Below are 144179 nucleotides of genomic sequence, written 5' to 3'. Positions count from 1 at the left end.
AGAAGTGAAGTCGGTCTATATGGAGGCATTACCAAATGGACCGATAAAAACTTAATCCGATACACGTTTTTGTGAGCCTAAAATACCAGAATATTTACAATTTCAGGCAAATCAGTTTCTAGAAACCCAAGGAGTTAAATCGGGAGATCGTTCTTATGGGGGCTATACCAAAACATGGACCGATACTCACCGTTTTCGGAACACCACTTTATGACCCGAAAATACCTCTAGATTTCCAATTTCAGGCAAATAGGATAAAAACTTCGGATTCTAGAAGCCCAAGAAGTAAAATCGGGCAATCGGTCTATATGGGGGCTATACCAAAATATGGACCGATACTCACCATTTTCGGCACACCTCTCTATGGTCCTAAAATACCTCTAGATTTCCACTTTCAGACAAATTGGATAAAAACTACGGTTTCTATAACCCCAAGACCCCCAATCGGGAGGTCGTTTTATACGGGGATCATACCAAAACATGGACCGATACCCACAATTTTTGGCACACATATTTGTGGTCCTACAATACCTCTAGATTTCCAATTTCAGGTAAATTGAATAAAAACTGCGGTTTCTATAAGCCCAAGAAGTAAAATCGGGAGATCGGTCTATATGGGGGCTATACCAAAACATGGACCGATACTCACAATTTTTGGCACACGTATTTGTGGTCCTACAATACCTCTAGATTTCCAATTTCAGGTAAATTGAATAAAAACTGCGGTTTCTATAAGCCCAAGAAGTAAAATCTGGAGATCGGTCTATATGGGGGCTATACCAAAACATGGACCGATACTCAAATTCAAATTCAAATTTCAGGCAAATTGGATAAAAACTACGATTTCTATAAGCCCAAGACCCCAAATCGGGAGGTCGGTTTATATGGGGACTATATCAAAACCTGGACCGATATAGTCCATCTTCGAACTTGACCTGCCTGCAGACAAAAGACGAGTTTGTGCAAAAATTCAGCACGATTGCTTCACTATTGAAGTCTGTAGCGTGATTACAACAGACAGACAGACAGACGGACAGACGGACATCGTTATATCGTCTTAGAATTTCTCCCTGATCAAGAATATATATACTTTATATAGTCGGAAATCGATATTTCGATGTGTTACAAACGGAATGACAAACTTATTATACCCCCGTCACCATTCTATGGTGGTGGGTATAACAACGAACTCCATCAAAAAATGCTAAGTCGACTTAGCGTATTCTGGAATGAGGACATCGATATTATGTTTCACCATAAGCATATCTTTTTTAAGCCCCAGTTAATTTCTTTCTGTATTTTTTTAAATTCATATATTTTTAATGCTCTCTGCTATCTCATTATTTTTGCTTGGTCGAAAAATATCGACTTACACATAGGCCGACTCGATTTCTTTGGATGACACTTAACCTGACCTGAATTCAATAATGTTTAGACTGAAACATTTCCAATTTTTGGGGTGCCTCATGTACCAGACACTTACCAAAATAAATGCAAGCACATTTATCCACAACAAGATATGCCTCTCAGGTAGGGGCCTACTTTTTGCTCTCATATGATTCTCTCACATTGTTATGTTGATGTCTTTCGTTATCTATCTCCGTCGCATGACATTTCTATACAAAATTTCTAAATTAATAAATTATTTAAGAAAATGACCCAAACATTACATGTTCTTAAATAATAACATATATGTCTCAAACATGTTATACTAGTTTATTATATGCTTGCACCTAGGTTAGGTTAGGTTAGGTTAACCTAACCTATGCTTGCACCTAAATGTAATGTGCTAAAAATTTGAGTTCCAAACATAAAATTTTTACACCACCCGTTTTTCTCTTATTCAGTTTATGTAACTAAATCAAACCAAAAGGTTTAAGGGAAACTTCGTAATATTGGGGAAATTTTAACTTTAAATTTCCAAGAAATATTTGAAAATCTTTTTGAATCAGTTTCAAAAAGCCTTAATTCTTTCCTTATTTTTTTTATAAAATCAGAAATGCTGAAATTATATCTTAACACAAAGTACTAATGCGATTGTTTTAAAGATGACAAGCCCATGTACAATTCATTGCTTTTGATCTAATTTGTACACCATTTCCATTTCTTTTTGGGCAAAACTTTTAACATATTGTTGGATGGTTATTCTCTGTGCGCAAGACATTTGGGAGTTGTTTATGGGAATCCCTGTATACACAGAAAAAAAAATCCGCAAAAAATTATTTGTATATTATGTTAATTTTTTTTTTATTTATCGAAATTTTCCACAACTTAATGAAATCTTACTTTTTTAAGCATGTCTCAAACATTTTATGAACTAAACGTGGGTATAAAATTCAATGACCGTACACATTCGATATGAACTAAAGCATAAGGAAAATATAGTACACAGAAAAAAATATGACGAAAAATGTTCCAATTATATTTTTAATTGAATTTTAAAAAATATTCAATTCAAAAATTAATTAACTCAAAAAAATTTTTAATTGAAACAAAAATCAATCACAAAAATTTCTTGCATCAATTAATTTTTTAGTTGACGTTGGTGATTGATACTATCATTTCTATGATCGAAGACATTTCAAAAAACAAGTATATACAGCAGTAAGTTCGGCCGGGCCGAATCTTAAATACCCACCACCATGCATCAAATATAATAGTTTACTTTGAAAACTCTTCGTCATATCGGGTTACTTGATAATATATAGCATTTTGGGGGTTTGATGACAATTCTTCGCCCAACCAAATCAGTTCAACAAGTACGCTTCCCAAAGAAAAAAATTAAAGATTCTACCTATGAAGACCAGATCAGATTCTGGATTTATGAGAACCATTTTTTTGAGTTTTAGAGAAATCATAAACATATCGTGTATATGATCAAATGACGCCTTGATTTGAAATCTTAAATCTGTAGATTTTTTCCGTCACTATTTAAATGAATACGATGAGTAAAATCTGGAAATTTTACTTTCAGTTTCAAGCAATTTGCACGATCAGTGCGCCTGCTATACCCTGAAAGAAGTGTTTTCTTTTCTGAGGAACGACATTTTAGACAAGCAAAGTTTTCTTTTGACACAAATTTTAGAGACAATCGCTTATCAAAAATTCGGACTAGTTTGCTCTAAAAGAAAATACTTTATGCGAAAGGGGAATTTCATTTGTCTAAAATTTCATTCCGGAGGAAAATATTTTGTCTTTGGGTGTACCCTCAAGAAGTTAAATCGGTCTATATCGATGCCTTGCCAAATGGACCGGTAAAAATAATTGCGATACAGATTTTTGAGGGTCTAAAATTACAGTATATTTAAATTTTTGTGCAAATCGGATAAAAACTACGGTTCCTAGAAGCCCAAGGAGTTAAATCTGGAGATCGGTCTATGTGGAGGCTATACTAAAGCATGGATCGACATACACCATATTCGGCTGACCTATTTGTGGTCAGCCGGATTCCAGAAGTCCTATAAATAAATTCTGGAGTTAGGTCTATGTGAGGGCTATACCAAAACAAGGACCAATACTCACCACCTCTTAATGTTCCTCAAAAATTTTCTACACACCTCTTTATAGACCCAAAATACCTCTAGATTTCCAATTTCAGGCAAATCGGATAGTAAATACAGTTTCTAGAAGCCCAAGAAGCAAAATCGGGAGATCGGTCTATGTGGGGGCTATACCAAACAATAGACCGATACGGACCATTTTCGGCACACCTCTTTATGGCCCTACATATCCTCTAGATTTTCAATTTCAGGCAAATCGGATAGAAAATACAGTTTCTAGACGCCCAAGAAGCAAAATCGGGAGATCGGTCTATATGGGGACTATACCAAAACATGGACCGATGGGCACCATTTTCGGCACACCTTTTTATGGGCCTCAAGTACCTCTAGATTTTTAATTTCAGGCAAATTGGATAAAAACTACGGTTTTTATAAGCCCAAGACCCCAAATCGGGAAATCGGTTTATATGGCGACTATATCAAAACTTGGACCGATATAGCCCATCTTCGAACTCGACCTGCCTGCAAACAAAAAACGAATCTGGGCCAAATTTCAGTACGATAGCGGCATTATTGAAGGCTGTAGCGTGATTACAACAGACAGACAGACGGACATGCTTATATCTTTCTCCCTGATCAAGAATATATATACTTTATATAGTCGGAAATCGATATTTCGATGTGTTACACACTTATTATACCCCCATCACCATTCTATGGTGGTCGGTATAATTAATTGGAATTAATCAATTTCGTGACAAAAATTAATTGAAAGACAATAAAATATTTTTAGTGTGTACGATTCCCAAAATTTGTAAAAATGGACAGTAACATATATACAATGGACAGAAAATGGTCCTGATTTTGCGCCAATGATTTCCTTTTTGACGTTTTGTTAATTTTTTCTTCTATGAGAGAGTGTAATTTTGTGAACTGTATATAAAAAGTATAACAGGGCAATATATTTTCCTGGTTTTAACAATGCTTTGTGGAAATCTCTAAATGTGGAATACAATTTAGTTCACTTTTCGTACGACTTAGTTCATTCTTCCTATAAAACAATTTACTTTTTTTCGGTGTATTAGCGAATACAAACCTTAACACCTAATGCCTGGCACGATAGTTGTAGAGACTAAGGACATGGTCATACTATCCAATATTTGCCCAAAATGAATGCCGAACTTTTTTCCAGAACCATTTTCGAAATATCTGGATACAGCAATGTATCCAATATGAGCTAAAAATGTATGCGGGTTTGACTTTGGCGACGATTTGTTTTTTTTTTTTTTTTTTTGTCAAATATTTGTCCAGTGTGGCCATACCGTAAACCATACATACATGTATTCACGTGCAAAGAAAAATAATTTACACACACTGGCAAAGAAATTGAATTTAGAACGAAGTTATTATACGGTGGGGTCCCACTGTGACATCTTAGCAATTTCTAGCAACAACGGCAATGCATAGTGCCCAAAAGAAGGACGATAACTCTTCATCGAGTCTTGTGTCTGGAATGAAACAACAAACTCAGCGCCACACTCAAAGAAAGCAATTTTAATACATATCGAATTACATTATATTGGAATTGAGATAAATATAAATATAAACAGCTTGCCAAGAGTGACTTTACTCATAAAAAAAAATAATTAAATTGGGAAAATTTTCGGTTCCTATAATATGTACGTATAACCTCCAATTCCTTCAAATATTTTTATACTCACCACTATAGAATGGTGGTTTAACATGATATATGAATGTAAACAATAGAATAATTCAAGCCTTGTTTTATGCCCATTCACAATAAAAGTCCAGAAAAATCCATTCCGTTTATAACATATAGAAATATCAACTTCCGGTCATAAATGTTTGGGATTGATCCTATCCTTTTAATGCACCAGTTATTTCATGGCCGAATGTATTCCTGGGGCGAAGTACTTTCCTCCTAGGACATGCGTACGTAAATGTAATGCGGATCGATGTCGATTTATAAATAAGTGGTTATAACTTCTTAAGTGGCTTTACCTACCAGATTACCGGTTAATGAGAGTTTTCGCTGGGTTTTTAAAGATTTCAACACTTCTACAAAGGCCAATATTTCATTGGTGCTCCTTACACGCACAGAAAAAACATGTTTGGGCATGGTTACCGCATCCATTTAATGCTTATCTAGAGCATGTAATTGTCGTGAAAACCATGCATTTGTCTTTGTAAAAATAATTTTCGAGCAGAGAAAAATGTATGCTGGCAATAAACATTTAAATGGTTCTCAAATGCCGCAAACATGTTCTATTATTTAAATGATAGAATTTGAGACCATGTACCTGACCATTCAATTTTTGACTTTTTGCAGAGAAAAAAGTATTTTTATAGGTTACGTATAGACATGTCTAGAACCATTACATGGCCATAAAGACCATGTACATTTTTTCGTGACCATTTAATTTTTTAACTTTTTTGCAGCGAAAAGAATTTCATAAGAACATTGAGCAGGTACACATTTTTCGAGTCAGTCGTGTATTGATTGTTGCTTGGAATGGACGGAGAATACGGAATTACTGTGTTTTGTGTTAATTTATTTATTCAGAAGTGGCACGTGGTTTTATGTGAGCATAAAAGAAGGAAAGTGTAATTGAAAAAATCTACCTGTTTTTATACCCTGCTCCACACTGTGGAACAGGGTATTATAAGTTAGTGCATATGTTTGCAACACCCAGAAGGAGACGAGATAGACACATGGTGTCTTTGGCAAAAATGCTCAGGGTGGGTTCCTGAGTCGATATAGCGATGTCCGTCTGTCCGTCTGTCCGTGAACACATTTTTGTAATCAAAGTCTAGGTCGCAGTTTTAGTCCAATCGACTTCAAATTTGGCACAAGTATGTGTTTTGGCTCAGAATAGATCCCTATTGATTTTGGAAGAAATCGGTTCAGATTTAGATATAGCTCCCATATATATATTTCGCCCGATATGGACTTATATGGCCACAGAAGCCAGAGTTTTACCCTAATTTGCTTAAAATTTTGCACAAGAAGAACAATTAGTACTATAGTCAAGTGTGCCAAATTTTATTGAAATCGGTTCAGATTAAAATATAGCTCCCATATATATCTTTCGCCCGATATGCACTAATATGGACCCAGCAGCCAGAGTTTTATACGGATTTGCTTGAAATTTTGTATTGGCATAACACTTGGTCGTATAGTCAAGTGTGCAAAATTTGATTGAAATCGGTTCAGATTTAGATATAGCTCCCATATATATCTTTCGCCCGATATGGACTTATATGGCCCCAGAAGCCAGTTTTTTGGCCGAATTTGGTTGAAATTTTGCACTAGGAGTACAATTAGTAGTATAGTCAAGTGTGCAAAATTTGATTGAAATCGGTTCAGATTAAGATATAGCTCCCATATATATCTTTCGCCCGATATGGACTAATATGGTCCTAAAAGCTAGAGTTTTGACCCAATTTGGTTGAAATTTTGCACAGGGAGTAGATTTAGCATTCTAGCTATGCGTGCCAAATTTGATTGAAATCGGTTCAGATTTATATATAGCTCCCATATATAGCTTTCGCCCGATTTACACTCATATGACCACAGAGGCCAATTTTTGCTCCGATTTAGTTGAAATTTTACACAAGGAGTAGGTTTAGCATTGTAGCTATGTGTGCCAAATTTGGTTGAAATCGATTCAGATTTAGATATAGCTCCCATATATATCTTTCGCCCGATATGCACTTATATGGACCCAGAAGCCAGAGTTTTATCGTTTTTTATAGCTTGAAATTTTGCACAAGGAGCACAATTGGTAGTATAGTCATGTTTGCCAAATTTGATTGAAATCGGTTCAGATTTAGATATAGCTTCCATATATATTTTTCGCCCGATATGGACTTATATGGCCCCAGAAGCCCGAGTTTTGCCCAATTTGGTTGAAATTTTGCACAAGGAGTAGATTTAGCATTCTAGCCATGCGTGCCAAATTTGATTGAAATCGGTTCAGATTTATATATAGCTCCCATATATAGCTTTCGCCCGATTTACACTCATATGACCACAGAGGCCAATTTTTTGCTCCGATTTAGTTGAAATTTTGCACATGGAGTAGAATTAGCATTGTAGCTATGCCTGCCAAATTTGGTTGAAATCGGTTAAGATTTAGATATAGCTCCCATATATATGTTTTTCTGATTTCGGCAAAAATGGTCAAAATACCAACATTTTCCTTGTAAAATCGCCACTGCTTAGTCGAAAAGTTGTAAAACTGACTCTAATTTTCCTAAACTTGTAATACATATATATCGAGCGATAAATCATAAATAAACTTTTGCGAAGTTTCCTTAAAATTGCTTCAGATTTAAATGTTTCCCATATTTTTTTACTAAAATTGTGTTCCGACTTAAATTTTGAGTCTATAGATTTTGTAGAAGTCTATCAAATTCTTCCAGATTGAGTGGTATTTAAATGTATGTATTTGGGACAAACCTTTATATGTAGCCCACAACACATTTGACGGATGTGATATGGTATCGAAAATTTAGATCTACAAAATGGTGCAGGGTATAATATAGTCGGCTCCGCCCGACTTTAGACTTTCCTTACTTGTTTTTTACTAAAATTGTGTTCCGACTTAAATTTTGAGTCTATAGATTTTGTAGAAGTCTATCAAATTCTTCCAGATTGAGTGGTATTTAAATGTATGTATTTGGGACAAACCTTTATATGTAGCCCACAACACATTTGACGGATGTGATATGGTATCGAAAATTTAGATCTACAAAGTGGTGCAGGGTATAATATAGTCGGCTCCGCCCGACTTTAGACTTTCCTTACTTGTTTGTTCTACATTTTGCTATATGGTATCTTTTATTTGCAGTAACATGTTTCAGCGTTTGCACAGGTTGATGAGCACGACGTAAAAATTGAATGATTACTTATTGTTGAAATTGATCCAAAAAATATGTGATATGTAAAAATATGTGATTTTGCTTGCACAACATTATAAATCCAAATAAACAATGAATTAGTTTATAAATAAATAAAGATAATTTTGTGTTTTTTTTCTCAGGTGGCGTCTTTTTTTCGACGGCGAAAAAAGTTTTTTCATAAAGATCAAAACATTTTAAGTTGTGACCATGTGAAAAACATTTTAGATGAATACCATAACATTTTAGATCATGACCATTGCCTTTTGATTCAAACAAAATTCTTTTTTTTATCAATATAATAACATTTTGGATAAGGATTTTTTATTTTTCTTAGCACCATGTTCACTGAGCCAACGTGGTTGCAGTTGAAAATGTTACATGGTCGCCGCGGAAAAAGCTCCTATCATATTATTTTGCTCTTCGAATATGATCGTGACAATCATGTTTCTTCTCTGCGTGTAGGATTAAAATCCATATTTTATATCCCCTTCGGCTTGATCTATTTAGAATTTAGATATGGCATAATGAGACACACTAAATCATTCAGCAATGGTTTGGACCTAAATTAGTTCTTCACTGAAAAAAAAAGCATGACCGGTTCCAAGTTTTTGTCTTTACACTAATGATTTTTTTATTGATTCTGAGCATAAATTTAAGAGAAAATACTCTTTCAAATTTGAGTTCTGCGTACTTGATTTTGGGAAACAAATTTTAATTCATTCGTTTTTTTAGCTTTTTTTCTCCAAAGTTCGTAATAAACGTGTTAATGAAAACTTATAGCGATTTCGATTGTAATTAAGGTTTTTTCCCGGGATTCCGGGGAATTCGCTATTTTTTCGCTCCCGCTTCCCCGGGAATTAAGTGAGGGAATTCCCGGTAAAGCGGTTCTTTGCAGTATTTTATATAAAATGGGGAATAAATACTGCAAAAATATTATTTTAACTACCATTTGGTAAATCATCATTCTCATTACTCATTACTTCCAAAATCTACTTTAACTATTTTCAACTGTAATTTTCTATAAATAAGGGACTTCTATTTTGAGTTTCATGTGTATGGGGTATATTTTGACCTAATTTAATTGGTTTTGGTATTTTTGTTTAGAAAAAATAAATTATGCAATGAAATAATTTAAGTAAACATTTTCAATTACTTTGGAAATTGCATTCTCCTATTTGAATATGGTACCAAGTAGCAATAGTTTCATTGTCAGACTATATAGTAGTGGGTTCTATCCCAGGTTCTAACGGCCTACCAATTGGTTAAAAGAAGGTTGATCTTCCTAATTTTTTATCGTCATATTTGTGTAAAATGCCATTCCCATAGACTGGTAAACTTTTATAAACTATGAGTCATTTTACATTATATAATCACTTTTGCAATTGCATAATTTCAAAATATTTTCATAATTATTGCAAGGGTGTGTTTATGAAATATTAAAATGGAAACTTTCATTATGATAGTTACCTTAATTTTTATACCCTCCATCATAGGATGGGGGTATATTAACTTTGTCATTCCGTTTGTAACACATCGAAATATTGCTCTAAGACCCCATAAAGTATATATATTCTGGGTCGTGGTGAAATTCTGAGTCGATCTAAGCATGTCCGTCCGTCCGTCCGTCTGTTGAAATCACGCTAACTTCCGAACGAAACAAGCTATCGACTTGAAACTTGGCACAAGTAGTTGTTATCGATGTAGGTCGGTATTGGTATATGGTCTCTAACAACCATGCAAAAATTGGTCCACATCGGTCCATAATTATATATAGCCCCCATATAAACCGATCCCCAGGTTTGGCTTGCGGAGCCTAAAAGAGAAGCAAATTTCATCCGATCCGGCTGAAATTTGGTACATGGTGTTAGTATATGGTCTCTAACAACCATGCAAAAATTGGTCCACATCGGTGCATAATTATATATAGCGCCCATATAAACCGATCCGCAGATTTGGGTTCCGGAGCCTCAAAGAGAAGCAAATTTCATCCGATCCGCCTGAAATTTGGTACATGATATTAGTATATGGTCTCTAACAACCATGCAAAAATTGGTCCACATCGGTTCATAATTATATATAGCCCCCATATAATCCGATCCCCAGATTTGGCTTGCGAAGTCTCCAAGAGAAGCAAATTTCTTCCAATCCGGTTGTAATTTGGAACATGGTGTTAGTATATGATCTTTAACAAGCGTGCCAGAATTGGTCCATATCGGTCCATAATTATATATAGCCCCCATATAAAACGTTCTGCAGATTTGACCTCCGGAGCCTCTTGGAGGAGCAAAATTCATCCGATCCGGTTCAAATTAGGAACGTGGGTGGTGTTAGTATATGGTCGCTAACAACCATACCAAAATTGGTCCAATCACACAAAAATTGGTCCATATCGGTTCATAATCATGGTAGCCACTAGAGCCAAAAATAGTCTACCAAAATTTTATTTCTATAGAAAATTTTGTCAAAATTTTATTTCTAGAGAAAATTTTGTTAAAATTTTATTCGGTTCATAATAAAATTTTCATCATTGTCAAAATTTTATTTCTATTTCTATAGAAAATTTTGTTCAAATTTTATTTGGTTCATAATCATGGTTGCCACTCGAGCCAAAAATAATCTACCAAGATTTTATTTCTATAGAAAATTTTTTGTGAAAATTTTATTTCTATAGAAAATTTTGTTAAAATTTTATTTCCGTAGAAAATTTTGTCAAAATTTTATGTCTACTTTGTCAAATTGAATTATATACGTATTGGATCGATCTTTTTTGATTTAATATATACCACGTATGGACTTACATACAATTTAGAAGATGGTGTTAGGAGGTTTTAAGATACCTTGGCATCGGCAAGCGTTACCGCAACTTAAGTAATTCGATTGTGGATGGCAGTGTTTAGATGAAGTTTCTACGCAATCCATGATGGAGGGTACATAAGCTTCGGCCTGGCCGAACTTACGGCCATATATACTTGTTATATTTGAAATTATGTATTCCTTCTGGGAATATTGACCGAACATGCACTGTTAGAAAAATATGTTTTTCATATGTTCCGATATAAACAAAATGTGTTTCAGGCACAATTTTTAAACACAATATATTTAAGTGCAAACATGTAATGTTCCTAAACTAATACAAAATGTTTGGGACACATATGTTAATATGTTAGAATATATTATTGTTGCGGCATGAATGTTTCATAAAAATAATATGTGTGAATGTAAACATATATAAATTTACAAATTTCGAGTAAACATATATATGTTGTGATATTTTATTCAGAGAGCGACGGAGAGAGAGTATAGAGAAAGAAATAGAGATGAAAACCGGGAGGGTTGACGAAAGATATCAACATAACACAGCGAGAGAATCAAAAGATATAATATTCAGGCAACGGAAATTAAAAAAAAAACGGTGGAAAATATACAAAAATTACAAAGGGATCTTCATAAAAATAACGAAAGGGCACTATACTCTTTTTAGAGTTGGGACAGTAAAATGAAAAAAGGAGGAAACAGTGAAATTTTAAACAGTAAAATGTATAAAATCAAAGTTTAGTTCCCCTTTATTAATAAGTAGTCCAAGAGGACTTGACGGACACCTTCAAATATAAAAGCGGGCATTAAGTTCGAATTTTGCAGCTAAAACAATTGAAAAAGTTTATTTTCTTTAAACGAATTATTAAAGAAAAGTAAAAGGCAAAGGCAAAACAGAGTCATTTTAGAGCGATAATGCCAACTTAATACCGGCCTTAAAGTTAAAAATTAAATTAAGTACAAAACACGATAAGTTTTAAATGCATTTAAAATGGTGTTAAATGCAGGTAAAAAACAGTTCACGCCTAAATAAATTTATGTGTATATTATAAAATTATTTTTGTGTATTTATACTCGACTCCACGTTCTTTTTTTTTTTTTTTTGATAGATTTTTTGAATGCCTTCCAAAATTTCAAACTTTTATACAAAAAACAGTTTTTTGTTACAAAACTGTTATTTTTACAATAAAAAAATAATAATTAATCCACTGTTCACGCCTAAATAAATTTATGTGTATATTATAAAATTATTTATGTGTATTTATACTCGACTCCACGTTCTTTTTTTTTTTTTGATAGATTTTTTGAATGCCTTCCAAAATTTCAAACTTTTATACAAAAATAATAATACAAAATAATAATTAATCTAAAAGCTCAGTCCATTTCGTTTATATTAAGCACTGTTCTTTTCTGACTGTAAATCTTTAATAACCCAAATTTCGAAGTTTCATTATAAAAATTTAATATAGTATAAATATAAATGTTAAAATATAAAAAAAATTGGTGTTCGGTCGGAGCAGGGATTGAACCCACGACCCTTTGCATGCAAGGCAGACATGCTAACCACTGCTCCACGTGGCCAACAAATGTATGTTTCTGTTAAACAATGTTATGTTTGCATGGGCTCGTGGGCGCTGCAAACTATGCTATATAAATGTAACTTATAACGATAATTGTCTACTGGCGACTATAACTGCTACGTAGCGCAGTGGATAGTGTGTTGGCTTACAAACTGTATGGTCCTCGGTTCGATTCTCCGTACAGGCGAAAGGTAAAATTTATAAAATTGAATAATTTCTTCAACATTATTTGTATTACAGAAAAAGGTGCCAAGAACTAAAAAAATTCGTGGAAGTGAAAATTATGTGAGGGAATGAGCACACTCTTCTTTGGGGAAAATTCTTCCAAGCATATAATATTTTTGGGCTCACAATGCACAATCCAAACATATAATATGTTCACATAAAACAAACATACTAATGTTTCGGCATATATGTGCTTCCTGCAAAATATGTTTGAAGCATATTTTAGAGAAGCAATTTTTTTGAGGGTGTGTGCATATAGTGGCATATAGTGACTCTGTTTTATAATGGTGACGTCGAAATAAGTTTCTTTTATTTCCATAAAATTTTTAGTGTTACAAAAAATTCCCACTATATCGAAGAGACTGTCCATTGTAACCATTGTACAGGCTTTTTGTATTTTGTTATTACCAAATATTTCAGACAGCGCCTTATAACCGTAGCTTTAGGCGATTTCTTATTTATTCAAATGTCAATATGCCACATCGAAACGCGTTGCCCTTTGACCGGGATCCCGGGAAATTTGAAAAAAATTCCCGCTTTCCCGGGAATGGAAAAAGTCCGGGAAAAAGAAAACCCTAATTGTAATAAAAAGTGCAACATTTACGAAGTTGTTTGCAAAATGTAAACGACTGTGTTGTAGCTATACTATAATTCTTCATCGTCGAACTGAACGGACGTGTTTTTTAATAGCGGAGTATTTCATCGTAATAAGTACTTATTACGAATTTCACGTGTGGTGGAAATAATAAACCACCATGCAGCGAAATTCAAAGTCATCCACTGGGTTGCTAACTTCAGGGCCCAGTGGACGGGTAACGACTGAAGTTATAAATTTGGGCATCGACCAAGAGTCAGGCCCAATTAGTCGACCTGTAGACGGGTCGACTGGCGGTGACACTTTGGCAAGTCGAACCTTTTCTAAGGTGACGACATCAAAAGGAGGCAATCCCTCTCGAAAGAGATTCAAGGAACGAAGAAATGCTTTGTTTATCCTAAAGAAATTAGGATCAGTCGACCCAAGCACGTTGTCGGCTAAGCAAAGCGATTCCTTAAAATGGGCTCAAGGAGTTCTTGAAGCTGGAAAAAGGGAACGATCACCGGATGAGCTGCCATCCTCTAAACGGGATCAAAGATCGTTTGCCTCAGTTGCAAAAGACAGCCTTGTGATGGCTATTATTAATAAAGGAGCATTGGACGGTATGATTCCAAGGCAAAAATGGGGGGAAATTGAGAACGCGATGTCTGGTGTCTACTCAGAGGTGCGAAAAAAGTTTCCCGGACCAAGTCCTCGACGGCAAGATGCTGGATGGTATCAAGGACGATATAAGTTAATAGCTTTTGCAGACCAGAGGTCTATGGATTGCTTTAAAGCTGCATTGATGCTAATTGGTGAAGTTTGGGAAGGAGCCGCTTTGGAGTTAGTCGATAAAAAAGACATACCGGCTAAACCTAGAGCACATGCATGGATACCGGCAAACCCTCCTGATCCTGAGTCAATACTAGAGAGACTAAAAGAATGTAACCCAGATCTTCCAACCGCCGATTGGAAGGTTGGTCGTTTGGATGAGGTGGATGGACCAAGACGACATGCGGTGTTTATATTAAACATAGAGTCGCTGCCACATCTAGCCCAGACCCAAGGACGCGTAAGTTATGGCTTTCATGATATCCATATGAAGGTATACAAAAGCGATCAGCCAAAGGATTCCGAAACGGACAAGCCTCCGGTAGAGTCAGCAGTGGAAAAATCTCCTAGCGAAGCCGAAGGAGACATAAAACCTGCAGACTATGGCGAAAATCATATGCGGGAAGTTTCTACAGGCTCAAGCCTCACCAAAACTGAACCGCGGATTGTTGCGAGAGTCACCGAGATCTGTGAAGAGGAAGCCCTTGATGACTCAATTGAAGCGGCTGATGTGACGGTGGTTGAAAATTTGGATGGTTCTACGGTTCCTCCAGATAAATCTTCACCATTGTAAGGCCGCTTGTGCTGCCTTAAAAGTTCTCCTGATGAAAGGAGACATAGATATAGTTCTTATTCAAGAACCATACATATATAAGAACAAGATCTGTGAATTAAGCACTCCGGGTTTCAAACTTTTGCATAATACCGGTACCGATATAAATCGAGCATGTATAATTGCTAAAAACGAACTAAACTTGTTTCTGCTTCCTTCATTGAGCAATGCAGACACTGTCGTAGCCAGTCTAGAGATATCCACATGCAAATATTGGGTATCTTCGGTCTACATGGGACATGATAGGGAGATGCCACCCTGTGCCGTTAAGACCTTAGTTGAGGAGTCACTAAAAACAAAGACAAAACTCATTATGGGATGCGATGCAAATGCACATCATAGTATTTGGGGAAGTAGTGATACTAATGCAAGGGGAGAGTCGCTAATAGAGTTTATTTTGCGTACTAACCTGGTAGTTTGCAATAAGGGAGATGCACCAACCTTCGTCACCAGGAACAGACAAGAGGTTTTGGACGTAACGTTGACCTCTCCGGAACTGAATGATAAGATATCTGAGTGGCAAGTTTTGAGGGAACATAGCTTCTCAGATCATCGCTACATCAGTTTCAGATTGGCTGTTCGTACTTCAAAGACCATATTTCCGCCAAATGTTAGGAAAGCTGATTGGAATAGGTATAGGGAATCGTTCAATTCGATGATACCGGAAATGCCGGAGACAAATATGAGCACTGTGCAAGATATCGAACACGCAGTGGAGCGGATTACTAAGGCCTTCAACATTTCACTGAAAGCTGCTTGCCCTAGAGGAAAGCCAAGGGGAAAAAATCGGCCGCCATGGTGGACTACGGAGTTAAGTAATATGAGGAAATCCTGCAGGAAGCTCTTTAACAAAGCAAAGTCCACAAGAGCTCCGGAGGATTGGGACACTTACAAGATGAATCTGAGAGAATATAAACGAGAACTGAGAAGGTCTCAACAAAACTCTTGGGATGATTACTGTAGCAGTATTGAGAATACGTCAGAGGCTTCCAGACTACGGAAGGTACTAGCATCCACTAACACCGCTCCAGGTTTCATTAAAACATCGGAGGGAAATTGGACAACGTCCAGTGAGGAGACGTTGGAGGTACTTTTGGACACACACTTCCCTGGAAATCAGACGGTTGAACCATGTTCCGGCGGTGTAACAGAGGCTCAGCGATCATTTCCTATCGAGGAAATTGTGTCGGAATCTAGAATAAAATGGGCTTTAAATAGCTTTGGACCATTCAAATCCCCCGGACCTGATGGAATTACTCCGGCGGAGTTACAGGCAGTGGCTGAAAGAGTTATCCCCTGGTTGACGGTGATATATAAACGATGTGTAAACTTTGCATATATTCCAGAAAAGTGGAGGGAAACAAAAGTCGTCTTCATACCTAAAGCAGGAAAAGCCTCTCACTCGAGTGCGAAGGATTTCCGACCAATCAGCTTATCCTCATTCCTACTTAAGACCCTGGAGAGGATGATAGACATGTATCTTAGAACTAGCGTGGATTCAAGTTTGCTCTCGAAACGACAGCATGCATACTCGAAGGGCAGGTCTACTGAGACCGCATTGCATGAACTAGTCAGCTTTATTGAAAGCTCACTATCTGTCAATGAATACACAATCGTGGAGTTTCTAGACACCGAAGGGGCGTTCAATAATGTCCATCCAAGCTCGATATTAAATGGACTGACAACTCTGAATGTTGATCCAGGTATACTTAGGCTGTTAGACGAACTTCTAATAAAGAGACGTATTTCAGCCACACTAGGGCAAGCAAACATACAAAGGTATGTGAACAGAGGCACTCCCCAAGGAGGAGTTCTATCACCTCTTCTTTGGAATGTTGCTATAAACAACCTTCTGGTTTCCCTAGAAAAAGAAAGGATAAAAGTGGTGGCATACGCAGATGATGTGGCGCTAGCAGTCAGGGGAAAATTCCCATCCACAATCAGAGATATTATACAGAGAGCTCTCCGGATGACTGAGAAATGGGCGAAAGATAATGGTCTTGGTGTAAATCCAGCAAAGACAGAACTAGTCATGTACTGCAAAGGTCGTAAAACTCCCACGGTTAGGCCCATTTCCTTAGGGGGTACTGAAATTCCCTTTGGTGAGTGTGCAAAATACCTTGGCGTTATTTTGGACAGGAAGCTGAATTTTAGGCTTAATATTGAAGAGAGGGCGAGAAAAGCCACAGTAGCTTTGTACTCGTGCAAAAAGGCAATAGGGAAAAAGTGGGGACTAAAACCAAAAATTGTGCATTGGCTATACACTGCAGTAGTTAGACATATAATGCTATATGGTGTTGTAGTCTGGTGGCCGGCACTTCAGAAACCGACTTGTTTAGATAAAGTTCAGCGTATGGCGAGCTTATGTATCTCAGGCGCATTTAGTAAGACAGGAACAGACTCCCTTAATGTCATGCTACATCTATTGCCTTTAGACATTTTGGCCAAACAGTCAGCTGCAACAACGGCTGTGCGGTTGCGCGAGCTATCGCTGTGGTCGGAAAAAATGTACGGTCATAGTTCGGTCCTCAAAATAATGCCAGATGTGCCTAACGTAGTGGATTATACCCTGGCAAAACCACTTTTCGACAAAAAGTTTGAAACTCTAATTCCCAACAGTGAGGCGTGGTGTACACAGACCCCGGGGAATAAAAGATATATAGATTTCTATACTGATGGGTCCAAATTGAATGGACAAGTGGGGTTCGGAGTATATTCTAAAGATCTGGAAATTCGAATAGCGAAAAGATTACCTAATCACTGTAGTGTTTTTCAGGCTGAAATATTAGCAATAAGAGAGGTGGCGAATTGGCTGAGAAGTAATGTTCCAACAAATATTGGCATTAATATATACTCAGACAGTCAACCTGCAATAAAATCCTTGGACTCTGTGTTCCTCAACTCGAAAACGGCCATCGACTGCCGCAAATCTCTCAATGAGATGGCTGAGCAGTACAATATTCACCTAATATGGGTGCCTGGCCATAGGAACATACCGGGGAACTGCGAAGCGGATGAGTTGGCAAGGCTAGGGACTACCTTACATATTCCAGGGGAACTGGAATTTGTTGGTATGCCCCTAGCTACCTGCAAGCTCATGCTGCGTGAGAAGGCTGTTAGGATGGCAAATGTTCGATGGGAGAATTGCAAGGGTTGTAACGACACCAAGCAAATATGGCCCCATTTCAACTTAAACCGCACACTAGATATGCTAATGTTCTCGAGACGTCAGATATCACTCCTGATATCTGCTATAACGGGTCGCTGCCTGATAGGCGATTTTGCAAAAACTATTGGCGCGAAGTATAATGACTATTGTATGAGCTGTCATGATGCGGAGGAAAAAGAATCAATTAAACACCTCTTGTGTGAGTGTCCTGCATTTTGTGTAAAGCGCAAGCAACTTTTAGGAGCATATAGCTTCAGATTACTGGCGGATCTGGAAAACGTTAACTTAAGCAGTCTGCTAATGTTTTTGGAACAATATGGTTGGTTCAACAAAGAAAAATAATCAAGAAGGTTCAGCGGTTAAAACTAGAAGTGCCCATATGTAATATGTACTTTTAGTTAATGTGGTATCACAATGGACTGAATAGTCTAAGTGAGCCTGAATCTTAATCGGGCTGCCACTTTAACCTAACCTTAACCTAACCTATACTATAATTTGTGCTTAAAAACAATTAGGGAAGAAGTAGTGTAACCCTAGGGTTACACCTTTTCACCGAAATGAAATCGCCTTTACATTTCCAAATTCAAACTCCAAGTAAAAATTATGCTATATTTCAAGTATAACACGCCTTTAAAATAAAGTGTTGAAAATATCTCTTATTTTTGAATGCTTTTTTTGCTTTGCAGTAAAGATACACAAAGTCAATAAATTTAAAGACGACTTCATTGATTTTCAATTCAAACATTTATTTTAAATAATTTTTCAGAATTTTTCTCTTATTACTTCCTATCTTAACAATCGGTTACAGATGGTTTACACCGGAGATACTTTATCATTGTCATTTCCACTTACGAAAGGGGTTCCATAGGGTTCTATAATTGGACCTCTATTATTTTGCATGTACGCCAATGATCTCCCTTCAGAAATAGTCCATAGTCAGATGCTTATGTATGCAGACGACATACAAATCTTTTTAAATAGTCCGGTAAGTGATGCTAGTGAGTGTTTGGGGAAACTTAACCACGACCTGATCGTGTGTTTCGTTGGGTAAGGGCCAATGGGAGCCACCGTGGTGCAATGGTTAGCATGTCCGCCTTGCATACACAAGGTCGTGGTTTCACTGCAATGTGGAACGCCATTGTGGTATCACAATGGACTAAAAAGTCTAAGTGAGCCTGATACATCGGGCAGCCACCTAACCTAACCTAAGGGACAATGGTCTGCTACTAAATCCACAAAAATCTAAATGTTTGATTATACACAAGAATAGAAGGATCTCTTTGTCGAATGCTGATATTCTGATAAATGGTCAGAAAATCGATATAGTCACTAGTGCTAAGAATTTACGAGTGGTTTCCAATAGCACTTTGAGTTAGTCTAGTCCTGGCAAAAAGTCTTTTTATACCGGTTTAATTTACGGATCTAAACTCTTCGCAAATTGTGACTCCATGAGCCAAAATAGACTTAACGTGGCATTTAATAGTATAGTTCGTTATGTGTGTGGGTATTTATTATTCAACCGTCGAACTGAACGGACGTGTTTTTAATAGCGGATTATTTCATCGTAAGTACTTATTACGAATTTCATGGGCGGTGGAAAATTAAACCACCATGCAGCGAAATGCAAAGTCATCCACTGGGTTTCTAGGGCCTAGTGGACGGGCACGTTGTCGGCTAAACAAAGCGATTCCTTAAAATGGGCTCAAGGAATTCTTGAAGCTGGAAAAAGGGAACGATCACCGGATGAGCTGCCATCATCTAAACGAGATCAAAGATCGTTTGCCTCAGTTGCAAAAGCCAGCCTTGTGATGGCTATCATTAATAAAGAAGCATTGGACGGTATGGTTCCAAAACAAAAATGGGGGGAAATTGAGAACGCGATGTCTGATGTCTACTCAGAGGTGCGAAAAAAGTTTCCCGGACCAAGTCCTCGACGGCAAGATGGTATCAAGGACGATATAAGTTAATAGCATTTGCGGACCAAAGGTCTATGGATTGCTTTAAAGCTGCTTTGATGCTAATTGGTAAAGTTTGGGAAGGAGCCGCTTTGGAGTTAGTCGATAAAAAAAAACATACCGGCTAAACCTAGAACACATGATTGGATACCTGCTAAACCTAGAACACATGCATGGATACCTACAAACCCTCCTGATCCTGAGTCAACAGACTAAAGGAATGTAACCCAGATCTTTGTAACCGCCAATTGGAAGGTTGGTCGTTTGGATGTGATGGATTCACCAAGACGACATGCGGTGTTTATATTGAACATTGAGTCGCTGCCACATCTTGCACAGACCCAAGGACGTATAAGTTATGGCTTTCATGATATCCATATGAAGGTATACAAAAACGATCAGCCAAAGGATTCCGAAACGGACAAGCCTCCGGTAAAGTCAGAACTGAAAAAATCGCCTTGCGAAGCCGAAGGAGACATAAAAACTGCAGGCATTGACGAACATCGTATGCGGGAAGTTTCTACAGGCTCAGACCTCACTAAAGCTGAACCGCGGATTGTTGCGAGAGTCACCGAGATCTGTGAAGAGGAAGCCCTTGATGACTCAATTGAAGCGGCTGATGTGGCGGTGGTTGAAAATTTGGATAGTTCTACGGTTCCTCCAGATAAATCTTCACATTGTAAGGACGCTTGTGCTGCCCTAAAAGTTCTCCTGATGAAAGGAGACAAAGATATAGTTCTTATTCAAGAACCATACATATATAAGAACAAGATCTGTGAATTGAGCAATCGAGCATGTCTAATTGCTAAAAACGAACTAAACTTGTTTCTGCTTCCTTCATTGAGCAATGTAGCCAATGTCGTAGCCAGTCTTGAGATATCCAAATGCAAATATTGAGTATCTTCGGTCTACATGGGACATGATAGGGAGATGCCTCCATGTGCCGTTAAGACTTTAGTTGAGGAGTTATTGAAACCAAAGACAAAACTCATTATGGGATGCGATGCAAATGCACATCATAGTATTTGGGGAAGTAGTGATACTAATGCAAGGAAGAGTCGCTAATAAAGTTTATATTGCGTACTAATCTGGTACTTTGCAATAAGGGAGATGCACCAACCTTCGTCACCAAAAACAGGCAAGAGATTTTGGACGTCACATTGGCCTCTCCGGAACTGAATGATAAGAAATTTCCCGGGACATCAGTTTCAGATTGGCTGTTCGTATTTCAAGGACCACATTTCCACCAAATGTTAGGAAAACTGATTGCAATAGGTGTAGGGAGTCGTTCAACATGAGTATACCGGAAACACCAGAGACAAATATGAGCACTGTGCAAGATATCGAACACGCAGTGGAGCGGATTACTAAGGCCTTCAACAAATCCTGCAGGAAGTTATTTAACAAAGCAAAGTCCACAAGAGCTCCGGAGGATTGGGGCACTTATAAGATGAATCTCAGAGGATATAAACGAGAACTGATAAGGGCTCAACATAACTCTTGGTATGATTACTGTAGCAGTATTGAGAATACGTCAGATGCTTCCAGGCTACGGAAGGTACTAGCATCCACTATCTCCGCTCCAGGTTTCATTAAAACATCGGAGGGCAATTGGACAACGTCCAATGAGGACACGTTGGAGGTACTTTTGGACACACACTTTCCTGGAAATCAGACGGTTGAACCATGTTCTAGCGGTGCTACAGTGGCTCAGCGGTCATTTCCTATAGGAAATCGGAATCTAAATAAAATGGGCGTTAAATAGCTTTGAACCATTCCAATCCCCCGGACCTGTTGGAATTACTCCGGCGGAGTTACAAGCAGTGACTGAAAGAATTATCCCCTGGTTGACGGTCATATTTGAAGGATGTATAAACTTAGCATATATTTCAGAAAAGTGGAGGGGAACAAAAGTCGTTGTCTTACCTATAGCGGGAAAAGCCTCTCACTCGAGTGCGAAGGATTTCCGACCAATCAGCTTATCCTCATTCCTACTTAAGACTCTGGAGAGGATGATAGACATTTATCTTAGAACTAGCGTCGATTCAAGTTTGTTCTCGAAACGACAGCATGCACACTCGAAAGGCAGGTCTACTGAGACCGCTTTGCATGAACTAGTCAGCTTTATTGAAAGCTCACTATCTGTCAATGAATACACAATCGTGGAGTTTCTAGACATCGATGGGGTATTCAATAACGTCCATCCGAGCTCGATATTAAATGGACTGGCAACTCTGAATGTTGATCGGTATACTTAGGCTGCTAGACGAACTGCTAATGAGCAGACTTATTTCAACCACACTAGGACAAGCAAACATACAAAGGTATGTGCACTCCCGAAGGAGGAGTTCTATCACCCCTTCTTTGGAATGTTGCCATAAACAACCTTCTGGTTTCTCTACACCCAGAGAAGGAATATGATCACCTCAACCATGTTTCAAGAGCAAAAAGTTATTTTTGGATGGTGACCATGTAACATGTTTGTCGTGCAAAAAGGCAATAGGAAAAAGTGGGGACTAAATCCGAAAATTGTACATTGGCTATACACGGCAGTGGTTAGACCTATAATGCTATATGGTGTTGTAGTGTGATGGCCGGCACTTCAGCAACCGACAGGCACCCATATTCACCTAATATGGGTGCCTGGCCAAAGGAATATACCGGGGAACTGCGAAGCAGATGAGTTAACAAGGCTAGGAACTACCTTACATATTCCAGGGGAACTAGAATCTGTTGGTATGCCTCTGGCTACATGCAAGCTCTTACTGCGTGAGGAGACTGTTATGATGGCCAATGTTCGATAGGAGAATTGCAAGGGTTGTAACGACACCAAGCAAATATGGCCCCATTTAAACATAAACCGCACACTAGATATGCTAGTGTTCTCAAGACGCCAGATATCACTCCTGATATCTGCTATAACGGTTTGCTGCCTGATTGGCGAATTTGCAAAAACTATTGGTGCGAAGTATAATGACTACTGTATGAGCTGTCATCATGCAGGGGAAAAGGAATCAATTAAACGCCTCTTGTGTGTGTGTCCTACATTTTGTTTATGGCGTAAATGAATTTTAGGGGCATATAGCTTTAGATTACTGGCGGACCTGGAAAACGTTAACTTAAGCAGTCTGTTCATGTTTCTGGAACAATCTGATTGGTTCAACAAATGAAAATAATCGCGAAGGTTCAGTGGTTGAAACTAGAAGTGCCATATTAGTTAAATGTGGTATCACAATGGACTAAATAGCCTAAGTGAGCCTGAAACTTAATCGGGCTGCCACTTTAACCTAACCTATGGGTCACGAAGGACCGATCATGTTTCGCATGCTACAGACTCCCTCGTTGGCTTTAGTTTTAATACCCTGCTTAATGACAAGTCGTTAGTACTTCTACATAAATTTACAAACGAAAACCAAGCTATTTCTACGATGGAATTCGGTTTACCAGATCTGATAGAAATAGGAATATAGTACCCTTTAGAAGGACAGGTCTTGTATCCGAATAGCAGTTCTTTATTGGCACAATACGTCTCTGGAACACTCTACCACCCGATATACAATGCATCAGCAAGACATCATCTTTTAAAAATAATATTCAAAATTTATTTCACAATTAGAATACCTAATATTAAAATTTTGCTTTTAGATATAATATTGACTCACAATTTCAATCATCAAGAATGCAATGTATATGAACATTAAAATTAGTTTTCTATATTTTTTCTTTTAATATTAATTTTATTTATTTTAATTTTTATTTATTTTCTTTTTATCTTCAAAATGCAAAATGTAATTATTATTATATATATTTATTACAAGTCGGAGATGTTTTAACATTTATAATCCTGCACTGCAATTATAAGATTTCAATCTTGTTGTGTAGCTACTCAATAAAAATGAAATGAAGAAAATTATTGAAGCCAAGTTGTCCTTATTCAAACAAAATCTTTTGTCACGTAAAGATACCCATTTTTAAGTCGAGTCACTTAACCATAAGGACAAAACGACTTCATTGAAAAGTTTATCGACTTTTGGACAAGGAAACAAATTTTATATCAGAGAAATGCATCTTCTATGCTAAACAAAATTCAAATTCATATTTTTAGGACATGAAATCTTTGGCTTCACGACAATATTTTGTTCAGTGTCTACTGCATTTATTTTATTGGTGTATTCTCAACAATACCAAGGCACAAGAAAAATTTTGTAAGTATATATAACACTGTGTAAACAAGCAAACATACAAACAAACAAAAAATACAACAGTCTAGCTATGCATTGCAGTCGCCTGTTATGTGAATGCTCGCTTCGCAGACTCCTTCTGCATGGGAGGCGGAAGTAATTAAAACACCCTCTGTAGAGTTTTTCTTTTTCACTGGATTTCACTTGGTCTACATATTTGTTTGTTTTCTCTTCGGGACCCATTCTACAACCCTAAACCCCACCTCATTATTATTTTCGTAAGCTTTTAATTAGCGTTCGATTTAGTGAGTCTATTACTGAAAACAACGACAGTGACTGTATGTGTGTCAGTTTTGTGATTAAAGAGAGTGTACACATGACTATATATACACACACATGCATACCATATATATGATTATGGTACATAAGTACGAGTACATGTGTATGTTTGTAAGGGATAGCACATTAAAATGATCGCGGGTGGTTAATTTAATAAGGCTTCAACAGCAAAACCAACATAAACAACTTGTCGCAGGATACGGAAGTGCTATTTTATGACTAAAGACATTAACGGTACACCCCATCCCCCGATTTTCGGCAATTGATTACTCTGATGAGATCTCTCAAAAATTGTTTTGGGATTTAATTCAAACATCAGAGCTCTTGTAGTCAAACAAAATTGGCAAGATTCTTTCAAAAGGAATCAATGGCCAAGGGTGATTGACTCATAGACCAACATTATATTGTGCACTATTCATATTGATTTTGGCCATTTCTTATTCAAAATATCAGAGAAACTATTTAAGGGGAGTTTTCCCCATTTTCGGTTAAGATTTCCCACATAACTGTTTGAATTAAATTTATATATCTTTATACTTTTACCGTTGACCAATAGATATAGATGAGGTCCTGTGTAAGTTCTCCCTCAAAAAATCGCCTCTGTAACATATACTCCCAAACATACCTATTGGCTTCAAAGTTATATATTTTGGCTCTAAGCATATTTTTTACAGTTTTCAAAATTTCGTTTCTCAACATTTATTAATCAATCAATTATCTAGGAAAAAAGGAAAACAAATATGATTGATCCACCATTGATACAACCCGTGTTTGAAATTTCCACCACTTTCTTTATTATACCCACCACCATAGAATATTGATGGAGGTATAATAAGTTTGTCATTCCGTTTGTAACACATAGAAAAATCGATTTCAAACTATATAACGTATATAGATGGACTATAGCTCCAGGTTTTGATATAGTTCCCATATAAACCGATCCCCGGATTTGGAGTTTTGGGCTTCTAGATCGGTCCATGTTTTGGTTTAGCCCCTACACAGAAAAAAAAGTGTCTCGTAAATTTAAGAAGATTTTTACAATAATTTATTACAAGAATTTTCCAGATTTTTAGTTCATTTTTCGTATCTTCAACGAAAATTAACTACTCGAAAGGAAATCTTACAAATTCTAAGTAGCAATCGTTTAGTTCATGGCCTACAAAATACGATGGAAATTTCCTTAAAAAATTTCTTAACTGGTAGTAAAAAATTCGTTTGTCATGTTATAAAACTACTTGTGAAATGTAAAGTATTTTCTAAATAATAAGTGCAATTTACTATAAGATTTTTTTGTATGAGAAAATATTTTTTTACGAAAAATGAACTTGAAAGTGGATAGCAATTTCTTACTGACAATTCCTATAGTTAATAATTGTTGGTAAAAAATTACCCAATGAAATATTTTTAGTTCACATGTAATTAAATTTATAGACATTTTCGTCAAAAATGGTAGATAACATTTCATGAAATTTTTGCAAATTTTAAGTTAAACGTTTCATCGTTCATAAACTGGTGTGCCTTTACGAATATTATTCTTAGAGTAAACTGGCAGTAGATGCGATGAACTTATGCATAGTACAGAGATCTTTATCGGCATAGTGGAATGTGATTAATGTAAAGATGATGTTGCTTGAGTTTTGTTGTGTATACATGAGCGTGGGGTTGTTTTTATTTTTATTCATGTAGTGGTTTGTGTGTGTGTGTGTGTTTGTTATTCGCGGATGGTTTATTTGGCTGGATGAGGTGTTGTTTACAATAAAGGCACATGTGTTTTTGTTGTTGTAGGGATGTTTTGGCTTTGCTTGGTTTTGTTTGGCATGCTTCAGTTGTATAGTTGGCGTTGGCGTGGGCTGTTGCATCTTTTGAGTAGGTATGCAACAAGGGAATATAAAGGCATGGAATATTATGGATTTTTGAGACATATATTGGTGTTTGTTTATTAAACCTTTTAAATGAGAGTTATTAATATTTTATCGATAGTTTAGAAAAAAAAAGTTATTAAGAATATTTAGGAAAATATGTTGAAATTGAAAGTGTATTGAATTTTTTATTATTCTATGTAAAAAATTAATATTCAATTCCAGATGAATTTGGAAAATTTTTGTTATATCTCAGCGTATAGTTTATTCATAAATTGGTAAGTAAGTTAAGTTTAATATGACTTTCTTTTAAAAAGAATATTTTTTATGTATATTATTATTTGTTAATTACTTTTTTGGAAACCAGTTTAATATTTTTCTTTGTTGTAAAAACAATATTTAATTTCAGAGCAACTCCAGATGGATTCGAACAAATTTAAAAAATAGAGAATTGGTAAGTTTTCTTTTAAAAATTGGCTTTATTTCAACTAGAATATTTACGTTTTTGTGACATTTTTGTCATCAAAATTACTGGTTTTTAATACCTTGTTTTAGTATTTCTTTAATCAAATTTTTTGGAAACCAATGTAATATTTTTAATGTAAAAACAAATATTTAAGAATAACCCCTTAAAAATTTGGAAAATTTTTAGTACTCCTTTGTCTGTAATTTAATAGTGAATTGGTAAGGATTCTTTAACTTTCTTTTAACCCTCGACAGTCATCCTTATTTTTTTTTTGTACATTAACGTCATCCTTCGTCATTTTGACTACGGCTGATTTCAAGACGCTATAATTTTCATCGTGAGCGAAAAAGTGAACCAAATTTGAATTTATTTTCTTATTCAATTTGGTTTTTAGTATAAAAGAAAAATTCATAAAACGGTCGAATTAGAATAACTTAAATTTACCATTTCCCAATAGACTAAAATGCATTTTAAATCGAAAATTAAATTACGTGTCGTCATTTTGACGAATAATGACTATCTAGGGTTATCAAGAATATTTGGTTTTTTAAGTATATTATTATTTTTTTCATTCGATTTTTTGGAAACCTATTTAATAATTTTATATAATGTAAAAAATAAATATTTAATTTCAGAATAGCCCAAATAAATTTGGACAACTTTTTATATTTCCCCTCAGCGTACAATTTAATAGAGAATTGGTAAGTTTTATATTAAAACTCTGGCTTTCTTTCAACTAGAATATTTATTTTATTATATCCTTCACATCGATAACAACACAGTTTTATGAGTTTATATAGAATACTTCATTATTTCTCTAATTGTTTCAGGTACCAATTTTATGAGATACGTTTTCCAAAGAAAAGTTGAATTCCTTACACCATTCGATAAAATGCCCCCAAATATGGTAAGTTACAAGCTAAAATGAAGATTTAAAATTATATTTCATTATATGGTGTTAATTTTTAACAATTTTCATTATTGTTTCCATTTTTTTCCAGCAAGATATGTGAAAAAATTACCTACGATGAATAAAAAAAAGGATAAGTTAAAATGTCCAAACAGCGGGTTCAAATGAACTACTCTCTGTTCCACGTGGTCATAATTTTTATTCACAAAAAACATTGTATTAAGAACTTTCATCATAAGTTTTTATAATAAAGTACTTTTGCTTAAGGAAAGTTTAATTTTAATGTATGAACATTTTCATAATAGTAAAACGATTTGTTGTTCCTTTAATTATTTAATTTCTCTGTACTGTGGAAGGATTGATTTAAAAATAGTTTAGTTGTCGACATTTTAAAGAGACTGTAAACCAATTTTTATTATCGGGTTTCCCACAAAATAAGCAAGTAAACCAAAAGAATATTGACTTTTTAACTTGGTAGGGGTATATAAATCTTATGGTGTTGTAAAAATGAACTAAAATACATTGTTATAGATGAACTAAAATTTAAGAGAATTATAAACTAGACAAGTTGAAAAAAATCTTAAGGGCTAAATCATGGTCAATATTACTACAGTTTAGTTCATTTTGCAATGGAAAAGGGTTCACTGTTTTTTCAGTGTATAAAGACCGATATCCCGAGTTTACTTCTTGGGATTCTAGAAACCGTAGTTTTTATCCGATTTGTCTGAAAGTTGAAATCTAGACGTATTTTAGGACCACAAATAGGTATGTCGAAAATGTTTTGGTATAGCCCTCACATAGACCGATCTCCCGAGTTTACTTCTTGGGCTTCTAGAAACCGTATTTTCTATTCGATTTGCCTGAAATTGGAAATCTAGAGGTATTTTAAGACCTCAAATAGGTGAGTCGAAAATGGCGTGTATCTGTTCATGTTTTTTATATAGCCCCCATACGAGTATAGACGATTTTTTGATTTTACTTCTGGGGCTTCAAGAAACCGTAAGTTTTATCCGATTTGTCGGATATTGGAAATCTAGAGGTATTTTAGAACCACAAATAAGTGTGACGAACATTTTGTGTATCGGTCCAATTTTTATCCTATTTACCTGAAATTAAAAATGTAGAGGTATGCCGAATATGGTGTGTATCGGTCCAAGGTTTAACAGGTTGGCTGATAAGTCCCCGGTCTGACACATAGATGGCGTCGCTAGTATTAAATGCATATTATTTTTATATAGTACCAACCTTCAAATGATTCGTGTCAAAATTTGACGTCTGTAAGTCAATTAGTTTGTGAGATAGAGCGTCTTTTGTGCAGCAACTTTTGTTATGGAAAAATGGAAAAAAAGGAATTTCGTGTTTTGATAAAATACTGTTTTCTGAAAGGAAAAAATGCGGTGGATGCAAAATTCAAGCGTGGTGAAATGAGCACGGAGGACGGTGAACGCAGTGGACGCCCGAAAGAGGTGGTTACCGACGACAACATCAAACAAATCCACAAAATGATTTTGAATGACCGTAAAATGAAGTTGATCGAGATAGCAGAGGCCTTAAAGATATCAAAGGAACGTGTTGGTCATTACATTCATCAATATTTGGACATGCGGAAGCTCGGTGCAAAGTGGGTGCCGCGCGAGCTCACATTTGACCAAAAACAACAACGTGTTGATGATTCTGAGCGGTGTTTGCAGCTGTTAACTCGTAATACACCCGAGTTTTTCCGTCGATATGTGACAATGGATGAAACATGGCTCCATCACTACACTCCTGAGTCCAATCGACAGTCGGCTGAGTGTACAGCGACCGGTGAACCGTCTCCGAAGCGTGGAAAGACTCAAAAGTCCGCTGGCAAAGTAATGGCCTCTGTTTCTTGGGATACGCATGGAATAATTTTTTATCGATTATCTTGAGAAGGGAAAAACCATCAACAGTGACTATTATATGGCGTTATTGGAGCGTTTGAAGGTCGAAATCGCGGCAAAACGGACCCATATGAAGAAGAAAAAAGTGTTGTTTCACCAAGACAACGCACCGTTCCACAAATCATTGAGAACGACGGCAAAAATTCATGAATTGGGCTTCGAATTGCTTCCCCACCCACCGTATTCTCCAGATCTGGCCCCCAGCGACTTTTTCTTGTTCTCAGACCTCAAAGGGATGCTCGCATGGAAAAAATTTGGCTGCAATGAAGAGGTGATCGCCGAAACTGAGGCCTATTTTGAGGCAAAACCGAAGGAGTACTACCAAAATGGTATAAAAAAATTGGAAGGTCGTTATAATCGTTGTATCGCTCTTGAAGGAAACTATGTTGAATAATAACAAGTATATACAGCAGTAAGTTCGGCCGGGCCGAATCTTAAATACCCACCACCATGAACCAAATATTAGGGTTTCCTTTGAAATTTCAGGAGGGCTTGAGGACTTGAGGACACTTCCCGAAGATAAATTTAAAGATTTCATCCATGAGGACTATATCAGATTCTGGATTTATAAGAACCATTTTTGTTTGAGTTTTAGAGGAATCATTAACATCTCTTGTAAGTGTGCAAGAAAATTATAAAATATCGTCTTGATTTGAAATCTTAAATCTGTAGAAGTAAAATCTGGAAATTTTACATTGAGTTTCAAGCAATTTTCATCATCAGTGCGCCTTCTACACCCTCAAGAAGTGAAGTCGGTCTATATGGAGGCATTACCAAATGGACCTATAAAAACCTAATCCGATACACGTTTTTGTGAGCCTAAAATACCAGAATATTTACAATTTCAGGCAAATCAGATAAAAACTACGGTTTCTAGAAACCCAAGGAGTTAAATCGGGAGATCGTTCTTATGGGGGCTATACTAAAATATTGACCGATACTCACCGTTTTCGGCACACCTCTTTATGAGCCGAAAATACCTCTAGATTTCCAATTTCAGGCAAATAGGATAAAAACTTCGGATTCTAGAAGCCCAAGAAGTAAAATCGGGAAATCGGTCTATATGGGGGCTATACCAAAATATGGACCGATCCTCACCATTTTCGGCACACTTCTTTATGGTCCTAAAATACCTCTAGATTTCCAATTTCAGACAAATTGGATAAAAAATAAGGTTTCTAGAAGCCCAAGACCCCAAATCGGGAGGTCGTTTTATATGGGGAACATACCAAAACATGGACCGATACTCACAATTTTTGGCACACGTATTTGTGGTCCTACAATACCTCTAGCTTTCCAATTTCCGGTAAATTGAATAAAAACTGCGATTTCTATAAGCCAAAGAAGTAAAATCGGGAGATCGGTTTATATGGGGGCTATACCAAAATATGGACCGATGCTCACAATTTTTGGCACACGTATTTGTGGTCCTACAATACCTCTAGATTTCCAATTTCAGGTAAATTGAATAAAAACTGCGGTTTCTATAAGCCCAAGAAGTAAAATCGGGAGATCGGTTTATATGGGGGCTATACCAAAATATGGACTGATACTCACAATTTTTGGCACACGTATTTGTGGTCCTACAATACCTCTAGATTTCCAATTTCAGGTAAATTGAATAAAAACTGCGGTTTCTATAAGCCCAAGACCCCAAATCGGGAGGTCGGTTTATATGGGGGCTATGCCAAAACGTGGACCGATACTCACCATTTTTGGCACACCTCTTTACGGTCACAAAATACCTCCAGATTTCAAATTTCAGGCAAATTGGATAAAAACTACGGTTTCTATAAGCCCAAGACCCCAAATCGGGAGGTCGGTTTATATGGGCACTATATCAAAACCTGGACCGATACAGCCCATCTTCGAACTTGACCTGCCTGCAGACAAAAGACGAGTTTGTGCAAAATTTCAGCACGATTGCTTCATTATTGAAGACTGTAGCGTGATTACAACAGACAGACAGACAGACAGACGGACAGACGGACATCGTTATATCGTCTTAGAATTTCTCCCTGATCAAGAATATATATACTTTATATAGTCGGAAATCGATATTTCGATGCGTTACAAACGGAATGACAAACTTATTATACCCCCGTCACCATTCTATGGTGGTGGGTATAAAAACGAATGTTGACAAAAAAAATGTGTTTTTCTTTGTTAGACCGGGGACTTATCAGCCAACCTGTTAGTTTAGCCTCCATGCAGCCCTATCTCCCGATTTGACTTCTTGAGAAAATCTGGAAATATTTTGAGTCCACGCATAAGTACGCCGAATATGGTGTGTATCGGTTCATGTTGTCGTATTTATCTCATATAGACCGATCTCAAGATTTGACTTCTTCAGGGTATAGACATCCCAATTTTTATGCAATTTGCCGGAAATTCGAAATTTAGAGGTATTTTCGGTCCGTAAATAGGTGTAGCGAATATATTGTGGATCGGTCCATGTTTTTTAATAGCTCCCATGTATTAAGTCTATCGATTTCTATGCTGGTATATATGTTTGCTTGGCAGAGTATCTGTCATCAAATCCACCTGAAATTCTATATATGTATTTTCAACTAACCTGACGGAAAGTTTTCTAAGGAAACAATTATATTTTTTGATTCATAGTTGTGGGTATTTATGATTCGGCCCGACCGAACTTTTTTTCGTATATACTTGATTTTTTAAATAAATCTCTGAATACAATTTTAGTGCTCTCTCATACTCATGCAAATACGGCTCTCACCACAAACACAAATGTATATATCTTGTTACGAAATAGTTTAGTTTTAACGGTAGGGTATATCGGAAATTTATTTGGTAGGACGACTACATAAATGTTTCGTGGATGTTTGTCGGTTATGACTAACTAATTTATAGATATCGTTGATTTGACTCCTGTGGATATCGCGAGCTAGCTCGCACTGTCCTGATTAATTTTATATTTGAGAACCAAGTAAAGTTCTCTGTAATCGGACGAGTAGTTGTGATGATCACGATAAATATTTTAATAACACGTGTTGAATACATTCATCTCTCTGTGGCTTTAGATTCTTGTAACAGCAAGAATAAATTATAAAAGAAAACATGCAATGAAGTAAGTCGGAAATTGTGTTATTTGCTGAAAGAATTCTGTAGCGTCTCTTAGACTATACGATTTGGCGGTGTCAAAGTGTTTTCACGAAGCTCATTATTTATTTGTTCATGTCTATGGATATACATACATTTCCTTACAGACAAACAATAAATGCTTAAAACTAGAAATATATAAAATCCAAAATCTCTCTGAACTTAACTAAACTTAGACAAAAGTCAAGATCATTTTTGGAGATATTATTGAATTCATTTAACGCACGACAAATTGGTTAATTGGCCGAATAATTAGTTCTATGTATGTGAGTAGAGAAAACAACATTGTTGCCCAGTAATCTAACAGGCACATGAAAAGTGATCAGCTATAATAGAAGAGGACAATCAACCCACCCACCAATAATCCTAAACAGAAATATCTGGGAAAGATAAGCCCTCCTATTTTTAAGAGTTTCCAAGTGAATCAGACGACATCTCTCAATATATGATGGAGCTGGACTAGAAAAGACAATTGTACGCAAGGCAAAATTTAAAAATCTTTTTTGAATTCTTTCTATTCTATTACTGTGAACTTCATAGAAAGAGTTCCAAATAAACGAACAATATTCAAGGTTCGATCTAACTATTGAAGAATAAATTAGTTTAATAGAGTATGGATCAGAGAAATTTTTGCAATTTCTCTTTATAAATAACGAATACGCTTTCGTAATTATTACGTTAATATGACTAACAAAAGTAAACTTCGAATCAAATATTACTCCCAAATCTTTAACCTCATCAACTCGCTTTAAGCTACGTCCACATAAGTTGTAATCAAAATAAATTGACCAGCATTTATCAATATTGATTTCTAAGAAATTTGAAGAGCACCAATGAGCAATGGATAATAAGTCTTCTTGAAGACGACGAAACTTCATAACAAGAAAACTATCTGGGTTTATTACTTATATCTTATAAAATCAACTGTAAATAGAAATATTTCCCTAAAAAGTGAAAAAGATATAACTAGAGGGGTAGAACCGCTGGTATACATTATCCCACAAGCTGCGTGGAACTCAACACCGCAGAATAGCCTAAATCATGATAAAAGATGTCCAAATATAGTCCTACAAAAACTATCTGAGAAAAGAATGGCGAAAAGCGATGGCAAATATCCTGAAGATAAAAGAATCTTGAACAAAGCTACAAGAAATCTTCAAAATTTACTCCGAGAACTTCAAGAAAAAAAACTTGAAACTGAAATTCTGAATTTAGGTCCTAGGAAGTCTTCTGACTATTCACTTTGGAAAATGACCAAGACTGTAAATCAATACCGCAAAGTAAACCATACAATGAAAAAAGCTGACAACACATGGACCAAATCTTCGCTAGAGAAAGCTAAGACTTTTGCAGAGTATCTAAAAACTGTATTTACTCCAAACTCATATGAAGATACCCCAGCATATATCCAAGAATATCTCGTCGAACCACACTAACTTGACTTGCCAATCAAAAAGTTTTCGAAATCAAAAGTGAGAAAAGAAATAAAAAATTTAAAAGATAAAAAGTCACCAGGATATGATCTAATTACACCCAAAGTTCTAAAAAAATTGCCAAATTAGGGAATAAATCTCAAAACATATATATTCAATGCTTGCTTAACACGTTGTTTTTTTCCACCTCAATGGAAAGTGCCAGTGCTCTCAAAAGTGCTAGAAAAATTATTTCTTTCACGACTAACGCATATCATAGACCAAAAAGGCTTGATACCAAATCACCAATTTGGATTCAGACGAAATCACATTACAATTGAACAAGTACACCGCTTAGTTGAGACTACACGGACGAAAAAGACTGTTTTTCATATGTTTGGGTATAAACATTATATGTTTGGAACTTAAATTTTTAAACACAATATTTTTGATTGCAAACATATAGTGTTCATAAACTAGCATAATATGTTTGGGACATATATCTTAATATGTTAGAACATATTATGTTTGGGACATAAAATGTTTGTAAATATAATATGCTTGGATGCAAACATATATTAATTTAGAAATAGCCCATAAACATATATGTGTTTACAAAGAGAGACAAAGTGTATGCTGGAAGTAAAATAATGAAAGTAACCAATTGGCGCATTACAAATATATACACGGACGAAAAAGACTGTTTTTCATATGTTTGGCTATAAACATTATATGTTTGGAACACAAATTTTTAAACACAATATTTTTGAGTGCAAGCATATAATGTTCATAAACTAGCATAACATGTTTGGGACATATATGTTAATATGTTAGAACATATTATGTTTGGGACACAAAATGTTTTTAAATATAATATGCTTGGATGCAAACATATATTAATTTAGAAATAGCCTATAAACATATATGTGTTTAGTAGCTTGGAGCGCTATTTAACAGGGAGCGATATTGAATTAAGTTGGTGGTTGTTGCTTGTTATTACAAAATTAACATTTTATTTTTGCTTGGGCAATTGATCAGCTACTTCTTTGATCCTTACAAACTGTGTGGTCCGCTGTTCGAATCCCCGTCCGGCAAAAGGTAAAATTAAAATAAAAAAAATCATACAATTGAATAATTTCTTCTACAATTTTTGTATTACAGAAAAAGGTGCTAAGAACTAAAAAATCTCGTGGAAGTGAGAAAGATGTGGGGGAATATACAATTAGGCAGAAACAAAATTTTGAGCATTCAGGTCGAAAACCTATGTTGTTTATTTTCATAATTTATTATGATTGTAAATATATAAATAAATAAATAAAATTTTGAGCACAATATTGTTTGGGAGAATTTTTTTTAAGCATATAATATTTTTGGGTGCAAAATGCTTCCAAACATATTATATGTTCACATAATAACATATTGTTTTTTGGAAGACAACATTATTGAATTTGGATGCAAAAATACAAAATGTTTGGAAATTGACTACCCAAACATATATTGCTTAGACCAATATGCTTTCAAACATATTATATATTGGAAGAGATCAAACATATAAATGTTTGGGCAATAGCCAAAAATGTATATGCTTGAAGCAAAATATGTTTGGGAGTATATGTTACAGAAGCGATTTTTTGTGAGCGTGGCATACACAAAGAAAATTTCATTAAATATAGGAAAAATACTATGTGTGAATATAAACAAGTATAAATTTACATAGTATGAGTAAAAATATATATTTTTTGATATAAGACTTCGCCAAAAATTGTATATGCTTAAGTAAAATATTAAAATGAGTATTCGGAGAGAAAACTCATTCGGAACCAAGATAAAATACATTTGAAAAAAAGAGCATTAGTTTTGTTGATCATTTTCGCATTACGGGCACAATTTTTTTGTTTCGTCAAAACAAATCGGAACGTAGGACGAGTAAGTCAAAATATTCAAACAAAGGTAATCAAAAAACTAACGAAAGGGCACTATACACTGAACAAAAAGCATGTCCGGTTCCAAAGATTGTGTCTCCACTTTAACAATTTTGATATTGATTCCGAACCAAAGAAGCGGAGAATACAAGTAAGGATGCTTTTAAGACACAATTCTCTTTTAAATGGGGTTTTGTGTACTTGACTCTACGAAGCACAGTTCAATTTTTCGCTTTTTCAGCTTTTTTTCATATGCTATAAAATGTCCGTTAAAAACAAGACTTCCAGTAGAAATTATGCCATGTTTCAAGTAAAAAATGTCTTTAAAATAAAGTATTGATAAACATATCCTATTTTTGAATGGCTTTTGCCTTGTAGTCAAGATGCAAAAATGCAACAAGTTTAAAGACAGTTTCATTAATTTTAAAGAATTTTTCTGAATTATTAAAGTCAAGTTGACCTTAGTCCAAAATTTGTTCTTTCATTTTATGATACCCATTTTTAAGTCAAATCACTTAATTATAACGACAACACGACTTCATTGAAAGTATCGACCTTTGAAGATCTATAAAAACAAAGATTAGTTCCTCTTTATTAATGAGTAGTCCAAGAGGAGTTGACGGATTTTTTCGAAAATAAAAGTGGGCATTGAGTTCGAGTTTTGCCGCTAAAATTATTTCTCATTTTATCGGCAAAACCAGAATAACGTTACAATTTTTTCCGGTAAATTGTATTATAACATGGTGGGGAAAGATCCAAAGCAACAATTGAATAAGTTTATTTTCTTTAAAAGAAATTATTAAAGAAAAGTAAAAGGGTAAGCATGGTCATTTTAACGTGATAATGCCAATTTATACCGGCCTTAAGAATTAAATTAAAACAGCACCAAAATAAATTTATGTGCTGTTTTAAAATTACTGTTTAGAATTTAAATATCATGTGCTTTTGAATGGTTATCGTTGACCTTAGGATTCGATGGAAAAATATTTATATATACTCGACTTCACGTTCTTCTTTTGTAAGAGTTTTTGAATTTCTTCGAAAATTTTAAACTTGTATACAAAAACCTTTATTTGTTACACAATTTTTATTGTTGCAATAAAAAAATAATATTTGATTTGAACTCAGTCCATTTCGTTTATATCAAGCACTTTTCTTTTCTGACTTTAAGTCTTTTATAAAACACACTTTACAATTTCGTAGTAAAAATTTTATATAATAGTATGTAATGCTGAACACCTTTTCGGGAACTTCCGAACGTATCTGGAATATATGTTAAAAAATATATTTAAAAAAAAATGGTGTTGGTCGAAGCAGGGATCGAACCCAAGTCCCCTGTCACGCAAGGCGGACGACCAACCACTGCTCCACGCTGCCAACAAATGTATGTTTAACAATGTTATGTTGTTAAACAATGTTATGTTTGCATCGGCTCGTGGGCGCCGCAAGCTATGCTATATAAATATAACTTATAACGATAATTATCTCTTGATGACCATAACAGCTACGTAGGCCAGTGGTTAGTGTGCTGGCTTACAAACTGTGTTGTCCGCTGTTCGAATCCCCGTCCGGCAAAAGGTAAAATTAAAAAAATATATAAAATATAATAATTTCTTCTAAAATGTTTGTATTACAGAAAAAGTGAGAAAAATGTGAGGGAATATACAATTAGGCAGAAAAAAAAATTTGAGCACAATCTTCTTTGGGAGAAAATTCTTCTAAGCATATAATATTTTTGGGTTCAAAATGTTTCCAAACATATTATATGTTCACATAAGAACATATAGTTTTTTGGAAGACAACATTATTGAATTTGGATGGAAAAATACAAAATGTTTGGAACTTAGACTACCCAAACATATTATATTGTTTAGACCAATATGCTTTCAAACATATTATATATTGGAAGAAATCAAACATATAAATGTTTGGGCAATACCCAAAACTTTATATGCTTAAAGCAAAATATGTTTGGGAGTATATGTTACAGAAGCGATTTTTTTGAGGGTGTAATAATAACTCATTTGAAAACAAGCAGTTTTGCACGGCAGCATTTCTTGATATATCACAAGCATTTGATAAAGTATGGCATGAAGGCCTTCTTTACAAACTCAAAATACTTTTGCCAATAAATTATTACTTATTCGTGAAATCTTACATACAAGATAGATACCTTTATGTAAAAGAGAAGGGAGAAATTAGCCAAATCGAAGATATTAATGCTGGGGTCCCACAATGTTCGGTACTTGGTCCTTTATTGTATGTACTATTCACAGCAGATATCCCTGTAGGCCAACAAACTTTGATAGGATCCTTTGCAGACGATACAGCGGTCCTAGCAGTGAATAAAAATCCCAAAGCCGCTAGCGTCTTGTTGCAAAGACATCTAAATAAGCTCTCCACTTGGTTGAAAGAGTGGCGTATAAAAGCAAACGAAACTAAATCCTCTCATGTAACGTTTACTTTAAAACAAACAACATGTCCACCAGTTCTTATGAACCAAACTCAAATACCACAGCATGATGATATTAAGTATCTAGGAATCTACCTAGATAGGAAGCTGAAACGGAACAAGCACATTCAAACAAAACGGAAAGCTTTAAACATACAAATAAATAAGCTGAGGTTTCTTATCGGCCGTCGTTCGAAGCTCTCCCTTGAGAACAAACTTTTAATCTACAAATGTATCATAAAACCAGTGTGGACATATGCACTGTTAGAAAAATATGTTTTTCATATGTTCCGATATAAACAAAATGTGTTTCGGGCACAATTTTTAAACAAAATATATTTAAGTGCCAACATGTAATGTTCCTAAACTAACACTAAATGTTTGGGACACATATGTTAATATGTTAAAATATATTATGTTTGGGGCATGAATGTTTTATAAAAATAATATGTGTGAATGTAAACATATATAAATTTACAAATTTCGAGTAAACATATATATATTTACAATTTCTGTGAAACGGTTGTATATTGTTTCGGAAAACTGCTTTATGATAAGGCCAAAAATTTGATATGCTTAAGTCTAAATATTAATTAATTTGAATATTATAATGAGTATTCGGAGTAAAGAGAATATACAATCGGAACCAAGAGCATAGAGATTTGAAAAACAGCCTGTGTTTTCGCCTTGAGAGGAGAATTTTATGTATGTGTGGACAAGTGTTTTGTTTATCAATTTGGCATTATGGACACACATTTTTTAATGGCCTTAAAGGTAAAAATGAAATTAAAAACAAAAAAAAAAAAATATAAAACACGATAAGTTTAAAAGGCATTTAAAATGGTGTTAAATGCTAGTAAAAAACGGCTAACGCCTAAATACATTATAAAATTATTTATGTATGTTTATACTCTTCTTTTGTTAGAGTTTTTGATTTTCTTCCAAAATTTCAAACTTTTATACCAAAAACAGTGTTTTTTATAAAATTGTTATTTTTGCAAAAAATAATAATATTTTATTCAAAAGCCATTTCGTTTATATCAAGCACTGTTTCTGACTGTAAATCTTTAATAACCGACACTTCGAAGTTTCATTATAAAAATTTAATATAGTATAAATGTCTAAATTACAAAAAAAAAAGATTGGTTCGGTCGGAGCAGGAATTGAACCCACGACCCTTTGCATGCAAGGCAGACAAGCTAACCACTGCTCCACGTGGCCAACAAATGTATGTTTATTTTAAATAATGTTATGTTTGCATGTGCTCGTGGGCGCTGCAAACTATGCTATAAAAAATGTAACTTTTATAATAATTGTCTACTGGTGACTATAACAGCTACGTAGCCCAGTGGATAGTGTGTAGGCTTACAAACTGTATGGTTCTCGGTTCGATTCTCCGTCCGGGCGAAAGGTAAAATTTATAAAATTGAATAATTTCTTCAACATTATTTGTATTACAGACAAAGGTACCAAGAACTAAAAATTTCGTGGAAGTGACAATTATGTTAGGGAATGAGCACAATCTTCTTTGGGGAAAATTCTTCCAAGCATATAATATTTTTGGGCTCAAAATGCTTCCAAACATATAATATGTTCACATAAAACAAACATATTAATGTTTCGGCAGTATCCAATAATATATGTGCTTCCTGCAAAATATGTTTGGAACATATGTTAAAGAAGCGATTTTTTTTGAGGGTGTGGGGACTACTATGGGGAACTGCCTCTAACACCAACATAAAATTTCTGCAACAATTCCAGTCAAAAACCTTGAGAGAAATTGTAAATGCTCCAACTTACATAACAAACAAACGTCTCCATGAGGAACTTAACATCAAGACAGTAAAGGAAGAGGTGATATCCCAAATAACAAGATATAAATCCAGAATTGATAGTCATCCAAATCCATTAGCATCAAACCTTATGTCAAATCCCGAAACCTTCACAAGATGGAAGAGAAAAGCTTCACAAGATTTGTTAATATAAGTTCTAAATTAAAAAAACTAATATGAAATAACCACAAATTATAATATGTTAAACTATAAAAAGAAAATTATTTCCCAGCAAAAAAAGAGCTTCCCAAAAAGTAGTTTGGATCCCCAATCTGTGATCCGGAAGTAGTGCAAACTTGGATCATCTCCAATGAATTTTACATGGGCTTGTCATAGGACGGAAGTACTCCCTTTTTGGATCCTTTGCATTGCTTTAGAAGTTGTGCCCTGGAAGTTAATTTGAATGAAGAAATTTAAAAAGCGAAAAAAAAATTTTTTCATCCAATTTCACTTTTGTTTCATTCATATATTTTATTACACAATTATTTTCCTATTATCTAATTGTTACAATTTGAAAAACTTTTTCGCTCCGACCAGGGGTTGAACCTGGGTTGCTGGCACCATAACAGAACGTCTTAGCACACTCAGCCACAAACGCCATTGAACATAAAGCGTCGAAAGGTCAATTCAAATGTTTGTGATATGGACGTAAAACGACACCATGGAATGACAATATAATTGCTTCTCGAGATGTTCTTTATTAGTATGAACGAAAAAATAAGAAACGCAGGTTCAAATCTCACCAGCGGCAATTTTTTTATCAAATATTTTCTAAAAAATAATTTTTTTATGTCATGCATCGTTTTTATTTTTGATTTTCGGCATATATTTTCGTATAAATATATTTTTTCCATTAAAAATCAACAAAAAAATTAAAAATTCTCGTAATTTGCAAAACCTTCTCAAAAGAACTTCCATGGAAGTGAAAAAGTCAAACGGCACAGGTTCAAATCCTAGCGGGGATGAAATTTATTTTTTTTTATTATTTATTTTTACTTTTTTATTAATTTCTATTTTTTTCTTTTTTTTTTATTAGTTTTCTATTTTTTTGTAAAATTTAATTGTACAAAATTTGCACTTAAAATAGCCTGATTGCGTTCTTTCTAATACTTGTCCACAAGGACTGCATTGGAAGTAGAAAAAAATCATTGGGGGATACCAAGATGCGCTTTAGAAGAAATGTTTGTGCACTTGTCCAAAAGGACTGTATCGGAAGTGGAAAAAAATTATTGGGGGATCCCAAGATGCGCTTTAGAAGAAATGTTTGTGGACTTGTCCAAAAGGACTGCATCGGAAGTTGAAAAAACTCGATGGGGGATTCTGGGATGGGCTTTTAAAGAAATGTTTGTGGAACAACTTCCAATTTTATACATTTAAATATCACTCGATTTGGACAGATTTTGATAGACTTTTACAAAATCTATAGACTCAAAATTTAAGTTGGCTAATGCACTAGGGTGGAACGCAATTTTAGTAAAAAATATGGGAAACATTTAGATCTGAAGCAATTTTAAGGAAACTTCGCAAAAGTTTATTTATGATTTATCGCTCGATATATATGTATTAGAAGTTTAGAAAAATTAGAGTCATTTTTACACCTTTTCGACTAAGCAGTGGCGATTTAACAAGGAAAATGTTGGTATTTTGACATTTTTGTCGAAATCAGAAAAACATATATATGGGAGCTATATCTAAATCTAAACCGATTTCAATAAAATTTTGCACACTTGTCTATACTACTAACTGTACTCCTAGTGCAAAATTTCAACCAAATTCGGCCATATAAGTCCATATCGGGCGAAAGATATATATGGGAGCTATATCTAAATCTGAACCGATTTCAATCAAATTTTGCACACTTGACTATACGACCAAGTGTTATGTTTGTACAAAATTTCAAACAAATCGCTATAAAACTCTGGCTGCTGGGTCCATATTAGCGCATATCGGGCGAAAGATATATATGGAAGCTATATCTAAATCTGTAGGAAGTTTTTTAAACACGTTTTAAATTTAGCTGTGTTGGCGATAGTTTGAGTATCGTTTGGTAATTGATTCCAGAGACGGATAGCTCTAACATAGAATTGTCTTTCCGATATTTGACTCCTGTGGAATAGTTGGGTTACATTTCTGCCTCTCCTTGATCTAGAGAAGGTTATCCTTTCATAGAGGTAGCTCGGTTCTTTTGTGTATATTATTTTATGGAAAAAGGAGAGAATTCTATATGTTATATAGCATTGGAACGGCATGTTATATATTTGATTCGCATAAACGGAAATTCTATCGAATCTTCTGATTCCATAAACATATCTGGCTATATTGTTGAATGTTTTTGTGAGTTTTTCAGCGTCTCTAACATTACAACCAGCAAAAATTTCGCAGCAGTATGTAAGTGTAGGAGTTAAATATGTTTTTGCCAATAGCATTCTGATTTTGAATGGAGTAAAATATTGTGTTAACCAAAGGTTTCGTAGCTTGGCATATACACTTGCGCACGCCATGTTTATATGGTCAGTCCAACTGAGATGTTCATTAAATACAACTCCCAAATTTTTTGCCTTGGGTACAATTTCAATACGGGTGCCCCCTGGGTGTATATTGACATCTCTAATCTCAACATTCTTTCTACGAACAATCATTGCTTTTGACTTTCTGGGGTTCAATAAAAGTCCGTTCTTTCTACGAACAATCATTGCTTTTGACTTTCTGGGGTTCAATAAAAGTCCGTTTTTACTTGCCCATTGTAATATGTTTGAGAGATCGTGGTTTACCATAGAAATGCAATCATCAAGCATTGAAATTTTGGATGAAATATGTAGTTGTACGTCATCCGCATACATTCTGACGTTACAGTGTTGGATCACATTCGGCAAATCATTAGAATACATTGTGTATAACAGTGGTCCCAATATAGAGCCTTGAGGTACACCTCTTTTTAATGGAAGCGACGATGAAGATTGACCTTGATGTACAGTAAATTGTTGGCGATCTTTTAAGTAGGAAGCTATCAGTCTTGTAGCAGTATCGGAGAAGGCAAACATGTCGGATAGTTTCCGACACAATGTAGGGTAATGCACTGAATCAAATGCCTTGGAGTGATCTAATAAGATAAGTACTGAGACTTCATTATTGTCGAGGCTATAACGCAAAGATTCGGAGACGTCAACCAGGGCCGTAAGACAACTATGATTCGATCTGAAGCCTGACTGGGAATTTGAAAGAAGTTTTCGGTTTTGTAGATGTGTATAAATCTGTTCATGTATTAGTTTTTCAAAGACTTTGGATAAAAAGGGCAGGATGGATATAGGTCTAAACTCTTTAAGGGCCTTTTCTATTGGGATGACTTTGGAGCATTTCCAAATATTTGGAAAAGTGCTAGTTGTTATGGTGAAATTGATGACATGTGTTAATGGTCTTAGAATTTGTGGTGCTATCAGTTTAACAAATTTAGGATTTATGTCATCGTATCCTGTAGCGTTTGACTTAATCGATATTAAGGCACGCAGTACATCTTCTTCCTCCACATTATAAAAAGTTAAAATCTGCTCTGCATCGATATTTAGAGGCTGCTGCACGGTTATGTTATCCTCGATTTCCAGAATTGGCAGATTAACAAATTTTTCGTTCAGTTCATCAACATTGATATCATAACTAACAACTGTTCGTTTTTTATGCCACATATTTCTTGAATTCCTTTCCATGTCTGCTTACTTCCAATGGCTCGAATGAATCGAATTTGTTGTCGTAGTACAATATTTTGTCTTTTTTTACTTTTGCCACTACCTTGTTTCTAGCAATTTTATAAGACTTGTAGAGAGACGGAGTCTTATATCGTTTCCATCGCCTATAAGCTTTGTCTCTTTTCTCAATTAACAGTTTAGTGTCTTCCTTGAACCAAGGTCTTAATTTGGGTGTTATTACTAGTGGAACATGTTTATCACAATGGACTGAATAGTCTAAGTGAGCCTGAATCTTAATCGGGCTGCCACTTTAACCTAGTGGAACATGTTGGTTGTATAAATTTATTATTTCATCTGTAAGGTATCTAGTTTTTTCTTCAGATGTTGAGAGGAAATATAATGGGGTCCAACATTTGTTTGATAAGTCACATTCCAAAGCTGAGATGTTGATTCTCTTAAAGTCACGATATGTATATGTATTGATTTGTGATGTTATTGAGCAGTCATATGAAAGAAATATAATATCATGTTTTGAGAAACCTGATCCACTCAGTTGATCATAGTGGAGGACTCTCTCATTGTTGTTCACAAATACCAGGTCCAGTAAGATATTAACTGTGGTAGAGAAATGTGTTGGATTACAGGAATTGACCAAATTCAAATTCAAAGTTTCCATTGCATCAACTAGATTTTTTTCCAGAAGTACATTACTGTTGAAGTCTCCTGTTATAACTATGTCACTGTATTCAACCGATATGGATTCCAATTTTGAAATAATTGGCTCAATAGAAATTTGGCGATTTGGCCTATAGATGCATCCAAGTAAAATTTTGGTGTCATTGCATAACACTTCCAGAAAAAAGTGCTCATGAATTTGAAAGCTTTCGGATGAATCTATCAAATTACATCTTAGTGTATCTCGAAGATATATAGCAACTCCCCCTCCGTTAGTTTGCCGGTCAGCTCTAAAAAGTCTGTATCCATTTAGTTTGTATGTTTCATCATTGCAGTCAGGATGAAACCAAGTTTCAGAAACGCATACTGCATCTATCCCTGAATGTTCAAAAAGTATACGAAATTCATCGATTTTGTTATTTAAACTTTGTGTATTAATATGACAAATATTTATGCCCGTTGTATAATTTGCCAGAATTCTCATCATTGTAAAATTATCCTCTCTGGAACCCAAATCTATGTTAGTCGGCTATATCTAAATCTGAACCGATTTCTTCCAAAATCAATAGGGTTCTATTCTGACCCAAATTAGGAATATGTGCCAAATTTGAAGGCGATTGGACTTAAATTGCGACCTAGAGTTTGATCACAAAAATGTGTTCACAGACAGACGGACAGACGGACATGGTTATATCGACTCAGGGACCCACCCTGAGCATTATTGCCAAATACACCATGTGTCTATCTCGTCTCCTTCTGGGTGTTACAAACATATGCACTAACTTATAATACCCTGTTCCACAGTGTGGCGCAGGGTATAAAAAGACGATGAATATCAGATAATGTATTTATACGCAGGAAACCCTTCTTAGAGAACTTAACACAGTAGTGAATATCATTGATAAACAAAGCAAAAAGTAGAGGTCCCAAAATACTCCCCTATGGGACCCCGGAAGTCGCTTTATAGATATATGAGCAGTGGTCATCAACACAAACAAAGTAACTTCTATCCATCAAATAAGATCCAATCCAATCAAGAAATTTTCAATGGAATCCCAAAGAAAATAATTTATTAACTAGCACGTGGAGAGCTACCTTGTCAAAGGCTTTAGAAAAATCTGTGTAGATAGTACCTACTTGCACCCAGAAAAAAGTGACCCCTTCTTTAAGTTAAAATGAACTCATTGTGAAGAAAGTTGAACTTCGTATAGCGCCAAAGACATTTTTATTTGTTTGAACGATGTGATTTTCGTAGAAATTAGGTATAATGCATTCCATATATTAGTTAACATTTTCCTATATTTATGTACCACAATACTACAGAATGAAAAAATTTAACTGATTTGAATTCATATATGGAATGATTTTATTGAAATTTTTTCATTCATTTGGACAAATCTTACATATTTGTGGTAAAACTTTTACTTCATAATTAGAACTGCTTACCTTCGTTTTTAAATACAATTTTATTTATGTATATAAGCAATTTTATCTTCAATAAAAGACATGTTTTATTAATATATTGAATATATTTATTAAGAATCAACAGCATCGACTGTCCTTGAAATATTAGTTTATTATTCAATTATTTCCAATTTCCATGTGATATTATCAACTGTAAAACGCACTTTTTCTTCTTCTTGTACTTTTCACTTTTAATAAGTTGCTGCCTAACGATTTCAATACCTACAAATATAAAAAATCATAAACCATTTTTGTTACAAAAGGTTAGCGTCACTGAATATTACCTGATAATTGAAGATTCCAAAATGAAGACAAATGAAAGGGTTGTTATTCTGCTGGTGTTTTCATTCTTTATACACCATGACGAACATTGATAGATTTATTTTCAAAAAAACGAACATTTTTCTCACTAATTTAAAATAACAAATATTTTATATATTTTATTTGTTATTTATTATATTATTTTACCATATTATTTTTTAACAATCTCTCTGTATACCACAACAACGCGATTCCAACTAAAAAAACAACCCACGCGCAAACATATCGATACACCCAAGCGCAAACACATCGATTACGATGTCAGGTATCGATTGCAGGTAGACAATAGAAATTTAGGAAAATTTCCTATATTCTAACAAGTGTGTTTCCTTAAGTTTTGAAAGGATTGCATACTTCTTAGTACGAATGAACTAAAATATTTTTCTATGCCAAGTGTTGTTCGTATGTATGAAAAACTTTCTATTATAAAGGAAGTCGCAATTATCATTTTATAGGAAATTTTACTAATTTTGAGGAAACTTGGTTTTAGTTCGGATTTTGTTTATTTTAACGAATGCTTTGTTATCGGTGAATAAAATTTTCTTGTTCAGTAGTAAATTCTTATACCCAGCGAAGAAAACAGTATGAATAAAATTCCATGCCTTATTCTAGTTAATGAACTATTCCTAACTGCTTACAGTTTAGGAGTTTTTTACTGAAACGAGTAAATTTTATTATTTCTCACAAAAATTTACATTAATGGTAATAAAATGGATAAACCATATTGGTGAAAATTTTTTCCTTTAGTTTCGAAGGCACTTTTTTCTGGGTGTGCATATCAAATTCAAAACTAGTTATGCAGTAGTTACTAAATACCGCCAAATTAGTCATAGTAGAGCAACCACGAATGAAACCATGTTCCCAGCAAAAACTGGGTAAGCACTAGTGATTCTTTCAGTAATACCGGTAATCAAAAAGTTACTACTTGCAGTATTACCTGGGATTTAAAAATAATAACTTCCCTGTGTAGGCAAAAAGTGATTCTTTCTATTAATACCGGTAATCAAAATCATATCTTGAGGTCAGGGTTCGGCTCTACAGTGGGCACCGTTAGTAGTAGCGATAAGTAATGCCAAATTGCATTTCAGAAAAAAATTGATAATAAAATATACCTTTGTTTTCTAAAGCTGTATAGTATATAATTTATATTACAAAATAACAACATTGAATAGATCCATGTCGTGGAGCGTGGTATAGTGTTTTGGATTACAAAACAACAGGGGTGAGTTCGCACTTTTTGGGTATCTTTATGGAAAAGATATTATTTTTGGAGAGCTGGTATGCTTGCGAAGAAGTACTTATTTTTCGACTGCTGGTATGCTTGCACGGAAGTACTTTCCTCCAATGTCATGCCCGTGTAAAAGTATTACTACTGATATATGTACGAGGAAGTTGTTACCAATTTGGCGCAGGCATACTTGTACTCATACCTGGTAATAGGAGTTTTTGCTGGGTTGGTATGGAGATATTACAAATCTCACAACAAAATACAGTTTTTCAAAAACGATGTGCTCAAATATTTTACTAATATTGCATAATTTAGAAATTGGCCTGTAATTAGATATATCATCTTTAGCTCCTGATTTATGTATAGGTAATTGCAGCAAACTTCCAACGATCAAGGTAAATTCCAAGTCTCAAGGACATGTTAAATAATATTAGCAAAGAAGGTGCCAAAGATAATTTGCAATTTTTAATAAACAATCCACATAATCCATCTGAATCAATATGAAAAGAAGGTTTCAATTTAGAAATACCAAAGAAAATATCATCCATATTTAATTCAAGTGACCCAAAATCAATAACAGAATCTAAATGATTAAGTAGCAGTAATTCCATGAGATGTAAAAATAGAGCAAAAAAAATCAGCGAACAAGTCAATCGTTTTATACTAAATAAACTAAAAAAAATAAAATATAAATTTGTACATCAACTTGTAAATTTTTATAAATTTGTGGACTTTTCCACAAAATAGAAGTGCGCTTACACCCAGAAAAAAGTGCCTTCGAAACTAAAGGAAAAATTCTTCATCAATATAGTTTATCCATTTTATTTCCATTAAGGTAAATTTTTGTGAGAAATAATAAAATTTACTCGTTTCAGTAAAAAAATCCTAAACTGTAAGCAGTTGGGAATAGTTCATTAACTAGAATAAGGCATGGAATTTTACTCATACTGTTTTCTTCGCTGGGTATAAGAATTTCCTACTGAACAAGAAAATTTTATTCACCGATAACAAAGCATTCGTAAAAATAAACAAAATCCGAACTAAAACCAAGTTTCCTCAAAATTAGTAAAATTTCTTATAAAATGATAATTGCGACTTCCTTTACAATAGAAAGTTTTTCATACATACGAACAACACTTGGCATAGAAAAATATTTTAATTCATTCGTACTAAGAAGTATGCAATCCTTTCAAATCTTAAGGAAACACACTTGTTAGAATATAGGAAATTTTCCTATATTTCTATTGTCTACCTGTAATCGATACCTGTCATCGTAATCGATGTGTTTGCGCGTGGGTGTAATCGATATGTTTGCGCGTGGGTTGTTTTTTTAGTTGGAATCGCGTTGTTGTGGTATACGGAGAGATTGTTAAAAAATAATATGGTAAAATAATATAATAAGTAACAAATAAAATATATAAAATAATTATTATTTTAAATTAGTGAGAAAAATGTTCGTATTTGAAAATAAATCTATCAATGTTCGTGATAGTGTATAAAGAAAGAAAACACCAGCAGAATAACAACCCTTTCATTTGTCTTCATTTTGGAATCTTCAATTATCAGGTAATATTCAGTGACGCTAACCTTTTGTAACAAAAATGGTTTATGATTTTTTTTATATTTGTAGGTATTGAAATTGTAAAAGGAGGACAAAATCGTTACGCAGCAACTTATTAAAAGTGAAAGGTACAAGAAGAAGAAAAAATGCGTTTTGCAGTTGATGACATTACATGGAAATTGGAAATAGTGGAATAATAAACTAATATTTCAAGGCCAGTCGATGCTGTTGATTCTTAATAAATATATTCAATATATTAATAAAACATGTCTTTTATTGAAGATAAAATTGCTTATATAAATAAATAAAATTGTATTTAAAAACGAAGGTAAGCAGTTCTAATTATGAAGTAAAAGTTGTACCACAAATATGTAAGATTTGTCCAAATGAATGAAAAAATTTCAATAAACTCATTCCATATATGAATTCAAATCAGTTAAATTTTTTCATTCTGTAGCATAGTGGTATATAAATATAGGAAAATGTTAACTAATATATGGAATGCATTATTCCTAATTTCTACGAAAATCACATCGTTCAAACAAATAAAAATGTCTTTGGCGCTATACGAAGTTCAACTTTCTTCATAATGAGTTCATTTTAACTTAAAGAAGGGGTCACTTTTTTCTGGGTGCACTATTTTCCAAAATACATGCAAAAAAAAAAAACAACATTTTTAACAGAATTGAAGGTCACATATTAAAATGTGTTTCAGTATATTTAGGTGAATTGACACCTTTGACTACTAATGTCCACCTACACAGAAAAAAAAAATCACGAAAATTTTTCCAATTAAAGTCTTAATTGAGTTTTAAAAAATATTCAATTAAACATTTAATTGATTCAACAAATTTTTTAATTGAAACAAAAGTCAATCACAAAAATTAATAGTATCAATTAATTTTTCAATTGGATCAATTAATTTAGTAATTGACCTTCAATTAATTTTTTAATTGATACTATCATTTCTGTGATTGAAGACATTTCAATTAAAAATTAATTGGATCAATTAATTTCGTGATTGAATCAGAACAAGTATATACGACCGCAAGTTCGGCCAGGCCGAATCTTATGTACCCACCACCATGGATTGCGTAGAAACTTCTACGAAAGACTGTCATCCACAATCGAATTACTTGGGTTGTGGTATCTTAAAACTTCTTAACATCGTTTTCTAAATTGTGATTTAGTCCATACATGGTATATATTAGACAAACAAGTTATATATAGTTAAGTCTACAAATAATTACGAATCGATATGGACTTTTTGTTCGTAGAGAGTCAGAATTGAAATATGGGGGGTCGCTTATATGGGGGCTATATACAATTATGAACTTGATATGGACCAATTTTTGTGTGATTGTGGATCGATTTATCTGAGGGCCATATATAACTATAGACCGATATGGACCTAGTTAGGCATGGTTGTTAACGACCATATACTAGCACAATGTACCAAATTTCAACTCACTCGGATGAAATTTGCTCCTCCAAGAGGTTCCAAAACCAAATCTCGGGATCGGTTTATATGGGGCTATGTACGATTATGGACTGATATGGACCACTTTTGGCATGGTTGTTAAATGTCATATACTACCACCACGTACCAAATTTCAAGCAGATCGGATGAATTTTGCTTCTCCAAAAGGCACCGGAGGTCAAATCTGGGGATCGGTTTATATGGGAGCTATATATAATTATGGACTGATAGGAACCAATTCCTGCATGGTTGTTGGATACCATATACTAACATCACGTACCAAATTTCAATCGAATGGCAAGAATTTTGCTCTTCCAAGAGGCTCTGGAGGTCAAATCTGGGGATCGGTTTATATGGGGCCTATATATAATTATGGACCGATATCGACCAATTTTTGCATGGGAGTTTGAGGCCATATATTAACACCACGTACCAAATTTCAACTGAATCAGATGAATTTTGGTCTTCCAAGAGGTTCCGGAGGTCAAATCTGGTGATCGGTTTATATGTAAACTGTTTTATAGGAAGAATGAACTACCTCGCACGAAAATTTAACTACATTTTACTCCACATTTTGAGATTTCCACAAAGCGTTGTTAAAACCAGGAAAATTTAATGCCATGGGAATTTTTCCAATTTTTAGATTTTACTATATTTTGCAACAAGAAGAGTACTTTTGCTTAACCCTTTCACTACCGATGTCCACCTGGGAGAACATGACTTTGAGAGTCGATTATACATTATCTTTTTATGCTTTATTTAAAATTGTTGGAGTATGTTAAGGGGGTCCTTCTAATATTTACTTTCCAGTTTTATATAGTCGAACATGTGTTTCGTTTTTTTTCTATGGAAAAAGTGAAATCCATTTTTTGTCATTTCTGATATTGCCCTTGAGCAATTAAGGTGACCTATTTATAGTATACAATTGTTGATTTTTTCTGTATGAGAGGAAGTGTGATTTAACTAAAAGGACATAAAATATTGAAAATTGGGTGTACGGTGTATACAGGGTAAGTCTATTAAGTCATGTCCTCTATATTTTTCTGGGTGTATATAATAGTTTTCGTAAAATTCAAGAAACTTTACATAATATATACGAAAATAATGACTATCTATTGAGAGCGCCAACACATAGTTTTGTTCTCATATTTATACAATACTCGTATAAGCTTATAATTCATACAATTGATTGTAAACAATAAGAGACATGCACAATCAAAAGATGCTTTTCTAGGCAATGCGTTTTTTTAGTTGCGTTTGGTTTTATGATACTATATTTGCAGGATTTGGGATGTGTTAAAAATGTTTAGTCCACAAAGTGGTGCACCCAGAAAAAAGTGCCTTCGAAACTAAAGGAAAAATTCTTCATCAATATAGTTTATCCATTTTATTTCCATTAAGGTAAATTTTTGTGAGAAATAATAAAATTTACTCGTTTCAGTAAAACAATCCTAAACTGTAAGCAGTTAGGAATAGTTCATTAACTAGAATAAGGCATGGAATTTTACTAATACTGTTTTCTTCGCTGGGTATAAGAATTTACTACTGAACAAGAAAATTTTATTCACCGATAACAAAGCATTCGTAAAAATAAACAAAATCCGAACTAAAACCAAGTTTCCTCAAAATTAGTAAAATTTCTTATAAAATGATAATTGCGACTTCCTTTATAATAGAAAGTTTTTCATACATACGAACAATACTTGGCATAGAAAAATATTTTAGTTCATTCGTACTAAGAAGTATGCAATCCTTTCAAAACTTAAGGAAACACACTTGTTAGAATATAGGAAATTTTCCTATATTTCTATTGTTTACCTGTAATCGATACCTGTCATCGTAATCGATGTGTTTGCGCGTGGGTGTAATCGATATGTTTGCGCGTGGGTTGTTTTTTAGTTGGAATCGCGTTGTTTCGGAGAGATTGTTAAAAAATAAAATAATATGGTAAAATAATATAATATAATATAATATAAAATAATATGGTAAAATAATATAATAAGTAACAAATAAAATATATAAAAGATTTATTATTTTAAATTAGTGAGAAAAATGTTCGTTTTTTTTGAAAATAAATCTATCAATGTTCGTGATGGTGTATAAAGAAAGAAAACACCAGCAGAATAAAAACCCTTTCATTTGTCTTCATTTTGGAATCTTCAATTATCAGGTAATATTCAGTGACGCTAACCTTTTGTAACAAAAATGGTTTATGATTTTTTATATTTGTAGGTATTGAAATTGTAAAAGGAGGACAAAATCGTTACGCAGCAACTTATTAAAAGTGAAAGGTGCAAGAAGAAGAAAAAATGCGTTTTGCAGTTGATGACATTACATGGAAATTGGAAATAGTGGAATAATAAACTAATATTTCAAGGCCAGTCGATGCTGTTGATTCTTAATAAATATATTCAATATATTAATAAAACATGTCTTTTATTGAAGATAAAATTGCTTATATAAATAAATAAAATTGTATTTAAAAACGAAGGTAAGCAGTTCTAATTATGAAGTAAAAGTTTTACCACAAATATGTAAGATTTGTCCAAATGAATGAAAAAATTTCAATAAACTCATTCCATATATGAATTCAAATCAGTTAAATTTTTTCATTCTGTAGCATAGTGGTAAATAAATATAGGAAAATGTTAACTAATATATGGAATGCATTATACCTAATTTCTACGAAAATCACATCGTTCAAAAAAATAAGAATGTCTTTGGCGCTATACGAAGTTCAACTTTCTTCACAGTAAGTTCATTTTAACTTAAAGAAGGGGTCACTTTTTTCTGGGTGTGAGGGGTATAATTTAGTCGACCCCTCCCGACTTTAAACTTTCTTTAATAGGGATCTATAGTGGAAACCAATAATCGATTTTTCGACTTTTCCATTATTGACTTTCAATCAAAAATCGATTTTCGATTATTTTTACCAATCGAAATTTGAATATTCGATTTTTCATAAACGAATTTCGTAGAAATAATGATTATACAAAATATTAATAAGAAACGCAGTAAAAATGTTATTATTTTAATTTGTTTAATATACACCCAAAAAAAATGGGCTCTAATGCCAACTGAACTTTATTTTAGTTCATGAAGATTAGTTGATTTTAAATTTTGCACAATATGAGTAAATGTTCCTTATTTGAATATTTTTTTGCTAACTTTAATGACGTGAACTAAAAATAAGAAAAAAAAAGTTGTATACAAATATAGTGCACAATTTTACTAAAAAATAAAATAGTTCATATTTTCCTAAAATGGCAGAAGTTGCTTAAATTGAGTTCATAAGTCTCTTAAATGAGTAAATTTTACTAAAATTGTACCTGTATCGAACTTCGTACAGCGCTAAAGACATTTTAACAATTTTTAAATCCAATTTTTTCTTCCAACATATGAAATTTTCTTAAACAACAGAAAAAAATTAATTATTTTTAAAAATTCTTTCTTTCTTCATTTTGACAAAAAGTATTAACTTATTTGTAACATGTTGCAAATTGAAAACTATTTTAGTTAAAATTTTCTAAAATAAACTTAAACTTTTTTTGGGTGTTGTGGTAATGGAAAAAATTGTGAGCTTTTCTCCACATCTAGGTACTGTTCAATTCAATTGAAATCAATGAATATAAAAATAGAAAACATTAAAATCGGGTTTTGATAATCAAAATTAAGAAATAGTTAATAATATAAAATCGATTTTTGATAGTCAAAATTAAAAAAATAGTTGATAATCGAAAATCTAAATCTTTGCGATTATTTTTTTCCGAAGTGTTAAAAATCTTGTTCAAATCGGTTCAGATTAAAATATACACTGAAAAAAAAAACGATATTGTATTTACACTAATGGTTTTGGAATTCATTCCGAGCCAATAACGTGAAGAATTGAAGTGAGGATAGCTTTAAGAAACATATTAATTTAATTTATTCGTCAGGTCTCAAAGTGGTTTAAAAAACGTGTTAAATGGCAACTTACATTTCCAAATTCTTCACATAGAAATAATGCTATGTTTCAAGTAAAACGTCTTTAAAATGAAAAACATCTCCTATTTTAACGCTTTTTTGCTTTACAATTCAGATACAAAAATACAACAAATTTAAAGACTATTTTGAAGAATTTTTCAGAAAGCCATGTTGGCCTTAGTTCAACAAAATTTTCTTTCATGTATAGCTATCCATATTTACGTCGAATCTCCTAACTATAAAGACAAAACAACTTCATTATAAAGTTTATCGACTTTTGGAAAAAGAAACAAAAAAAAAAGAAAAAAAGAAATGAATTTGTATTTTAAGGACATGAAATCTTTGACATTGACACGACAATATTTTTTTCAGCATATGTATATGGAATAAAAACCTTTATATATGTCGCAACAAAATTTGAAAGATTTGAGATGGTATCAAAATTGTTGGTCTAGAAAATGGCGAATGGTATTATATAGTCATTCCCGTCCGACTTTAGACCTTCCACTTGTCTAGAGGCAATACACGCAATATAGCATTAACGGAATCTACACTGAAAAAAATATTGTCGTGAGGTCAAAGATTTCATGTCTTTAAAATACGAATGCAAAGTTTGCTTAGCATAGAAGACGCATTTCTCTAGTATAAAGTTTTTTTCCTTGACCAAAGGTCGATAAACTTTTCAATGAAGTCGTATTGTCCTTATAATTAAGTGATTTGATTTAAAAATGGATATCATAACATGAAAGAAAAAGTGTTTGAGCTAAGGTCAACTTGACTTTAATAATTTAGAAAAAATCTTTAAATTTAATGAAATTGTCTTTAAATTTGTTGTTTTTTTGCATCTTGACTACAAAGCAAAAAATCGTTCAAATATAAGACATGTTTTTCAACACTTTATTTTAAAGACGTTTTTTACTTGAAACACAGCATAATTTCTACTAGAAGTCGAGTCTTAATTTGGAAAATAAAGTAGTCGTTAACTTGTTTTTAAAGGGCTTTGATAGCGTATGAAGAAACAAGTATATAAAGCAGTAAGTTCGGCCGGGCCGAATCTTAAATACCCACCACCATGAATCAAATATTATAGTTTCCTGTGAACATTTCAGGGGGATTTGATGACAAGCAGATCAGTTCAACCAGTACAAGAAAACGATGAAATACCGCCTTGATTTAAAATCTAACACCCGTAGATTTTTACCCCCATTATTTAAATGATTACCAGAAGTAAAATCTGGAAAATATAATTCAGTTTCAAGCAATTTTCTTTATCAGTGCACATGGACCGATATTCACCATTTTCGGCACACCTCTTTAAAATAAAATACTTCTAGATTTAAAATTTCATGTAAATTTGATAAAAACTATGGTTTCTAAAAGCCCGAGAAGTAAAATCGGGTGATCGGTCTATTTGAGAGATAAACCAAAACATGGACCAATACACGCCATTTTCGCCTCTCATATTTAAGGTCCTAAATACCTCTAGATTTCTCATTTCAGGCAAATTAGATAAAAACTACGGATTCTAAAGCCTAAAAAACAAAAAATAATTTCTTACAAACCTATTTATATTCGTAAAAACCTCCAGATTTTCGATTTCAGGCAAAGTGGACAACAATTACGGTTTCTAGAAGCCCAAAAGGTAATATCGGGAGATCGGTCTATCTGATGGCTATAACATGGACCTATACTCACCATTTTTTTATGGTCCTAAAATATCTCTAGATTTCCAATTTGAGGCAAGTTGGATAAAAACTACGGTTTCTATAAGCCCAAGAATAAAATCTGGAGATCCGTCTATATGGAGGCTAAATAAAAACATGGTCCGATACTCATCATTTTCAGCACACCTCTTTAGGGTTTTAAAATACCTCTAGATTTCTAATTTCAGGCAAATTGGATAAAAACTACTGATTGTAGACGCCCAAGAAGTAAAAACTGGAGATCGGTCTATATGGGGGCTATACCAAAACATGGACCGATACTCACCATTTTCGGCACACCTCTTTATTGTTCTAAAATACCCCTAGATTTCCAATTTCAGGCAAATTCGATAAACACTACGGATTCTATAAGCCCAAGACCCCATATCGGGAGATCGGTCTATATGGGGGATATACCAAAACCTGGACCGATACTCACCATTTTTAGCACACCTCTTTATGGTCCTAAAATACCTCTAGATTTCAAATTTCAACCAAATTGGATAATAACTACGGATTCTAGAAGCCCAAGAAGTAAAATCGGGAAATCGGTCTATATGGGGGCTATACCTAAACATCACCCGATAGTCACAATTTTTGGCACACCTGTTTATGGTGCTAATATACCTCTAGATTTCCAATTTCAGGCGAATTGGATAGAAACTACCGATTCTAGAAGCCCTAGAAATATAATCGGGAGATCGGTCTATATGGGGGCTATACCAAAACATGGACCGATATTCACCATTTTTGGCACACCTCTTTGTGGTCCTAAAATACCTCTAGATTTCCAATTTCAGGCCAATTGGATAGAAAGTAAGGTTTCTATAAGCCCAAGACTCCAAATCGGAGTCTTGGGCTTATAGAAACCAATTTGAGGCAAGTTTTTATCCAACTTGCCTCAAATTGGAAATCTAGAGATATTTTAGGACCATAAAAAAATGGTGAGTATAGGTCCATGTTATAGCCATCAGATAGACCGATCTCCCGATATTACCTTTTGGGCTTCTAGAAACCGTAATTGTTGTCCACTTTGCCTGAAATCGAAAATCTGGAGGTTTTTACGAATATAAATAGGTTTGTAAGAAATTATTTTATTTTTTAGGCTTTAGAATCCGTAGTTTTTATCTAATTTGCCTGAAATGAGAAATCTAGAGGTATTTAGGACCTTAAATATGAGAGGCGAAAATGGCGTGTATTGGTCCATGTTTTGGTTTATCTCTCAAATAGACCGATCACCCGATTTTACTTCTCGGGCTTTTAGAAACCATAGTTTTTATCAAATTTACATGAAATTTTAAATTTAGAAGTATTTTATTTTAAAGAGGTGTGCCGAAAATGGTGAATATCGGTCCATGTGCACTGATAAAGAAAATTGCTTGAAACTGAATTATATTTTCCAGATTTTACTTCTGGTAATCATTTAAATAATGGGGGTAAAAATCTACGGGTGTTAGATTTTAAATCAAGGCGGTATTTCATCGTTTTCTTGTACTGGTTGAACTGATCTGCTTGTCATCAAATCCCCCTGAAATGTTCACAGGAAACTATAATATTTGATTCATGGTGGTGGGTATTTAAGATTCGGCCCGGCCGAACTTACTGCTTTATATACTTGTTTCTTCATACGCTATCAAAGCCCTTTAAAAACAAGTTAACGACTACTTTATTTTCCAAATTAAGACTCGACTTCTAGTAGAAATTATGCTGTGTTTCAAGTAAAAAACGTCTTTAAAATAAAGTGTTGAAAAACATGTCTTATATTTGAACGATTTTTTGCTTTGTAGTCAAGATGTAAAAAGACAACAAATTTAAAGACAATTTCATTAAATTTAAAGATTTTTTCTAAATTATTAAAGTCAAGTTGACCTTAGCTCAAACACTTTTTCTTTCATGTTATGATATCCATTTTTAAATCAAATCACTTAATTATAAGGACAATACGACTTCATTGCAAAGTTTATCGACCTTTGGTCAAGGAAAAAAACTTTATACTAGAGAAATGCGTCTTCTATGCTAAGCAAACTTTGCATTCGTATTTTAAAGACATGAAATCTTTGACCTCACGACAATATTTTTTTCAGTGTAGATTCCGTTAATGCTATATTGCGTGTATTGCCTCTAGACAAGTGGAAGGTCTAAAGTCGGACGGGAATGACTATATAATACCATTCGCCATTTTCTAGACCAACAATTTTGATACCATCTCAAATCTTTCAAATTTTGTTGCGACATATATAAAGGTTTTTATTCCATATACATATGCTGAAAAAAATATTGTCGTGTCAATGTCAAAGATTTCATGTCCTTAAAATACAAATTCATTTCTTTTTTTCTTTTTTTTTGTTTCTTTTTCCAAAAGTCGATAAACTTTATAATGAAGTTGTTTTGTCTTTATAGTTAGGAGATTCGACGTAAATATGGATAGCTATACATGAAAGAAAATTTTGTTGAACTAAGGCCAACATGGCTTTCTGAAAAATTCTTCAAAATAGTCTTTAAATTTGTTGTATTTTTGTATCTGAATTGTAAAGCAAAAAAGCGTTAAAATAGGAGATGTTTTTCATTTTAAAGACGTTTTACTTGAAACATAGCATTATTTCTATGTGAAGAATTTGGAAATGTAAGTTGCCATTTAACACGTTTTTTAAACCACTTTGAGACCTGACGAATAAATTAAATTAATATGTTTCTACACTGTTAGAAAAATATGTTTTTCATATGTTCCGATATAAACAAAATGTGTTTCGGGCACAATTTTTAAACACAATATATTTAAGTGCAAACATGTAATGTTCCTAAACTAACACTAAATGTTTGGGACATCTATATTAATATGTTAGAATATATTATGTTTGTGGCATGAATGTTTCATAAAAATCATATGTGTGAATACAAATATATATAAATTTACAAATTTCGACTAAACATACATATGTTGTGATATTTTATTCAAAGCGACAGAGAGAGTATAGAGAGAAATAGAGATGGAAACCGGGAGAGTTGACGAAAGATATCAATATAACACAGCAAAAGAGTCAAAAGAGAACAATTTCTGTGAAACCGCTTGTATGTTGTTTCGGAAAACTGTTTTATGATAAGGCCAAAAATTTGATATGTTTAAGTCTAAATATTATTTAATTTGAATAAAGAGAATAGACATTAGGAACCAAGAGAATAGACATTTGAAAAACAAACAGCATATGTTTTCGCCCTGAGAGCAGCATTTTATGTATGTGTGGACGTGCGTTGGGTTTATCATTTTGGCATTATGGGCACAATTTTTTTCTTGGTTCGTTAAAAGAAATCAGGGGTCTTCATAAAAATAACGAAAGGGCACTATACTCTTTTTAGAGTTGGGACAGTAAAATGAAATAAGGAGGAAATAGTGAAAAATTACACAGTAAAATGTAAAAAAAACAAACTTTAGTTCCTCTTTATTAAAAAGTAGTCCACGAGGAGTTGACGGACACCATCAAATATAATAGCGGGCATTAAGTTCGAGTTTTACAGCTAAAACAATTTAAAAAGTTTATTTTCTTTAAAATGAATTATTAAAGAAAAATGAAAGGAATTTTAGAGCGATGGTGTTAAATGCTAGTAAAAAACTGTTCACTCCTAAATAAATTTATGTTTATATTATAAAATTATGTATGTATGTTTATACTCGACTCCACGTTCTTCTTTTGTTAGAGTTTTTGAATTCCTTCCAAATTTTAAAGTTTTGTGCCAAAAACAGTTTTTTGTTACAAGATTGTTATTTTTGCAATAAAAAATAATATTTTATCCAAAAATCAGTCAATTTCGTTTATATCAAGCACTGTTACTGACTATAAATCTTTAATAACGCACATTTCGAAGTTTCATTAAAAAAAATTAATATAGTATAAATATAAATGTGTAAATTAAAAAAAACAAAAAAAATGTTCGGTCGGAGCAGGGGTTGAACCCACGAACCTTTGCATGCAAGGCAGACATGCTAACCACTGCTCCACGTGGCAAACAAATGTATATTTCTGTTAAATAATGTTATGTTTGCATGGGCTCGTGGGCGCTGCAAACTATGCTATATAAATGTAACTTAAAACGATAATTATCTACTGGTTACTATAACAGCTACGTAGCCCAGTGGATAGTGTGTTGGCTTATAAACTGTATGGTCCTCGGTTCGATTCTCCGTGCAGGCGAAAGGTAAAATTCTAAAAATTTATAAAAGTGAATAATTTCTTCAACATTATTTGTATTACAGAAAAAGGTGCCAATAACTATAAAATTTCGTGGAAGTGAAAATTACGAGTATGTTAGGGAATGAGCACAATCGTGCTTGGGAAAAATTCTTCCAAGCATATAATATTTTTGGCTCAAAATGCTTCCAAACATATAACATGTTCACATAAAACAAACATATTAATGTTTCGGCAGTATGCAATAATATATGTGCTTCCTGCAAAATATGTTTGGAACATATGTTAAAGAAGCGATTTTTTTTGAGGGTGTATCTGATGGCTATAACATGGACCTATACTCACCATTTTCGGCATACCTTCTTATGGTCCTAAAATACCTCTAGATTTCCAATTTGAGGCAAGTTGGATAAAAACTACGGTTTCTATAAGCCCAAGAATAAAATCTGGAGATCCGTCTATATGGAGGCTAAATAAAAACATGGTCCGATACTCATCATTTTCAGCACACCTCTTTATGGTTTTAAAATACCTCTAGATTTCTAATTTCAGGCAAATTGGATAAAAACTACTGATTGTAGACGCCCAAGAAGTAAAAACTGGAGATCGGTCTATATGGAGGCTATACCAAAACATGGACCGATACTCACCATTTTCGGCACACCTCTTTATTGTTCTAAAATACCCCTAGATTTCCAATTTCAGGCAAATTCGATAAACACTACGGATTCTATAAGCCCAAGACCTCATATCGGGAGATCGGTCTATATGGGGGATATACCAAAACCTGGACCGATACTCACCATTTTTAGCACACCTCTTTATGGTCCTAAAATACCTCTAGATTTCAAATTTCAACCAAATTGGATAATAACTACGGATTCTAGAAGCCCAAGAAGTAAAATCGGGAACTCGGTCTATATGGGGGCTATACCTAAACATCACCCGATAGTCACAATTTTTGGCACAACTGTTTATGGTGCTAATATACCTCTAGATTTCCAATTTCAGGCGAATTGGACAGAAACTACCGATTCTAGAAGCCCTAGAAATATAATCGGGAGATCGGTCTATATGGGGGCTATACCAAAACATGGACCGATATTCACCATTTTTGGCACACCTCTTTGTGGTCCTAAAATACCTCTAGATTTCCAATTTCAGGCCAATTGGATAGAAAGTAAGACTCCAAATCGGGAGGTCGGTTTATATAGGGACTATATCAAAAATGTATATATATATATATATATATATATATATATATATATATATATATATATATATATATATATATATATATATATATATATATATATATATATATATATATATATATATATATATATATATATATATATATATATATATATATATATATATATATATATATATATATATATATATATATATATATATATATATATATATATATATATATATATATATATATACTTTATATAGTCGGAAATCAATATTTCGATGTGTTACAAACGGAATGACAAACTTATTATACCCCCGTCACCATTCTATGGTGGTGGGTATAAAAAAGCTGAGAAAGCGAAAAATTATAATTTGCTTCCTAGAAGCAAGTACACAATACCAAATTTAAAAGCGAATTGTGTCTTAAAAGTATCCTTACTTGTATTCTCCGCTTCTTTGGCTCGGAATCAATACCAAATGTTTTAAAGTAAAGACAAAATCTTTGGAACCGGGTATGCTTTTTTTCAGTGTATGCCAGAGTATGAAGCCAACCCAATTTTGTCGGCGGCGGATGACATATAATTTAATGTTTGAAGATTATTTCATGCAAATATTGACCGCGTCTGCGCCTCAAATGGTCCATCCGCTTAGTCCAAGTTTGGCATACTCTTTCGGGCGGTATCTCATGAATAAATGCTTCAATATTTCAAATCTAGAGGTATTTTAGGACCATAAAGAGGTGTGTCAAAAATGGTGAGTATCGGTCAATGTTTTAGTACAGCCCCCATATAAACCGATCTCCAGATTTTAATTTTTGGGCTTGTAGAAACCGTAGTTGTTTAAATTTAAATTTACTTGAAATTTTAAAGAAGTAAAAGTATTTTACACCATAAAGAGGTGTGCCGAAAACGGTGAGTATCGGTCCATATTTTAGTAGTTTTGTATCCGATTTGCCTGAAATTGTAAATATCCTGGTATTTTAGACTCACAAAAACGTGTATCGGACTTAGTTTTTATCGGCCATTTGGTAAGGCCTCCGATTTCACTTCTTGAGAGTATAAAAAGCGCACTGATCATGAAAATTGCTTGAAACTCAATGTATAATTTCCACATTTTACGTCTCGTAATCATTTATATAATGGGGGTGAGTATCTACAAATTTTACATTTCAAATTAAGGCGTTATTTCATCATTTTTCTTGCACACTTACAAGAGATGTGTATGATTCCTCTAAAACTGAAACAAAAAATGGTTCTCATAAATCCAGAATCTGATATAGTCTTCATAGGTAAAATCTTTAAATTTATCTTAGGGAAGTGTACTGGTTGAACTCTCTGCTTGGGAAAATATCTGTCATCAAACCCACCTGAAATTTCAAAGGAAACTATAATATTTGTTTCATGATGGTGGGTATTTAAGACTCGGCCCGGCCGAACTTACTGCTATATATACTTATTTACGTACCCATTGAGACAACAATGTGCTTAGCCGACGGACACCACCATAGGTATAGTAGCAGTCCGATATTTCAGCCTCAATTAGACTATTCAATCCATTGTGATACCACAGTGGTCAAGGCCGTATTCAGGGGGGGATGAGGGGGATCAAACCCCTCCGAAATGAATGAATATTTTTATATAAATAAATATATATTTTTAGCTGCATAGAAAAATCTAATCGAAGATGTTGAAGAAAAGCTGGAGGTTTTATTTTGAAAAACCCTTACCTATAAAACTTGCACAAATCATAGAATACTAGTTGAAAAGCCCGTCAAACGACGGTCGAAAAAAACAAATTGTTTTTGTTCTCGCACCACAAATTTCATTTTTGGAAAATGTATTTCTGCTTTTTATGTGTGTTTGTTGTTCTTTTTGTGAACATGACTCGCTTTGTTTGGCCATAGCAACAACAACGAAACAGCCAAACACACATGTGTAAATGAAATGGCGCAAAACCTTCAGCGATGGAAGCAATAAAGATACATATTTCCAAACGTGCATATTCTTTTAAAAATTTTGGTCACTTTGCCAGTTACTCAGGGATGGAAAATACAATTTTTAAGAAAGTACAAAAAAGGTATTTTTTGAGCGGAAAGGTACTTTTTACTAAATTTCAACAAAAATTTCACTGGAAGATTATTGTCAAGAGACTGAATTTTAAAGAAAATAAAATTTTGACAAAATTTTCTATAGAAGTAAAATTTTGCAAAAATTTCCTATAGAAATAAAATTTTTACAAAATTTTCTATAAAAATAAAATTTTGCAAAAATTCTATATAGAAATAAAATTTTGACAACATTTTCTACCGAAATAAAAAATCGATAATATAGAATCTCATTCTTTTTTCGACTAAAACTTTCTTGAAGTTCAATAAAATCCTGTTTTTGACAATGTCTTTTACAAAATCGAGATTTTCTTCCCACATGAACATGTCTGTTTTGCCATATTTGTAAAAGACTATTAGCAAATAAGGTTGATAAAGACTTGCTCAAAATATTAAAATATTTTGTCAAAGCTATTGTACCATAAATCTGATATCGACTCAAAAATGTCTACACAAAAGGTACTAAATTATTCGCGGGGGTACTACGGTAATGACCGGGGTGAAAAAGGTTTGAAAAAAGTACTATAGTACTGCATTTTCCATCCCTGCAGTTACTACGTGCTCATCCGAACGTTCATTTTCAACAATGAAGAGATTAAAGACGTATCTTAGAAATTCGACTAGTAGACTCAAAGGATTGGCATTAATGTCGGTTCATCGCCGAATAAATGTGCCGACTGAAGAAGTCATTGATTTATTTGCTGCCCAAAAAGCCTGTCGGCATAAGCGTAGGAAGGCCTCTGGGGAGGGGGCTTAGACCCCCCAGAAAAATTTTAGCCCCCCCCCATAATTTGAAAACCTATTTACGATTTTACATTTTTATAAAAATTAAACAAGTATATACTCGTACAACGCACAAAGTTTCACTAAAGACTTCCATGCACAATCGAATTACGTTGGTCTGATATTTATGAAATAAAGCTGTGGTTGAACTTATGATTTAGTTGAATAAAAAATAGTAATTGATATTAAAACTATTCTTTCATAAATTAATATCTTAATAATACTGCAAAAAAGCGTCGCCAAAGAAGAAGTGAAAATGTTCTTTTTGGGTCTGGAAGTGGTACAAAATTGGCGGAGAAGCGATGAATGTAATATGAACTTGTCATAGAACGAATGTCCACCGTTTCAACAACCGTTGCAATGAATTTGCATCACTTCTTAAGGTGTGATCTGAATTCAGTGTTTTGAATGTGAATTAAAAATTTTGTGATATTTTCCCAAATAAATAATTTTTATACTTTTTATGATTTTTAATGCATTCTAACGCTTGTTTGAAACGTTTTTTCAAATATTATCGATTTTTCTATAATGGATTTAGCATTTTTGTGGCAAAATTTGAATAATTTGTACCATTTTATTTATTCTTAAACCTTTTTTAAACTATTTGAAAAAAGAAAACAAAAAATTACGCATTAAAATATAAAAAAAATGAAGTAAAAAAACTTCCTGTGTAGTTAAAATAGTTAACTTCTTTGTGAGGACATTTTTGGAAGTGCTTTTAAAGTTGTGCCTTTAGAACAACTCCCAATTGTTTGCTGCGAAAAGTGTGGAACTACCCTAAGGGAAATGGATCAACCACAGAACTGGTACGGGACTAGTCCCTGGTGTGTATGGGCCAGTCCCAGTTCTGATCAAAACGTATGGAAGGGACCGTCCACTTTAACATGGGTTTGTCATTGACGGAGTAAACTTACATTTTAGGACGCGTCTTGGACTCATACCAAAGGACACGTCCTGGGACAATTTAGCAGGAGCAACCCATAAACAGGTCCTCAGGAACCAGTCTCGGACAAACTCTTAGAAATCTCTTCCAATTTGGGCTCCTATCGAACCCGAAATGAAAAAAAAAACTTTTGAAATATCTCGAACAAAAGGTTATTCTGATAATTTTATTTCACTAAATGTGAAAATTGCAACTAACTGGAGCACAGGTACTAGTTCTGTGATAGGTCCGTCAGTGGCAATTTGCACCAATTTCCCGCAGGGTACTTTTAGTTGCTTTATTATAAATTGATTGTCGAGTTATTTTGATGTCTATTTTTTTATTCAATTTTATGAAATAAAACATTAGTTGAACCTATAAGTTCAGTCTATAAAGTTTTAGCTAGGGGGGCTATAGCCCCCCCTAGGAAAATTGTCTAGCTACGCTAATGCCCGTCGGCTCAATTTAATAGTATAAAAATATTGTATACATACCTATGCATAAATAAAATTTTCTACACATCAGATTATATGAATATATTTTTTAAAGTTGAACCCCCCCCCCCCCCCCCCCCGAATTAAAATCCTGGCTACGGCCTTGACAGTGGTGAACTTCTCTCTAATCACTGAGTGCTGCGCGATTCTATGTTAAGCTCAATGCCAAAGGACCTCCTTTTATAGCCGAGTCCGAACGGCGTTGCACATTGCATTGAAATCACTTAGAGAAACTTTGAAATGTCACCAGCATTACTGAGGTGCGATTGTCCACCGCTGAAAAACTTATTGGTGTTCGGTCGAAGCAGGAATCGAACCACTTCATCACGGTAGCTCCCAAATCAAAGTCTTTGGATCCAAGTTAACTTTTTTTGAGTGTAGAGGTGTGAGCGTGAGTAAAATTTCATTCACACTCAGGCACATCACGGAGCAAAAACTTCTCAAAAGAACTGCAATGGAAGTAAAAAAGTAAATCGGTTCAAATCCCCAAGGGGGTGAAAATTTTAAACTTATTAAAGTTAATTTTCTATTCTTTTTTGCGATATTTAACTGTGCAAAATTAAAAATTAAAAAGACTTGTAAAAAAGACCTTCATCGTATGTGAAAAAAATAGAGGATCCTGGGATGCGCTTAAAACGAAGTGCATGTGTCATTGGTTTAGAAAAATAATTTTGTAATTATTATTTAGTACCATTTCAAATTGACTATTGAGCGAGTCCTTACCCAAATGTTGTGCACGACAGTTATAAACATTTTTTGAACATCTAATTTTAAATTTTCCATCAAGATTGAAACATCTTATAAAAATATGTTTAATAAATGGTAAAATATACAATAATTTTATTCGTAATGATGATTTTTTTCTAGTAAGAATTTGAGAGCAAAATACAACCAATATACAATATTTTTCTAAAAACTTAGAGGGTTTTTAACAGGTTAATGGATTCCTGCTAAGATAGTGAAATAATTATTAATAGGGGTATACCAACAAGAATCATTTATTCGGCTCCGAAATAATGAAATGATCATTGTGTACTCCTCTCTCATATAATGTGATTTTAGGCATCTTGGATTAATCAAATAATAATAGGATAAGTAATAATACAATACTTTCAAGCTGGATATTAAGGACACCAATAACTTTCATATCCCTCCAATAATACTACATGAGTTCTAAATCCTTAGAATATTCACTATTCCAATCCCTCTCAAATACACTTAGAAGATCTTTACGAATCGTTGACATATTCGACATTTCGGGAGTATCCATCAAGACTAGACCCACACCAGCGGTATTAGTGAAATAATCGCCGGACCAATTGGATGTACCAATGTAGGCCACATTGTCCGTCACCATATACTTGTTGTGATTTACACGTCCATAGGGTATTTGGGCTTCATGCTCATTGGAGGGTACAATGAAACGTTTGATTCGTATATCCACATCGGGTAAGGAATACGATAATGCTTGCAGTGATTTCAGAAAATAATCCTCAGAGGGATCGGAATGTTTCCACCATGATATGAGCAATTTAATTTGTATCTTACGATTTATGGCAGCCGAACGTAGAGCATCATCTATAACAGGCCAATAGGTTTTCTCCTTGGAATATATCATTAAAGGATAATAATCCATTACGGCAATATTCACAAATTTCTTGGCTGACGATATGATTTCTAATATAGCAGTGATATCATCTTCACGGCCATCGGCAGTTAAGGGTGGCGGGGAACTCGAAAGTATGACAGGTTGACGGTATTCATTGTTTAGAAAAAGATTCATGGGATTCTTAAAGTTAAACTGTGTAGAGTATTCATGTGGCCATTTCGCAGGTATAGTGGATGATGGATTACCAAGCAACCAATATTCCTCAAATATTTTTTCCAAATCCATGGCCAAGGAAGAACAGTTCGACACCAGCACTCCCATTTCCTTCACCTGAGTTAAAGATCTCCAATCCATATTGGCACTGCCCAGATAAATATGTTTGTGGTCAGAGATCCAAAATTTCGTATGTAATACACCTCCGCCTACTAAACGAGTGAAATTCACTGAACGTACCTCGGCAGCACCTTGACGACTGAGCTCAATTGTATTCTTATCTGGTTCCCTTTCAGTAGGTTCACTTTGCGCAATACGAATCTTTACTTTGCCTTCCATACCCAAGTGCATTAAATTCGCGAATATATCTTCACCTTGAGCAGCACTTGTGTCATTTATGACATCCGATCCAAGTAAAGTCCAATAGAAAGAGCCTATATTTAGGGCCGACACTGTCGAGTTCAAGAGTATTTTCCAGGCCTCATAAGTGGACATGAATTTTGGACTATTCACGGAGTAATTCAAATTTTCCGGAATGCTCTCCACCAACTGCATTTGACACACATCGTCAACATTTGGAAATCTTTCGTGGTTATCAATATCACCAGACCTTATCATGTCTCTCCAGAAGTGTTGGAATAAGACGACCGTAGTGAAGGCCGCCAGCAAAAGGGCCAAAATATACATTGACCTTATACATCTGTGTTTCGGCTCAGGTAACTTCACCGTTAGTTTTTTGTAGGCACTTATGCCTTTTAAATTATTTCCGTTATCTTTCATGATAATCCACCTGAGGCGAAAATTAGGAAAAAAATATAATTAAATATGGATTATATTAATAGCAAAAAAAGATTGTATTTTTTATCGAAAATACCATGTGTTTGCACCCAGAAAAAAGTGCCTTCGAAACTAAAGGAAAAAATTTTCATCAATATAGTTTATCCATTTTATTTCCATTAAGGTAAATTTTTGTGAAAAATAATAAAATTTACTCGTTTCAGTAAAAAAATCCTAAACTGTAAGCAGTTAGGAATAGTTCATTAACTAGAATAAGGCATGGAATTTTACTCATACTATTTTCTTCGCTGGGTATAAGAATTTACTACTGAAAAAGAAAATTTTATTCACCGATAACAAAGCATTCGTAAAAATAAACAAAAACCGAACTAAAACCAAGTTTCCTCAAAATTAGTAAAATTTCTTATAAAATGATAATTGCGACTTCCTTTATAATAGAAAGTTTTTCATACATACGAACAACACTTGGCATAGAAAAATATTTTAGTTCATTCGTACTAAGAAGTATGCAATCCTTTCAAAACTTAAGGAAACACACTTGTTAGAATATAGGAAATTTTCCTAAATTTCTATTGTCTACCTGTAATCGATACCTGTCATCGTAATCGATGTGTTTGCGCGTGGGTGTAATCGATATATTTGCGCGTCGGTTGTTTTTTTAGTTGGAATCGCGTTGTTTTGGTATACGGAGAGATTGTTAAAAAATAATATGGTAAAATAATATAATAAATAACAAATAAAATATATAAAATATTTGTTATTTTAAATTAGTGAGAAAAATTTTCGTTTTTTTAAATAAATCTATCAATGTTCGTGATAGTGTATAAAGAAAGAAAACACCAGCAGAATAACAACCCTTTCGTTTGTCTTCATTTTGGAATCTTCAATTATCAGGTAATATTCAGTGACGCTAACCTTTTGCAACAAAAATGTTTTATGATTTTTTATATTTGTAGGTATTGAAATTGTAAAAGGAGGACAAAATCGTTAGGCAGCAACTTATTAAAAGTGAAAAGTACAAGAAGAAGAAAAAGTGCGTTCTACAGTTGATAATATCACACGGAAATTGGAAATAGTGGAATAATAAACTAATATTTCAAAGAGATTCGATGCTGTTGATTCTTAATAAATATATTCAATATATTAATAAAACATGTCTTTTATTGAAGATAAAATTGCTTATAGAAATAAATAAAATTGTATTTAAAAACGAAGGTAAGCAGTTCTAATTATGAAGTAAAACTTTTACCACAAATGTGTAAGATTTGTCGAAATGAATTAAAAAATTTCAATAAAATCATTCCATATATGAATTCAAATTAGTTAAATTTTTTCATTCTGTAGTATAGTGGTATATAAATATAGGAAAATGTTAACTAATATATGGAATGCATTATTCCTAATTTCTACGAAAATCACATCGTTCAAACAAATAAAAATGTCTTTGGCGCTATACGAAGTTCAACTTTCTTCACAATGAGTTCATTTTAACTTAAAGAAGGGGTCACTTTTTTCTGGGTGTGGTCTTCATGAAAACGCATATGTTGTCGAGTAAAAATTTATGCTACAATTGGTATAATTTTTTTTTAATTTAATCGATCGATAAAATTTCAATTGAATGAATAAATGAATTTCCTGAACTGAAAAAAAGAATGCCCGGTTCCAAAGATTTTGTCTTTACTACACTTGAAACATGACATAATTTATAATTGAAGTCGAGCCTGAAATTGAAATCACCACATGATAACAAAATCAGGAAAAAATGAATGAATTAAAATATGTTTCTCTGTACCCAACATAGACCAAGGAAGGTCTATGATCCAACATACTACTATGCAGTTACAATTGCCAAATGTTAGTTGTGCTGACAGATATCATTGATAGTTGATGGAACCACCTGTTTTCGGTTGGCAAATAATTCGGTTGAGGCAACGAATTTGTTTTCTGGGTGCAGTCATTCCACTCAACTGCGCAGTCAAGTGACACAATTTATTTTTTTTTGAAAACGCGAATTACCGTACAAATCAGTCAATTTGCATTACAAAAATGGTGTGGATGTATAGAATTTTATATATTTCTACAATATTTGGTGTTTCATCAAGAAAACAAAGGTAAGAAAACAAATTAAATCCAAATTAAAAAATCACTCAATTGCAGACGTAAAAGAGCCCTCTACGGTGTGCAGACAAACTACAGCGTTGTGAATTCACTTGAGATGTCTTTACCTTAATTGGTCTATGACAATCACCGAAAAAAAGTGAAATGTTGCATTTTTAATGTATGAAATGCCCAAATAGTAATAAATATTTACTGCTACTATTATTTATGACGCTGTACCACTTTAAATTTCGATAAATTAGTCACAATAAATTTCTGTTGTGAATCTAAAAAGCGTCACTTTATCAATAAGCAATCTGGCAACACCGACACGACTTGTACTGATGAGATGTTTTGGATAGAAGTGGTACAGTGTCATAAATAATCGCAGCAGTAAATATTTATTACTATTTGAGCATTTCATACATTAAAAATGCAAGATTTCACTTCTTTTCTGTGATTGTTTTTAAACAGCTGATGACAGTGTTGCATATTTTTTGAGATGTCCTGGATAAACGAGTACTCTGTTTCCTTCACGGCTTAGTGTATCCAATGCTAAAAGAAAACAGCCCTAATCATGTGACAACACATGTCGTTATATCTTCCCAATAAACCCAGGATGAGCGTTTTTCAAATGCAACAACTTTGCGGATTGAGGGTAAATATAATTTTCAACATAATTTCAACTTGACTTGAAACAGCTCATCTGCAATACAGAATGTTGACGAAATCTTTGAAAAGGTGTTGAAGATAATATGAGAAAACTTTGGCAAAACAATACCCTAAACTACAACGAAAAACCCATCTGGTTTTCAATACTTCTTTGTGCAACGAAGTTCGTGGTCAATTGGAGAAATAAAAAAATTTGAAAATGGTAGACAAATAACTGAATTTACCAGGGACCGTAAATAACTGATATCCAGAAAATTTAAACTCAAAAACTCTCCATGTTAGAGTCAACAGGGACCTATACTGTCATATACCAATAGATTCATCTCGGAAAGCTCTTTCAGAATCTAAGGTGATATTACAAAAGCGCTCCCAACTCCAAAGTTAACGGTTATTTTTCAACGTAAAAATAAAAGGTCATAAATAAACTCTTTATTTTTGGAATTTAATTTTTTTCTTCAGAAAATAATTCTCTTTTTTGGAGTTTTTTTTTCTTCGGAAAATAAAACTCTTTTCATGAGTTTTATTTTTTAAATAAAACTCATATTCATTTTTTTCTTTTTTTTTACAGTTCCTCGTTTTATTGAGTCTATCTTACATAAAGTTTGTATTAATTTATTTGTTTAATTTAACGAACATAATTTTTTCCAAATTTTCAACGGAAAGATTTGAACGTTCAGTACCAATTTAAGAGCAGATAATGCTTACTTGGGTTGCATGAACACACGGTACAGTTTTTTCCAATATATACAAATATGGATAAATTAAATTTTTTACTGCCCGGAACTCAAAAAGAGATTTATCAATCGCCAAGGGCCTTGGCGAAAAGTTATCGATTTCATAGAAAGCTATTTCTCCCTTATTATCAGTTTCTTCGCTTTCTTGTTCCCTGTCAACATTTAGGGTGTTGAAAAATTTACCCAAAAGCGATGTATCGCAAACATCCGATGCATTTTTTTTATTTTATTAGTTTTCTGTAAAGAGAAAAATAAATAAATAGCATTTTTAGAAAAATAATTATTGAATATATTTACAACTTACTTGATTCTGAAACTGCAATTTCCGAATCATCACTTCTTTAAGATGTGTTCGAGCACACATTAATTGTAATGGCTCCTTCGCTATGATGCACTGACGACGCGGATCCAAATATAAGGCTGCAAGGAGTGTTGGATTTTTTAGCAGCACTGTATGTCAAGCTTCATTTGAAGCCATATTTTAAAGAAATCGTTTTAAAATAATTGCTCTTCTTGAAGCATTTGTGTGACGACGTACACAGGCTCCAAGAGTGCTAATAAGTCTTCCACACGCAAAGAAAAAAAACGTTTGGAAAACGTGTACCGAAAACGTTTTTCTTTTGTTAGAGTTTTTTGAATTGCTTCGAAAATTTTAAACTTTTATCACCAAAAAAATTCGTTTGTTACAAAATTTTTATTTTTTCAATAAAAAAAGTTATTTTTGAAATAACAACACAGTCCATTTCGTTTATATCAAACACTGTTCTTTTCTGACTTTAGGTCTTTAATAAGACACATTTTACAGTTCAAAATTTAATATAGTACAATGTAATGTTGAACATTTTTTCGGAATCTTCCGAATATATCTGGAATATATGTAAAAAAAAAACAAAAGCAAAAAAAAAACTTTGGCCGAAGCAGGGATCGAACCCACGACCCTTGGCATGAGAGTCGGACGTAGCTACCACTGCTCCACGGTGCCAAACTAAGTGTTTGTTTCTGTTAAATAAACTTTGTTTATTCGGTTCGTGGGCGCCGCAAGCTATGCTATATAAATATAACTTATATTGATATTTATCTATTGATGACCATAACAGGTACATAGCTCAGTGGTTAGTGTGTTGGCTTACAATGTGCATGGTCCGCGGTTCGATTCTCCGTCCAGGCGAAAGGTAAAAAAAATTTTAACAATTTATAAAATCGTATAATTTCTTCTACATTGTTGGTATTACAGGAAAAGGTGTTAAGAACTAAAAATCCTCGTGGATGTGAGAAAGATGTGAGGGACAATGCAATTAGCAAGAAAATAATGTTTTTTTTTAGCTAGGCTTTATGAAATTGTTTTTACATCCTGGAAAAGAATAAACGTTTATCACAAAAAGTATATACTTTTCTTCCAAATACACTTCCTTACAGCGAAAAGCAAATGAGAAACGAACTTTGTTTGTCTAAAATTTCGTTTGGGAGGAAAGAATTATTTTTTTGCGTGCACGCTTTCCCATTCGGACTGACTTAGATTAAGCGCGACATCGACATTTTTCAATCAGAAGTCATTCGCTAAGTCACGAACGCACTTCAATAAATCTGTATCATTTTGACTGACTTAGATTAAACGCGGCATCGACATTTTTCCAGCAGAAATATTTGTAACGCATTAAGCTTTTTAGCATCAAGTAGGTAAAATTGCATCGTGTCTGGACATCAATGGAAACTTGGGGTAAATTAAGATGACTAGTCATGTTCGAAAAATAGTTTTTAACTTATCGTGTATGAGTTTTATGAGGTTTATTTTCTGAAGAACAAATTAAACCTCCAAAAAAGAGTATCATTTTCTGAAGGAAAAAATAAAACTAGTAAAAAGAGTTCTATTTATGACGGATAAATAAAACTCTCTTTTTAACAGTTTCATTCGAAATTTTTCATCGCAGTGATGAAGAACGAATTATATCCGGTTGATCTTAACAAAGCATTTTAATGATTTTGTGGCGAAACATAACTTTCCAGGTTAAATTAAATAGATGGTATTACTCACTATATACAATTATTTTATAAATAGTCAATATGTTAGTATCGATATTTGTATTAATCGAACCGGATTGTATTCTAATATCAAGTCTATTGTTATAAAAAACTCATTATTAATCTAATGGAATTCATCAATGTAATTTCTCGAGCTAATTTTCAACGCATTTTTCATTAAAGTAACTACACGCAAAGAAAAAAAACGTTTGGAAAACGTGTACCGAAAACGTTTTTCTTTTGTTAGAGTTTTTTGAATTGCTTCGAAAATTTTAAACTTTTATCACCAAAAAAATTCGTTTGTTACAAAATTTTTATTTTTTCAATAAAAAAAGTTATTTTTGAAACAACAACACAGTCCATTTCGTTTATATCAAACACTGTTCTTTTCTGACTTTAGGTCTTTAATAAGACACATTTTACAGTTCAAAATTTAATATACCACAATGTAATGTTGAACATTTTTTCGGAATCTTCCGAACATATTTGGAATATATGTAAAAAAAAAAAAAACTTTGGCCGAAGCAGGGATCGAACCCACGACCCTTGGCATGCAAGTCGGACGTAGCAACCACTGCTCCACGGTCCCAAACTAAATGTTTGTTTCTGTTAAATAAACTTTGTTTATTCGGTTCGTGGGCGCCGCAAGCTATGCTATATAAATATAACTTATATGGATATTTATCTATTGATGACCATAACAGGTACATAGCTCAGTGGTTAGTGTGTTGGCTTACAAAGTGCATGGTCCGCGGTTCGATTCTCCGTCCAGGCGAAAGGTAAAAAAATTTTAAAAATTTATAAAATCGTATAATTTCTTCTACATTGTTTGTATTACAAGAAAAAGGTGTTAAGAACTAAAAAAAACTCGTGGATGTGAGAAAGATGTGAGGGAAAATGCAATTAGCAAGAAAACAATGTTTTTTTTTTGAGTTTGTCTTTATGAAATTGTTTTTACATCCTGGAAAAGAATAAACGTTTATCACAAAAAGTATAAACTTTTCTTCCAAATACACTTCCTTACAGCGAAAAGCAAATGAGAAACGAACTTTGCTTGTCTAAAATTTCGTTTGGGAGGAAAGAATTATTTTTTTGCGTGTAAAGGAAGTTTAAGATGACGATAAATTTAAATAATATTTGTAGGTATGAATTGTGCAGTTCTCTTATTTGGTTTAGTATTTGGAAAAAATGCATAAAAACAGGGTTTTTATAAGAAAATATCGCCCATTTTATACGTATTGACACATAGTGATAAAGGGTGATACGGTCAATATAAACTTGACGTATTTCTTTCAATTTTGCATTTAAAAAACCTGAACACCCCTCATTTTGAAGGTGTGTGTGTGTAGAATGTTGCTCCTATTTTGATTTTGGAATTCACTCTTCAGTTGTCAAAATGCCGTCCAAGCAAGAAGAGTAGCGTATCAAAATTTTGCTCGAGCATAGCGAAAATCCGAGCTACTCGCACGCAAAGCTGGCAAAATCGCTGAAAGTTGCCAAATCGACCGTTACAAATGTAATTAAAGTGTTTGGGGAACGTTTGTCGACAGCCAGGAAGTCTGGATCGGGGGGAAATCGAAAACCGGAATCCGCTGAGACGACAAAGAGAGTTGCCGGTAGTTTCAAGCGAAACCCTAACCTCTCTCTCCGAGGTGCCGCAAATAAGCTGGGTGTATCGTCTACAACCGTGCATCGAAACGAGCCGGACTATCGACTTACAAGAAGTTAGTGACTCCAAATCGCGATGATAAACAAAATACGACGGCCAAAGCGCGATCCCGGAGGCTGTACACGACGATGCTGACGAAGTTTGACTGCGTGGTAATGGACGACGAAACCTACGTCAAAGCCGACTACAAGCAGCTTCCGGGACAGGAGTTTTATACGGCAAAAGGAAGGGGAAAGGTAGCAGATATGTTCAAGCACAAAGTTCGCAAAGAAATATCTGGTTTGGGAAGCCATCTGTACCTGTGGCTTGAAAAGCAGCAGTTTCATAGCTTCCGGGACTGTCAACCAAGAAATTTACGTGAAAGAGTGTTTGAATAAACGTCTGCTGCCTTTCCTGAAGAAACACGGTTATTCCGTACTGTTTTGGCCGGATTTGGCATATTGCCATTACGGTAAAAAGGCCATGGAGTTGTACGCCGCCAACAAAGTGCAGGTGGTTCCCAAGGACAAGAACCCTCCCAACACGCCAGAGCTCCGCCCAATTGAGAAATACTGGGCTATTGTCAAGCGGAACCTAAAGAAGACCAAAAAAACTGCTAAGGGCGAGCAGCAGTTCAAGGCAAACTGGCTTTCTGCGGCGAAGAAGGTGGACAAGGTGGCTGTACAAAATCTGATGGAAGGTGTCAAGCGTGAGGCCCGGCAATTAGGATTTGGAAAAGCGAAAGCCTAACTGAATATTTTTCCTGAATTTTATACTAATTGAACTTGAAAAAGAAATTTAATTTGATTTTTTAAATAAACGATTTCACCGATTTACACGCGTTTTCCCTTGACCAAATTTTGACCGTATCACCCTTTATACGAAATAGCATAAAACAGTGAAAAATTATTAGGCATTGTCTAAAACAAGCATTCTACAATAAATTTTTACAACTTACCAAAGAATTATTAAAGGTTTGGTAAGCTATTAATCGTTTATGAATGCTATTTTTCACGAAATAGTCGTTTATAAACGTCGATTAACTTTTTATGAATACGGCTGTAAATCTTTGGCATAGTGGGAGCTTTTTTCCGAGTATTTACCTTTGAGAAATAGTATTCAATATATGTTATTACAGAGAAGCACTATATATAAAGATATCGTTCAGAAAGGGCCGCCATTTCCGAAAAGTTTGTGTTTAAAAAGAAAAATGTATCCAATAGTAATTCATATTTATTATTATAAAATACATATTATAATATTATTACCAAATAAAAAAAGAAAATTAGTTATTTGGAATATTATATATTGAATATTTTTAGGACAAAACTATAAAATACATCATCCTTTTGTAGTTTACCAGCGAATAGGGTGATAAATGGGGGTGTTTAGCTTTAGATTGCGGTTATAAATAGAAAGTAAAAATGGGTTGTTCTATTGTTCCCATTACTGAGTAAAACGCAATATTCAGTAATCGGTTAGGTTAGGTGGCAGCCCGATATACCAGGCTCAGTGGTGAACTTCTCTCTTATCACTGAGTGCTGCCCGATTCCATGTTAAGCTCAATGACAAGGGACTTCCTTTTTATAGCCGAGTCCGTACGGCGTTTCACATTGTAGTGAAACCACTTGGGTAAGCTTTGAGACACTCAGAAATGTCACCAGCATTACTGAAAAACTCTTTGGTGTTCGGTATATACCGATCGGCTTAGAATTAAATTCTGAGTCGATTTAGCGATGTCCGTCTGTCTATTGATGTATTTTTGTGTACAAAGTCCAGATCGCAGTTTAAGTCTGATTGTCTAAAATTTGGCATAGGGTCTTTTCTCGGCTCAAAGACATTCTCTATATTATCGGTTCAGATTTAGATATAGCTGTCATATATATATTTATAACCCATCCGCTCATAAATGACGTATTTATCACCCGATCTTCTTCCAATTTCGTATAAACAAAAGTTTTGTGAGTCTCGCAAATTTTTCAGAATATCAGTCAAATCGGTTCAGATTTAGATAAAGCTCCCATATATAGATTTCGCCTGATTTACACTCCTATGGCCCCAGAGGCAAAGGTTTTACTCCGACTTACGTAATTTTGCACAGGGAATAGAATTAACAATAAAAATATGCATACACCCAGAAAAAAGTGCCTTCGAAACTAAAGGAAAAATTTTTCATAAATATAGTTTATCCATTTTATTTCCATTAAGGTAAATTTTTGTGAAAAATAATAAAATTTACTCGTTTCAGTAAAAAAATCCTAAACTGTAAGCAGTTAGGAATAGTTCATTAACTAGAATAAGGCATGGAATTTTACTCATACTATTTTCTTCGCTCGGTATAAGAATTTACTACTGAAAAAGAAAATTTTATTCACTGATAACAAAGCATTCGTAAAAATAAACAAAAACCGAACTAAAACCAAGTTTCCTCAAAATTAGTAAAATTTCGTATAAAATGATAATTGCGACTTCCTTTATAATAGAAAGTTTTTCATACATACGAACAACACTTGGCATAGAAAAATATTTTAGTTCATTCGTACTAAGAAGTATGCAATCCTTTCAAAACTTAAGGAAACACACTTGTTAGAATATAGGAAATTTTCCTAAATTTCTATTGTCTACCTGTAATCGATACCTGTCATCGTAATTGATGTGTTTGCGCGTGGGTGTAATCGATATATTTGCGCGTCGGTTGTTTTTTTAGTTGGAATCACGTTGTTTTGGTATACGGAGAGATTGTTAAAAAATAATATGGTAAAATAATATAATAAAAAACAAATAAAATATTTGTTATTTTAAATTAGTGAGAAAAATTTTCGTTTTTTTAAATAAATCTATCAATGCTCGTGATAGTGTATAAAGAAAGAAAACACCAGCAGAATAACAACCCTTTCATTTGTCTTCATTTTGGAATCTTCAATTATCAGGTAATATTCAGTGACGCTAACCTTTTGCAACAAAAATGTTTTATGATTTTTTATATTTGTAGGTATTGAAATTGTAAAAGGAGGACAAAATCGTTAGGCAGCAACTTATTAAAAGTGAAAAGTACAAGAAGAAGAAAAAGTGCGTTTTACAGTTGATAATATCACACGGAAATTGGAAATAGTGGAATAATAAACTAATATTTCAAAGAGATTCGATGCTGTTGATTCTTAATAAATATATTCAATATATTAATAAAACATGTCTTTTATTGAAGATAAAATTGCTTATAGAAATAAATAAAATTGTATTTAAAAACGAAGGTAAGCAGTTCTAATTATGAAGTAAAACTTTTACCACAAATGTGTAAGATTTGTCGAAATGAATGAAAAAATTTCAATAAAATCATTCCATATATGAATTCAAATTAGTTAAATTTTTTCATTCTGTAGTATAGTGGTATATAAATATAGGAAAATGTTAACTAATATATGGAATGCATTATTCCTAATTTCTACGAAAATCACATCGTTCAAACAATTAAAAATGTCTTTGGCGCTATACGAAGTTCAACTTTCTTAACAATGAGTTCATTTTAACTTAAAGAAGCGGTCACTTTTTTCTGGGTGTACAGAATTTGGTTGAAATCGGTTCAGATTTAGATATAGCTCCCATATATATCTGTCGTCCGATTTACAATCATATGACCACCGTATGTCAAAATTTCACTCCGATTTACCTAAAATTGCGCACAGGGAATGGAATTAACATTTTTACTACACTCAAAAAAAAGAAGTTTACTTGGATCCAAAGATTTTGACCTTCCCTTAAGGATTTTGGTATTGATTCCGAGCCAAAGATGGGGCTTCTTTAAAATAAAGATATTTTTACGCATCTCCCTGGCTTTAAATCTAGGATCAATAAAATTAAAATTGGATACAGATCTCATTCACCGAGTTTTTATATTCATTTTGCGATATATTAATAGAGGTATTTATGTACAAACAAATTCCAATTTCAAAATCCAAATTATGCCAGGTACTTCAAAGTAAAAACAGTTTTATTAATGCTAACAAAACTTTAAACCAAAGATGCAAATCCTTAAAATAAGTCTTAGCCTATATTTTTTTTATCTTAAATTTAAAAATGCAATATGTCAGTTGAGTTAAAGACGATTTCTTTAAATTAAAAATGTTTTTCTTTATTTTAAGGAAAATATGCCTTACTTCAAAGATCTACAACTTCAGCAGAGAGACGCAAAATTTCAAGATTTGCGTCTTATATTTAATGAAAAAAAATTTTGAAGCAAGGATTATAAACTTACTTTTAATTAAAATGTCATTGTTTTAAAGAATTTTTTCTTTAGCATTGTGTAAATTTTGAGCCCTAAAATTTAAGTGGCATAATCTTCCATATTAGGTCAATATTTGTTTCAGTGTATACATGCTAAATTTAATTTAAACTGGTTCAGATTTAGATATAGCTGCCATCCGATAAGCACTTATATGGCCCCAGAGGTCAAAATTACACTCCGATTTACTTGAAGTTTTGCACAGAGGGTAGGACTAACATTCTGGCTACGCATGTCAAATTTAGTGAAAATCGGTTCAGATTTAGATGTAACTCCCATATATATCTTTCGCCCGATTTAGATTCATATGACCACGGAGGCCAAAGTTTCATTTCGAAACTTTTGAAGTTTTGCACTGAGAGTTTAATAAAAATTTTAGCAATGTGTGCCAAATTTTATCAAAATCGGCTCAGAAGTAGACAAAGCCCTCATATATGTTATATGTTATAAGTTCTTCCGATTTTAGCACATATGAGCAAAATACCCACATATTCCTTGTAAAATCGTCACTGCTAAGTCGAAAACTCGAAAAAATGATTCCAATTTACCTATACTCTAATTCATATATCGACCGATAAATCATAAATGCAGATTTGCAAAATTTTATCCAATTTAAATATTTGCATTATTTACTAACATTGTGGTACGTCCCAGTCATGACCGAGTTAATTTTTGAGTCTAGCGATTTCGTGAAAGTTTAAAAAATTTGGAAATATAAACCTTTTTATAGCTCTCAACAAATTGGAAGGTGTTAAGATGATAACAAAAATTTTTAGACACAGTTGCCATGGATGCGGCATTAATGCTTATATAGAGCAATCCAACTTAATTTCGCTTATGTTTGTATAAAAACTTTCACTTCACATAATTAATTTATTAATTTTTAACATCTTCCATCTTTACTATTTTTCCGTTTTAAAGAATTTCTGAATTTCCTATTTTACTACTTTTGGCACGAGTAATGTAAAGGAACACAACTATTATTAGTGTACCATGGATTACCTTTGTTGCTAATCATCGATATTCGATATGCGTAGAAAGTTTGAAATCGAGTTGACATCAAACACCAAACTAATATTCCAAGGATGGTTTTTATACCCTTCACCACTGCTGTGGTACAGGGTATAATAAGTTTGTGCATTTGTATGTAACGCCAAGAAATAGTGGTCATAGACCCATCTTTTAGTATACCGATCGGCTTAGAATTAAATTCTGAGTCGATTTAGCGATGTAATTTTGTGCACAAAGTATAGCTCGCAATTTAAGTCCGACCGTCCTCAAATTTGGCATAGAGCCGTTTCTTGGGACAGAGACAATCGCTATTGGTTTTGGAAAAAATCGGTTCAGATTTAGATATAGCTGCCATATATATTTATCCCCGATTTGGTCATAGTTAGAGTGTTTATCAACCGATTTTCTTGAAATACCGTACATCCAAATATTTTATGAATCGCGAAAATCTTGCAAAATATCAGCCAAATCGGTTCAGATTTAGATATAGCTCCCCTATATATCTTTCGTCCGATTTAGACTCATATGACCACAGAGGCCAAAGTTTACTACAGATCCTCGTGAAATTTTGCAAAGAGGGTATAATTGACATTCTACCAATGCTTGGTAAATTTGATTGAAATCGGTTCAAATTTAGATATAGCTCCCATATATATCTTTCGTCCGATTTGAACTTATATGGCCACAAAAGCCAGAGTTTTGCCGTGATTTGCTTCAAATTTTGCACAAGGGGTACCTTTAATAGTATCGTTAAATGTGTCAAATTTTGATTCAGATTTAGATATAGCTCCCATATATATCTTTCGCCCGATTTGGACTTATATGGTCTCAAAAGCCAGAGTTTTGCCCTGACTTACTTCAAATTTTGCACAAGCGGTACTTTTAACGATACTATTGTATGTGCCAAATATGGTCAAAATCGATTCAGGTTTAGATATAGCTCCCATATATATCTTTCGTCCGATTTGAACTTATATGGCCTCAAAATCCTGGGGTTTTCCGTGATTTGCTTCAAATTTCGCACAAGGAGTACGTTTAGTAGTATCGGTAACTGTGCCAAATTTGGTTGAAATCGGTTCAGATTTAGATATGGCTCCCATATATATCTTCCGTCCGATTTGCACTCATATGACCAGGAGGGCCAAAGTTATACTCCCATTTACTTGAAATTTCGCATATATAGCAGAATTATTATTCTAACTATACATGTCAAATTTAGTCAAAATCGGTTCAGATTATATATAGCTCCCATATATACGTACACCACAGTTGAGGAAATATGGTAGACTGTTACTCATTTTAGACCCATTTTCAATGGAAGTTCCCTCCAATTAACTGGATAGCGTTAGTCGATTTAAATTTTAATTCTAGAGATTTTGTAGAAGTAAAATAATTGTCTTCTTTATATAGCTTCCAGCAAATGTGAAGTAGTTGAGATGGTAACACAAATGTTGGCCTACATAGGGGTGAAGGGTATAATATAGTCGGCCCCGCTCGACTTTAGACTTTCCTTACTTGTTGTATTTGCTAAGTTTCAAGTTTGAGAATCAAACGCATCCAATAAACATAAGGACTGGAGAAATGCTAATATTCAACATACATACATACAGTTATTTTGTCAAATATTATCTTGAGGATGAGGTTTGTCGTCAAATTGAAATGTGTCGCATATGAAAAATCCTCAAAATTCTGTAGTTTGATATTATAATGATAAAAACGTTTTTTTTTGTAGTTTTTTACGTTTTATTTGTACTGGTTGTTTTGACTGAGACAAATTCAACATTGGGACCATGGCTGAACAAGAAGGTTAAATCATGGGCCCATATGATTACAATTTTTTTATTTCGACAAAATTTTAAGATGTCAAAATCATATGTTTATGGTGATTGCAGCTCTCCAAATGACACTGCATAGCAAATGCATCTCAAACAAACTCGCGCATTCATAGCTGGAGAATTGTTCAAAGATGACTTGAGTATCTTGATGACATATTCCAGACCCAAAATACCACGCACATCAGTTTTTAAACTGCATCATAAACTGTTTTTGTTAATAAATGGCGAAGATCCATTTGACTGACTTCCATTCTTAACTTTGGTGGGTATTATAGTCTTATTTGTCTCATATCGGCGTTCCTCGGATGAATTATCCACTTCACAATCACTCATAGGTGACACAATTAAATTTGAACCTTTATTTTTCTCTGGATTTTAATTATTTTTTCAGGACAATTGAAAGAATAAGTAATTGCCACTTTTACCAATGCCATACGATTCCTTTATCAGCTGATTTTGTCTTCTTAAAATTGTAAAGAACATATTGAAATTTGTTGTTTTTGTTATCGTGATTCAACCTCCTTATTCAGCCATGACAGGGACAATTCGATGTGAAATAACTTACTCAAAAAGCTTCGGCTTCGGTAAATAATTCTTTAACCACAGTCCATTTCCTTTATATCAAGCACTGCTTTTTTAACTCCAATATTTGTTTGTCTAAAATTTCGATTCGGAGGAATTTTTTTTGTCAACTTGAAGCATGCAGTGCCTGCGCTGGGAAATAGAACTTAGAGAATAAGAACTTTGTATGAAAAATTATGTATGTATGTATTTAATATATAAAATGCATTAAAGCAAAAATGTATAGTCAGGCTTGCGAGATGGGTATCTGGCATTTTCTTTTCAGTAACTTAATGATGTCATTTCCCTTAATATTCCTGTCCAATAAGCTCGAATAAATATTGTAATAATTTCTAGCAAAAATGTCTTTGTTACGTGTGTTTTATTAAACTAAATATGTATTATCACAATTAATACCATTTTCACCCAAAAAAAAGTGAACCCACCGTGGAAGAAAATGTAGGTTTATTTTAGAAAACATGTTACAAATAAGTTAATAATTTTTGTCAAATTGAAGAAAATTTATTAAAAATAATTAATTTTTTTCTCTTGTTTAAGAAAATTTCATATGTTGAAAGAAAAAATTGGATTTAAAAATTGTTAAAATGTCTTTAGCGCTATACGAAGTTCATGACAGGTACAATTTTAGTAAAATTTACTCATTTGAGAGACATATGAACTCAATTTAAGCAAACTTCTGCCATTTTTGGAAAATATGAACTATTTTATTTTTTAGTAAAATTGTGCACTATATTTGTATACAACTTTTTTTCTTATTTTTTAGTTCACGTCATTAAAGTTAGCAAAAAATTATTTAAATAAGGAACATTTACTCATATTGTGCAAAATTTATCTAAAATCAACTAATCTTCATGAACTAAAATAAAGTTTAGTTGGCATTAGAGCCCCTTTTTCTGGGTGTTCGTATTTAAAGTAATACCGCATAGTTAATACATCAATACCTTTATGATATAAGTATTAGTACCGCTGAGGTATTATTTTCATTACCATATTTGTACTTTCATAATACCATATGGTACCTTCATGCTTTGTGTACCACCTGTACCGTTTGGTATTATTATTGTACCATACACCCAAAAAGAGTGAACTCGCCATAAGAGGAAACGTAGGTTTAATTTAGAAAATTTTAACTAAAATCGTTTTCTAACTGCGACATGCTACAAATAAGTTAATACTTTTTGTCAAACTAAAGAAAATTTATTACAAATCATATTTTTTCTGTTTCAAAAAATCATGAAATTAGCGAATTAGTTGCATCACAAAAACCTATAAACTAAGCACCTTTAAAAAGTACATATTAACTGATTTTTTTTATTTTACTCTAATTGTTCAGATTGGAATTCTTAAGTCTTGCTTTTTACCTTTTTTAAAAACATTTTAAATTTTATTTTTATAAGTGGTTGATAGTTTCGCTGCAAGTAGAGGATGTATATGAGGAATGTGGTCTTGCAGTACAAAGGGCTTGGCCCAAATAAATTTGACAAATATGCTGCTGAAACTCCGATTGTTTACATTTTGTACCAATAAGAAAAAATGCATAGCCAAACTTTATTATTAACACGCAAACGAAATTTTCGCTAGAGATGCATACAGAAAAATTTGTTCACTCAAAAAAGGGGGGACGCTAATGCCAACTTAACTTTATTTTAGTTCATGAAAAATAGTTGGTTTTAGTTAAATTTTGTCAAATGTGAGCAAATGTTTTTCATATGAATTTTTGCTTACTTTAATGAAGTGAACTAAATATAAAAAAGTTGTATACAAATATAGTACATAATTTTACAAAAAAACAAGTATAAACGGCCGTAAGTTCGGCCAGGCCGAATCTTATGTACCCTCCACCATGGATTGCGTAGAAACTTCTACGAAAGACTGTCATCCACAATCGAATTACTTGGGTTGTGGTATCTTAAATCGCTTTCTACATTGTGAGTTAGTCCATACGTGGTATACATTAGACAAAAAAAGTATGTGTAGGTAAGTCTACAAATAATTACGAATCGATATGGACTTTTGCACGGTACGTAGGGAGCCAGAATTGAAATATGGGGGTCGCTTATATGGGGGCTATATACAGTTATTGATATGGACCAATTTTTGTGTGATTGGGGATCGATTTATCTGAGGGCTATATATAACTATAGACCGATATGGACCTAGTTAGGCATGGTTGTTAACGGCCATATACTAGCAGAATGTACAAAATTTCAACTGACTCGGATGAAATTTGCTCCTCCAAGAGGCTCCAAAACCAAATCTCGGGATCGGTTTATATGGGGGCTATATGTGATTATGGACTGATATGGACCACTTTTGGCATGGTTGTTATATATCATATACTACCACCACGTACAAAATTTCAACCAGATCGGATGAATTTTGCTTCTCCAAAAGACACCGGAGGTCAAATCTGGGGATCGGTTTATATGGGTGCTATATATAATTATGGACTGATATGAACCAATACCTGCATGGTTGTTGGGTACCATATACTAACATCACGTACCAAATTTCAACGGAATCGGATGAAATTTGCTCTTCCAAGGGGCTCTGGAGGTCAAATCTGGGGATCGGTTTATATGGGGGCTATATATAATTATGGACCGATTTCGACCAATTTTTGCATGGGAGTTTGAGGCCATATATTAACACCACGTACCAAATTTCAACTGAATCAGATGAATTTTGGTCTTCCAAGAGGCTCCGGAGGTCAAATCTGGTGATCGGTTTATAAGGGGCATATATATATTTATGGACCGATGTGGACCAATTTTTGCATGGTTGTTAGAGACCATATACTAACACAATGTACCAAATTTCAGCCGGATCGGATGAAACTTGCTTCTCTTAGAGGCCTCGCAAGCCAAATCGGGGGATCGGTTTATATTGGGGCTATATATAATAATGTACCGATGTGGACCAATTTTTGCATGGTTGTGAGAGACCATATACTAACACCATGTACCAAATTTCAGCCGGATCGGATGAAATTTGCTTCTCTTAGAAGCCTCGTAAGCCAAATCGGGGGATCGGTTTATATGGGGGCTATATATAATTATTGACCGATGTCGACCAATTTTTGCATGGTTGTTAGAGACCATATACTAACACCATGTACCAAATTTCAGCCGGATCGGATGAAATTTGCTTCTCTTAGAGGCATCGCAAGCCAAATTTGGGGGTCCGTTTATATGGGGGCTATACGTAAAAGTGGACCGATATGGCCCATTTGCAATACCATCCGACCTACATTAATAACAACTACTTGTGCCAAGTTTCAAGTCGATAGCTTGTTTCGTTCGGAAGTTAGCGTGATTTCAACAGACGGACGGACGGACGGACATGCTCAGATCGACTCAGAATTTCACCACGACCCAGAATATATACACTTTATGGGGTCTTAGAGCATTATTTCGATGTGTTACAAACGGAATGACAAAGTTAATATACCCCCCATCCTATGGTGGAGGGTATAAAAAAAACAATAAAATAATTTAATTGAGTTCATACGTCTCTGAAAGGATATAATATAATTCATTATATTTTTTAACGTTAAATTGATTTGTCAGTAGGAAATAAAGATACGTTATAGATATCATATTTATTTGATTTTTAATTATTTTATTATTAGTTTTTAAGAAATATTTGAATAATACACTTTGTAACGAATAGGGCCTCTGTGAGCCTATGTTACTAATAAAGTTGAAATAAATAAAAACAAGTGTATACAGCAGTAAGTTCGGTCGGGCCGAATCTTAAATACCACCACCATGAACCAAATATTATAGTTTCCTTTGGAATTTCAGGGGGGTTTGATGACAGATATTCTCCCAAATAGAGCAGTTCAACTAGTACACTTTCCGCAGATATATCTAAAGATTTTACCTATGAAGACTATATCAGATTCTGGATTTATAAGAACCATTTATTTCCATGTATTTAAGCAATTCATAGCCTTTAAAAGACCAAATTAACGAATTACAAGAAAAAAGTGACCCTTTCCTTAAGTTAAAATGAACTAATTGTGAAGAAAGTTGAACTTCGTATAGCGCCAAAGACATTTTTATTTTTTTGAACGATGTGATTGTCGTTGAAATTAGGTAGAATGCATTCCATATATTAGTTAATATTTTCCTATATTTATGTACCCTTATACTACAGAAGAAAATTAACTGAATTGAATTCTGTATGGAATGATTCTATTGAACTTTTTTCATTCATTGGGACAAATCTTAAATATTTGTGGTAAATCTTTTTACTTCAAACTTAGGACTGCTTACCTTCGTTTTTAAATACAATTTTATTTATTTGTATAGGCAATTGTTCTTCAATAAAATACACGTTTTGTTAGTATATTAAATATATTTATTAAGAATCAACAGCAACGACTGGCCTTGAAATATTATTTTATTATTCCACTATTTCCAATTTCCATTAAATATCATCAACAGTAAACCACATTTTTTCTTCTTCTTGTACCTTTCACTTTTAATAAGTTGCTGCGTAACGATTTTGTCCTTCTTTTAAAATTTCAATATCTACAAATATAAAAAATCATAAACCAATTTTTTTCCAAAAGGTTAGGGTCACTGAATGTTAACTGTTAATTGAAGATTCCAAAATGAAGACGAATGAAGGGGTTGTTATTCTGTTTTCTTTCTTTATACACCATCACGAACATAATTTTTTTCTCACTAATTTAAATAACAAATATTTTTTTATATTTTATTTGTTATTTATTATATTATTTTTTAACAATCCCTCCGTATACCATAACAACGCGATTCCAACTAAAAAAACAACCCACGCGCAAACATATCGATTACTTCGATGACAGGTATCGATTGCAGGTAGATAAAAGAAATATAGGAAAATTTCCTATATTCTAACAAGTGTGTCTCCTTAAGTTTTAAAAGGATTGAATACTTCTTAGTACGAATGAACTAAAAGTGTTATGCCAAGTGTTATTCGTATGTATGATAAGCTTTCTGTAATAAAGGAAGTCAGAATTATAATTTTACAAGAATTTTACTAAATTTGAGGATTTTCATATTTTGTTCATTTTTACGAATGCTTTGTTATCAGTGAATAAAATTTTCTTGTTCAGTAGTAAATCCTTATACCCAGCGAAAAAACAGTATTAGTAAAATTCCATGCCTTATTCTAGTTAATGAACTATTCCTCACTGCTTTCAGTTTAGGATTTTTTTACTGAAGCAAGTAAATTTTAGTATTTTAAACAAAAATTTAACTTAATGGAAATAAATTGGCTAAACTAAATTGATGAACATTTCTTCCTTTGGTTCCGAAGGCACTTTTTTCTGGGTGAATGTACTACTCTAATTTTTGTTTGTGTTTTAAAGGAATCATTAACATCTCTTGTAGATGTGCAAGAAAATGATGAAATAACGTCTTGATTTGAAATCTAAAATATGTAGATTTTCATCCCCATTATTTAAATGATTACGGGAAGTAAAATCTGGAAATTTTACATTCAGTTTCAAGCAATTTTCATGATCAGTGTGCCTTCTATACGCTCCAGAAGTGAACTCGATATATATGGAGGCCTTACCAAATGGACCGATAAAAACTAAATCCGATACACAATTTCAGGCAAATCGGATAAAAACTACGGTTTCTAGAAACCCAATGAGTGAAATCGGGAGATCGGTCTATATGGGGGATATACCAAAACATGAACCAATACACGCCATTTTCGCCACACCTCTTTATGGTCCTAAAATACCCCTAGACTTCCAATTTCAGGCAAATAGGATAAAAACTACGATTTCTATAAGCTCAAGAATCAAAATCTGGAGATCGGTCTATATGAGGGCTATATCAAAACATGGACCGATACTCACCATTTTCGGCACACCTCTTTGTGATCCCAAAATACCTCTAGATTTCCAATTTCAGGCAAATTGGATAGAAACGGTTTTTATAAGTCCAAGACCCCAAATCGAGAGGTCGGTTATATGGGGACTATATCAAAACCTGGACCGATATAGCCCATCTTCGAACTTGACCTGCCTGCAGACAAAAGACGAGTTTGTGCAAAAATTTCAGAACGATTGCCTCATTATTGAAGACTGTAGCGTGATTACAACAGACAGACAGACGGACATGTCTACATCGTCTTAGAATTTCTCCCCGATCGAGAATATATATACTTGATATAGTTGGAAATCGATATTTCGATGTGTTACAAACGAAATGACAAACTTATTATACCCCCATCACCATTCTATGCTGGTGGGTATAATTAATTGTACCTGTCTTGAACTTCGTATAGCGCTAAAGACATTTTAACATTTTCTAAATCCAATTTTTTTCTTCAACATATGAAATTCTCTTACACAACAGACACACATTTATTATTTGTATGCAAATTTCTTCAATTTAGAAAAAATATTAACTTATTTGTAACATGTTGCAATTAGAAAACTATTTTAGTTAAAACTTTCTAAATGACCCAAAAGTTTTCAATATCTTATAAAATGATTTTGAATATTTTAGTTTGAATCTGAATATCTTAGTTTCCCAGAGCAAAATAAAAATTATTCAAAGCTTCAATTCAATATGCTTTTCTTAAAGGTGAGTACTAAATTCGAGTTTAGCCGCTAAAATCAAAAATAAATCATTTAAAAAGTATAAAATTGTACCTCTTTGATGCAAATTTTATTATAAGTTGATGGGGGGATAGCCCAAAGCAACTTTTTATGAAGCTTATATTCTTTAAAATGGACTTTTAAAGAAAAGTAATCGTGACGATTTTAACGACTAATGCTTAGTACTAAGTTCGTTTCTGCGAAAGACGAATATCTTCATTTATCTCCGCAAATAGGGTTTCAAACCCAGGGATATTAACTTATTTATGCGAAAAAATATACCTGCCTATTTTTTCGTGCGAAAAATCCCGGGTTGTATAAATATGTGTTTGAAAATCCTCAAAACAAAGATTTTGCATTTATTCCGCGCTAACGTTTTTATATGGAGTATAACAGGTTTTTGTGCGAAAACGTGATCTTAGTACTAGGCTTAAAGTATCGCGCTAAATTGGCCATTTTTCACGATTACTTTTCTTTAATAATTAATTTCCCCAAAAATAAACATTTTCAATTTTTGTATTGGATCATTCCCCATCATATATAATAAATAAAATTTGCAACAAGAAGATATAATTTTATTCTGTTTTAATATGTACCCACCCTTAAACAAAAAAAGAAAAGTAAATTATTCGATTATCACCTGTGAAATTTATTACCGACCACCCTGTAAACATTTACCGACCGTTATTATTGTGATTGCACAAAAGCGTCGACGATTGTATTCAAATAACATTTCGTGGCCGATGTCAAATGCAAGTTTCACGCCGTTAATTCTTGAAGTGGGCTCTGTTTACTAGCGACGAAAGTGGCAGTGAAATAGAATCTGAAATCGTATGCAAGTAATAACAAAAACAACAACTGACGAAAGTGCTTATTAAACATATTTTTGCCATTTTTTAAGTGAAAAGTTTAGGAAATAATTGCATATAAATAAAACTCCACGGTACGTCAACCTTTACTTAAATCCTACATAAATAAAGAATACATGCATATACATACCCAAACAACTTAACTGTGGGTGGAGGGAGTAGCTGTTCTCGTCCGTAGTCTTTAACAAACTAGAACTTTCAGCTTTGCAGCTATGGATTCACTTTTGTTATGTGCCGCTATTTCTTGTGTGTGAATATTTAGAAGTGTTATAAAGTGTTGCCACTGTGTTGAATAATGCTGATGTTTGCTGATCTGTTTTAAACTGCACAGTGGGGTTTGGTAAAATATGCTTTAGCGCGAAACGCTTACAATTTCAGATTGTCAAAATTTGGAACAAATTCAAATTCACTAGTGGAACAAAACGACTTTGCCACGAGTTGTTATTTTTTTTTTTTGATAGGGGAGAGAAGGAGTAACTTTTCATACTCGAAATCAAAGCTTAATAACTTTGCTAAAACTTGAGCTTCTTGTACAGTTACTAAAGTCCGGTACTATGTTACCTTTTCGCGGTTACTTTATTAAAATAGCTTAAATTAGACAATTTAACCCCATTGGTATGAACTTTCTTTGTCGTCTGGACTTTATCAAGATTTAAACGGACATATTACGGGTCTTAAGACGGTAAAATTTGAGTCCCGTAAATGTCCGGGTCTTGAGATATAGCCATACAAAGGTACTTGGTCACGTCTTTCGCTCATACACACAAAAAAAAATTTTTTCTGATTCAATCACGAAATTAATTGATCCAATTAATTTTTAATTGAAATGTCTTCAATCACAGAAATGATAGTATCAATTAAAAAATTAATTGAAGGTCAATTAAAAAGTTAATTGATCCAATTAAAAAATTAATTGATACTATTATTTTTGTGATTGATTTTTGGTTCAATTAAAAAAATTGTTGAATCAATTAAATTTTTAATTGAATATTTTTTAAAACTCAATTAAAATTTTAATTGGAAAAATTTTCGCGAAATTTTTTTGTGTGTAGTCTTTGGTGTCTGTCGCTCATAGTCTTTCCTACAACTATATAGAGCAATCTACAATCACTTCGTCGCGTCTGTCGCTCATAGTCTTGCCTACAATCATCAAGTATCTCGTAATTTATCTACAGATAGTTATGCTCATATTACTACAACAATAACAATAAGCAATGAAGATAACAAAACAAAAGGGGTTACTTTACAATGAACGATTGTGAAACTAAGAACACAAAAAATGTTTAGGAAAGTACTAGAAAATAAAGAGATGATTTTGACAAGTGATTCCTTACAATTTTAAATTAACGGAAACTAATTTAAATAAACTTAAATCTGGAAATATCTAATTCGTAAGAATATATTTGTCAAGTTTCATAAATTTGGATTTATTACCCACACTAATTAAGCGATTCCTCTTTTTTTAAATAATGGACTCAAGTAAGGGTATTTTAGGGTATGATATAGTCGGCCCGCCCGACTTTCTACTTTACTCACTTGTTTAGTTTTATTATTATATTTAATTACTCAGTACTTTTCATATCATATAATTCATTACAATGTATGATCAAAATTAAAGAAAGTATACATTAATTTTTGAGTTTAAGGTAATTTTACAGTACAATTTGGGATTATATAATTTTTATCTGTATAGTTTTAATGCATAATGCATTTTTAGAGTTTAATTGTATAGTTTTAATGCATTGACTAAACATTAATTCATATTCATTCTGCCAAGATATTTACATTTGTTTTTCTTTCTTTCTTTCTTTCTTTCTTTCTTTCTTTCTTTCTTTCTTTCTTTCTTTCTTTCTTTCTTTCTTTCTTTCTTTCTTTCTTTCTTTCTTTCTTTCTTTCTTTCTTTCTTTCTTTCTTTCTTTCTTTCTTTCTTTCTTTCTTTCTTTCTTTCTTTCTTTATTGACAGTAATATATAAAGCCTTCAAGGCCGATAACAATATTACAAACTTAATTATCAATAGTCTATGATACAAATTCAAAACATAATCTTATTTATATTTGTACTAGAATAATAACGATGGTGTCTCCCCAGCCAAATATATTAGTGTTAACTATTTAAATAGTATAAGAATATAAATTTTGCAATTTTCCTCGTCTTTTTAGTAGTATCGAAAACATACGACGCAAGAGGAACGTCCGCAGGAGTGACAGTGGTAATCATTACAACATAGGCAATGGAGGCCTGTTTTCGACATATCAGCTGCACACTCAGGCAATGTGGTTTTTATTATGCTCCTGTATGTATTTGGAATATCTATTTTTCTCAAGTCTGTGTCATATAGAAGTGCTTCAAAAAATTGGCCCACAGAGACTCCACAGTTAAAAGTGCCTTTCTGGATGGCGTGGTCGTAGTTCTACGGTACAAAAGTATTGTCACCGAGGGACTGCTCGAATTCTCGAAGAAAATGTTTTACATCAGTTATGATTTCTTCAAGTGTATTAATGTAACTAAAAATTTTCTTCTTGGTGTCTAGATAGACCAGAGTAATATGTCTTGGTTCAAAGACAAGAATAAAAAAGTGCTGATATTTTTAAATCTTTTAATGCGTTTGTAACAACGAATTCCTTATCTTCCTCACAGCATGTTAAGAAAGCATCTTTTTTTTATTAAAATTTCTATATAGGTTAGGTTAGGTTAGGTGGCAGTCCGATGTATCAGGCTCACTTAGACTATTCAGTCTATTGTGATACCACATTGGTGAACTTCTCTCTTATCACTGAGTGCTGCCCGATTCCATGTTAAGCTCAATGACAAGGGACCTCCTTTTTATAGCCGAGTCCGAACGGCGTTCCACATTGCAGTGAAACTACTTAGAGAAGCTTTGAAACCCTCAGAAATGTCACCACCATCACTGAGGTGGGATAATCCACCGCTGAAAAACTTTTTGAAAATTATTTGCTGGCCTATATTACACGTCGCGTCCATAGTCGGGTTTAACAGGATTACTAAAATATTAAAAAGCCAAATAAATAGTTCGTTTATATTGAAAATATTGGCTGCATACAGTACAGTTTAATCATCCTCCATAAAATTCTTGATATCTTTTTCCACTATTCTGATGAAATGGGTAGAACATATTTGAATAGTAACCAAATTTGGCTTTTTAACATCCCAGCAAAAACTCTCATTATCCGGTAATCTTGTAGGTAAGCCTATTTAAAAATTAATAACCACTTATTAATTGGCATCGCTTCGGATTACATTTACATACGCATGTCCTAGAAGGAAAGTACTTCTCCCCAGGCATACTTTCGGCCATAAAATAAGTAGTGCATTTAAAGCATATAATCACCTAATATGTAATGACTTATTCGTAGATACACCAAAGTTTGCAAAATAGCCACTTATTGTCTCAGCCAACCAAATCTCGAAAATATTGATTTCTATCTCCGATTACAATGCATCAAAATATGGCGAGTGATGCTGTAATAGGAGAACTACTTGAATAGAAACGAATATTATATAAATAAACAAAAAATCTAATAAATAATCTAAATAAGATTACACGCAAATTAATTTCACACATAAAATAGAAATAAATGTAGGTTGTTTAAGGTAGTTGGATTCGTGAATTACGTTATAATATATCCAATAGCCAATTCACATTAGGTTCGAATCTACTAAAAGTGGATTTTAAGTCTCTTTTTTATAAGGCAAATGGCATTTGAAATTTAGTTTAAGCGCATTTTGGAAGTGTAATGTGAATGAGGTTTAAGAAAGCATTTATTTAAAACATAATATGACAATGTCATTAAACACAATTATTATGAAATATTTCTTAACGGAAAAATTTTCAGAATTACCATTACATTACATATTCTTTTTGATTTTTTATGTTAACTACAATATATAACTCGCCGCAATGTAATGCAACGTGTAATGACAGCTTAACTCCTGGTAATGTCAATTGTAATGAGATGTGGTTACCTAGTTTTTGCTGGGATACATGTTGTGGTACATATTTCGTAGCACAATTCCATGCCCTTAAAACTGCGTTTCTTAGAACGGAGCAAACCCGTTTCCATGGGAACCAACGTAATCCGTTCGATACGCAAAATGTTTCGACGGACAACAAACAACGAACACTCGTTTGGAACACTTTTCGTATTTTCTTTCAACACTCCCGGTGGCATAAAAAAAACAGCGTATTCCCGCCTCTTTTTATTAAAAATACTTGTTTTGCGTGAAGGTCTCTTGTCCGTCAGGTACAATTTTTGATTAAGTCCTATTTTTTGGATATAGTTCCGCCAATTTTTGTCCATATACATTTTGCACAGGCCAATATGGTTGTCTGAGTTTCTGTCGTTCTCTCGACTTCGCTCGTATTTCGTTTCGTTGGTCGTTTCATACCGCTTTAAACTGTTTGGACTGTTTGTCTCTCCAAATTATGGGTTTTACTGACTTTAGTTGTTTTGATACCGTTCGTTTAGGTCCTCTTTGTTGATGGTGTGGATAATTTCGGCTTTGAATTAATCCAAATGGACTACAAATATGTACGCTCCATAACCATATTTTTTTGAATACAACATAATTTTGTTATTGTACCATTTATAGCTACAAAAGTTGATTGAACAAACATTGTTGTATCTCTCCATTTTTTTCTATGTTGGTCTTTAAAAGCTTTAAAAAACTCCTACTCTCACAATTCTGCGATAAAAATTGCTGTTCCTCTGCAAAGAATATAACTTTTGCCTCAATTTTGGAATATACATTTCTTCGTTCCATGGTACAATTATTTACAAGGTAGCCTCTCTAAACAAAAATAGTATGTTATTGAAATACTTTGTATATAAACACTCAGCAAATGTACTATTAAGTATTGTTTGAATTTAATTTGAAACCCCTTTTCTATGTTTGTCATGTACTGAAAAACTTTTATCTATTCAAATAGATTCAATAGATACATTCAATAAAATAAGTTCTTTTAAACTAAATCCGTGGAATCCAATTACTACAAAAGGCTATGCGCGACCAAAGAAAGGAAGTTCCTCATGGAATTGTCCAGTTCAACGGAACTAGTTACGAAAATTGGAGTTTTCGTGTAAAAATGCATTGGATGCCATAGACGTATTGGATGCTATTGAAGCGGTTACGAAAATTGGAGTTTTCGTGTAAAAATGCATTGGATGCCATTAACGTATTGGATGCTATTGAAGTCGATCTGCCGTATGATGCAAGCAATGAAATGAAAAATCAATTTCGCGGAAAGGATAAGAAAGCGAAGTCAATTATTGTAAGCTGCATAGCAGATGATTATCTGGATTACCCAGCAAAAACTAGGTAACCGCATCTCATTACAATTCGCATTACCAGGAGTAATGCTGCCATTACACGTTGCATTACATTGCGGTGAGTTATAATGACTTACTTGTAATGACAAAAATAAATATAATGCCTAATAATTTTCGAATAGTTATTCTCAAATTTTTAGGCAGTTGGCTTAATAAAATAGAATTGAAAGGATTGAATACTTCTTAGTACGAATGAACTGAAATATTTTTCTATGCTAAGTGTTATTCGTATGAATGATAAGCTTTCTATAATAAAGGAAGTCAGAGTTATCATTTTATAAGAAATTTTACTAAATTTGGTTTTAGTTTTTGTTCGGTTTTTGTTCATTTTTACGAATGCTTTATCAGTGGATAAAATTTTCTTGTTCAGTAGTAAATTCGTATACCCTGCGAGGAAAACAGTATTAGTAAAATGCCATAAATTTTTTGTGATTCAATCACGAAATTAATTGATACAATTAATTTTTAATTGATCACAGAAATGTTATTAATTAATTAATTGATACTATTATTTTTGTGATTGATTTTTATTTCAATTAAAAAATTTGTTGAATAAATTAAATTTTTAATTGAATATTTTTTAAAACTCAAATAAAATTTTAATTGGAAAAATTTTCGTGAAATTTTTTTGTGGGTAGTTAATGAACTATTCCTAACTGCTTTCAGTTTAGGATTTTTTTACTGAAGCAACTAAATTTTATTATTTCACACAATAACACTAGTTTACAAAAAAATAAAAAATTCATGTACACTTAGATCAAAATACATAAAAAAGGTCGGCTCTCATCAAGTGTACATTTTCAGTGTAAACTAGTGTAATTTAACTTAATGCAAATAAAATGGCTAATCTAAATGGATGAATATTTTTTCCTTTAGTTTCGAAGGCACTTTTTTCTGGATGTAGTGCTCCTATTACACCATTACTCGCCATATTTTGATCCATTGTAATCGGCGATAGAAATCAATATTTTCGTGATTTGGTTGCCTGAGACAATAAGTGGCTATTTTACAAGCTTTGGTGTATCTACGAATAAGTGATTACATATTATGTTATTATATGCTTTAAAAGCACTACTTATTTCATGGCCGAAAGTATGCCTGGGGAGAAGTACTTTCCTCCTAGGACATGCGTATGTAAATGTAATCCGGAGCGATGCCAATTAATAAGTGGTTATTATTTTTTAAAACGGCTTACCTACAAGATTACCGGGTAATGAGAGTTTTTGCTGGGTATGTGCGTGATAAAAATTCAGACAAATAGATGTGGAACGCATAAGATCATCAACCAGCCATCATCAGAAGACACATCCATGATGGATCAGAAGACATGGATCAGAAGACACATCCATGATGGATCATTTTCTGGAATTTGATGGTTCGACAGCTCAAATCTGCTGGAGCTCAGTTGACAGAAAGTGATCTGGTATCTCAACTATTCGTAAGTTTGCCTGAAAGTTATGATCCTCTGATTACGGTCCTAGAGAACATGAGAGAAGAGGATTTAACATTGCAAATTGTTAAACACGGTCTTTTAACAGAAGAAAGGAAACGTAAAGATCGTGCAGAAAGTGAAAATTCCAAATCTGGGACAGTTTTGTCGCCAAAAAGTGTGGTAAGTTCAAGTTTACTAAGAAATGCCACAACTGCGGAAAAATGGTCACATGAAAGCGAACTGTCATGTAAAGAGGGAAGCTAATTTTATAAATAACCATCAAGAAGGCCAGGTTATTAATATTAATATTAATGAAATGAACTTCATATTGGATTCGTGTTCAAGTGACCATATAACAAATGATCGTAGCCTATTCAAGACGATCTCAAGGATACAAACCCCTACAAAAATCAATGTAAAAATCAATGGACGAAATGTTGATTGCTACAGAAATGGGCGATATTCACGGCTACACTCAAGATGGAAAACAAGCAATTCTCAAAAATGTGCTATACCTTCCGGATCTTAGGAAGATATTAATATCTGTTTGCAGACGACATCTTTTTACTTTTCAATGGTAGCTTATCATCACTTGAGGTCCTTGAGTCTGATATAAATTCATGCTTAGATCGATTTCTGCTTTGGGCGTGGTCTAATTGCTTGAATTATAATGCTACTATGACCAAGGCGTTAATATTTCGAACTTTTAGGAATGTTGATGTTTCTTTGGATCTTTTCTTGGGTAATGATTACATTGAAGTTGTTGATCGACATAGATGCTTAGGGGTAATAGTAGACCGGGAACTTTCATTTCGGTACCATATTGATTTCTTATCGGGTAAGATTTGGGTAAATTTGACAAAGATATATGCTTAGAACTTTTACTTGCCGTTACGAGTACGACGAATTTTGGCTCACTCGCTGTTGATGTCTCACATGTTATATGGTATTGAAGTTGTCTCGGGGACACTTGGTCAATTTTTTGATAAATTGAGACGTATTGTGAATACTATTACTCGTTTTGTTTACCACATTTCTCGTAGGAATTCTGTATCTGGCTATGTTGAACGCTTTCTTGGCTGCTCATTTAAGAGATTTGTTGAGTATCGGAGCATCTGCCTATTCTACAAGGTGATTAGGGAATCCAGACCTTTACCTCTACGTCTTGAATTTACGTTCTCACGATCGACACGGAACATACAGATATTTATACCTCGGATCAGAATAACTATATTTTCTAGATCGTTTCTGGTGAGAATTGCACGTACGTGGAACGGACTACCACTTGTGTTAAGGATTTTTTTCTCAATGTAACAATGTGTTCCGATTGAAGCTAATGGAATTTTTTGCCTCTACACCCCAATCTTTGTAAAGTTTCAGTCATTTATGGTTTTTATACTTATACTTACTTACATTTCATTTTATTATTCTCTAATTCAGAACTTGTATTTAAAAAAAAAATTACCATGTTATGGGCTTATTTTATGATTATATATTTTTTTATTTTTTCCTATTTTTGTTTATGGCTGGGTAGCCACTTTAATACTGCAAGAATAATATTATAAACGTATATAGAATAATTTGAGTACTTTACTTTATAAATATAATAATAATTACTCAGGATTTGTTATAAGTAATATAAATTAATTGGCCTTATAGGCTTTGTATTACGGAAAATTTTTGAAATAAATAAATAAATAAAAAAAACTGACAAAAGGTGGTCTGGAAGTAGTTTTCAAAAATGGAAAAGCTATTATATTAACCCTTGTGTATGTGATAACACTGGAAGCGATACCAGCGTGATGAGGTCCCGTGGGACCTACAATAAAAAAGGATGGTAGAGAGGTTATCCCTATGATATTTTTTGATCATTTACTGTAGGTGGACTCTTCTATGATGCACAAATTGCATATATAAATATTTGGTTGTAAATATGGAGTTTTATTTAATTTTTTATAGGATACAGATAACGTTGATATGTTAGGTATACTAGAGTCCCTGATGTTTGTCGCAGGCGTGGTACCTATAAGTATCCTTATACGTACCAAGCAACAATATATTGTTTTGGTAGTTGAATGTTCTTTACAAACTGGATTTTTGAAGGATAAACAATAACATACAATTCTTTTAGGGGCGTTCATTTTTGTTCGCAGTATTATGTGCATATTGCTTGCTTCAAACTTGGTCCAAATTGAGGCACATCTTGCCAAATTCTGGGAGCCGATGGGCCTCGAACATGTATAAAAATATAAAAACTTAGATCGGCCAAGATATATCAACGGAAGACATAAAATTATGTACTACCAAGCAACGAAACCAATGGAAACTTCAAAAATGACAAATTCTTCCAAATAACGGTATTTTCTGAAAGGATGTTATTGTTATTAATTGTTCCAAATACGAAAATCGCAATATCTTTACGCTGCTTTTTAAACTGTGCTAAAACAACTAATGTAATTAGTGGTAGGTCCCATTGGACCTCATCACGCAGAATCGCACTAAACTTTTTCAAATACCTATAAAAACTGATTTAATGATTCAATCACATAAAAATGTAAAGTTTTGAACTTAAAACACTTCAGTACAAGAAGTCATAAACCATCAAGCAGAAATTCATATAAAAGATAAAGTTATGTATGAATAAAAATCAAAAAGGTCCAGCGGGACCTCATCACGCACAGAAGGGTTAAATAATGAGTTAGAAATTGTTAGAGCGAAACAAAAAGATAATATTTTTGAGTTTACATTTAAGAGATATTTATATATTTCATATAACTGTTCACGTGATGAGACCAAACTTTGGCATAGATGATGTTCAAGAATGAAATGGTGATTGGACTGGGAAATTTAAAATCGTTCGCACTATGTGAAATTTGTATCAAAGGAAAACATTGTCGTGAGCCATTTAATGGTCATCATACTCGTAGTGTATTAGAAATAATCCATAGTGACGTTTGTGGTACAATTTATCCAAGTACCCACGATGGATTCAAATACTTTGTTTCAGTTATAGATGAATACACACATTTTGCTGCTATATACCTTTTGAAAAGCAAGCCTGAGGTGTTTGAAAAATTTAAGGAGTATGAAGCCTTCTTTAATGCTAAATTTTCAAAAAAAAAAAAAAATATTGATCCTGAGCTGTGACCAAGGTACTGAATACCACTCTAATTAACAAATAAAATATTACAAAGAGAGGGGCACTCAATTAGAAGATACAATTGCTTACATCCGCACCAAAAAGGTATACCGGAGCGGTTCAACAGGACGTTGGTGGAAAAAAAATACGCACGTTTTTGGTAGAATCAAATGCTCCAAAGAAAATGTGGGGAGAAGCAGTTTTAATGGCCGTTTATTTGTTAAACAGGAGCCCTACTAGAAGCATTAAAGAAATGAAAACTCCGGCTGAGTTATGTTTGGAAACCTAACCAAAAGAGAAAGAAGCTGAATCCGAAAAACATGGAAGGTGTTATGCTTGGATATACAAATAATGGATATAGAATTTGGAACAATAGCACCAGAAAGATAATAACAGCCCGTGATGTAAAGTTTGATAAATATTTATATCCGTTTCGTGAATCGAATAAGGAAAGTCATAATTCATATAGTGCACACATGCAGTAACGAGCGAGAGAGGGATATTGATTGCGCCGTAACTGCAGGTATGAATGGATGTGATGGTATAAATGAAAACAATGGTTCTGTAGAAGATGTAGTGGAAGCGCCCAAAAATAAAAAAACACCGTCAATGAGAAAAAGCTCCCGAGGTTTAATACCAAATGTATTTAGTGAATATTTCACTGGTTATAATGCGGAAAGCCAAAATTTAGGAACAGATGAATGTCCATAGACTTACGCTCAAATAAAAGGAAGAATTGATAGCGAGAAATGGATGAACGCAATAAATGAAGAAATTAGGGCAATGGAAATCAGCCAAGTATGGCAAATGGTTGAAAAGCCTGACAATATAAAGCCTCTAAAATGGTGAGGTACAAGGCCAGTCTGGCGGCAAAAGGTTTCCTACAATTGCATAGATTACGAAAATACTTTTGCACTAGTGGCGAAGCTAACAACTATAAGAACCGTTTTGTCCGTTGGCGTATAACTGACATACCTTTTTCATCAAATGGACGTCAAACCAGCGCCTCTTTTCTCTCCATATTCTTGAGCTTCTAGTATTACGTCTTTAAAGCTTTGGGAGTAATTAGAAGTAGTAAAATATTATTCAAACTATGTATACTTTATTATGTATTTTTGTTTTAGCATTTAATGCCCGAACTCGCCTTTAGACGCTATTCGAAAACACGGAATGCTTTTAGTAAAATACACCTAAAGCTGACAAAAATTGGTAAAATAAAAGCATAACTTAGTCAAAACTCTATAAGAGACTTTGCACCATATGCTGGATTTTACCGTATTGATTTTTCTTGTTTCGTTCTCTTGCTTGGTGTCGTAAACGTTGACTATTTTATTAACTGGCAGAAAAAATAGGGCATTTGAGGGTTATGTTAGGTTAAAGTGGCAACCCGATTAAGTTTCAGGGTCATTCAGTCCATTGTGATACCACATTTAACTAAATGTACCTAACATATATGGGCACTTCTAGTTTTAACCACTGAACCTTCTCTATTATTTTCTTTTGTTGAATCAACCAGATTGTTCCAAAAACATTAACAGACTGCTTAAGTTAACGTTTTCCAGCTCCGCCAGTAATCTAAAGCTACACGGATGAAAAAGACTGTTTTTCATATGTTTGCCTATAAACATTATATGTTTGGAACACAAATTTTTAAACACAATATTTTTGAGTGCAAGCATATAATGTTCATAATCTAGCATAACATGTTTGGGGCATATATGTTAATATGTTAGAACATATTATGTTTGGGACATAAAATGTTTGTAAATATAATATGTTTGGATGCAAACATATATTAATTTAGAAATAGCCTATAAACATATATGTGTTTAGTAGCTTGGAGCGCTATTTAACAGGGAGCGATATTGAATTAAGTTGGTGGTTGTTGCTTGTTATTACAAAATTAACACTTTATTTTTCCTTGGGCAATTGATCAGCTACTTCTTTGATCCTTACAAACTGTGTGGTCCGCTGTTCGAATCCCCGTCCGGCAAAAGGTAAAATTAAAATAAAAAAAATCATACAATTGAATAATTTCTTCTACAATGTTTGTATTACAGAAAAAGGTGCTAAGAACTAAAAAATCTCGTGGAAGTGAGAAAGATGTGGGGGAATATACAATTGGGCAGAAACAACATTTTGAGCATTCAGGTCGAAAACCTATGTTGTTAGCACCTATATTACCTGTTTATTTTCATAATTCATTATGATTGTAAATATATAAATAAATAAATAAAATTTTGAGCACAATATTGTTTGGGAGAATTTTTTTAAGCATATAATATTTTTGGGTGCAAAATGCTTCCAAACATATTATATGTTCACATAATAACATATTGTTTTTTGGAAGACAACATTATTGAATTTGGATGCAAAAATACAAAATGTTTGGAACTTAGACTACCCAAACATATATTGTTTAGACCAATATGCTTTCAAACATATTATATATTGGAAGAGATCAAACATATAAATGTTTGGGCAATACCCAAAAATGTATATGCTTGAAGCAAAATATGTTTGGGAGTATATGTTACAGAAGCGATTTTTTGTGAGCGTGTAGGCTTGCTAACTCATCTGCTTCGCAGATAAGTGAATATTGTACTACTCAGCCATCTCTTTAAGAGAATTGCAGCAGTCGATGTTAAGGAACACAGAGTCCAAAGATTTTATTGCAGGTTGACTGTCTGAGTATATATTATTGCCAATATTTATTGGAACATTACTTCTCAGCCAAATCACCACCTCTCTTATTGCTAATATTTCAGCCTGAAAAACACTACAGTGATTAGGTAATCTTTTCGCTATTCGAATTTTCAGATCTTTAAAATAACCCACCGAAACCCACTTGTCCATCCAATTTGGAGCCATCAGTGTAAAAATGTATATATCGTTTATTCCCCGGGGTCAGTGTACACCACGCCTCACTGTTGGGAATTAGAGTTTCAAACTTTATGTCGAAAAGTGGTTTCGCCAGAGTGTAATCCACTGCGTTAAGCATTATTTTGAGGACCGAACTATTGCCGTACAATTTTTCCGACCACAGAGTTAGCTCGCGCAACCGCTCAGCCGTTTTTGCAGCTGGCTGTTTGGCCAAAATGTCTAAAGGCAATAGATGCAGCATGACATTAAGGGAATTTGTTCCTGTCTTGCTGAATGCGACTGAGATACACAAGAACGCCATACGCTGAACTTTGTCTAAACTTGTCGGCTGCTGAAGTGCCGGCCACCAGACTACAACACCATATAGCATCATAGGTCTAACCACTGCCGTGTATAGCCAATGCACAATTTTTGGTTTTAGTCCCCACTTTTTTCCTATTGCCTTTTTGCACGAGTACAAAGCTACCGTTGCTTTCCTCGCCCTTTCTTCAATATTAAGCTTAAAGTTCAGCTTCCTGTCCAAAATAACGCCAAGGTATTTTGAACACACTAAGGATATGGGCCTAACCGTGGGAGGTTTGCGATCTTTGCAGTACATGACTAGTTCTGTCTTTGCAGGATTTACCCCAAGACCATTCTCTTTCGCCCATTTCTCAGTCATCCGGAGGGCTCTCTGTATAATATATCTGAATGTGGATGGGAATTTTCCCCTGACAGCTAGCGCCACATCATCTTCGTATGCCACTACTTTTATCCTTTCCTTTTCTAGGGAAATCAGAAGTTTGTTTATAGCAACATTCCAAAGAAGAGGTTATAGAACTCCTCCTTGGGGAGTGCCTCTGTTCACATACCTATGTTTGCTTGTTCTAGTGTGGCTGAAATACGTCTCTTCATTAGAAGTTCACCTAAGCCTAAGTATACCTGGATCAACGTTCGGAACTGTTAGTCCATTTAATTCCATCTGGTCCGTGGGATATGAATGGCCCAAAGCTATTTAACGCCCATTTTATTCTAGATTCCGATACAATTTCCTCGATAGGAAATGACCGCTGTGACACCGCCAGAACATGGTTCAACCGTCTGATTTCCAGGAAAATTTGTGTCCAATAGTACCTCCAGTGTCTCCTCACTGGACGTTATTCAATTGCCCTCCTATGTTTTTAACGAAACCAGGAGCGGAGTTAGTGGATGCTATTACCTACAGTAGTCTGGAAGCCTCGGAAGTATTCTCAATACTGCTGCAGTAGTCATTCCAAGAGTTATGTGGAGTGTGAGTTATATGAGTGGACTTTGCTTTGTTAAAGAGCTTCCTGCAGGATTTCCTCATATTACTTATGTCCGTAGACCACCATGGTGGTCGATTTTTCCCCTTGGCTTCCCTCTAGGGCATGCAGCTTTCAGTGAGATGTTGAAGGCCTTAGTAATCCGTTCCACTGCGTGTTCGATATCTTGCACAATGCTCATATTTGTCTCTAGTATTTCCGATATCATCATATTGAACGATTCCCTATACCTATTCCAATTAGCTTTCCTAACATTTGGCGGAAATATGGTCTTGGTGGTATGAACATCAAATTTGAAACTGATGTAGCGATGATCTGAGAAGCTATGTTCACTTAAAACCTGCCACTCAGATATCATTTCATTCAGTTCTTGCGAGGTGACGTCCAAAACCTCTTGCCTGTTTTTAGTGACAAAGGTTGGGGCATCTCCCTTATTGCAAACTACCAAATTAGTACGCAAAATAAACTCTAGGAGTGACTATCCTCTTGTATTAATGTCCCCACTTCCACATATACGTCGCATCCCATAATGAGTTTTGTCTTTGTTTCCAATGACTCCTCAACTAAGGTGTTAACGGCACATAGAGGCATCTCCCTATCATGTCACATGTAGACCGAAGATTCCCAATATTTGCATTTGCAACTGGCAACGACAGTGTCTGCATTGCACATTGAAGGAAGCATAAACAAGTTAAGTTCATTTTTAGCAATTATACAGGCTCGATTTACATATTTACCAGTATACTGCAATACTTTGAACCTCGGAGTACTTAATTAACATATTTTGTTTCTATAAACATATGGTTCTTGAATAAGAACTATATTTATGCCCCTTTCATCAGGAGAACTTTTAAGGCAGCACAAGCAGCCTTGCAATGGTGAAGATTTATCTGGAGGATCCGTAGGACCATCGAGATTTTCAACAACCGTCACATCAGCCGTTTCAATCGAGTCATCAAGAATGTCCTCTTCACAGATCGCGGTGACTCTCGCAATAACCATACGTTCAACTTTGGTGAGTTTTGAGGCAGTAGAAACCTCCTCTCGCTTACGGTGTCTATCCATGTCTGCATCTTCGGTATCTCCCTCGACTTCGCAAGAAGTTCTGCTTATTTCTGATTCAGACAGAGGCTTGTTCATTTCTGAATCCTTTATCTGATCTTTTTATACCCTGCGCCACACTGTGGAACAGGGTATTATAAGTTAGTGCATATGTTTGCAACACCCAGAAGGACATGAGATAGACACATGGTGTCTTTGACAAAAATGCTTAGGGTGGGCTCCTGAGTCGATATAGCCATGTCCGTCTGTCCGTGAACACATTTTTGTAACCAATGGATTAGGTAGTAATTTAAGGCCAATCAACTTCGAATTTGGCACAAGTATGTGTTTTGGGTCAAAATAGAACCCTATTGATTTTGGAAGAAATCGGTTCAGATTTAGATATAGCTCCCATATATATCTTTCGCCCGATATGCACTTATACGACCCTAGAAGCCTGAGTATTACCCCAATTTGGTTGAAATTTTGCACTAGGAGTACAATTGGTAGTATAGTAAAATGTGCAACATTTTATTGAAATCGGTTCAGATTTAGATATAGCTCCCATATATATCTTTCGCCCGATATGGACTAATACGGTCCCAGAAGCCAGAGTTTTCCTCCAATTTGATTGAAATTTTGCACAGGGAGTAGAATTAGCATTATAGCTATGCGTGCCAAATTTGGTTGAAATCGGTTCAGATTTAGATATAGCTCCCATATATAGCTTTCGCCCGATTTACACTCATTTGCCCACAGAGGCCAATTTTTTCCTCCGATTTAGTTGAAATTTTGCACAGGGAGTAGAATTAGCATTGCAGTTATGCGTGCCAAATTTGGTTGAAATCGGTTCAGATTTAGATATAGCTCCGATATATAGTTTTCGCCCGATTTACACTCATATGACCACAGAGGCAAATTTTTAACTCCGATTTAGTTGAAAGTTTGCACAGGGAGTAGAATTAGCATTGTTGCTATGCGTGCCAAATTTGGTTGAAATCGGTTCAGATTTAGATATAGCTCCCATATATAGTTTTCGCCCGATTTACACTCACATGACCACAGAGGCCAATTTTTAACTCCGATTTTGTTGAAATTTTGCACAGGGAGTAGAATTAGCATTGTTGCTATGCGTGCCAAATTTGGTTGAAATCGGTTCTGATTTAGATATAGCTCCCATATATATGTTTTTCTGATTTCGACAAAAATGGTCAAAATACCAACATTTCCCTTGTAAAATCGCCACTGCTTAGTCGAAAAGCTGTAAAAATGACTCTAATTTTCCTAAACTTCTATTACATATATATTGAGCGATAAATCATAAATAAATTTTTGCGAGGTTTCCTTAAAATTGCTTCAGATTTAAATGTTTCCCATATTTTTTTACTAACATTGTGTTCCACCCTAGTGCATTAGCCGACTGTCCAGATCGAGTGATATTTAAATATATGTATTTGGGACAAACCTTTATATATAGCCCCCCCAACACATTTGACGGATGTGATATGGTATCGAAAATTTAGATCTACAGAGTGGTGCAGGGTATAATATAGTCGGCCCCGCCCGACTTTAGACTTTCCTTACTTGTTTTTACTAACATTGTGTTCCACCCTACTCCATTAGCCAACTTAAATTTTGAGTCTATAGATTTTGTAGAAGTCTATCAAATTCTGTCCAGATCGAGTGATATTTAAATGTATGTATTTGGGACAAACCTTTATATATAGCCCCTAACACATTTGACGGATGTGATATGGTATCGAAAATTTAGATCTACAAAGTGGTGCAGGGTATAATATAGTCGGCCCCGCCCGACTTTAGACTTTCCTTACTTGTTATATACCTTCATTTGGATATAATGAAAGCCATAACATACACTGAACTTTACTAGATGTGGTAAAGACTGAGTGTTCAATATAAACACTGCATGTCGTCTTGGTCCATCCACTTCATCCAAACGGCCAACCTTCCAATCAGCTGTTGAAAGATCTGGATCAGGGTCAGAAGGATTTGCAGGTATCCACGCATGTGCTCTAGGTCTAGCCGGTATGTCTTTCTTCTCGACTAACTCTACACCCTCACAAAAAATCGCTTCTGTAACATATACTCCCAAACATATTTTGCTTCAAGCATATACATTTTTGGGTATTGCCCAAACATTTATATGTTTGATCTCTACCAATATATAATATGTTTGAAAGCATATTGGCCTAAACAATATATGTTTGGGTAGTCTAAGTTCCAAACATTTTGTATTTTTGCATCCAAATTCAATAATGTTGTCTTCCAAAAAACAATATCTTATTATGTGACCATATAATATGTTTGGAAGCATTTTGCACCCAAAAATATTATATTCTTAAAAAAAATTCTCCCAAACAATATTGTGCTCAAAATTTTATTTATTTATTTATATATTTACAATCATAATGAATTATGAAAATAAACAGGTAATATAGGTGCTAACAACGTAGGTTTTCGACCTGAATGCTCAAAATTTTGTTTCTGCCCAATTGTATATTCCCCGACATCTTTCTCACTTCCACGAGATTTTTTAGTTCTTAGCACCTTTTTCTGTAATACAAACATTGTAGAAGAAATTATTCAATTTTATGATTTTTTTTATTTTAATTTTACCTTTTGCCGGACGGGGATTCGAACAGCGGACCACACAGTTTGTAAGGATCAAAGAAGTAGCTGATCAATTGCCCAAGGAAAAATAAAGTGTTAATTTTGTAATAACAAGCAACAACCACCAACTTAATTCAATATCGCTCCCTGTTAAATAGCGCTCCAAGCTACTAAACACATATATGTTTATAGGCTATTTCTAAATTAATATATGTTTGCATCCAAGCATATTATGTTTACAAACATTTTATGTCCCAAACATAATATGTTCTAACATATTAACATATATGTCCCAAACATGTTATGCTAGTTTATGAACATTATATGCTTGCACTCAAAAATATTGTGTTTAAAAAATTGTGTTCCAAACATATAATGTTTATTGCCAAACATATGAAAAACAGTCTTTTTCAACCGTGTAGAGCAGCTCCTTCCCAAACTTCACCAATTAGTATCAACGCAGCTTTAAAACATTCTATAGACATCTGGTCTTCAAATGCGACTAGCTTAAATCGTCCTTGATACCAACCAGGCTCTTGGTGTCGAGGACAAGCATTCTCAATTTCCCCCCACTTGTGCTTTGGAACAATACCGTCCACTGCTCCCCTATTAACTATCGCCATCACAAGGCTGTTTTTTGCCACTGAGGCAAACGATCTTTGATCCCTTTTGGAAGATGGCCGTTCATCAGGCGATCTTTCCCTCTTTCCAGCTTCAAGAATTCCTTGCGCCCATTTTATGGAATTGCTTTGCTTAGTCGACAACGTGCTTGTGTCGACTGACACTAATTTCTTTAGGATAAACAAGGCATTTCTGCGTTCCTTAAATCTCTTTCTGGAGGGATTACCTCCTTTTGATGTCGTTACCTTGGGGAAGGTTCGACTTGTCAAATTATCGCAAACTGTCGACCCGTCTACAGGTCGACTAATTGGGCCTAACTCCTGGTCATTGCCCAAATTTTTAACTTCAGTCGATACTCGTCCACTGGGCCCTGAATTAGGAATCCAGTGGATGACTTTGAATTTCGCTGCATGGTGGCTTAATTTTCCACCACACGTGAAATTCGTAATAAGTACTTATTACGATGAAATAATCCGCTATTAAAAAACACGTCCGTTCAGTTCAGGGTTAATTTCGAAAAAAAGATATTTATATAATTACAGTCATGATAAGAATGTAACTGGTCCTCAAAAATGACAATATTAGTACACACAATTTTTTTTTATTTTAATCACGAAAATCACGGATTCAATCATTTTTAATTGAAAAGTCTTCAATCACGAAAATGATAATATCAATCACCCATTTTGATTGAAAATCAACACGATTTTCAATTAAAAATTTAATTGACTTTTGTCACGGAATCAATGAATTGTGTGATTGGTTTTTGACATTCAATCAATGTTTTAATTTAATCAATTACAATTTCAATTAATTTCGCGACAAAAATCTATCAACTATTTGATTGATTCAACATAATAAGTACATACAAAACAATTTTTTTCTGATCCAATTAATTTTTTAATTGAAATGTCTTCAATCACAGAAATGCTAGTATCAATTAAAAAATTAATTGATCCAATGAAAAAATTAATTGATACTATTAATTTTTATGATTGATTTTTGTTTTAATTAAAAAAATCGTTATATTAATTAAATTTTTAATTGAATATTTCTTAAAACTCAATTAACACTTTAAGTTTCGAATGAAGTTATAAATTTGAATTAGGATCAATCGACACAAGCACGTTGTCGGCTAAGCAAAGCAATAAGTAATTCTTGAAGCTGGAAAAAAGGAACGATCACTGGATGAACTGCCATCTTCCAAAAGGGATCAAAGATCATTTGCCTCACTTGCAGTATTGTGATTACTATTGGGAATAAACGTTATATATAGATTTATCCACCAATGGCTCCAAACTGAATGGATAAGTGGGTTTTGGAGTATATTCTAAAGACCTGGAACTTACAATGGCGAAAAGATTACCTAATAACTGTAGTGTTTTTTTAGGCGGAAATATTAGCAATAAAAGAGGTGGGAAATTGGCTGAGAAGTAATGTTCCAACAATTGTTGGCATTAATATATACTGACGGCCATTTTCATGTGGCTCCGTTAGGCTTTAACTGCCTGTCAGCAAATAGAAATATGTTCTCTCCAGTTAACTGAAAAATTTCCAATAGTTAAGTTCCTAACTGGCACACAGAAAATATAGGCAAGATGACAGATATCAAAATATTACAGTTTAAAAATTCGTTAGCTAACGTATCAATAACGGAGCTTCATGAAAATGGGGCTCAGACAGTTAACCTGCAATATAATCCTTGGACTGCCGCAAATCTCTCAATGAGATGGTTGAGAAGTACAATATTCACCTAATATGGGCGCCTGGCCACAGGAACATATCAGGGAACTGCGAATCGTATGAGCTGGAAAGGCAAGGAACTACCTTACATATTCCAGGGGAACTAGAATCTGTTGATATGCCTCTGGCTACCTGTAAGCCCATACTGCTTACGTAAATATACTACCATAATTACCCACAGGCAACTTGACTACTATAAATATTACTCACATGTTGTTTTTTCAATAATGCCAAGATTTGACGTCCACAAAAATTTGACTTGATATGTACAGATTTGATAAAACAGGTTTAATAAAAACTTTCAAAATTTTTGTTTAATTTTGAAAGAAGTCACATGTATAAAAATCTTTTTCCAAATTCGCAAATATTTTGTCTTGAGACACGTGCTTACTAATGAAAAAATTTGCTCATTGATAACCAAATAAGCGGTTCATTCAACGTAAAGAGAACACATGTAGCTGCCGATAACCTTACAGTTGCATGAACAAAAACAACGCTAACATGAAGTTGCCCACAGGCAAATTTGGGGTTGATAGGATTAATTTTTTTTTTAATTAAAAAAAATTCCGCGTTGAAATCTTCTGGGTTACTTTATCAAAATAGTGCGATTTTTTTATTATCCACCTATGGATTAACCCTTACAGACTAACAAAGCTATACTACAATGGTATCTTATGCCTAGGTATTTAATAATAGTGTTATATTTCTTTTTATATTATATTTATCTTCTGAAAGATAAAAATATTTATAGTATTTATTAAACTCTTCACATAATCGGCGAACAGGATCGTGATTTTCAAAGTTTGCTCGAAAGTACTGAGTGCGAAGCAGTTCAAAATTACGAGTAGGTCTTGACGGTATATTGAATGAGATACTGTTAAGAAGAAACTCAGTTTTAAATCTACCATTAATAACATCATTAATTCAGTGTAGGCAATTTTACAAGTGAACGTCTTTCCTTGGCATGGCATGGTTTGAGGAGTCCAGTTGTTCCGACGTAAACAAAACAGTAGAAATTACTTTTGTACAGATTCAACACGGTTGCAATGAATTTGATACTGTGGGTCCCATATTACAAATCCATATTCAAGGATTGGACGCACAAGTGAAGTGTACAAATTCCTGGTTACAAATGGATCAGCAAACTCCTTACTCCAGCGTTTGACAAATCCAAGTGATCCATATGATTTATTGGCGGTAATATATATGTGAGATCTAAAATCTAGTCTCCGATCCAACAGTATTCCGAGATCCTCAAAGGATTCAACAGTTTCACGCATGTCGTTAATAATAATATAATAATTTGTATCAACGTGGTTCAATCTATAAAAGCATTGCATTTTCTTATGTTCATTTCCATCATATTTAGAAAACACCAGTTTTACATGTTATTTAGATCAGATTGAAGTAATGCTTGGTCATCACTATTCCGGACAATTTTCATAATTTTAACATCGTCAGCATACATAAGTGTATTACCAAATCGAATTGCTGATGGAAGGTCATTTATAAATAAACAGAACAATAAAGGTCCAAGATGGCTACCTTGAGCAACACCAGAAGGCACATGTATCGATTCCGAAATAGGGGTATCAAATACTACACATTGGGTGCGATTTGTCAGATAACTTTCAAACCAGGATAGCATTAAGTCACTGAAACCCATGCGATGTAATTTGTACTGTAGAAGTGAGTGATTTACTTTGTCAAACGCTTTACTAAAATCAGTATAAACGACATCAGTCTATAAACGATCCCTAAAGCCTTCATTAATCATTGTAGTCAGTTCCAAGACATTTGTTATGGTTGAACAAGATTTACGGAAACCATGTTGTTTGAGTGATACAAAGGAGGAGACTTGATGAACCGAAATATCAGATATAATATTCTCCATTAGTTTTGGAATAGCACTCAGTTTAGCAATGCCTCTGTAGTTAGTAATATCAGACTTGTTTCCACTTATAAATAGTTGAATGATAAATGAATCCTTCCACAGAATGAGAAAGAGGCCAGAACGCAAAGATCCGTTAAATAGAATAGAAAGAGCAGTCGATAGAGAATGAGCACAATACTTTAGTATGTTACTGGGGATCCCATCAGGCCTCGGACGAAAAGAAAATTTTATCTTTTCCATACAACTCAGCACAATATTAGGAGATATAAAAAGAGTGGAGAGTGTAGAATGTTCCATTATCTTATATGGGTACACATCAGATTGCTTGAACTTCTTATGGGAGTATGTTGTTCCAAAGAACTTGGAAAACATATTACATATAGATACATTATCATCCGCCTCAACAGTACCATAGTGAAGATTTCTTGTAAAAACATTCAATTAAGTTTCAATTCACTTTTGATTTTTGATAGATAATTGTTGTATGATTGTCTATTCCACAAGCTGTACGAGCGATTGAGTAATTTGCGTAATCAGTAGCTGAGCCAGATTTTTTGTACTTTTTGTAAGTAAGTTACTTAATTTGTTTTTGTTCCATTGCGGACCAGTGTAATTAGTAACGCGAATTAATGGGACAGATTGGTCAATGAATGAATTCAAAGTTTCGTAAAATATATTTATTTTTATATTAGTAGCAGATAATTTAACTCAGTTGATAGTCTCAGTGTTTCTCCCTTAAGATTAGTATTAAGTTCGAGATTACTCGAACTGGAACTTAATACCCATCTGTAGATTTGATTAAGATTTAACAGGGATATTTTTGTTTTCATTTATATTTGTGATAGTTTTAGAAAAAGTAAGCTTTGATTCAGAGTTTTTAAATCAACATTTCTGTCGACTTTTTAGGTACATCGTTTTGTCTTTTTGTTAACGTGAGAATATTTCACTCCTTCTAACAAAAGTCATGGTGTAGCATAATGTAAATATTTATTATATAAAGTTAGCTATCATTCATGTACTACCCATTGAACTAAATTCAATACAACTGCATTGAGGCAACAGCTTGGTATGGATGGATGGGGTGATATGTTCGCAATTCACATAGATGATTGAAAACTAGTACCATACAATTTCTATACGTCCATTGTGCATTTCTGAGTATCGATTTGTTGGAAATTGGGTCAGAACTAAATTACCAATATTTAAATATGTGTTGCCATCATCGATATATTCGTATGTCTGCATATGTGTACATGAACGAATTATGAACGTGAAAACCATTTCCAACGGAGTTCACGGAGAAAATATATTTGCTTAACAACAAAGATTTCATGAACTATATTAGCCAAAATAATGAGTGAAAACCAATCCCAACAAGTTAATGGTATTTTCCAAAATCCGTTACCGTCCGCACTTCTGTCTGCAGGACTGTGCTATGGCCTGCCACTATATATGTTACATATATTCTCTTTCTTAATGTTTCAAGAGAAATCAGTGTTTATTGTATTTAAGTAAAACACTAATTTTATTTAAAATGCAAAAAAGGAATGCATATCTTGGGATTTTTCAAAATACATATTAACTTTTAAATTTATGAAAATATGAAAGAAGATATTTTAATTAATGAATAAATTGCAACACGCACAGAAAAGCAATTATTATCGATTTTTTAGGATATTTTTCTTATTAAATTCAAATAAGTGAAAACTCGCCCCTTCCATGTGCATACCTTCCAACATATATATCATAGAATCCCGGCGACTTGACCAAAATATGGTAAAAAGAAACGAAGAGGAAATTTCATAGAACGCAAACGATATTAATTATTAGTCAAAATAATCTATGTTGCACACAGAAAAAAGTGCCTTCGAAACTAAAGGAAAAAATGTTTATCAATTTAGTTTATCCATTTTATTTCCACTAAATTACATTTTTGTGTGAAATAATAAAATTTACTTGTTTCAGTAAAAAAATCCTAAACTGAAAGCAGTTGGGAATAGTTCATTAACTAGAATAAGGCATGGAATTTTACTCATACTATTTTCTTCGCTAGGTATAAGAATTTACTGCTGAAAAAGAAAATTTTATTCACTGATAACAAAGCATTCGTAAAAATAAACAAAAACCGAACTACAACTAAGTTTCCTCAAATTTAGTAAAATTTCTTATAAAACGATAACACTGACTTCCTTTATTATAGAAAGCTTATCATACATACGAATAACACTTGGCGAAATATTTTAGATCATTCGTACTAAGAAGTATTCAATCCTTTCAGAACTTGAGGAAACACATTTGTTAGAATATAGGAAATTTTCCTATATTTCTTTTACCTACCTGTCATCGATGTAATCGATATGTTTGCGCGTGGGTTGTTTTTTTAGTTGGAATCGTATTGTTATGATATACGGAGAGATTGTAATAAATTTAGTAAAATAATATAATAAATAACAAATAAAATATATAAAATATTTGTTATTTTAGATTATTGAGAAAATGTTTCGTTTTTTGAAAATTATTAAACATAACCAACAAACAATACGTCTATCAATGTTCGTGATGGTGTATAAGGAAAGAAACACCAGAAGAGTAACAACCCCTTCATTCGTCTTCATTTTGGAATCTTCAATTATCAGGTAATATTCAGCAATGAATCAGAAATGTACACGCAGAAAAAGTGACCCCTTCTTTAAGTTAAAATGAACTCATTGTGATGAAAGTTGACGTTAATCGCCTGTTTCATTCGCCCGAACTGAAACATGTACAGTCTAGGCGTGTATAGATTTGTATCTGGCGTTTTCTTTACAATGGTTCCATGGATCAAATTCCTTGATGTAATTTGTCATAAAGCTCGAAAAATAATTAGTAGTAAATTCTTATACCGAGCGAAGAAAACAGTATTAGTAAAATTCCATGCCTTATTCCAGTTAATGAACTATTCCTAACTGCTTTCAGTTTAGGATTTTTTTACTGAAACAAGTAAATTTTATTATTTCACACAAAAATTTAACTTAATGGAAATAAAATGGCTAAACTAAATTGATGAACATTTTTCCTTTATGGCCTGTTCCTATATATCGAACGAAAGCTTTCTTTCGTATTCCAAACGAATGAAAATTGATTTTTGTTCTTTTATTTCGAAAGGCAAGTCACTTCATATTTTGTTGTCGAGTAATAAACGAACATATACAGTAAGTGTCACGAAAAAAGTAAAAGCATTGTTGACATTTGAATGAATTCTCAGGCCAGAAATTTAAAAATACTCATTTTTAATAATCAATGTATTCTCATACAAACGAATCGAACTTTCAAAAATAGAAAAACCCAAATTCATTCGAATTCGAGTGACTGCCTTTCTTTCGAACTGGTTTTCGTTCGATATACAGGAACAGGGCATTAGTTTCGAAGGCACTTTTTCTGGGTGTGCATGACATATAAATAACTAGGCGATTCACTACGTATGCTTAGAAAGAGTGAGACGCTTTATATCTGGTCATGATATCTGCCAAGAGATCCGATGTACAGTAATCCCTCGATTTAAGTTGTTTCGATTTACGTCGTAAAATTTTTTGTTTCATCAAACTTCGATTTACGTCGCCATTCGATTTACGTCGTTTTTTTTTTTTTGCCCACTACATCAGGAACGCCTTCGATGAGTATCAACGATGATGACATCGAAACATTTTTTTCTGAAATTCTTACCGAAATTACTGAATTACCCTTATTTTTTAAGTTTTTTATTATGTACACGCACATAAATGGACTTAGGAGTAAGTATGAGCAATTTTTAATTCGGTTTACGTCGTTTCGATTAACGTCGTCAAATTCCGGAACCAATCACGACCAGCGTTGCCAGAATTGTTACACCAAAAACCGCTAGATTTGTCCAAAAAACTAGCCAAAAAAAGCTAAAAAATTAAAAAAAAATAGCTAGAAAAAAAGCTAAATTTTTTTGTATCAAAAGTCACATTTTTGATTGAAATTTAACAAACTTAAAGGCTTTATTTCGCTTAAAATGCATATTATTTTAATTGTATTCAATTTAATTCCATTTCTGTGAGACTGTAAGAAAATCTAAGTCATATTAGCTCTGTTGGCGTACTCGATACATTTTGATTACTATCACAAATTTTTACTGGAAGTCCTTCGTTTAAATTTCCTTGTAAAAACATTTTTCCCAGTGAACTTGCAATTGTCAGCTGGTTAATCATGCTTTAGAAAATATCTATATATTTTGTTTTAACTGAATTAATGATAAATTCGTGAACGTGTACACTTCTCCTAATTTTACCCAAGAGAATAAAACCCATTCTAACTGTCTTGCAAGTTTGTAATGAATAACTTTTATTCGAAAATTTCCCAAACCTATTGTTGTCCAATTTTCGTAAATGTAAATCCATCCCATTAATAAATAGCAGATTTGTTTTGATCCTATCACTACGAATTTTTTATTGCATTTTTTTGTGTTAAAAAAAATAATACCACATTCAAAACTTTATTTCCTTAATTATTTCTATGTTCGGTTCCAAAGATTTTGTACACTAATGATTTTTGTATTGATTTCGAGTCAAATTTGAATTTATTCGTTTTCTCAGCTTTTTCTTCATGAGCTATCACAGTGCTTTAAAAACGTGCTAACGAAAACTTAAATTTTCAAATTCAGACTCGACTTTAAGTAGAAATTATTTTATGTATACGTTTTTAAAATAAAATGTTTAAAAACCTCTTCTATTTTTGAACGTTATTTTGGTTTGTGGTCAAGATACAAAAACTCCACAAATTTTAAGACTATTAATTTAAAGAATTTTTTAGAATTGACCCTAGCCTTCTTTCATGAAAAGATACCCATTTTTAAGTTGAATCACTTAACTATAAGGACAAAACGACTTTATCGGCTTTTGGACAAGGAAAACAGTTTATATAAGAGAAATTCACAAATGCTATTATAACCAAAATTCGCGTTCGTATTTTAAGGACATGATATCTTTGGCCTCACGACAATATTTTTTCAGTGTACAAAGCAATTCACATCTACTATTTTAATTTAGTAATATCATAAAACTTTAGAATATTAAAATAACATAAAAAGGATAAACGAGTCAAATGCTAATATTCCTAATAATTTACTGACAGTTTATATAAGGAATTTGCATGGTAATAGTAGATTTAAAGTTTACGATAACGTTTATGAATACGAGGCAAGAACTTTACCACAAGGTGTATTTGCTGCAAAAATGCCCGCATAATGTCTGGAATAATTATTAATGTTTCAATTGAGATTTGAAACATGTGAAAAACCTTATTCTGGCAGCAAGGCTTAGATAAAAACGAAGTTTTATCCATATTTCAATAGGAACATGTCGAAAATAAAAAAAGCCAAAAATAGCTAAAAGGGTCATGAAAAAAGCCAGAAAAAAAGCTAAAAGCTAAATGCATTTTTTCCCGCTAAACGTCTTCAAAAAAAGCCAAATCTAGCGGGAAAAAAGCTAAATTGGCAACGCTGATCACGACGTAAATCGAGGGATTACTGTACCGAAATATATGCTATCTTTGGGCTGCAAAATTGAATATTCTTCGTGATTTGTTTTTTATTATTTTTTTTTTTATTTTGTATAAGTATTTGTGAACCAGTCTGTATTTCTCAATATCGATTAATTTTGAAACTTTAGATAGCATATATGTTTCCTTACCCAGCAAAAAAAGCAGTGAAAATGTTCATTTTGGATCCGGAAGTGGTGCCAAATTGACGCAGAAGCGATGAATTTAACATGGGCTTGTCCATAGGACGGATATCCACCATTTCAACAGCCGCTGCACTGAATTTGCATCACCTCTTAAGGTGTGAGGTGAATTCAGTGTTTTGGATGTGAATTTAGAAATTTTGTGATATTTTGACAAATAAATAATTTTTAAAAATTTTTTAAAATTTTTAATGAATTATAATGCTTGTCTGGAACGTTTGTCATCAAATATTTTCAAAAATTCGCAATTTTTCTAGAAAGGATTTAAAATTTTTTCGGCTAAATTTAAACAAGTTGTACCATTTTATTAATTCTTAATGTGTTTTTAACCTATTTGAAATAAAAAAAAATATTTTTCCCATTAAAAATATGAAAAAATGAGTTTATAACTCAAAAAATTGACTCAATTGAACTTCCTGTTCATTAACTAGATTTTTATACCCTCCATCATAGGATGGGGGTATATTAACTTTGTCATTCCGTTTGTAACACATCGAAATATTGCTCTAAGACCCCATAAAGTATATATATTCTGGGTCGTGGTGAAATTCTGAGTCGATCTAAGCATGTCCGTCCGTCCGTCCGTCCGTCTGTTGAAATCACGCTAACTTCCGAACGAAACAAGCTATCGACTTGAAACTTGGCACAAGTAGTTGTTATCGATGTAGGTCGGATGGTATTGAAAATGGGCCATATCGGTCCACTTTTACGTATAGCCCCCATATAAAGGGACCCTCAGATTTGGCTTGTGGAGCCTCTAACAGAAGCATATTTCATCCGATCCGGCTGAAATTTGGTACATGGTGTTGGTATATGGTCTCTAACAACCATGCAAAAATTGGTCGACATCGGTCCATAATTATATATAGCCCCCATATAAACCGATCCCCAGATTTGGCTTGTGGAGCCTCTAAGAGAAGCATATTTAATCCGATCCGGCTGAAATTTGGTACATGGTGTTAGTATATAGTCTCTAACAATCATGCAAAAATTGGTCGACAGCGGTCCATAATTATATATAGCCCCCATATAAACCGATCCCCAGATTTGGCTTGCGGAGCCTCAAAGAGAAGCAAATTTCATCCGATCCGGCTGAAATTTGGTACATGATGTTGGTATATGGTCTCTAACAACCACGCAATAATTGGTCCACATCGGTCCATAATTATATATAGCCCCCATATAAACCGATCCCCAGATTTGGTTTGTGGAGCCTCTAAGAGAAGCATATTTCATCCGATCCGGCTGAAATTTGGTATATGGTGTTGGTATATGGTCTCTAACAACCATGCAAAAATTGGTCCATATCGGTTCATAATTATATATAGCCCCCATATAAACCGATCCCCAGATTTGGCTTGTTGAGCCTCTAAGAGAAGCATATTTCATTCGAATCGGCTGAAATTTGGTGCATTGTGTTGGTATATGGTCTCTAGCAATCGTGCAAAAATTGGTTCACATCGGTCCATAATTATATATAGCGCACATATAAACCGATCCCCAGATTTGGATTGCGGAGCCTCTAAGAGAAGCAACTTTCATCCGATCCGGCTGGAATTTGGTACATGGTATTGGTATATGGTCTCTAGCAACCGTGCAAAAATTGGTCCATATCGGTCCATAATTATATATAGCCCCCATATAAAACTTTCTCCAGATTTGATCTCCGGAGCCTCTTGGAGGAGCAAAATTCATCCGATCCGGTTCAAATTAGGAACGTGGTGTTAGTATATGGTCGCTAACAACCATACCAAAATTGGTCCAATCACACAAAAATTGGTCCATATCGGTTCATAATCATGGTTGCCACTAGAGCCAAAAATAATCTACCAAAATTTTATTTCTATAGAAAATTTTGTCAAAATTTTATTTCTAGAGAAAATTTTGTTAAAATTTTATTCGGTTCATAATAAAATTTTCATCATTGTCAAAATTTTATTTCTATAGAAAATTTTGTTCAAATTTTATTCAGTTCATAATCATGTTTGCCACTCGAGCCAAAAATAATCTACCAAGATTTTATTTCTATAGAAAATTTTGTCAAAAGTTTATTTCTATAGAAAATTTTGTTAAAATTTTATTTCTGCAGACATTTTTGTCAAAATTTTCTTTCTATAGAAAATTTTGTGAAAATGTTTATTTCTATAGAAAATTTTGTGAAAATTTTATTTCTATAGAAAATTTTGTTAAAATTTTATTTCTGTAGAAAATTTTGTCAAAATTTTATGTCTACTTTGTCAAACTGAATTATATACGTATTGGATCGATCTTTTTTGATTTAATATATACCACGTATGTACTTACATACAATTTAGAAGATGGTGTTAGGAGGTTTGAAGATACCTTGCCATCGGCAAGTGTTACCGCAACTTAAGTAATTCGATTGTGGGTGGCAGTGTTTAGAAGAAGTTTCTACGCAATCCATGATGGAGGGTACATAAGCTTCGGCCTGGCCGAACTTACGGCCGTATATACTTGTTAATATTTGGTACTAAAGGGTGATTCTTTTGAGGTTAGGATTTTCATGCATTAGTATTTGACAGATCACGTGGGATTTCAGACATGGTGTCAAAGAGAAAGATGCTCAGTATGCTTTGACATTTCATCATGAATAGACTTACGATCTGCCACAACGTCGAATTTTCAGTGAATGGGCCCTAGAAAAGTTGGCAGAAAATCCGCTTTTTTATCGACAAATTTTGTTCAGCGATGAGGCTCATTTCTGGTTGAATGGCTACGTAAATAAGCAAAATTGCCGCATTTGGAGTGAAGAGCAACCAGAAGCCGTTCAAGAACTGCCCATGCATCCCGAAAAATGCACTGTTTGGTGTGGTTTGTACGCTGGTGGAATCATTGGACCGTATTTTTTCAAAGATGCTGTTGGACGCAACGTTACGGTGAATGGCGATCGCTATCGTTCGATGCTAACAAACTTTTTGTTGCCAAAAATGGAAGAACTGAACTTGGTTGACATGTGGTTTCAACAAGATGGCGCTACATGCCACACAGCTCGCGATTCTATGGCCATTTTGAGGGAAAACTTCGGAGAACAATTCATCTCAAGAAATGGACCGGTAAGTTGGCCACCAAGATCATGCGATTTGACGCCTTTAGACTATTTTTTGTGGGGCTACGTCTACAGAAATAAGCCAGCAACTATTCCAGCTTTGGAAGACAACATTTCCGAAGAAATTCGGGCTATTCCGGTCGAAATGCTCGAAAAAGTTGCCCAAAATTGGACTTTCCGAATGGACCACCTAAGACGCAGCCGCGGTCAACATTTAAATGAAATTATCTTCAAAAAGTAAATGTCATGGACCAATCTAACGTTTCAAATAAAGAACCGATGAGATTTTGCAAATTTTATGCGTTTTTTTTTTTTTTTTTAAAGTTATCAAGCTCTTAACAAATCACCCTTTATTACTGATAAAGTACGCTTTCAACATGAATGCAAGACAGATATTTTGGCTTTATGTCTAAAAGTGACGAAAATGGTTTCTAAATATTTAAAATGTGTGAATACCAAAGTGCCGTTGTAAATAAAGTGAACGACTAATAATAGAAAGCCTACAACAAATTATAGAATTGCATGTAACTTCTATTCTTTTCTCACTGTGGTTATAAATGAACATTTCGAAATGTACGAACTATGTTGAACTTAACAATTAGTGTTGTTTTAACGAATTTAATGATACAAAACCTGCTCAGCCAAAAATGACGCTGCGCCCCCCCTCGTGGTGCCCCAAGGGAATATATTTAAGTCAGTTTAACGGGGAAAAGTAGAAATAGGGGTGTTCCCAGCAAAAAATGGAGCACTATTTCAGCAGGATTGTAAGGGAGAGAGGCAGTACCAACTGCTTACAAAACAACCGAATCAGCGCTGATTTTTGTGGGCGATGTCCCGATTTAGAGCAGCTTCTACAAAGCGCTGATATAATAGCTCATTTTATTAGAAATATTGCTCAGAAGTGATATATAATCTTGAGTATAGGATTGTTGGCGTGTAGGAAAACAGCACTACCTTTCATGCATCTATACTGCATGAATTGGTTGCAATAAGGTAAACGAATGATTATAAACTAGTTTGTTTACTCTTTTACGTTATTGCCATCGATCCATGCAGTGTGGATGCACTGCGTTCTTTTTTGTATACCAAAAAGCGCAACTAAACTCTTACTGCTGAAGTATTTTTTGTTGGGACGGAAGCCTAGGGAATCCTTGACAATAAAACATGTGAAGTGTGGAGAATGGTGCTTGTATGTTAGCACGTTGGAAACTTAGTTTTTATTGATGGGATAATAGACGACAAAATGCAAGGCCATAGCCAGGATTTTAATTCGGGGGGGGGGGGGGGGGGGGGTTCAACTTTAAAAAATATATTCATATAATCTCATGTGTAGAATTTTTTATTTAGGCATAGGTATGTATACAATATTTTTATAATATTAAATTGAGCCGACGGGCTTTTTGGGCAGCAAATAAATCAATGACTTCTTCAGTCGGCACATTTATTCAGCGATGAACCGACATTAATGCCAATCCATTGAGTCTACTCTCGCCAGTCGAATTTCTAAGATACGTCTTTAATCTCTTCATTTTTGAAAATTAACGTTCGGATGAGCACGTAGTAACTGCAGGGATGGAAAATGCAGTACTAAAGTACTTTTTTCAATACTTTTTCACCCCGGTCAGTACCGTAGTACCCCCGCGAATGATTTAGTACCTTTTGTGTAGACATTTTTGAGTCGATATCAGATTTATGGTACAATAGCTTTGACAAAATATTTTAATATTTTGAGAAAGTCTTTATCAACCTTATTTGCTAATAGTCTTTTACAAATATGGCAAAACATACATGTTCATGTGGGAAGAAAATCTCGATTTTGTAAAAGATATAGTCAAAAACAGGATTTTATTGAATGAAAGAATGTTTTAGTCGAAAAAAGAATGCGATTCTATATTATCAATTTTTTATTTCGGTAGAAAATGTTGTCTAAATTTTATTTCTATATAGAATTTTTGCAAAATTTTATATTTATAGATAATTTTGTCAAAATTTTATTTCAATTGAAAATTTTGTAAAAATGTTATTTCTATAGGAAATTTTTGCAAAACTTTATTTCTATAGGAAAAATTTTGCAAAATTTCTTTTCTATAGAATTTTTTTGCAAAATTTTATTTCCCTTCGTTTTGTTTTGTTATTGTTGGTTTTGTTCTTTAAGCATTGTTGTTGTTTTTTTATTGCAGCTTAAAACCATACATTGACTAAACTACAAGTGTAGCTTAACCAACAGAGGAAAAGAATGTTTGTCAAATTTATTTGGGCAAAGCCCTATAGACTGCAAGATGGTTGGATGGACGCACATTTCGGAATTACCACATTCCTCATCAGCATCCCCTACTTGCAGCAAAACTATCAACCAATTATAAGAATAAATTCAGGCAGTTCATTAAACCCAACAATAAACCACACTTGAACCTTCAGAAAAAAAAGGTTTTTGTATGATAGCCGGCTATAGAAAATTTTTACAAAATTTTATTTATATAGAAAATTTTTTCAAAATTTTATTTTCTTTAAAATTCAGTCTCTTGACAATAATCTTCCAGTGAAATTTTTGTTGAAATTTAGTAAAAAGTACCTTTCCGCTCAAAAAATACCTTTTTTATACTTTCTTAAAAATTGTATTTTCAATCCCTGAGTTACTGGCAAAGTGACCAAAATTTTTAAAAGAATATGCACGTTTGGAAATATCTCTTTATTGCACTCTCCAAGTGCTTCCATTGATGGGGCTTTTCCCCATCAAGTTATAATAAAATTTGCAACAAATATGTATAATTTTATTATTTTTCTTACTGATTTAGTTTTCACTTTAGCGATTTAAGCGGCTAAAGTCGAAGTTAATACTCACCTTAACATGTGAAAAAAACGTAATTATGTCTAACAAAATTTCTTCATTTATATTTGGGTTTTGGCTTGATGTCAGCGTTTAGTTTAGTTAAAACTTTCTACTCATTTGTAAAATTAACCGAAATTGTTGTTCCTAGTGGTTTCACTGTTAATGTACATATTCACTTTATATGATAAAGGAACATTATCCTATTATAAATCAATTCCTATCAACAATAATACCTCCATTACTCATTAAAAACCATTGGACATTGATGGAACATGCATTTTCAACGATAATTTTATGGAAAATTTACTATTTAACGTTGGCTTCCCACGCTGTTACAACGCTCAATATTTATAACCATCGTAAATTTCTGACTGGGTAATTAAACATTTTGAAAAAAAAATCTTCACTCAAGCGATGCTAAAATGGGATTCCGAGATAAGGACTTCTTGTTCCAACAAGACAGCGACCCAATCACACGGCCTGGGATGTGAAAATGGGCTCCTTCACAACACCAAATACCTCAAAACGACACCGCAAAGCCCAAATAGAGATTGGTCTCATATGGAATCGAAGATCAGACAACACCATATTTAATCTAAAAAAAACCTTAAAAGGGTGTCGAAAATTGGTGGAGTCGATGTCTCATATAATGTGATTACTGCTGCGATGAATACTTTTGTGGGCATTTTTTTAGTTTTTTTTTTATAAAATGTTTAGAATTAATACAATGAACTTAATTTCTTTATTTTTATTTAAGTTTTGCTTTTATGTATGTCCATGGAAACATTTCAATAAAACTATTTAACAAAAATCTTAAACGGTAAAAAAATCAAAACGAATACTTTTGTGTGTCACTGTATGTGTATGTAAAAGTAATTTTTTAATTCATGTGGTATTGTTATAATGATTTTAATTTTTTATAAAACTAAAAATTCACATATGCCATGGAAAAGTTGAAATTTTAATAAGAGCAAAACAAATAATTGACGTCGTAAAAAAGTCAGCTATTCCGATCTTTAAAAATGTCCAAAAGTAAACCATTACAAAAGTAAAAAAAAAAAGAAATATTGGTCAACTGTTGTATCAGAATAGATTTAATAACCCATATTTTCATGAAGCTCCGTTCGAGCACGGTTAGCCAACCAATTTTTAAATCGTACAACCCTATATGCTACCCCGTCAGTTGGGAGCTTAATTGCTAACAATTTTTCAGTTAAAATTAAATCGCAACAAATACACCTTCATACCTAACGGAGCAACAGACAATCACCATATCTGCGGTTTGTTACTTTGGGGATGTTTGTGGGAAATATTTCTAGAAAAACACATGATTTTATCTACCATACATATGAGAAGACTTTGTCGGTTTAAAATTGTTTAGCATCGTCCACTCAAAATTAAATCAATATCTTTCCTTCACGCAAATATTCCTTATATGTCTCTTCACTTTCTCACTCCCAGAGACCTCAAATGAAGGGTTGACGAATGTTGGCCAGAGTTTCAATGAAAACCTTCAACTATTACCATCATTAGGGCGCACACAACAATAGCAAGTGCACAGTTTATTCTATGACACCACATTCTGTGGTCTAAAATGAGGATTTACTTTTTATTTCCTTTCATTGTGTTTTTCGTGTTTTTTTTCTTTTAGAGACTGAAGCGTGCTCCATAAACAATTTGTATTGATTTATTATTATAGGCGCGGGTAGACTCGTCTCTTCTAGCCATTGCAAGACAAATGTGTAGCATGTATGGGTTGTTAATGTGTGAGTTCTGACATTTGAGCTAGTTCTGAATGTCTACTACTACTGTGTTTACAACAGTCGAAGTTAGAACAACCAAACCGAATATAGTCGGCGCGGAAGTATTCCGAATCCCAAAAATAAAAATAATTTCGTTCTCATTAAAAAGTTGTCAATTACTAAAGGTCATAAATCAAATGGGTTAGTAGGTCAAATTTTCTAATTTTTTTATAATTCTCTTTATAGATCCCGTAAACCAGAACTATAGTGTATTAAAATGGCTTCTGGAGGCTTAACATGTGTCAAATATTTAACTTTTTTGTGCAATTTATTATTTGCGGTAAGTAATTTTATAAATGCTAAGAAAAAATTACATTTACTATGCGTTTTTTTTCCCTCTTTCTTCCAGCTATCGGGCGTTTTGATATTGCTGATTGGCGCCATGGTCCAATTTAATTATGCCCATTATTCAAATTTTGTTAGTGACCATATATGGACAGCTCCAATTATATTAATGGTTGTGGGGTCATTGGTGGCATTCATCTGCTTTATGGGCTGTTGTGGTGCTTTGAAAGAGAATAGTTGCATGATTCTGTCGTTTGCCATTTTAGCTTTGATAATATTTTTCCTTGAAATAGGATTGGGCATAGCTGGCTATGTCAAGCACACAGGCCTCCGTCAAATTATGGAAACTCAATTCAATGCCACCATGGATCAGTATAGTGAACGTAAGGATTACCGTGATGCCTGGTCTTTGTTACAATCAGAGGTAAGATTTCATGTCAATTGATATATAAATACTAAATACTACGAATTTATTTTATAATTTAGTTGGGATGCTGTGGCATGCAAGGACCTACAGATTGGGAAGAAGTATTTCAAAATAAAACTCTACCCTCGTCATGTTGTCAAATGATTAATCTCAATGAAGCCGATGCCTGCACTGAAGCTCATGCCAATAGAAGCGGATGCCTTAAGAAACTTTTGGATATTTTGGACTCAAAAACACTTCTATTTGCAGGAGTAGTTTTAGGCGTCGCCGGAATTCAGGTAATTAATAGAATGATGTTGTGCAACGGATGCTTCCTCGTCAGTTAGCCGTTATTTTTGTTGAGCGTACGTCAAAGAGAAATACGCCATATTTTACAGTTTTTCTTCGCACACCCGTTTTGTATAAGACCAGATATGGCCCGAATGACAATTTATAAGTTTTCGACAATTGGTAACTTTGTTATATTCATAGATTTGACATCCTATTGGTGCCCTGTATGTATATCGAACGATGATAGCTTTCTTTCGTATTTCAAACGAAAGAAAAATCCTCTATGTCGAAAGCAAGGCATATTTAGTAAGACAGTTTTAGTATTACAAAAAAAAAACATGGCAGTCTCCATATTAAAACTTAAATTGTCAGTCAAATTGATTTAAATTTCCCAATGAACAATGTGTTCAACAAGTGGAAAATTTAAAATAGAGAAAACCTGAAAATGTATCGATGTATGCTTCGAAATATGAGGAAATGTGTTACGATTCGCAGGAATAATTGAAGTAATTCTTACCATCAATTATGAGGACCATTTAGTTCGATACGGAACAAATCTACTTTAGCAAAAGTTGTTAAAAACAAACAATTTTTTTGGAGTGTAGGAGGAGGGATTTTAAAGCGAAAATGTAAGGTAAAAAAGTTGTCGGAAAAGCCTAGTTTTCCAGATATTGACATCTGAAAATCTGTATTTTCCTTTATATTTTTGTTAATTCTGACAGCAATTTTTCATGAAATTAATGAAATTGCATTTGTTTTTGCATTTTTGGTAAAAATAGTACATTTTAAAGAGAAAATTTTAAGTAAAAATTTTGGCGAAAGAGCATAATTTTCGAGATACCGATCCTTGGCGTACAGTTGGGGTTTGGTACTTTCTTCTTAAGATAGGGTCCAAAGTGGGCCAACGCGAACCCAAAGTGGGGTTTGGATTCGCTTTGGCCCTCTTTGATACCATTTTGGTAGTACTCCTTCGGTTTTGCCTCAAAATAGGCCTCAATTTCGGCGATCACCTCTTCATTGCAGCCAAATTTTTTCCCTGCGAGCATCCTTTTCAGGTCTGAGAACAAGAAAAAGTCGCTGGGGCCAGATCTGGAGAATACGGTGGGTGGGGAAGCAATTCGAAGCCCAATTCATGAATTTTTGCCATCGTTCTCAATGACTTGTGGCACGGTGCGTTGTCTTGGTGGAACAACACTTTTCTTCTTCATATGGGGCCGTTTTGCCGCGATTTCGACCTTCAAACGCTCCAATAACGCCATATAATAGTCACTGTTGATGATTTTTCTCTTCTCAAGATAATCGATAAAAATTATTCCATGCACATCCCAAAAAACAGAGGCCATTACTTTGCCAGCGGACTTTTGAGTCTTTCCACGCTTCGGAGACGGTTCACCTGTCCACTCAGCCGACTGTCGATTGGACTCAGGAGTGTAGTGATGGAGCCATGTTTTATCCATTGTCACATATGGATGGAAAAACTCGGGTGTATTACGAGTTAACAGCTGCAAACACCGCTCAGAATCATCAACACGTTGTTGTTTTTGGTCAAATGTGAGCTCGCGCGGCACCCATTTTGCACAGAGCTTCCGCATATCCAAATATTGATGAATGATATGACCAACACGTTCCTTTGATATCTTTAAGGCCTCTGCTATCTCGATCAACTTCATTTTACGGTCATTCAAAATCATTTTGTGGATTTTTTTGATTTTTTCGTCGGTAACCACCTCTTTCGGGCGTCCACTGCGTTCACCGTCCTCCGTACTCATTTCACCACGCTTGAATTTTGCATACCAATCAATTATTGTTGATTTCCCTGGGGCAGAGTCCGGAAACTGCCCCAGGGATTTTTCCCTCCAGAAAATAGTATTTTATCCAAACACGAAATTCCTTTTTTCCCATTTTTTTACAATAACAAACGTTGCTTCACAAAAGACGCTCTATCTCACAAACTAATTGACTTACGGACGTCAAATTTTGACACGAATCATTTGAAGGTTGGTACTATATAAAAAAAATATGCATTTAATACTAGCGACGCTATATATGTGTCAGACCGGTGACTTATCAGCCAACCTGTTAATTTCATTTAACATACGAGTGTGAATTATGTTAAATCTTGATTATTTTCGTGAGCGTGATTTTGCAGAAATTTTATTCACGAACCGATTTTATTTCTCACGCACGCAAATATTTATTTTAGTCCCATTCACGCACATTCACGAGAGTTGCTTTGGATTTTGTTCACGACTCACGTGATTCACGCGCGTCACGAGAATTTCGTGTCACGCGCACACCTCTAGTTGTAATGTTATCCTGGTTTTAATACTCAGATTTAAGGTGAACTTTGCCAATTGTGTAGAGTTTGACTATTTAGTCCATTATGATACCGCAGTGTTGAACTTCTCTCTTGTAACTGAGTGCTGTCCGATTCCATGTTTAGCTCAAAGACAAGGAATCTCCTTTTTATAGCCGAGATTGAACATCATTTCCCTTGCGATGAAAATTTTAGAGTAGCTTTCAAACACTAGGAAATGCCACCAGCATTACAGAGGGAGTAACTTTATGGTGTTTGGTCGAAACTGGGATTGAATCCATAACCGTTTGTATGCAAAGCGGGCATGAACCATTGCACGACGGTTCTTCCCATATATGAATGTATAATATTACTTTTTCAATCTAAAAATTATTAAAAATAAAAGGACTATAAAAGGAATGGCAAATTTCTTTAATGAAAAATACAATACTTACCGTTGACATTTATCAAAACTGACTTCACCAACAATAGATCTGTTCGCGTACTTTTCTAGCAATAATTATCCATTAAAAACTGGTAAGAGAGTAAAAGTGCATTTTACTCTCTTTGCTTAAAATTGCTGAAAAGTACGGTAATGCAATCCAATAACTGGACAAAAGTAATCATGAAAAATGGTGATTTTAGCGGCTAAACTCGAACTTAATACCTACCTTAAAATGTAAATTACTGAAAAGGGTTGGTTGTTCACAAATGTTATTGCATAATCAAAAAATACTAATTATTTTTAAAGTTTGGCGTTTTATAATGTGTACCATTTTACTATTGTCCATTTGACTGGAGAGGGGAGACTTTATCATTTTATTCGGATCAGCAGAAAATTTCAGCAAACTACTGACTTTTCTGCATTATGTCTGCTGTTCCAAAATAACAGATTGTTTGCTGTTTTAACAAAAAAACTGCTAAAACAGCAGCATTTTGTTTGCTGAAAAATAGCAGACAGCGTTTGCTATTAACAAGAGACTTTTTTTCTATGAGTGTATACAATATGTGTCAAGAAAGGAATAATTGCCTTACAAATAAATTGTTAATTTACATAAATTTGGTAGAGCAACAGCATGAAAATATATTGTCAGAATGAAAGTCCTTCACAGATTATTCAATGTGTGAACAATAAAAAGGCAATTTACTCGTAAATGATTGGTTGATCATTTTTGGGTGACGTACCAACGAATTTCATTTCCATAAAGACGTCTAAGAACGTCTTTGAACATACATATATGAGAAGTAACATTGCGATCACAATCAATGTCATACCATAAACAAGAGACACATTCAAAGCAAAACTCTTCAGTAATTTAAAAATTTTCTGTTCATAAGAAAAACGGTTCAAAAACGTTTGAATCAAACAAACTTTATAGAGTTCCGTTCTGCAATATAAACTAGTTCATTTTCCTAGTTCCTTATTTCCTGTTTTAATTTAGTTCCCCACGTGTATACCGCTAATTTTCTTCTCAGAGATTGGTACAATATGTAATTAAAAGGAAGAAAAAAACAAATCAGCTGATTATTCAATGCACAAATCCACCGTGGTCCAATGGTTAGCATGCCCGCCTTGTATACACAAGGTCGTAGGTTCGATTCCTGCTTCGCCCGAACACTAAAAAGTTTTTCAGCGGTGGATTATCCCACCTCAGTAATGCTGGTGACATTTCTATAAGTAGTTTCACTGCAATGTGGAACGCCGTTCGGACTCGGCTATAAAAAGGAGGTCCCTTGTCATTGAGCTTAACATGGAATCGGACAGCACTCAGTGATAAGAGAGAAGTTCACCACTATGGTATCACAATGGACCTGATACATAGGGCTACCACAAACTTAACATAATGCATAAAAGGGAGCGAAATAGCTGAATATAACGAAAAAAGTTTTCTATTCTATTTCATTTTGTAAGCCAATGAGAGTTTTTGCTAGCAGAAATGAAAGGATTTATTCATGTATCGAAATTATCCGTCCAAAAATCAAAAAATGTAAAAAAGACGAAAAGTTCATACTTCCTTATTTTGAAAAAAGTCAAAAACACGAAAATTCTACTTTTAAAAATATTAACAAATTCAAAAAGTCGTTTCTTTCAAATACGAAAAATCTGCATTTTCAAATTCTCGAAAATTCAAAGTATTGATTATGATTACAATGCATATATATTAATCTCCAAACTTTTGGAAAGGGAATTTTGGAAGGAAAAACGTAAGCCATTGTAGGCTACACAATTTTGTGAGCAGCGTAATTATCTTATCTGCATGAAATTATGTTACCATAAATATTAGCCTAGACCTCCTATTATGCTACACTACAAATAAAATGCACAGTGTTTCAAATTTGTATATATCACCGATTTTTCGGTTATGATAATCTGTTGAATACGTCATACATTTGACGTACATATCATGCCATGAGGTAGCAACGAGCGTCCTATTTCTTGCACTAGGACTCTAGGAGAATGTCCATGATTTTATCGACATTTTCGATAATTAGTCTTCCAGTGCTTGGTGCATCATTCACACCATTTATTTCACTGCTAGAAATTTGAGGATATTCGACATAGACAGAAGACAGACAGAAGAAGTACACAGATAGTTGAATGTAAAATTCGATGGCTTAAAAATTCCTACAACAAATTTTCACAAAATTCTGCCATGGAACCACTCAGAGAAGTTTTGAAACACTCAGCGGAAAAACTTTTCGGTGTTCTGGAACCCAGGAACCTTTGTATGCAAGGGCAAAGGTTCTGGACTCATCCGACCGTAATTGCAGAAGGGTCATGGGTTCAATTCCAGTTTCAGCCGAGCAACAAAAAGATTTTCATCGATGGTTTTTCTAGATATTGAAAAGGTAATGTGAAACACCGTTCTAACTCTGCTATAAAAAAAGAACAGATATCTTTTCTTTGAGCTAAACATAGACTCGGTCAGCACTCCTTGATAAGAAAGCGAGGAATAACGGGATGCCACTACATCTAACGTAACCTAATGATAACGCTGGAAAGGATAGATAAACTTATTTGGTCCATTTTCCAATTATGTCAGATTCATTAACTGGAAATTTTATAAAATTAAAGATCGTCATCGTCCTGGTTCCTCAATCGATATACTAGGTTAAAGTGGCAGCCCGATTAAGATTCAGGCTCACTTAGACTATTCAGTCCATTGTGATAATCGATATACTATGTACTAAGAATTTAATTTAATATAATTTAATAAAACACTATCCTATTTAATATATCAAATCTAATCTGCACTAACCACGTTTTGTTTTTCTCTAGCTTTTAACGATTCTGTTTGCCTGTTGCCTTTATCGGTCATTTCGTCGGAGCTACCAGACAGTTTGAATTGCGTAGTCAAGATCCTTTATGTCGAATTTAAAAAAGAATAAAATAGAATCTACGATAACAGTCGCATCCGGCTAACGCATCTCTTTGTAATGGGGTGGGTAGATAGCAGATGCGCTTTTATACCAGCTGAAAATTTAAAACAAATAGTTAAACGTTGTCATGGAAAAAATATGTGTGAATATTAGATGTGACTTCCATATATAAAAAAGAAGCCACACCGACACTAAAATAGCATAAACTCTCACTTTTAACTACACTCATAAACCGGAATACACATTAGACCTTCTACGTTCACCAGTATATACTTAGCATGTAAATTGTACCTATTTTAGGTAATATGTTACATTTTAATAGAATTACGTACACATTTTTTGTATTGACTCTGTGCCACAGATATCGTAAACACTTACAACCACATAATTCTAATCCATCCTATTACCAATGCATACATAAAACCCTTTTCCGCTGTGATATCATTTGAATGTACGTATTCATGGGCTACATTTGGAGTTCCCTATCACTCGTTTATATCCATACTTTATACAATTTGTTTTACCTCCATTTTTAATTGGTTCAAACAATTATGCCAACACTTTTTCATTGAACGTAAATAAGGACATGCATATAATATTTAAGGTTTCGTTTAGTATTAAGTTAAATACATTTTGTAATTCCTTTAGGGATAATCGTTAACGTCATAGAATACAATTGTGCTCAATTTTCGCTGTCAATCTCAATATACAATCCCATCCAATTACAAATTGCAGTTGCAAAAATTGAATTTAAACTAACATAAGATACAGTTCGGATATACTTAATATACGTGTTCAACAAAAATATATGAAATATGCATTTTTTAAACTATACTTATATACTTAACTATGCCTCAAGCATACGTATACATTTTTGTAATCGTTTATAATAAGCGTATCAACTGTGCAGCACTGAATAAACAATATTTTATTAAAACTTTAAATCGTTTCTATTTACTCATTTTCGTTTTACAAACTCATACTTTTCCAAACATTTAGCTGCGACACAAATTGGTAAAGTAGGCCATCACTGGGAGATGGACATCAAAGGGAATTTACCAAAGGTAGTGTACATCGAAAATCTGTATTATTTTGCAGGCGAGACCATAGACAAGTGGTAAGTAGAGTGAATTACTTTGGAGGGGTGCAGTGTATGCCATTAAATGACTCAAAGTGATATCGCTGACATTATTAATTCACTGCGACATTCCAGAGGGAATAAGTGATATTTTTCACATATTTTTCCAAATATCCCTGCCAACATTTTTTTAATTTGAAGCACTTCCCCAACACGTCGAAAACAGCCGTATACGATATCCAAAACTGTTGTAATATATACACCTGCAATCGACATTCTTGTTTTTGTAAAAATCGAAACAGTCGTAGAATTGTTTGGTTGAAAAAAATATATTAATTTCATTTTTTATACTGTGAAAAACTTTATCCAAATAAAGTTATAATTTTATTCACTAAAAAAATTGCCTATCCCGTGTCCTTCTATAAGAGGTTATGGGCATAGATAACCTAACTAATAGATGGCCCGTCGCTCTCCGACCAGAAAACGTTGAAGAAGCCCAAATGAATTTTCTGACATTTCGTTTTGTGTTTTTCGTAGAGAAAATTTGCTCAAAATTAAATTTTGTATTTTCGCGGTTTTAGTCGAAATTTTTTGTTCAAATATGAACTTTTGAATATTTTAGTTTGATTATAAATTATCTAGTGTATCAAAAATGTTCAAATTGTGGATAAAATAGGAAAATTGTAAAAACGAATCTAAGAGAGAATTTGTAATTCCCCCTATTTCCTTCGTTTATTCCTCATTTTGGGAACTGTCAGACTGCGTTTTACACCGATGAGTCATCTATTACTTACTTATCTATGGTTATGGGTGATACAAAAGAAGTTCATGGGATTCCCCAGTTTAATGGCCAGGGATTTGATGAGTGGCAATTTAGAGTAAAAATTCATTTGGATTCTCTAGATCTGTTGGAAGTTCTCACCGGCAATCCTCCAGATGAAGAGGCGAGTTCAAGAAAAAAGACAAAAAGGCTATGGATCAAATAGTGGGTTTCCTGCATGCGGATTGCATTAGTTTTGTGCGCGAAAAAGCAACCGCAAAGGGTATGTGGGAAAGCGTACAATCAGTATTTGCTAAGAAGTCCATTGGAAATCAAGTTCTTATCAGAAAACAATTGGCAAATATGAAAATGAACGAAGGGGACTCTATTTGAAAAACGATCACTTTATTCTATTTGGAAAGTCGAAAATTGTTCACCATATACCTTTCACAATTTTAAGCGTAATGTCTATGTTTTCAGAACTTTATTTTCGTTTTTATTTAAATAAAATATAACAAGCTGGTTGCGCTTGGCGTTTCACAAAAAATAAAATGGCTCTTCTAACAGTAGTGATGGCAAAATACTTTCATGTACATTTTGTACTTTTTGATATGCTTCCCCCATCACAGTTCGCGATGGTTGTGGTGACATTTACGAGTCTGTGGTAGCGATGAGGATGAAATGGAACTTTGAAATGCTGGCAGGGTAACAAATAAAATAAAGAAAAATTGTTATTTTAAATTAGTGAGAAAATACCAGAAGAATAACAACCCCTTAATTCGTCTTTAATTATCAGGTAATATTCAGTGACGCTAGCCTTTTGTGAAAAAATTTGTTTATGATTTTTTATATTTGTAGGTATTGAAATTGTAAAAGGAGAACAAAAGCGTTAGGCAGCAATTTATTAAAACTAAAAGGTACAAGAAGAAGAAAAATGCGGTTTACAGTTGATAACATTACATGGAAATTGGAATAGTGGAATAATAAACTAATATGTCAAGGCCAGTCGATGCTGTAGATTTTAAATAAATTATTTAATATATTAATAAAACATGTATTTTATAGAAGCAAAAACTGCTTATACAAATAAATAAATTGTATTTAAAAACGAAGGTAAGCAGTTCTAATTTTGAAGTAAAAGGTTTACCACAAATATGTAAGATTTGTCCAAATGAATGAAAAAAGTTCAATAAAATCAATCCATATATGAATTCAATTCAGTTAAATTTTTTCATTCTTTAGTATAGTGGTACATAAATATAGGAAAATGTTAACTAATATATGGAATGCATTCTACCTAATTTCTACGAAAATCACATCGTTCAAACAAATAAAAATGTCTTTGGCGCTATACGAAGTTCAACTTTATTCACAATGAGTTCATTTTAACTTAAAGAATGGGTCACTTTTTTCTGGGTGTATGTTTCAGACCTGACATAACAGGTTGGCTGATAAGTCACCAGTCTAACAAAGAAAAGCACATTTTTTTGTCAAAATTCGTGTTTATTATTCAACATAGTTCCCTTCAAGAGCGATACAACGATTATAATTTTTCGATACCATTCTGGTAGTACTCCTTCGGTTTTGCCTCAAAATAGGCCTCAGTTTCGGCAATCACCTCTTCATTGCAGCCAAATTTTTTCCCTGCGATCATCCTTTTGAGGTCTGAGAACAAGAAAAAGTCGCTGGGGCCAGATCTGGAGAATACGTTGGTTGGGGAAGCAATTCGAAGCCCAATTTTATCAAAACACGAAATTCCTTTATTCCATTTTTTTCAAAATAACAAAAGTTGCTTCACAAAAGACGCTCTATCTCACAAACTAATTGACTTACAGACCTCAAATTTTGACACGAATCATTTGAAGGTTGGTACTATATAAAAATAATATGCATTTAATACTAGCGATGCCATCTATGTGTCAGACCGGGGACTTACCAGCCAACCTGTTATCTTACCATGTGGGTAATTTTGAATTTTGAAATGCTTTGGTGAACAATTTTCAACTTTCCAAATTATATTTTTTCAGATATTTTTCCAGACACGCTGGCTCCATAACCCTGCCAACATTTTTTGAATTTGGGGGCGCTTCAGAGAATCCCCACTACGTCGAAAACAGTCGTATACGATATCCAAAACTCCTCGGAAAACGCCGTCACTATTGAGAAGTTGTACCACGCCAAGTTACTGCAAAAAAGAATCGCATGAGTGCAATTATTAGGAGCCCTTCTGGATACATTTAGAAGGACGCCAATAAGAGCCCCTTCAAACAATCAGACAAAGTGCATTTTAAGATAGTTGTAAAAGAATCATTGTGGTCAAGTAAAACACGATTGTTTAGATGTTTATTAATTTTATGAAACATTTATAAATTCTCATAAATATAACATTTATAGGCTATCACATCACATTTAACACATTTTTATGCATTAATAAGAGATTGATGTTGATTTACAAGTTGTAAGTTAAATGTTGTAGCGTCTATCTGCCAGTACTTTTATTCCCAATGGAGGCAGCGTGTCTGGAAAAATATTTGAAAAACTATCACTTTATTCCATTTGGAAAGTCAACAATTGTTCACCAATTTACTTTTCACAATATTAAGCGTAATAACTATGTTTTCAGCACTTTATTTTCGTTTTCATTGAAATAAATTATAAGCCAGTTGCGCTTGGTGTTTCACAAAATATAAAATGGCTCTTGTAACAATAGTGATGGCAAAATACTTTCATGCGAATAGGGATGGCAAAATACTATCACAGTTGGCGACTGTTGCAGTGTCACTTACGAGTCTGTGGTAGCGATGAGGATGAAATGGAACATTGAAATGCTGGCAGGGAAAGAATAAAAACTGATAGACGCTGGGACTTCAGCCGAATATAGCAGAATAGCAAATTATAAATCAACAAAATTCCTTTTTAAGGTGTTTTTATTCGTATTATACCTAGAATAATTTATAAATTGTTATTCAAATTAAGAAACATCTAAACAATCGTACCCTGCCAACATTTGTTGAATTTGGGGGCGCTTCTGAGAATCCCCACTACGTCGAAAACAGTCGTATACGATATCCAAAACTCCTCGGAAAAGCGCCGTCACTATTGAGAAGTTGTACAACGCCAAGTTACTACAAAAAAGTATCGCATGAGTGCAATTATTAGGTGCCCATCTGGATACATTTAGAAAGACGCCAATAAGAGCCCCTTCAAACAATCAGAGAAAGTGAATTTTAAGATAGTTGTAAAAGAATCATTGTGGTCAAGTAAAACACGATTGTTTAGATGATTATTAATTTTATTAAACATTTATAAATTCTCATAAATATAACATTTATACGACTATCACATCACATTTAACATATTTTTATGCATTAATAAAAGATTGAAGTTGAGTTTCAAGTTGCAAGTTACATGTTGTAGCGTCTATCAGCCAGTGCTTTTATTCCCAATGGAGGCAGCCTGTCTGGAAAAATATTTGAAAAACTATCACTTTATTCCATTTGGAAAGTCAAAAATTGTTCACCAATATACCTTTCACAATTTTAATCGAAATAACCATGTTTTCAGCACTTCATTATCGTTTTTATTTAAATAAATTATAAGAAGCTAGTTGTGCTTGGTGTTTCACAAAATATAAAATGGCTCTTGTAACAATAGTGATGGCAAAATACTTTCATGCGAATAGTGATGGCAAAATACTATCACAGTTGGCGATTGTTACAATGTCACATAAGAGTCTGTGGTAGCGATGAGGACGAAATGGAACTTTGAAATGCTGGCAGGGATATTATACTTGATCTCAATGATTCTGTTACAACTATCTTATACCACTTTCATATTAGACTCGAAATCTACTAAAAGTTGATTTGAAATCTCTTTTTTAAGGTATGTACTATGTTCTGTTTTCGAGTTGAAAATCATTTTATTTTCGCAATTACTTTTCCTGAAATAATCAAAATTATAAATGAAAGCAGACATATTCCTGTAAAGTCTTGCCGAAATCTAGAGGAACAAGAAATTGCACATCAATTGAGTTAATCTATCTGCTTTATATTGAACTGTTTTAGTAAAGTAACCGCGAAAATTTCAACGCGAAAAGAGAACATAGTACTTACCTTTATAAGGAAAATTACAGTTGAAATTTAGCTAAAGTGGATTTTGGAAGTGTAATGTGTATGAGGTATTAAAATGCACCTTTTCTAATAGTTTGGTGTCGTTCTAAATTTCTCTAAAAAGGCACCTAATTATTGCGCTCATGCGATACTTTTTTGTAGTAACTTGTCGTGGTACAACTTCTCAGTAGTGACTGCACTTTTGCGACAAGTTTTGGATATCGGATACGACTGTTTTTGACGTGGTGGGGGAATTAAAAAATTGTTGACAGGATACTAAAGGAAAATAACTATAGAGGTAAGTATTATATTCGCTTTTCGAGTTGGAATTTTCACGCTTATTTTATTAAAACAGATAAATTAACTCAATTGATGCGCAATTTCTTGTTCCTATAGATTTCGGCATGACTTTACGGGAATGTGTTTGTTTTCATTTATAATTTTGATTATTTCAGGAAAAGTAATCGCGAAAATAAAGTGATTTTCAACTCGAAAACTAAACATAGTACATACCTTAATACAGCAAATTTAATTCGAAGCCAATTATTATATTTGAAAACAATTTGAATACAAGTATTTTTCCAATGCTTGTATTATTGGTCTGCAATGCTTTATAGAAGCACCTAAATCAGAACTGCTGCGTTGATTCTCAATAAAGGCCGGTACTCTGTTCGGTTTTCGCGTTGAAACTCCATACAAAACCAAAACATGCGAAAAACTAGCGAAATTTTTTCCATTTGTGGTACTTTGTTTTTTTTTCGAGTTGAAAAACTGACGTAACTCGCGTATTCAGTATTTTCATAACATGGCGCCATTTGCAATGTGAATTAAGAAATAATTTATTTATTAAACTGATTTTTGTGAATTTATAACACAAAAGTGGATCTGATTATTATTTAAAAATGTAATCTGATGATTGATAAAACTAACATGGAGTTGTATTTCCATAATAAACTAGCAACCAACATCTAGCCGCTCCCTACTATATGGTAGAATATAAATAATTTATATAATATGAAATTTAAACACAAATGTTAACAAAATAAAAGCTTTATTTGGTGAATTATATTTTACAATCGTTTCATTTGTACTGGGCATCGGGATAATAAACACAAAACATAATTGAAACAACAGGAGGCACAGCAATTGATGTTCCAAACAAGCATTAGCACTTCAAGCAACATGTATAGTACCGAGGTAGCAATGAATGGAATCACAAGAATTAATTGCTATGTTCCAAAAAATAAAATGCAGCACTGTAAAATTAGTTTTTTAATTCCAAAGATATTTGTAAAATAACTTCGCCTGCTTCTTCTTTTTCAAATTATTTATTTTGTATGCGAGTGTGTGTAAATCGAGCAACTAGTTGCGTATGTATATGTAATCATTTCGTGACAGTCTGCGATGTTGTCAATACATTTCGACGAAATAAACGCAAAAAAATCCCAAAATGGCTGTTTTTTCCCCCTCAAAATATATTGTCAACACTATCATTTTTCAACGCGAAACAATGATTTAGGGGAACTTTTTTCGCACCAACAAACAGAGTACCGGCCTTAACATGTTATGCGCTTTACAGACTATCAGTTATTCCGGACGGAATGTCGGTGTTTGTAAAGAATCTTATGCGCTTTACAAACTATCAGTTATTCCGGACGACAGTGATCGTGTCGAACATATCCCATATATTGTGCACATTATAAGTTAAGTCTGAAGGCATAATCGATACTGCTGCATGTTTATGGGATCGATAACACATTTACCGATTATTTAGTCATCGCCGACAAGTCGTATCGATCCGACACACTGTAAGATTCTTTACAAACACCGACATTCCGTCCGGAATAACTGATGGTCTGTAAAGCGCATTAAGCGGACCTTAGACGGTCGGATAAACACTACGACAGAGGTTCGCCTATTTGTTTTGTGTTCGTTTAAGTTTTACCCTCACACTGCACGAACAATTATGATAACAACATGAAGAAATAAGAAGAAGCATAAACACAAACAATGAAGATGGACGAAAAGTTAGGTGTAAAGCCATTTTTTAGTAAAAATGGAGAACACAATAAAAATTCCAAGCCGAATTAGCGATCCGTCATTAATTTCATTGCAGAAATGCTTGTTTAAATTATGAAAATAAATTTGTTTTTGCTAATGTTTGGCTAACATCTCCTTACACGTGAAGATTTGTGCCTCCCAACCGGAAAAAATCAAAGTTGTTTTGATTTTATGCCAACACGTCCCCGCAACACGCGAACATGGCCTTATACTACCGGATTTGTCGCCGCAACGTGTTGTGTCGCAGGGTTTATCCGACCGTATAAGGTGCCCTTTACGACTTGTCGGCGATGACTAAATAATTGACCTCCGATTTCACTTGCGGAAAAATAAAACTGGCTATAATCGTTCGAAAAATTCATTTAATTTTATTCATTTAATGTTTATTGTTGAATTGGTTATGTTTTTGTGTTTTTATTGCTAAAATGAAAATATACTGGTGTTGCCAATTTGAAATCTGGCAAGCCTACTTGTATAATGCGCTTTACAGATTATCAGTTATTCCGGACGACAGTGCTCGTGTCGAACATATCCCATATATTGTGCACATTATAAGTTAAGTCCGAAGGCATAATCGATACTGCTGCATGTTTATGGGATCGATAACACATTTACTGATTATTTAGTCATCGCCGACAAGTCGTATCGATCCGACACACTGTAAGATTCTATACAAACACCGACATTCCATCCAGAATAACTGATAGTCTGTAAAGCGCATAACTCGATTCGTTCGCATTTTGACGAACTGAAATGTCAAAACCACTCACTTGGTAAAGACCTTTCGTTTTGTGGAAAAATGCATTTATAAATACGAAAAACTTAATAAGTGATAATATGATTAAAGCTTTTATTGTAAATATGTGATAAAAGTTAATTATATCGATCTATTTTTTCTTTATAACCGCCATAAGGTAGGTACTATGTTTATTGGCACGAAAAAAAAGTCCCTAAATCATTCTTTCGCGTTGAAAAATGAGAGTGTTGACAATAGATTTCGAAGGAAGAAAACAGCCATTTTGGAAATTTGTCGCGTTTATTTCTCCGAAATTTAATTGACAACATCGCCAAACGTCATAAAATTATTACATATGGATACGCAGCAGCCGATTAGATTGTTTACACACACGCATTCATGATAATTGTTTTGAAAAGTTTTTTCTACCAGTTTTTAAATTGTTTTGCAACCAAACCTCACACATCACTGGACACTAATAATTGTTAAGAATATAACGCTAGCCGCTCTACTCCTGGGGGGTTACTATGTAACTCGATTCGAAAGTTAAATGTTACGAAAACGGATTTTTCCTACCAACTAACTCGAATTGGCAAATACATTTGCTACTTTCGAGTTGCCACATCCGATTATCGGATATTCATACTCTACTTTCGTATGTGCATCACCATGTACTTCGAATTTAGATGTCAAAGTCGCTCGAAAGTAAACATTTGTACTCGTTTAATATTATATTAACGGAAAAAATTAAAATATTAAATTATTGGCACCAAACGCGTAAAAATGTAAGTATTTGTTAAATTTATATATATATCAGTAGATTAATATTTATAAAAATGTTTTTTAATAGGGAAAATCCAACAAAAAATGTAAACACCAAACAAAGACAGTTTGAGATAATGCTAAATTTTATGAAGGAGCATCCGCAGTTGGCTAAGGGTTACATCAAAGCTCCGGAAGCCAAACAAGCCACCAATAATTTATGGTCTCGATTGACAGAAGAGCTAAATGCAGCCGGTCCACCAATGCGGGAAGTGGTCGGTTGGAAAAAGGTATGCAAATGATAGTTTGCCCATAAATGGAAATTAATTATTTCTTTTTAGGTTTGGGCAGATCACAAGACCCATCTTAAGGCCAAACTGCGAAAGAATCGAAATAATTTTTCGGGCACAGGCGGAGGACCAGCAAAATTGTGTTCGTTCACGGCGCTAGAAGAAGGTGTCATAGAGTTGCTGGATATGCAGAAGGCGGTAGACGGTATGAGTGGAGTCCGAAAATTTGGGATTAATAATAGTACCCCCCCAACCAGCGATGACACTAGTACGGCCACAAGCAGTAAGGACACCGAGGAAATCGTCGCAAATATGCTCAACTCCATCATAAATAATCCGAGTGAGACGGATGCTTTAGTGTCCCCACCGCGTTGTTCATCATCTCGTACAGCCAACACAACACAATTTTCTTTGAATCGTGCTCCTCCAAAAAAACAGGCATTGCTAGAAAAGCAGGTGAATGGACAAATGGACTACCACAAGCACTCCATATTACTTCTAGAAGAAGTAAATAGTAATTTAAAGTCTTTAGTTAAATACAAAAAAAGGCAAGTGGACGTAGAAGAAAAAAATTATAAACTTAAAAAAAGAAAATTCGAGCACGAAATGAAATTGAGTGTGGAAAACCAAAAACTAAAACTAGCAAAGCTCGAATTAAAGAGAGATATGCTAGAAATTGAAAGAAGCCGCTATCAATAACATATATAATCTACCGTTGTCTAGTATTTAAGTTTCTTATTACTTTGTAAATCTATGAATTACTAAATAAATGAATTACTATGTTATAGATTGTTTTTTATTTGATTTCTTAGAGATTGGGCTATGGTTAAGAACTGATTTCTGTCTTCAGAAGCTGGAACAGCTGTTGAGGTCGGTTCCATTTGTTCCACATTAATCGGTATTTCTGGTGGTAGTTCGACATTAT

General features: G+C 33.8%; 3 protein-coding genes and 2 long non-coding RNA genes across 6 annotated transcripts; 4 read left to right on the top strand and 1 right to left on the bottom strand.

The window, feature by feature from the left end:
• The first annotated feature begins 49344 nt into the window (after positions 1-49344).
• LOC142223082 (uncharacterized) lies at positions 49345-49799 on the top strand. Its single transcript, XR_012718550.1, has 2 exons — positions 49345-49539; positions 49604-49799. It is a non-coding gene; the product is annotated as an uncharacterized LOC142223082 (long non-coding RNA).
• Positions 49800-67174: 17375 nt separating this feature from the next.
• On the bottom strand, positions 67175-91630 carry LOC142225594 (5'-3' exonuclease PLD3-like). The gene is made up of 2 exons (XM_075295394.1): positions 91474-91630; positions 67175-68979 (listed from the first exon to the last, which is right to left on the bottom strand). Exon 2 carries the CDS (start codon positions 68967-68969, stop codon positions 67530-67532), a length of 1440 nt encoding a protein of 479 aa, XP_075151509.1. The 5' UTR covers positions 68970-68979; positions 91474-91630; the 3' UTR covers positions 67175-67529.
• Positions 91257-134402, top strand: Tsp39D (Tetraspanin 39D). Of its 2 annotated transcripts, none has more exons than XM_075295395.1 (5): positions 91257-91417; positions 126986-127079; positions 127149-127508; positions 127571-127789; positions 133358-134402. In XM_075295395.1, exons 2-5 carry the CDS (start codon positions 127017-127019, stop codon positions 133421-133423), a joined length of 708 nt encoding a protein of 235 aa, XP_075151510.1. In that variant the 5' UTR covers positions 91257-91417; positions 126986-127016; the 3' UTR covers positions 133424-134402. The 2 variants fall into 2 exon arrangements, with proteins under 2 accessions (XP_075151510.1, XP_075151511.1); XM_075295396.1 differs by lacking the exon at positions 91257-91417 and adding an exon at positions 126780-126924.
• Positions 134403-135218: 816 nt separating this feature from the next.
• On the top strand, positions 135219-136408 carry LOC142225596 (uncharacterized). The gene is made up of 2 exons (XR_012719335.1): positions 135219-136092; positions 136155-136408. It is a non-coding gene; the product is annotated as an uncharacterized LOC142225596 (long non-coding RNA).
• Positions 136409-142593: 6185 nt separating this feature from the next.
• On the top strand, positions 142594-144039 carry LOC142225592 (uncharacterized). Its single transcript, XM_075295384.1, has 3 exons — positions 142594-142987; positions 143053-143254; positions 143306-144039. Coding segments are annotated over exons 1-3 (852 nt in total). The 5' UTR covers positions 142594-142985; the 3' UTR covers positions 143954-144039.
• The last annotated feature ends 140 nt before the right edge of the window (positions 144040-144179 follow it).

Source organism: Haematobia irritans, chromosome 2, assembly GCF_050003625.1.
Source record: "Haematobia irritans isolate KBUSLIRL chromosome 2, ASM5000362v1, whole genome shotgun sequence".
In the NCBI taxonomy this organism is placed as follows: Eukaryota; Metazoa; Arthropoda; class Insecta; order Diptera; family Muscidae; genus Haematobia; species Haematobia irritans.
This window is presented reverse-complemented; position numbering and strand designations above follow the sequence as displayed.

Excerpts from the sequence above, each read along its gene's own strand:
- LOC142225594 (XM_075295394.1), bottom strand. The coding sequence starts at position 68,969 with ATGAAAGATAACGGAAATAATTTAAAAGGCATAAGTGCCTACAAAAAA.
- Tsp39D (XM_075295395.1), top strand. The coding sequence starts at position 127,017 with ATGGCTTCTGGAGGCTTAACATGTGTCAAATATTTAACTTTTTTGTGC. Across the intron at positions 127,080-127,148 it reads TGTGCAATTTATTATTTGCG|CTATCGGGCGTTTTGATATT; the intron begins GTAAGTAATTTT and ends TCTTTCTTCCAG. Across the intron at positions 127,509-127,570 it reads GGTCTTTGTTACAATCAGAG|TTGGGATGCTGTGGCATGCA; the intron begins GTAAGATTTCAT and ends TTTATAATTTAG.
- LOC142225592 (XM_075295384.1), top strand. Across the intron at positions 143,255-143,305 it reads AAGTGGTCGGTTGGAAAAAG|GTTTGGGCAGATCACAAGAC; the intron begins GTATGCAAATGA and ends ATTTCTTTTTAG.